General features: G+C 43.0%; 29 protein-coding genes across 29 annotated transcripts; 14 read left to right on the top strand and 15 right to left on the bottom strand.

Annotated features, from left to right (window-relative positions):
- Positions 1-6,607: 6,607 nt before the first annotated feature.
- Positions 6,608-6,778, bottom strand: K441DRAFT_583713 (uncharacterized protein; the record flags this gene model as incomplete). The annotated part of the gene is made up of 1 exon (XM_067644509.1): positions 6,608-6,778. A coding segment is annotated over one exon (171 nt), but the record flags the coding sequence as incomplete, so codon positions are not given.
- A 2,523-nt stretch (positions 6,779-9,301) lies between these two features.
- Positions 9,302-9,457, bottom strand: K441DRAFT_583863 (uncharacterized protein; the record flags this gene model as incomplete). The annotated part of the gene is made up of 1 exon (XM_067644519.1): positions 9,302-9,457. A coding segment is annotated over one exon (156 nt), but the record flags the coding sequence as incomplete, so codon positions are not given.
- A 4,478-nt stretch (positions 9,458-13,935) lies between these two features.
- Positions 13,936-14,112, bottom strand: K441DRAFT_583662 (uncharacterized protein; the record flags this gene model as incomplete). The annotated part of the gene is made up of 1 exon (XM_067644507.1): positions 13,936-14,112. A coding segment is annotated over one exon (177 nt), but the record flags the coding sequence as incomplete, so codon positions are not given.
- Positions 14,113-23,939: 9,827 nt separating this feature from the next.
- Positions 23,940-24,308, top strand: K441DRAFT_667530 (uncharacterized protein; the record flags this gene model as incomplete). The annotated part of the gene is made up of 2 exons (XM_067649855.1): positions 23,940-24,077; positions 24,102-24,308. Coding segments are annotated over 2 exons (249 nt in total), but the record flags the coding sequence as incomplete, so codon positions are not given.
- A 17,196-nt stretch (positions 24,309-41,504) lies between these two features.
- On the top strand, positions 41,505-42,025 carry K441DRAFT_667526 (uncharacterized protein; the record flags this gene model as incomplete). Its single annotated transcript, XM_067649854.1, has 1 exon — positions 41,505-42,025. A coding segment is annotated over exon 1 (269 nt), but the record flags the coding sequence as incomplete, so codon positions are not given.
- A 12,122-nt stretch (positions 42,026-54,147) lies between these two features.
- On the bottom strand, positions 54,148-57,796 carry K441DRAFT_644824 (Ent-kaurene synthase). The gene is made up of 4 exons (XM_067646771.1): positions 56,760-57,796; positions 56,591-56,711; positions 56,256-56,536; positions 54,148-56,190 (listed from the first exon to the last, which is right to left on the bottom strand). Exons 1-4 carry the CDS (start codon positions 57,546-57,548, stop codon positions 54,328-54,330), a joined length of 3,054 nt encoding a protein of 1,017 aa, XP_067498926.1. The 5' UTR covers positions 57,549-57,796; the 3' UTR covers positions 54,148-54,327.
- Positions 57,797-60,113: 2,317 nt separating this feature from the next.
- On the top strand, positions 60,114-62,253 carry K441DRAFT_667515 (putative cytochrome P450). The gene is made up of 3 exons (XM_067649853.1): positions 60,114-60,682; positions 60,856-61,012; positions 61,071-62,253. The coding sequence occupies exons 1-3, from the start codon at positions 60,290-60,292 to the stop codon at positions 62,105-62,107; spliced, it is 1,587 nt and encodes a 528-aa protein (XP_067498925.1). The 5' UTR covers positions 60,114-60,289; the 3' UTR covers positions 62,108-62,253.
- A 603-nt stretch (positions 62,254-62,856) lies between these two features.
- K441DRAFT_619429 (Cupredoxin) lies at positions 62,857-64,257 on the bottom strand. Its single transcript, XM_067645876.1, has 2 exons — positions 63,434-64,257; positions 62,857-63,374 (listed from the first exon to the last, which is right to left on the bottom strand). Exons 1-2 carry the CDS (start codon positions 63,787-63,789, stop codon positions 63,110-63,112), a joined length of 621 nt encoding a protein of 206 aa, XP_067498924.1. The 5' UTR covers positions 63,790-64,257; the 3' UTR covers positions 62,857-63,109.
- Positions 64,258-64,791: 534 nt separating this feature from the next.
- Positions 64,792-66,133, top strand: K441DRAFT_667513 (Asp f 13-like protein). Its single transcript, XM_067649852.1, has 3 exons — positions 64,792-65,237; positions 65,307-65,476; positions 65,551-66,133. The coding sequence occupies exons 1-3, from the start codon at positions 65,162-65,164 to the stop codon at positions 65,734-65,736; spliced, it is 432 nt and encodes a 143-aa protein (XP_067498923.1). The 5' UTR covers positions 64,792-65,161; the 3' UTR covers positions 65,737-66,133.
- A 9,011-nt stretch (positions 66,134-75,144) lies between these two features.
- Positions 75,145-76,388, bottom strand: K441DRAFT_699780 (uncharacterized protein; the record flags this gene model as incomplete). The annotated part of the gene is made up of 2 exons (XM_067653189.1): positions 75,657-76,388; positions 75,145-75,592 (listed from the first exon to the last, which is right to left on the bottom strand). The coding sequence occupies exons 1-2, from the start codon at positions 76,085-76,087 to the stop codon at positions 75,145-75,147; spliced, it is 879 nt and encodes a 292-aa protein (XP_067498922.1). The 5' UTR covers positions 76,088-76,388.
- Positions 76,389-77,644: 1,256 nt separating this feature from the next.
- On the top strand, positions 77,645-79,310 carry K441DRAFT_699779 (SET domain-containing protein). The gene is made up of 2 exons (XM_067653188.1): positions 77,645-79,052; positions 79,123-79,310. Exons 1-2 carry the CDS (start codon positions 77,896-77,898, stop codon positions 79,301-79,303), a joined length of 1,338 nt encoding a protein of 445 aa, XP_067498921.1. The 5' UTR covers positions 77,645-77,895; the 3' UTR covers positions 79,304-79,310.
- A 367-nt stretch (positions 79,311-79,677) lies between these two features.
- Positions 79,678-80,892, bottom strand: K441DRAFT_681047 (uncharacterized protein; the record flags this gene model as incomplete). The annotated part of the gene is made up of 1 exon (XM_067651427.1): positions 79,678-80,892. The coding sequence occupies one exon, from the start codon at positions 80,890-80,892 to the stop codon at positions 79,678-79,680; it is 1,215 nt and encodes a 404-aa protein (XP_067498920.1).
- Positions 80,893-81,000: 108 nt separating this feature from the next.
- Positions 81,001-84,051, top strand: K441DRAFT_699777 (stress-activated map kinase-interacting protein-like protein). The gene is made up of 3 exons (XM_067653187.1): positions 81,001-81,158; positions 81,213-81,611; positions 81,669-84,051. Exons 1-3 carry the CDS (start codon positions 81,136-81,138, stop codon positions 83,734-83,736), a joined length of 2,490 nt encoding a protein of 829 aa, XP_067498919.1. The 5' UTR covers positions 81,001-81,135; the 3' UTR covers positions 83,737-84,051.
- Positions 84,052-84,617: 566 nt separating this feature from the next.
- On the bottom strand, positions 84,618-85,185 carry K441DRAFT_276895 (uncharacterized protein). The gene is made up of 2 exons (XM_067640908.1): positions 85,181-85,185; positions 84,618-85,087 (listed from the first exon to the last, which is right to left on the bottom strand). The coding sequence occupies exon 2, from the start codon at positions 84,968-84,970 to the stop codon at positions 84,716-84,718; it is 255 nt and encodes an 84-aa protein (XP_067498918.1). The 5' UTR covers positions 84,971-85,087; positions 85,181-85,185; the 3' UTR covers positions 84,618-84,715.
- K441DRAFT_584032 (uncharacterized protein) lies at positions 85,173-93,113 on the bottom strand (the record flags this gene model as incomplete). Its single annotated transcript, XM_067644527.1, has 12 exons — positions 85,173-87,312; positions 87,359-87,413; positions 87,468-88,031; positions 88,083-88,288; positions 88,337-88,427; positions 88,488-88,711; positions 88,776-89,076; positions 89,135-89,285; positions 89,343-89,504; positions 89,555-92,291; positions 92,342-92,492; positions 92,564-93,113. 12 exons carry the CDS (start codon positions 93,111-93,113, stop codon positions 85,173-85,175), a joined length of 7,332 nt encoding a protein of 2,443 aa, XP_067498917.1.
- A 505-nt stretch (positions 93,114-93,618) lies between these two features.
- Positions 93,619-95,118, top strand: K441DRAFT_619416 (uncharacterized protein; the record flags this gene model as incomplete). The annotated part of the gene is made up of 3 exons (XM_067645875.1): positions 93,619-93,975; positions 94,030-94,080; positions 94,401-95,118. Exons 1-3 carry the CDS (start codon positions 93,896-93,898, stop codon positions 95,116-95,118), a joined length of 849 nt encoding a protein of 282 aa, XP_067498916.1. The 5' UTR covers positions 93,619-93,895.
- Positions 94,808-97,523, bottom strand: K441DRAFT_699775 (uncharacterized protein). The gene is made up of 4 exons (XM_067653186.1): positions 97,085-97,523; positions 96,759-97,032; positions 96,562-96,706; positions 94,808-96,509 (listed from the first exon to the last, which is right to left on the bottom strand). Exons 1-4 carry the CDS (start codon positions 97,421-97,423, stop codon positions 95,306-95,308), a joined length of 1,962 nt encoding a protein of 653 aa, XP_067498915.1. The 5' UTR covers positions 97,424-97,523; the 3' UTR covers positions 94,808-95,305.
- A 66-nt stretch (positions 97,524-97,589) lies between these two features.
- K441DRAFT_667506 (uncharacterized protein) lies at positions 97,590-99,237 on the bottom strand. Its single transcript, XM_067649851.1, has 3 exons — positions 99,043-99,237; positions 98,890-98,991; positions 97,590-98,841 (listed from the first exon to the last, which is right to left on the bottom strand). Exons 1-3 carry the CDS (start codon positions 99,144-99,146, stop codon positions 97,806-97,808), a joined length of 1,242 nt encoding a protein of 413 aa, XP_067498914.1. The 5' UTR covers positions 99,147-99,237; the 3' UTR covers positions 97,590-97,805.
- A 141-nt stretch (positions 99,238-99,378) lies between these two features.
- On the top strand, positions 99,379-101,973 carry K441DRAFT_667505 (pseudouridine synthase). The gene is made up of 4 exons (XM_067649850.1): positions 99,379-99,680; positions 99,727-99,927; positions 99,980-101,407; positions 101,467-101,973. Exons 1-4 carry the CDS (start codon positions 99,391-99,393, stop codon positions 101,642-101,644), a joined length of 2,097 nt encoding a protein of 698 aa, XP_067498913.1. The 5' UTR covers positions 99,379-99,390; the 3' UTR covers positions 101,645-101,973.
- Positions 101,974-102,780: 807 nt separating this feature from the next.
- On the top strand, positions 102,781-103,576 carry K441DRAFT_667504 (uncharacterized protein). Its single transcript, XM_067649849.1, has 2 exons — positions 102,781-103,225; positions 103,310-103,576. The coding sequence occupies exons 1-2, from the start codon at positions 102,986-102,988 to the stop codon at positions 103,526-103,528; spliced, it is 459 nt and encodes a 152-aa protein (XP_067498912.1). The 5' UTR covers positions 102,781-102,985; the 3' UTR covers positions 103,529-103,576.
- A 58-nt stretch (positions 103,577-103,634) lies between these two features.
- Positions 103,635-106,004, top strand: K441DRAFT_644795 (uncharacterized protein). The gene is made up of 6 exons (XM_067646770.1): positions 103,635-104,016; positions 104,065-104,188; positions 104,252-104,813; positions 104,873-105,193; positions 105,270-105,422; positions 105,475-106,004. The coding sequence occupies exons 1-6, from the start codon at positions 103,806-103,808 to the stop codon at positions 105,703-105,705; spliced, it is 1,602 nt and encodes a 533-aa protein (XP_067498911.1). The 5' UTR covers positions 103,635-103,805; the 3' UTR covers positions 105,706-106,004.
- A 487-nt stretch (positions 106,005-106,491) lies between these two features.
- Positions 106,492-109,622, top strand: K441DRAFT_699771 (kinase-like protein; the record flags this gene model as incomplete). Its single annotated transcript, XM_067653185.1, has 6 exons — positions 106,492-107,190; positions 107,293-107,681; positions 107,728-107,867; positions 107,931-108,790; positions 108,843-109,363; positions 109,412-109,622. The coding sequence occupies exons 1-6, from the start codon at positions 106,543-106,545 to the stop codon at positions 109,620-109,622; spliced, it is 2,769 nt and encodes a 922-aa protein (XP_067498910.1). The 5' UTR covers positions 106,492-106,542.
- A 2,003-nt stretch (positions 109,623-111,625) lies between these two features.
- K441DRAFT_583824 (uncharacterized protein) lies at positions 111,626-115,231 on the bottom strand (the record flags this gene model as incomplete). Its single annotated transcript, XM_067644516.1, has 2 exons — positions 111,626-114,926; positions 114,984-115,231. 2 exons carry the CDS (start codon positions 115,229-115,231, stop codon positions 111,626-111,628), a joined length of 3,549 nt encoding a protein of 1,182 aa, XP_067498909.1.
- A 241-nt stretch (positions 115,232-115,472) lies between these two features.
- On the bottom strand, positions 115,473-116,050 carry K441DRAFT_735025 (uncharacterized protein; the record flags this gene model as incomplete). The annotated part of the gene is made up of 1 exon (XM_067654291.1): positions 115,473-116,050. A coding segment is annotated over one exon (337 nt), but the record flags the coding sequence as incomplete, so codon positions are not given.
- A 1,757-nt stretch (positions 116,051-117,807) lies between these two features.
- Positions 117,808-119,418, top strand: K441DRAFT_486335 (YL1-domain-containing protein; the record flags this gene model as incomplete). The annotated part of the gene is made up of 1 exon (XM_067641938.1): positions 117,808-119,418. A coding segment is annotated over one exon (1,611 nt), but the record flags the coding sequence as incomplete, so codon positions are not given.
- Positions 119,395-119,734, bottom strand: K441DRAFT_667497 (uncharacterized protein). Its single transcript, XM_067649848.1, has one exon. It carries the CDS (start codon positions 119,682-119,684, stop codon positions 119,409-119,411), a length of 276 nt encoding a protein of 91 aa, XP_067498906.1. The 5' UTR covers positions 119,685-119,734; the 3' UTR covers positions 119,395-119,408.
- Positions 119,735-120,007: 273 nt separating this feature from the next.
- On the bottom strand, positions 120,008-121,100 carry K441DRAFT_667496 (uncharacterized protein). The gene is made up of 4 exons (XM_067649847.1): positions 121,015-121,100; positions 120,843-120,951; positions 120,530-120,777; positions 120,008-120,446 (listed from the first exon to the last, which is right to left on the bottom strand). The coding sequence occupies exons 2-4, from the start codon at positions 120,917-120,919 to the stop codon at positions 120,367-120,369; spliced, it is 405 nt and encodes a 134-aa protein (XP_067498905.1). The 5' UTR covers positions 120,920-120,951; positions 121,015-121,100; the 3' UTR covers positions 120,008-120,366.
- A 151-nt stretch (positions 121,101-121,251) lies between these two features.
- K441DRAFT_619392 (uncharacterized protein) lies at positions 121,252-122,911 on the top strand (the record flags this gene model as incomplete). The annotated part of the gene is made up of 4 exons (XM_067645874.1): positions 121,252-121,503; positions 121,615-122,169; positions 122,226-122,361; positions 122,442-122,911. The coding sequence occupies 4 exons, from the start codon at positions 121,252-121,254 to the stop codon at positions 122,585-122,587; spliced, it is 1,089 nt and encodes a 362-aa protein (XP_067498904.1). The 3' UTR covers positions 122,588-122,911.
- A 1,333-nt stretch (positions 122,912-124,244) lies between these two features.
- K441DRAFT_667493 (uncharacterized protein) lies at positions 124,245-126,053 on the top strand. The gene is made up of 4 exons (XM_067649846.1): positions 124,245-124,431; positions 124,542-124,939; positions 124,995-125,054; positions 125,119-126,053. Exons 2-4 carry the CDS (start codon positions 124,743-124,745, stop codon positions 125,774-125,776), a joined length of 915 nt encoding a protein of 304 aa, XP_067498903.1. The 5' UTR covers positions 124,245-124,431; positions 124,542-124,742; the 3' UTR covers positions 125,777-126,053.
- The last annotated feature ends 10,724 nt before the right edge of the window (positions 126,054-136,777 follow it).

Here is a 136,777-nt window from a genome sequence, read left to right as displayed (position 1 = left end):
TTAAAGAGAATAATAAAGGCAAGATTAAAAGCCTACTAGGTAAATAAGTAAAAGATAGGAGAAACTAGAATAGAACTATATAGATTAGTACTAAAGATCTTAAAGCAGAGACTAAGGATATATAGAGGTTTACTAAAGGCTTTCTTTGCTACTCTTATACAGATCTATATAGGTAAGGTAGCCCTTAAAAGCTACCTTTATAGGATTAAATATATGCCTAACTTAAGGTGTATATATAGGAATAAATAGATAAGATAACACGTCTTAATTAAATGCCCTAATTTTAAAGAACTAAGGAAAGTAGTTTGGCCGTATAATAGCTAGCCTTAAACCTTTAAAACGATTTTAAACTAAATATAGTTAGTAAAGAAATTGGTATAATATATAGTATAAATAGGCCTCCTAGGGCAGTTTTTTAAGGCTAGAAATAGACTTAAAGTAACCAATTAAGCCTTTTTTAGTGGTAAATATATTATATATAACATTATCAGAAGATGGATAATATTAAAGTAAAAACTCTAGGCCTATAAAATAGGCCTAGCTTTAATATACGGCACGGAATGGAGGTAATTTAGGTACTTACTACTTTTTAATTATTTAATAGGAACTTACCCTATTGTTATAGCACTGGTAAAACTTAGCAGAACTACCACCAGCAAGTTGCCACAGATTGCCGTATATTACGGTTATGTAACGTAAAGATCTTATAAAATATCAAACGGCGCTACTCTTCTTCTCCTTTCCTTTTCCTAGCTTTAGATTCTCGTTTATAAACAATCCAATCGTATAGGCTTGCGCGTCCCCTTTGCCGTGCCTATACCTTAATTAACTAAGTCGCTAATATTATCTAAAGCTCTCTTTACTCTTTCCCCCTAAAATAGAACTTAAATATATCTACAAGATTATAAATAGGACAAGAACATAGAATAGGACCCTAAGATATTACTAGGACTATAAGGATAGGACCTAAAAGAAAAGAATAAAACCTTAAGGAAAGGACCTATAAGACACACACAGACCAAAACCCCTAAGGAAATTACCTAAAATTACCTAATACCCCTACCACTATGCCATGAACCACAGTAGCAGGTAAAGTAGCTATAGGACCCTCAAATACTTCAGACGAAGAAATAATTAACGTTTTAACCCCCTAGGCGGAGCTTACGGCTACTAATACCAAAATTAAATAACTGCGAGAGCTGCTTAAAGCCAGAGATACCCCTATATTTAATAATGAGTTATTATTAGACAACTAAAGACTTACTATAGTCCTTTAGGCCCTATCCTAGCGCCTTAGTAAATCTACTAAGGCCTATATAGTACCGAAGTAGTTAGTAAAGGTCGCGGACCCCTTACTACTTATAGATGGAGCTAACCCTATATTTAATAATTAGAAGCTTTAATTATAGAATAAGCTTAAAGTTAATATAGACTACTTCCCTAGCGCCCGAGCCAGAATAGCCTATATCTTTAGCCGTACTAGCGGAGATACTTAGACGCATTTACGCCCGCAATACACTAAAGACTTAATAGACCCCTTTATCTCTAAAGAAGAAATAATTAAATACTTATCTTCTATTTATAAAGACCCTTTTAAAGTATAAAACGCCCGCCTTAGCTATAAAAGCCTAAATATAAAAACAATGGAGACCTTTTCGGCCTTCTAAACCCGCTTTTTATATATAGCCAGATAGGCCTAGATCCCCTAAAAAGACCTACTACTAAACCTCTTTAATAAGCTTACCCTAGACCTATAGCGGGCCGTATTACTAGCTTATACTATAGTATAGACATTAAAAGAACTTATAGACTATTGCCTAGCTATTAACCAAGGCCTTTATTAAATTAAGGCACGCGCTAATTAGCTAAAAACTAGAAACCTTATAAACTAGGCTATAAGCACTACAAGTACGGCCTATAGTGCCCTAGTATAATTAGCAACCCTTATAGTTAACCTAGCAGCTAACTGCGCAGCTACCCCTACTATGGGCCTAGTATACACCCGGCCTATATATAGGCCCTTAGCAATTAAGGAGCTTGCTTTTTATACGGTTAAATAGGCTACCCTATAAGGAACTACCTAATAAAGGCAAAGACAAATAAGGTCCTATTAATTTAGGAGGATAATATAAAGCTAGAAAAAGAGGAACCTTAGAGGAAGACTCCTCTCTAGGGTTAAAAGGGATTGATATGTTATATATTAATCTGGGTTAGCTAGTTAGTGGAAAAAGCTACACTATCCCTTATACTTTATTTCGTAATAAATATTAAGTTTTAACCTTTACTTTAGCTAACTTAGGAGTAAATACCTTTACCTTAATTAATATAAAGTGCGCTATAAAACTAGCTAACTTTTTAAATATACCCCTTAAAGAACTGCCTAAACTAATTCCTATTCGCGGTTATAACGGACGGATAGGGCTACCTATTATAACTATCTTATAGATCTACCTCCGCGTTAACGGACGAAGGTAGTATAATATCCCCTTCCTTATTACGGACCTTAGAAGCTATAATATAATCTTAGGGAGAAAATGGCTAGCCTATTTAGGCTTATAGCTTAATATACGGAATAGGCAGCTTATCTAGCCCAAAACTATACCCCTAACGCCTTCCTTTATAAAAGAGATTAGTATTATAATAGAAAACCTTATATAGCCGCAGATAGATACCGTTTACTAGGCTAATACAACGCGTAGGGACTAGGCTTTTAAGAAGGATATACAGTTTAATCCGCAATAGATCCGTATATTACGCCGCCCCTAAACTACCTATATTACACTACCCGTATTAAAAACTTAGGAAGTTGGTAGTAGCCTAGCTAAGTCCCTAATAGAGAACCTAGGCCCTACGCAGCTATAAAGGAAGGCTAGGGATATTAGATAATATACTAAACTAATAAACTAGAAGGACAACTTACGGAAAATAGAATGTAAGCTAAGGAAGACTATAAACCCTATACCGTAAAATACTGCCTAATAAATATCCGTAAAGAAGCCTATAGACCTCCCACTAATTAATATCTACTATATTAGCGCTATAGGATTCTACTAGAACCTAGTTTAGCCTAATACTATTACCTTTACAACTAGCTTATACAAAATTAATTAAATAATTAAAGAGAAAGAAGCCCTAGCCTAAGAGAAAGACAAGTTTATAGATAAGGAGCTAGTAGAACAGAAACTGCCCCGTTAATACTAGAAATTTAAAGACACCTTCTCTAAAGCAGCGTTTAATATACTCCCGCCTTACCGACTATATAACTATAAGATTAAAATTAAGCTAGATAAGGTGGTTACCCTTAGCTATAGCCCCCTCCGATAGCAATCTACTGTCAAATTATAGGCCATAAAGTAGTATCTTATTAATAACCTAGATAAGGGCTTTATTAAGCCTAGTTAAGCCCCTTTTAACTTACCTATTTTCTTTACTAAAAAGCTAAATAGAGGACTTTGTTTCTATATTAACTACTATAAGCTTAATAATTTAACCCTTAAAGACCGCTACCTACTACCTTTACTTAATAAGACTTTAGCCTAAATAAGTAGAGCTAAGATCTTTATAAAGCTTAATATCCGCTAAGCTTTTTACTAAATTAGGATAGACCCTAAATTAGAAAACCTTACTATATTTTAGACCCGTTACGGAACGTATAAATATAAAGTACTACCTTTTAGACTAACTAACGGACTGGCTATATACTAACGATATATAAATAATATACTATTTAACTACTTTAATAACTTCTATATAGCATACCTAGATAATATTATAATCTACTCTAAAAATAAACTAGAATATAAAGAGCATGTCTATAAAGTCCTCTAATAGCTTTAGAAAGCTAGCCTCTAAGCTAATATTAAAAAGTTAGAATTTAGTGTTAAGCGTATAAAGTACTTAGGGTTTATTATTAGTATAAACGGAATTAAGGCAGACCTAGAAAAGACGGCTATAATTAACTAATAGGTACCCCTAAGGACCGTAAAGGGGGTGTAGTTATTCTTAGGGTTCTATAACTTCTACTAACACTTTATTAAGAACTATAGCAGGATTACCCGGCCACTAAGCCTATTTACCTATAAGAACCGGCCCTTTTACTTTAATACCGCATATAGGTAGGCCTTTAATAAGCCTAAGAAATAACTAGTCTCTACTTCCTTACTCGCCCACTTTAACCTAAAATGGCCCTTAATACTAGAAACCGATGCCTTAGATAGTATTATAGCTAGCGTTTACTCCTAAAAGTAAATAGACAGAGAATAGTACCCTGTTGCTTACTATTTAAAGACTATAGTAGATATTAAGCTAAACTACCTAATTCACGATAAAGAAATGCTGGCTATTATCTTTAGCTTTTAGCACTAGCGAGCCTAATTAAAAGGCACCCCTAAGTCTATTTAGGTAGTTTCTAATTATAAGGCCTTAGAATATTTTATAATAATAAAGGCCCTTACGGCCTAATAGGCGCGCTAAGCGGACACCCTATCTTAATTTAACTTTCTAATTATATATAGGCTAGGCGCTACTAACTATGCGGACGCTCTTATAAGGCGTAAATAGGATATAAATAACTAGACAGCTATAAAGATCTTATTATAGACCTAAGCGCTACTATAACTAGAGCACCTTAACTCCTAAATACGGGCAGAACTAAATATAAACTCTTTAGATGCCAAGATATACCCTATTAACTCTATAGAACTAAACCTTATTAATAAACTACTACAGGTAAACTATACGGCCCCTTCTCTATAAAAGTACTATAAAAAGGCAAGGAACGTTTCTAGCCTATAGTCCCTTAAAAGTGGACTACTTAAGTACTGTAAACGGCTGGTAGTAGTAGAGAAACTGTTGGTAACACAGGGGAAATCACCAATACTACTCAAGTAGATACAGTGATGGAAAAGCTTGTTGTATTAGATAGGGGAGGGTGAGGAACTTAAGGTTCCTTACCGCGCTAGTGCCACGACGGCACGTGACGGTAAGTTGCCTTACGTGACGGCAATTTGCCGCACGTAAGGGCAAATTACCTCATTCCCGACACTGGTAACTCTTCTTTTTATGGTTGCTATCTATATGCAAATAGACCGTATATGATAATACGACAGTAGGTAGAATATAGCAGACTTTGGCAGGTAATATGCCTTATTCTACTAACCCGGACTTTTACTAGCTAATTACGATTTTCCATACCTAGCATGGAAAATCGCTATTAGCTTGCTTACTACTAGCGCCTTAGCGGCCCTTGCCGCATCTTTTACTCCCTCTTAACCTAACCTTTAACTTGTATACATAGAGTATTTATGTCAATGAACGTCTCTAGCGCCTTATTTAGGTTTGCCTTTGTTATTACATCTACCGGGTTATCTTAGCTATTAATTTATTAAATCTTAAAGAGTTCTTAACGCTCGTAAGATTGCTATAGTGCTATAATATTAATTATAAGGCGCTTCTCCTTTATGGTACTAAGCTTAACTAAATACTTATAGAGGGAATATAAGTCAGTGTATACGATTATAGGGATAACGGGAAGTTTAAGTCAATCTATAATTATCTTTAAGGTAGTTCCAATTGTAATTGCTATATTAACTCTACTAACTATTTTATATATTTCTAACGCTAAAACACTTTAAGTAATGCGCTTGCTCTTAGTTAAGCTCTAATAGATAAGATTACTATAGATTATAAAGTTATTCTCTCTAGTAGATTTATTCGCGATAATAATCTTATATTTTAGCTAGGAGCTAAAATCTTTATTATTTATGAATAACCTATTAATAAACACAAAGAGCTTAGCGGTGGGAAGATTAATAGGTACGTAGAGTAGTCCTCAATCGAGATGGTTTATTTACTAGGAAAGACGCTTATTTAGGGCAAGAATGTTATCCTTAGTTGGTTTCTAGTGTTAAGCGGTAATAGAGAGATTAAAGGAAGCCTTGGGTTAATAGATAGAAGTAATATAAGCTTCGCAAGCGCGTTACTCCACGTATCCTTGCTTTAGAGAATTAACGTTAATAACGTTGATCTTTTTGCCTTAACCCTTCTAGCGCAAAGCAATAGAATCCTCGTTTAGGGAGAGGATGCATTTATTAAAGAGTAATGGTGTTATTAAACTAAGTCTTTCCTTTAGCTTTGCTATAAGATTTGCCTTTATTAGCTCGTCTTCTTTAAGAGCTGAGAATTGGTCGTCTCCTAAGATGATTATATTATTAGTTTATATACCAACAATTCCGAATAGGGTTCCCGTAGTTATAATAAGGAAGCAGGGATTAAATATAGAAGTAGTTATTAAAAGCTTCTCCTTATAGTGCTTGCTATAGGTAGCCCACTAATAGGTTCCTACCTCTGCGATTTTGTATAATAGCTTAAGAATAACTATAATTGTATCTTTAGGATATTAGTGGCGAATTTATTCTAGAAGATATGCTAATATTAAGCGCTAAAGGTGCGTCTCTAATTGGGTGTAGGCTTAAGTAATATCTTATAAATAAACTACTATTCTATTCTTTATTAAGGAGGGAGCTAGTGCAATAATAACTTGCTAACTAGCTTGTTAAATTATAGGGGATTATATAAGGATTACCTCCTTACTATTATTGTTGTAACCTTAGATAATAAGCCTTAATTTCTTAAATGGGGCGTTAGTAGCTTTGCCCTTAATCTTGTTAACTATTCTTAACTTAAAGATACGAACTCTATTAAACTTAGTAGGGTTATACTTCTTGAATTTAAAGACTCCTCTTAAAATAAGACCGTCGATCTCTTGTTTATTAGATGCTTAAAAAGGAGCTCCTAGGGTTATAATACGGCCTTCCTTTTAGAGCTGTTTTACGAGCTTAAAGTTAGCCTTCTCTTTAGCTGTTATAAAGGCCATTAATAACTTGTCTCTACTCTTAATAGCGGTAATAAATTGCTCTTTAAAATTAATAAGGTATTGGTAATTTTGTAATCCTTTTAGGCGACCTCTACCGCATTATGGTTGCGGTACATCTGCTGCAATTATATTAGAATTATGGTCTCCTTCTAGAGCACGTTAATCGTAGTTCTCCTTTAGGGTATCCTCTAGGGCATCCTTTAGGGAATCCTCTAGGGCATCCTATAAAGGCTTATAACTGTTATTTCTATAGTAGGGCTTAATAACGGTTAAATGGAATTAAGTAGGTCTATAGGGCATTTAAAGAGTATAAGTTTAACTATTGCTTACAATGAGTTTATATAGCCCTAACTATTCTCCCTTTTTACGTTATACCCGTACTTTAGATTAGAGAGGCAAATTAAGCGTAGTTGAGGTATTTGGGCTATTTCTTATTTCTAGTACGTTGTTAACCTAGCGCGTGGCGTAGATACGTCGCACCTCTTTTATTGCCTTGTAAATAGCCTTAGCTCGTTATATAATAGAGGGAGATAGTGAAGAATTATTAGTTATTTAAGGGTAAGCGCTAAAGACTAGTAATATGGGTATAAGTCTATCTGGACTAGCGGAATCGTTAATAGCCTTAATAGCCATTTATAAGATAAGCTCTTTGCTAGCGTCCTCTAGTTCTAAAGAAATAATCTTATATGCTTAGCGTAATAGCGTATAGTATTATTCTACTTTTTTAACGCTATTATGTGCCTTAATAGGGACTTCCTTAACCTTGATTGCTATTGCCTTTGCTTATTACTGAAACTCTATAGATAAGAAGTTCCTTTCTATATTGTAAATGACTTGGTTAGGGGGTCCTAGGTAGACATTAATCTAGTATAATTAAAGAGTATCCTATGCGTTCCTAGTTAATATATCCCTTAGGAAACGTGCGGCTTAGAAGAAGGTTAAGAAGTTAATAATTTAGAGTACTGGCTTGCCGCTAAGATATATAATGTTAATAATGATATAGAAGTTAAAGTTATAGTTATTTTTAAGGGTAAACTTGAATTGGCTAGGGGACTTCTGGTTTATTTAATAGTAATAGTAGTACTTTATAAGATGTTTAATTATCTTAACCTTAACCTTATAACCTACTTACTAAAGGACCCTAAGCAGTTAGTAGATAGATAAGTGACTAAAATAATGATGTAGTTGGTGTAGCTTTAACTTAGTTAAATGGCTCTAAGTAACGCTCCTTTTTAGCTGTTAAAGGAGCAACTAAGGGTGACCCTACTTGTGTATAATGGGTACCTAATTATCTCCCTAGATAAGCACGTTCTTAAGGTTGTTAAGCTTAACGCCTAATCTATTTATATTTTAGATGCAGAATAGGAATGGGGTGTTTGTAGGAATAATGTGGAAAGTAATATATCCTAATAGGGTTTGGACCTTAATTGTACCAAAAGAGATTATAGTACCCTTGCTAAAGCGGATTGTATATTAGCCTACCGTTAATTAGTTAATCTAAATAGATCTATTAAGCTGCTAAAGGGCTTGAACTTAAGGTTCTCCTACTATAGATACTCCTGTGGCTCTAGTATCTGGCATAATACTATGGAAGATATTCGCCGAGTATCTATTGTTAAAGGAGAACGCGGAACTTTCCTTTAGCTTATTAAAGATATTTAACTTTGTAACGGAATGGAGCGTAGATTAGTTATTAAGGATAGTAATAGTTTATATGCCATTTACCTTACTATACTTGGTGAAGTATTGGTTAGAGGAGTAGTCCTTAATTTCTATATCTATAAGGAGCTATTTGGCCTCGTTAACTTTACCCTTAAGATCTTCTATACCTTTATATTAAACTAGGAAGCTTTAGAAGTAGGCTATAATAACCTTATAATTTCTAACGTTTTGTGCGCTCTAGCAGAACTTATTATATGCCTCCTTTCGTCTATTAAGGGGGTGCCTGGTTAACTAGTAATTTGGCTTTTTATAAACGTAGTACTTCTTCTAATAATTGCTCTAAAATGAACCTCTATAATTACCTTGTGGTTAATGTTAATCGTACCCTCTGCTGTATCCCCTACCGCGGCCACTATATATTTGATCGGTCTAGTTATAATTATATTAGTTGGTTAGGTTAATTAAAGTAGGTTAGGGTTAGGTATTAAATTACTATACTTCTTAAGAGCGCAGAGCTGTGCTAATAGAGGATCTTAATTAGGTATATACTCCTTTGTAAGTGTTTATAGGATTAAAGAGAGTAAGGTTGTATTCTTTAATACCTTAGTATACGCTAATAACTTAATCGCGTAGGCTAAAGTCCTTTTAATATAATTTGGATAAACCACGCTAAATTATCTAAAGTTAATTAAAGAGCTTTTAAAGATAATTGAGCTGAGAGACACCTAGGTTTATAGTAATAATTCTTAGAAAGGTAGTCTCTCTCTACTCTAATATATACTGCTGCTTATTCTCTTCTATTTTAAAGTGGCATCTTATCTTATATATTATTCGGTTAAAATTATATTCTTTTCCTGCTAGATAATTATAATAGAAGGTACTAGCGCGGCCCTTAAGTATAATGGAATAGGCGTTATAATATTAGTTAGGTTTTAGTTTAACCTTCTAGTAATAGTTATAGAAGATGTATAGCTTTGAATTAAGGATATTATATAGTTCCCCGCTAAACCTTTTCTCTTAGTCTGAATAGAGCTTTATAAGCTCTGTAAGCATTTTTAAGGTGCCTTTAAGTGGTATTAGGCCACGTTGAAATTGTATTAGAGATTAAGGTGGGAATTGCTTTATAGGCTATAGTGGAGATATAGAGCCCGATGGAATATGGCGTGGTACCTAGTCTTACTCTAGTAGAGTTTAAAGGTTATTAAATCGCGAAGTAAGGGGGTCTTGCGCTTGCTCTGGAGCAATAGAATTAGAACGTGTCTCTATTAGTATATCGTTTAGATTCTATTGTGAGTTAAGCTTCCTTATAGTGCGTAGTTGGTGCTTAATTTCTTATGGAGTCTATTTATGCTCTTCTTTTGCGTTAATAATATGCTCCTAAATATTATCTTTAATAGCGCCCCTATCTATAGGGATAAATACTCTGTTCTCCTAAAGGAAGTTATGGAAGTCTTATATGATAACCTTTGTTATGAGAGCCTATGTTTCCTTTATCTATCTAATAAAGTCCTCCTTTATATAATACTAAAGCATAGTATTGTTATATTTGCTGTCTTTATAGTATGCTATACAGTATAGTAAGAATCCGTTTAGGTCCTATTGTTCGGCATTTGTAGGGTTAATATCTTTATGCCATATCTCTGGGTTAATGTCCTTCTCGTACTTCTTTAGGTAGGTTAATGCTATAATTAGTATAAAATTAACGGGGTGTCGTATGTTAAAGGTAGGTAGGGTTTTCGGTTTTATAGAATCTCGTAGGTTTGCTGTTAAAAGGTAGATAATTTAAGATGTTGTTTAACGCGTTTTGGACGTTGATTTGGGACCCTAGGTTTAGTAATACTTCTAACCTAAAGTACTTAACTAAATCTTCGTAAACGCAATTGTTCTATATAATAGACGCAACTTAGTATCTCTTAGTACTTAGTGATACTTCTATTACTAGTTTTCCGTAAGTCTAAGGTAGTATAGTATCGCCGGGATCTATTCCATATAAGCGTATATGGCACCCCTATACGAGACTGTCTCTTCTATTAAAAACCTTGCTGTTCTATAGTTAACTATATATTTAACCACTAATTAGTGTTAGTAACACAGGGGAAATTACTAATACTACTTAAGTAGATATAGTGATGGAAAAGCTTGTTATATTAGATAGGGGAGGGTGAGGAACTTAAGGTTCCTTACCGCGCTAGTGCCACGACGGCACGTGACGGCAAGTTGCCTCACGTGACGGCAATTTGCCGCACGTAAGGGCAAATTGCCTTATTCCCGACAGAAATAGAACTTACGGACTTGGCTTATTGCCAAAGTATATACCTAGGTCTTTACGGCCCACCCTAGAAAAAATAAAACCCGTAGGATTATTAGCGATCGCTACTACTAGCCTAGAATAATTATAGATATTAACCGCTATATATAGAACTGCAATAACTACTATAGGTCTATAATTCTATAAGATAAAACCCTAGAACTATTAAAACCCCTTCTAATACCCAACCACCCCTAGTAATATATCTTTATAGACTTTTATAAGCTACCTCTAGACCATAACGGATATAATATAGTTATAATCCTAGTTAACCACTTTAGCAAACGCCCGTTTTTAATTCCCTATTATAAAAATATTAATGCTAAAGAGGCGGCCTAATTATATATCTACTATGTCTACTAAATTTACGAACTACTAAATACTATTATATCTAACCGCGGGCTATAGTTTATATTAGCCTTTTAGAATAAGTTTACCTAAATCTTAAGCATTAAGCTAAAGCTTTCTATAGCATATTACCCCCAGATAGACGGTTAAACAGAAATTATTAATTAATACTTAAACTAAAAACTCCGGCCTTTAATTAACTACTTCTAGAATAACTAGGCTAAACTATTACCCTTAATAGACTACGCCTAAGCCACCCTACCCCACAACTCTACCGGATTTGCCCCTATTTAACTAGAAATAGGTTACCTATCCTATATAAGCTTTAACTGGGAAAGACTAAAAGGGCCCTAGACTATACGCGAAAAACTATCTTATAAGGAAGCCTAGTAGTACGCTAAGCGCTTAGAAGAAGCTTAGAAAGTAGCCTATACAAACCTAAAAAAGGCTTAAAATTAATAGAATAGTAGGCGAATAAGTATAAGTATAAGCCTAATTTTACTATAGGCGATATAGTCTAGGTTATAATAAAGAACTAGAAGATAGAACCGCCTAACTATAAGCTAGACTATAAGATGGCAGGACTGTATAAGATTTTTAATAAAGTAGGCAACTTATATAAGGTTAAGCTCCCAGACTTAATTAAAGTTTACCCTATCTTCTTACTAAATAAGCTATAAAAAGCTATAAATAACCTACTACCTAGATAAAAAAATTAACCTCCCCTACTAATTTAAGTTAATAATAATAATAAATAGGAAATTAAAGAAATACTAGCCTATAAACTTATAAAGGGAACGTTAAAGTATTATATTAGTTAGAAAGAATATAACCTAGACCCTACTTAGTACCCTATATAGAACTTTATAGGTAGCCCCTATAAGCTTTAAGAGTTTTATAGCTGTTACCCTAATAAACCTAGACCGTTAAAGTACCTAGATAAGTAAATAGAATGCTAGTATAATAAAGATAATAAGCTACTAGAAGAATATAAGAACAAAAATACTCTAAAAATTTCTTAGTTATGTAAGGTGTTAAGATATCTAGGAACTTTAACCGGCGGTTAAAGTTATCTAATTAGTTAGATTCTCTTACTAAGACTTTTAGCGGCAAAGCCTAAGGGTAGGCTTTTTTAGAGGGGGGGGTAATATTACGGCACTGGCAGAACTTAGCAGAACTACGCACCGGCAAGTTGCCACAGATTGCCGTATATTGCGGTTATGTAACGCGAAGATCTTATAAAACATTAAACGGCGCTACTCTTCTTCTCCTTTCCTTTCCCTAGCTTTAGATTCTCGTTTATAGACAATCCAATCGTACAGGCTTGCGCGTCCCCTTTGCCGTGCCCATGCCTCAATTGACTGACATCAGGATTTTTTTTTTGGGCGCGTTGTTGCAAACGAAAATCGGGGTCTGCAAAACCTGCGTAAGTCGCAATTTTGGCAATTTGCGGCGATTTGCAGCAATTTGCTACAAACACATATCCGCCCCACGGACTCTTCGGCTCCGCCTCAGAGTCCTACGTAGCTCAACGGGCCACGTAGCTCAACGGGCCATGCCCCGCACCTTACAACTTTAAAGCTATATAGCTCCACGTGCAAGACAGATATATTAATATTTGTAGTATAGTAATTAATGCGATAGTCTTTATCTACTCTCTGTCCAAAATTGGCGCCGCTGCGGCCTTAGCAGCCCGCTTGGCGTCCTCAGCAGCCCGCTTCTTTACTGCACGCGCAGCAGCTCTAGCTGCCTTCTCTGCCTCAGCGCGGACTCTCTGCGATACCTTAAGTCGTCCGTCCTTAGCAGATATAAGGCCTCCCTTTGAGACGACACGTTGGTCGCCTTTTTGTTGCTTTGCGCGCGCTTGTACCGCTACCTGCGTTTTATATAGGTCTTCCTTAGCTAACGCGCGAAGCGTGGCATTAATACTAGCACCCTTTATAAGCTTATATAACGGGCCCCGGTGCCTTACGTCCTGTCTATATACGTAATTACGAAGCTCGCTAATAGCTTAAGAAATAGATCTTAGTGTTATAGGCGTCCAGAGGGGCGCAGGCTGCAACGGTGGCTAGACACTTTTTATAGGTGGGGGTATAGATAGGCGTATAACAGCAGTTTAGTGTCGCAACTTGGTTAAAACAAGCTTAGGATTATATGGAATAAGGCCAGCTTTCTCCTATGCCGATTTAATAGACGTGGGTTTAAATATGGTGACCCGAATATGGTATAGAGCGTATAGGAACTTAACGATGTTAAAGTTTATACAGCCCGTTCGGACGGCCATCTTAATAGTACGTCGATGGTGGTGCTTATACGGCTGGAATAATACCACATTAAGAGGTTATAGAAAGTGGCTTATATAGGCCGGAAGTGCTAAAAGATAAATATTCCTTTCTTTATAATATTAAGCTAGCTCTATCATAAGGTGCGATCCGTGGCCGTTAAGTAATAGCAGTTAATGCGCGCCTATCTATTAACGTGCGCTCTGCTTATTAAAGTGCTAAATCCATTTAAACGCAAGATTATTATTTAAGTAGCCTCTTTTTTACGTACCTAGCATATACCTATCTAGTATATCTATATTATTAAGGTATTAGTGTATAATTTGGGCACCTTTAATAATAACCGCCGGATTAAGCGTAACACTATTACTAAATATAGCCTCCAATACCGAAGTAAAATCGCGGTTTATCTCACTTACTAAATACAATCTTTTATTGTTTAAAACTCGCGTTATAATCCACTACGCGCTACTTATCCTAATGCAAAACCCAGACTTATTAAAGTTATATTCGTCGCATAGGAGTATACCGTATTTTGCCTTAATGTCCTTATATAACGTATACCACTCCACTATCTTATTTAAATTATTTAAAGCAGCTCGTTCTACCTTTATAGGCTTCTGTCTAACCTTATAGAGTGTTTCTTTATATTATTTAATAAAGTTCTTAGTCTAGTCGCGTTTAAGAGAGGCGGGCTTAGTGCCAGGTTGGGCGTGGAGGATAAGGATGCGCTCAGCGGCAGCGTGGACCTGATGGATTAAGGCATAAGTTCCTATACAATCCATGCGCTTAATATATGCCAGAAGCATCTGCTCCTATATAGAATTAAGCTTCTTATTGCTTCCTGGCCTCTGCATCTTGCTTTGCACGCCCTTGTGACGCGCTACGACACGTTTATATGGCGCGTCGAATTCATTGGCGTACGTCTTAAGCAATAACCCAGGATGTCGATTTTTGTAATTAATTGCATCTTAGACGCGCTTCTCTTCAGTTTTGTATTTATTAGACATAATTATGGTATACAGATTGCTAATAAAAAGTGGTGTATTAGATTTCGGCTAAGCAGGCCCGTTGAGCTACGTGGCCCGTTGAGCTACGTACAGCCTGTTGCACGACCAGCTTCCCCCCCCCTCAAAAAAAAAAGTTGATTTCACTTCGGTACGCGGGCTCGCCAAATCACCACCAACTGTACATAGTAATCGAAGTGAAGCCGTATGCTTGGCTGTAAGAGCCTTGTTCCTAAAGCTGTCCACGATTGATCTTCCTATGTCGTGATTATTGTTAAATATTGTGAGGTTTCTACCTATCTTCTACCCGTAGTATAGCTCCGCGAATAGGCCCATATTAGCACGCCCTAATTAAGGATCTTCTTTAACTTGGAGCGACCCGAGCAGAGTATACCTCCGCCGCTAGTTGTACGATTCGCTTAATTACCTTAATTAGCAGGAACTTATGAGTTTTTAGCTTAACTTGGGTACCTTTAAATAGTGAAGGCGGCTAGTTCCTCCTAAGCGATCCGATGATTATGGTAATACTAATACAGCTAAAGGAGAAGCCAACTCTCTTTGGTAATGAGTTGTAATAGCTAATCTATAATACGTTTAATGTTATAGTAAGCCGCTATATAATATTTTAAGAGCTCTATTTAGCTGGCTAGATAAGGAAGCAAGTAAGCTAATTAAATCCTCTAGTATAGAGCTTAGAGAGTAGCTTATATAAAGAAGTGTTACTAGGTAGCTCTTAAATGTAGCGCTTACGATTGTGATATATATTTTGCTATTATATTATAGTATACCGCCAATTAACTAGTATTTGTAGATGAGTTAGGTATGGATTCAAAGATAGGCGTACGGAAGGTAGGCTAGGCTCCTTTTAGTATTATACCAGTCTTATAGACGCCATATAATTGGGGTAAGAGGAGGCTTAATATACTGCCTATATATACGATTAACGGCATACTAGCAGCTTTGGTATATAAAGGCTTGATAAATAGTAAAGGCTTTAAGTTCTGGGTGGTATATACTCTTCTACTATAATATAATCGCTTTCCTGCTAAGTGATTAGTAGTAGTTATAGATAACGCCAGCTTCTATTATTTAGAAAGGATGCAGTCTCTCTTTAATACCTTTAGAGTTAAGCTAGTGTATTTACTATTATACTTACCTAATTTAAATCTAATTAAAGAGTTTTTTAGAGAGCTAAAGGACTTTATTTAGTGGTAGTAGTTCTCTTAGCTAGAGTACCTAGAAAACTTTAGCTATAGCTTTAAAGCGTTCCTCCTTTAGTGTATAAATAAGGTTAGTAGCAAGAGCGAGAGTGTAAGAGGCCATTTCCAATATAGTGGGTATAATTATTGAGGTTTTTAGGGTAAGAGTTGCAATTGATCTTTGGTAGCGTTTTTGACCGTATATAACTTACTAAAAGGCTTTAATCTATTATATATATGGGGTGTCTTTATTACTATAGGGGAGCTAGTAGTAATAAAGAGACCTTATATTTTGCTAATTACGATAATCTATATCTTAAAGAACCCAGATATAGGGCGTCTCTGCCACTATAGGGGCGCTAGCAGTGGCAGAGACACCCTATATTTTGCTAATTATCTATATCTTGAAAATTCCCCTTAAGCTGCGTACGACGCTTATTTGCCCACTTCTTTAAGTCCTTCTATAGCCGTCTTGCGACACCTGATTTAATACTAGCCTTAATAAGCTCCTTAATAGGATTAGCGCTATTAGATTTATTACGTAGGAGCTCTAAGTTCTACCTTAAATTATAGACAACCTTATGCGTAGCTTTGAAATCAGCCTCCTAGTTAAGATTGCTAGCTACACTCTGCCTCTAATACTTAAAGAACTCCTTTAGATCTTTTGCGCGGTTAATACCTTATAAGCGGTATATTAGTAATATAGGTAAGGATAATAAGGGCAGTCGGCTTACTGGTGTAGAAGTAATTTGCTAATCTAATATTGAGCCTATAGAGCTAACGTGAAAGTAATTAATGATGCCTAGGCTATTAACTGTAGAGCTCTTGCTTGAGGCAGATTGGCGTACTTTTCTACCACTTTTTCCTCTTGTTGCCGCTTTCTTAGTAAGCCGAGTAGCAAGCTTATAAGGTAGATTCTTAATATTTGCGATGCCTTGCTAAATACTAGTTACCTACTCCCGTAAGTCCTTATCTATTAATTTAATATCTACCTAGCTAAGTATATAATACCAATTGGCGTTAAAATAGTGCTTTTTATAGCGCTAATACCTAGTAAGCTTAACTTGTAAGCCTATTAAATTTGTAATACTACTAGTAGGTATATGAGGCGTTATATTAAGCTCTAAGCTCTGCGAGGGCGTTAGAAGTTTATTATAGAGTTAATTAATTATTAATGGGCGAGAGCTACCTACTAGCTAATTTCTATCTGGAGTATATATAATTAAGAGGTTAATAGTTAGAGCCTTAATCTCGCCACGTCTATTAGTATGTTGAGCCTATATAATGAGTTGCGTATTAACCTTCTGCCACTAATTTGCGACTTTAGAATCTATATTAAACCTAATATTATAAACGCCTATATGCTAAGTGTTAACCTTTGCCTTAATTGGCTAGAGCTTAACGCGAATACCTTGCTCTTAATAATGTAGCTCCCTCTTATAAATAGGAAAGACTTAAAGTCGCTAAAGATTATAATATTAAAGGCTTATATTAACGAGAGTTTTAGTAAATACCAGCTCCTTTAGATATTAAATTAATATATTATAATTATAAGTAATAAACACGCCGCCGCTAGCTCTTCCTATATTACTAATCTTACTCTTTATATATAGGTAAGGCGGCGGAGTTATTTCTTCTTTATTTTTAATTATATTTTGTAAAGGAGACTAAGGAGCTAGATAAGCTTAAGCAGCTGCCTAAAAGGCTATAGCTTAATATTATGGTGTTATTATATTTGACTGTGGGTAGGTAGGATCTTATATTAAATACAGTGACTTATACGGCCTTAATTGAGTTGATCGGCCGATCTGATTTTAAGAAGCCTGTTAGCTCTGCGTATAAGAAGTCTGTTAACTCTATATATAGTTAAGCTAAGCCTCCGTATTTTCCTTATTGTCCTTATTTATAGCTTCCAGATTATTTTCTATTTCCTTAAGCTCCTTTAATGTAAAGTCTAGCTAAATAGCGTTGTATTTGTGTCTTGGCGGCTATTGTAGGACACCCCGGTGACTTAATGAAGGTAGAGACGTACGTAATAAGGGAGGAAGGAGGCTTTGTCGATTTTGTTAAGGGCGAGGAGATATACCCGTTAATTGAGCCGCTACGCGTTTTGAAGGAGGATTTATATTGAAGGCAAATTGACGATTTTAGGACACGATTTTGAATTAATTGAGACTTTGGTAAGCTAGGCAAGTTCTAAATATATAGCTTTAATTTAATTGCCCCTAGCAACCAGCACTTGCGTATAGGTACTTGGCTTCGCTTCGATTACTATATACAGTTGGTGGCGATTTAGTGAGCCCGCGTACCGAAGCGAAATTAACTTTTTTTTTGAGGGGGGGGGAAGCTGGTCGTGCAACAGGCTGTACAGGGTCCGCAAGGTTCGGTGTCGCCCCCCCCGTGCGCGCAGCAGCGGTGGCATCTAATTTCGCTTAAGCTTCGCCTAAGTTAGTATGTAGAGCTAGCAGAATTAGATGTAGTGGCCGCTAGGGGGGGGGAGACGTCGCCTCCTTGCATTTGAAGCTATTCGCAACTTCTCTTCCTTACCAATATTGTGATATCTGCTCTAGATCTTAGTGTAATAGAGCCTTCCTCTCGTCAATATGAGCTCTAAACGTACTGCCGCTGCCGCCGTTGGAAGTCCTTCTCGTCCACCCCATTAAAGGCCTCGACTGTCGCCAATACTATCCTTATCTATTCCTTAACCACCTATCTTAACGCAGAGCTTAAGTATAAGTACGGTCGTGACTCTGCCGCCCGTATTTAGTAGCCAGATTAGCACGCAGCTTAACTTCTCTCTACCAATAGCGTTTAATGGGTTGCCTCCATTACGGCAGGCAGCTGCTTTTACTAACGGCGAGCTTAAGGAAATATTGAATCATCCTAAGGCAGCAGAGGAGGTAGATCGTGAGGAGGTTTAACGCTTCTATTAATCGCAGGATTATAATACAATGAGGGCTCCTCCGCAGCTGCCGCGTCTTACGTAGCTTTTAAATATAGGTTCCTATCGTCCTTTAAGTCAGTAACAATATTATTAATTACTATACCTCTACCCAGAGCTTAATCTAGATAATATTAGCCACTATATACAAACCCCGCGTCAATTGCGGAGACCCCCTATACTTCCTTCGCAAGTATTTAAGCCAACACCTAAGGATTTAATGACGGAAAGTAAGGAGGAGGAGCCACTACTAAGGCTTTAATTTAAGCATGAATTGGAGCAGGCAAAGCTAAGCAGTAGAGGTATCTTTTTTTAACTATCGTCTCTTATTATTAGCGAAGCTTAAGAAGGGTGTACGGACTCAGAATATAGTTATATATACTTTTACTGACTCTCACCTAAGCCTCTCACTCGCATATAGTTATAATATGCTGCCTATAATTAATGAGGCTATTAAGCAGCAGCTTCCTAGCTATCGCGTTATACGAGAGTTATGTAATGCGTCGGTTTTATATACTAAGAAGAATAAGACTTAAGTGATATTTAAGATTAATCCTAGTCAGGAAGCTAGCTAGAGCTTAATTAACAGTAAACTTATAAGCTTAGTAAAGAAGTACTGGAATATAGACGGCTCTACTAAGTAGCTCTTAGTTAAAGTTAGCTTTATATATATTAAGGTAAACAATTAAGCTAGATCTACCGCTCGCTCTACTAATTATTCTATAATAGCCGCACAGTTATTAACATAGCCATTATTAACATAGCTAGCTGCCACTATCTCCTTATAGGATATGCCTTTAAATATACCGCAATCTAAATAGTATAAGGCTAGTGATATTGCTCGTTCTCTAGCCCCCTACCTAAAGACTACTAAGCTTCGGCTAGAGCTATATAGGGAGTGGAAATATAAGAAGAGGTACCTAGGCTCTTTTTAGTGCTAGATCTATTGCCAAGTTAACTATAAGCTAACGTAGAAGGACCTTAAGGAGTGGGCGCGGGCTATTAAGGATAGTTTAGCTACTATTCGCACACCTCATAGTAAGCTATTTAAAAAGCTTCAAGATTAGAAAAAGGGAGGTAGTAAGAAGTCTTAATTTACCTTTACTAAGTTACCTACACCTAATACTCCTAGCATTATCAATTAATTTTATATTAATCTAACTAGTAGGCAGTATAGGCGTCCAGCTATACTACTATTAGGGCAAGACCTAACTATAAAATCATTACCTATAGTTCCTCTGCCTTGTTTGTAAGGCCTAAATCACATAGCTAATTTACGGGAGTATTTTAACTAGCAGAAGCTCTTAGTACAAGAAGACCTAGAGTAGGAAAGTAATTTTAAAGCCGCCTATTAAGTTACTTATAAGAAGCGGTGGGACTTAAGGATTATTAGGGAGTAAAAGCTAAATAAAGAGGGTAAAATACTAGTTGATATAATAATTAATAAGGGAGTACTAGAGGCAATTGCTGAATAGGTATATTAGGATATTAAGAACTAGAGGACTTTATAAGTTGCTTAGCTTTTTAGTAGTATTAAGGATTTAGAGGAAGATAAGCAGTAGATTTTTTATACTAGTATAGCTTTGCCTAAAAGTTTAGGGTAGAATATAGATTTTACTAGTAATTTATATAAGAGTTCTGTAATATAGTAAGCCGACTAAGGCAACGTCTAACTCCTACTAAAAAACACCACGCTAAAGATTATAAGGTTTAACCCAAATCTAATAACTTACTAACTCTTCTATCAATCCTTCCTTATATATACCCACTATAGCCAAAATAGGCTCTAGCGTTATTACTCCTTCTACCTATAGTATCTACACACCACTATAGGAAGTTTTTAAACTCATTACCCCAAAGCTCTGGCTTACTCCTCCATAATCTAAAATGTCGTTAAATATACTCCTTTAGCTTACTAAAGAACTCCTTAATCGGATTTAAATCAGGCGAATATGCAGGTAAATAGATAAGCACTATACCACGCTCAGCAAAAAGAGACTTAATCCGTTCTAAATGGTGGAAGCTTATATTATCTATAATAACTACTAACCTCAGAGCTAAATAAGGATTATAGTAAGGCAGGAGGTAGTATTTAATCTAGTAATTATATCCTTCCGCGTTCGTTAAGCCGCTATATACTAATAATACTAGTATACCGTTAATAGTATACATAGGTAGAATATTAAGCCGCTGCTTGTCGCGATTATATAGAGTATATAGGATTAGCGTTATGCCTACCGGCGCCCAAGCCAACTTTCGTATACCCGTCTTTAAATTAGCGCTAGATTCGTCTATAAAGACAAGTTACTTAATAGTAAACTATAAGATATTGGCCTAGTATTAATTGCGGTTTTCCTAACTCCACTCTAAAGTAACGCAACAAGCCTTATATATAAGTAAGTTATTTCCTCATCCATATATTTAGAATGTAGCTTACCAGCTTCCTACTCCAGCCAGCGACTTTTAACTCTGCAGCAATTATTCACGGGCCTACTATAACTCTAAAACTGTTGTATATATACCAAGCCATCTTATTTAGATATAGATTTGGTGCCTTATTAAGTCGGTAAAGCAATACAATAATTATCTAAGAGCTTAGTGCACTCTTTAGGCCAAAGTATACACAACTAAGTCTCGTCCTTCCGTACCTCTCTAGTTTCCGTTAAATTCGTTAAACAGCTCTATAAGAGCACTTGGCTTAAACACGATACTATTAATTAGTGGCGCCCGCGTTAATAAGGATTTTAAGGAAGACGTATTGCCATTTATGTATATTGGGTGCCATATTTAATAGAGGCGACAATAAGAGTTACACTATGATCTAGAATAAAGATCACGATATTGGTAAGGAAGAGATATTATAAATAGCTTCAAATGTAAGGCGACGTCTCCCCCCCCTAGCGGCCACTACATCTAATTCTGCTAGCTCTACATACTAACTTAGGCGAAGCTTAAGCGAAATTAGATGCCACCGCTGCTGCGCGCACGGGGGGGGCGACACCGAACCTTGCGGACCCTGTAGGACTCTGAGGCGGATAGGCTATTGTTCTTGCCGAAATATCGTAAACTCGCGCCGGAGTAAAGCCGGTTATCGCGCACCACCCAATTTCACATAGAAATCGATGCAATTGATTATTTTTGCTTGCACACGTCGTTATAATAGGCCGTTGTCTTCTAATTAAGGTTATAAACCAAATCAAGCTTCGTTTAGATCTTAATGAGTACATCCCTAATATAGCAGTCGCTTTAGGGCTGTTAAAAACAACTGTTTATAAGCTTCAATTAAACTAGGACCTTTGGGGCCAACCATACGCGCCATCTACTGTAAAACTAGGTAGACCGGGCCTTCTTTTGGAGTATCAAAAGCAGGTCAGTATTCTTGGCATAATGTTAAGTTTTTTATTAACGTTCCTGCCCACTTATAGTAACTGCTTAAGTATCTTAAAGACAGGCCTACTGCGTATCTTAACGAGATGTAAGACTTCCTCTTTAACGAATTCGACATCTAAGCCTCTATTACCACTATTCGCCGTATTCTTAAGGCAGCTTAGTACTCTTAAAAGGTAGTCTCTAATCGTGCCGCTTAGTAAAGCTTATTGCTCCATTATACGTGGCAAAGTAGGCAGAAAGAATGGCTTGCTAACTAGCTTATCTTTCTTAATAAGTCGGCTTTAAATAAGAGGACTAGTGATAGAAAATAAGGCTAGGCGCCAGTTAGTGCAGACTGTAAGGTGTTAACGCTATATAAAAGATCTAAACGGTGGAGCATCTTACCGGCGTTAACGCTTAAAGGCTATATAGACTATATTATCTTTTAAGGAGCTTTTATAAATAAGCTTTTTAAGGCTTTTATAGAGTATAAAGTTTTACCTAATTGTATACCGTACCCAGGGCCGTAATTAATTATTATACTAGATAACGCATCTATCTATAAGTTAAAGCGGCTTTAAGAGCTTTATAACTAGGTAGGTGTTATTCTTAAATTCCTACCACTATATTTACCAGATTTTAATTTAATTAAGGCAACTTTTAAAGATCTAAAGGCTTAGATAAAAAAAAACTATATACTAGCGGTTAACTTTAAGAGCTTTAATAGATTTCTAGAGTTTGTAATTAGTTAAGCTTATAGAGTTTATGCGGAAGGCTATTTTAAAAGGGCTGGCTATATAGTAGAATAAGGCTCTTTATAGAGACTCTCTATAATCTACTCTCTACTTATAGTATACTACTCTCTACCGTTTAAACTCTCCTATTTTCTCTCTTATTCGCGATAGCGTGCTAATTAGAAAGCCATAATCCTTCCAGATCTTAATCGTTATATCTTTTAAAGATCTTATTCTATTAATATCCTAATTGTCCTCTACTAACGTATACCTAATTAACTCCAGAATCTGCCTTTAACGCTTATTAGAATGGCTTAGCTAAGCTCTTAGCCAGTTAAAGAACTATAAGAGGATCTTATAATAATCCGTTTCTAACTATACTAGGCTTAACTAAGTAGGCGGCTTAATACCAGAGGAAGGCAGGGGTTAAGTATGCTGTTGCTAATCTAGATACCTTATTAAGTTTAACTCCTAAACAGTAATTAGCTAAATAAGGTCCTTAACTTACTTAGATAGTAAGCCTCCTACTGCCGTTAGCTTTTAACTCTTTAGTAGCTGCTATTTTATCTTTTAAGCTAACAGCTAATAGACTATATTTTGTAATGGCTCCTTAACCGTTAATATATCTAATTAGATCTCTCTACTCCACCTCTAAAGGATATAAGTATTAATAGGATAGTAGTGCTTAACTTAATTAGCTTTATTTCCACGTCTATTTTGTTAGCAGGTAGCTCCTTTATTAGAATAGTAGCTATTAATATAAGGCTATCTACTTACTAGAGCCGGAATCCTATTATTAGCAGCTTCCTTTACGGCAATAATATTAGGGAGATTGGCTTTTTAGATTTAGGTAGTAGTTCTTTTACTAGATCTTACTGCTTAGCTAAAGAAAGGTGTTAATAATAGTACTAGTATCTCTTGGGGCTTCTCCTTAATTATATACAAGGTAAGATCTAAGTATAATAACTTAGTAGGATTCTGCTTATAAAGATCCTTAAGCAGCTTAGTTACCTTACATAGATTACAATAATCACCAATCTTATAGCGGAAGTGATTAGTCTTTAATTACTTCTTATAGGAGGCAGTGGCTTTAAGGCGATTAACGGTAAAGATCCGCGGTAGGCACTTAGCAATAATACTATCTTACCAGCGCTCAATTAGGTAGTAGAAGAGGTTAGTAGTATTATATTTTAAAGATACCGCACCAGGTAAGGCCTTTCTCCTATATACTACCTTCTACCGACTTATAAAGCTAATAGGAAGCTCCTCCGGCTCCTCCTCTAGCTCCTCCTCTAGCTACTCCTCTGGCTCCTCTAGCTGCTCCTCTAGCTTCTCTTCCTCCTTCTCTTCCTCCTTCTCTTCCTCCTTCTCTTCCTCCTCCTCCTTATCTAGCTCCTCCTTTGGCTCCTCCTCCTCCTCCTCCTCCTCCTCCTTATCTAGCTGCTCTGGCCGTGGTGGCGAAGACTCTACAAATATTGGTAACGGTAGTTGCTGCGGTGGTTCCGTACGACGCCTTGCTTAATAATTTAAAGCCTTCTTTAAAATAAGCTTTAAACGACGCTTTAGAGTCCTTTTAGAAGCCTACGTTGGTGAGGTAGTAGACAATGCACGCTTGCAATTTTGGCCCTTATTAGCGCGACTAAATACACGTATAGGCGGCTCCATGGTTAACACCAGCAATTCTATATAATTGGCTTAATGCAGCTAGACCAAAGTATGATTTTACGCCGTAATTGTTGGGGGTGGAAGGCGTGGGCAAGCAAAAATAATCAATGGCATCGATTTCTATGTGAAATTGGGTGGTGCGCGATGACCGGCTTTATTATAGTTTTGTCGATCCAGATTGGGTTTTCTTACCACCGTCTTACTACCGTCTTACTACCGTCTTACTACTGTCTTTAATGCCTAGTGCCCTAGGTCTCACCACCCGTTTCTATTACCTATTTTAACTTAGTTNCCTAGACCTACCTTATGTATAAATAGCTTCTTTTCTTTATAGTTTAAATAGATAGAGTCCTTATTCTTTACTTACTTATTAGTGTACGGACTACTAATTGACAGTTATAAGCCCGGGTGACTTGCCGTATTACACCTATTAATTTAATTAATCCTATCCCTTATTAAATACTTTATTCGTCTTTGCAAGCACCTCTTAATATAACCTCTTAAACTACTTAAGCTGTTACTATAACGGTAATATTATTAAACTAAGCTGATTAGGACGAATAGATTAACCTTATTAGGCTTTAAGCTTAAATAGGAAATATATGGGAATATGTTAACCCCTTAACCAAACAGAATTAGTTGCCCTGTTTGCTTAAACTAGTCTTTCCTAGGCCTTAAGATGTAAAGACAGGAACGACCTTATATATAGCTCTCTCTAAGGACAAGAAGGATGAGCTTTAAATTCTCCGTAAGAGGTATAAAATAGTAAAGAAGGAATATAAGAAGTAGAAGGTAGCTTTAACCTCCCTACGAAGCTATATTATTAGTATAGTAGCTAGGAACCTTAACACCTATATACTGGGTATTAACTCGGTATATAATACCCTGGTGGCTCTTAAGGAGAGGGTTGCCCCTACTAATATAGCATATAAGCTATACCTATCCACTTAATATACTAAGGTTAAAAAGGGTCTAAAGAACCAGAACTTTGAGGCCTAATTATAGTAGTAGGAGAAGACATATAACGACTGCAAAAAGATCAAATTGCTAGACGTACACGGCGACCGTATAATTAGAGACTTTTTAATGGCGGTAGAGCCAGCATTACCAAACTGGGCTTTAATGTAGAGGGTCGAATTTAACAAATACAACTGGGCTAGTAACTAGATAATATCTATAGATTGACTAGTTGAAATATATTGGAACTATTAACGAATAGAGACTACCTAAAAGAGAAGGGATTAGCTTAGCGCTAATGTAGTAGGCTTCTAGGGCGAGTTAATTAACGGAGCTCCTAAGGATAAAGCTTCTAAGGATAAGGCTTCTAAGGACAAAACCTCTACTACTACATCGTCTAAGACGTCACAGAAGAAAGACGCCCCACTATGCTACTGCGGAGATATTCACTGGTTTCTAGAGTGTCCTTATATTAACAAATCGGTTTAATTAAAGGATTAGAAATCTAACAAAGCCACAGCTACAAAAGTTAAGGAAAGAATTATAAGCGTATTAGATTAGACCAAGTCAAAGATTAAGAAGATAAGGAAGGAGGCTTTAAGCAAGGAAGCTCCACAAAAGGAAGCCGTACGGAACCCAGACGGAAGTCAAAAGGAAAACAACTATAGTATCTTCGCCGTACACCAAGTAGGCGCCTATAATGTAGGTTCTGACTATAAGCTATATAATAGCGTGATTTTTAATAACGGAACCACAATATATATTATTAACGATTGATTAAGATTCGTTGACAAGCTCTAACTAAGTAATAACTTTATATACGCCGGAACGGGCCTAGATCTAGTTAAGGGCATAGGGATAGTAGTAGTTATAATCTAGACGCCAGCAGGCCCCAAGAGGATCCTACTAGCTAATGCAGCATATATACTAGCGTTCCATACAAATTTGGCCTATCTAGATAGGTTTAACAATAAAAACATATAGTAGGATAATAAAAAGAACCTACTATATTACAAAGACAATTATAAAATATTTACCTATTGCGGGTAACATTATAACTAAAACACGTTTGAATATAATAAGCCAAAAGCCTTATTTATAATCTAATTACAAGACCCCCTTCCTAATTAAGAAGTAGTAGGAAGGCTCTAGTATAAGAGACTAGGCCATATAAGACCGAAGGCAATTAAGCATCTACCTTAGGAGGTAGAAGGTGCGAAGCTTTAAGGACCAGCGACAATTAACTGTGAATCCTATGCTGTCAGCAAGGCTCGCGAAATTGTATTAAGAAGAGCACCTACCAACAAGGCAACGAGGCCCTTCTACTATATATATATCGACCTATTTTAAGAGATTGTGGCGTATAACGGTCATAAATAGACGATACATTTCTATGACGAATTTCTGCGAATAAACGAGGTAGAGACCTTTGCCTGAAAGTTATCGTTAACGCAAGCAATTATACGATATTCAAACAGGGTGAAGCGTTAATATAATCAGAAGATTGCGGTTATCCAAGTCAATAGCGAGACCTCCCTTAGTGGCGACTTCTATAGTTAGACGAACTAAAAAGGAATTATAGTGGAGTAATCGGCCCTATATATAAAGTCTTAGAACGGTTCTGCTAAATGTTCTAGGGGGGTAATTATTATTAAGTCTCGCTGTATGCGAATTGAAGCTTAATTACTAGAAGAGCTCTGGCCAGAGATTATTAGAGCTATAGCGTATTTAATTAATCGGACACCAAACGCCCAGCTTAGCTAGATAACACCTTTTAAGAAGCTTTAGTTAGCACTAGGGCTCTCGCCATTAAAGCTAAATATAGCCTATTTACGTATATACGGCTGTAGAGCCTACCCACTTAAATATAACCTCCTACGCACTTAAAAGCTTAAGCTAAGAGCTTATATTAGATACCTAGTTAGGTACCAGTTAATAAATATCTTTAGGATCTATATACTTAGCGAAAAAAAGGTAATTTAAATAAGAGACGTTATATTTAATGAGCAATTGCTTTATAATAATAATTAGCTAAATCTCGCGAATCTGCTCCAAAAACGCGCTAATTAAATTTTGGAGGTAATTAATGTGTCGCACATTAATAGGACGCTTTAGGAAGAGCTTAACAAAACGTCAGATAAGGACAATAAGACTTTAGATAAGATTTAAGTAGAAAATAGTAGAAATTAATAGGCAGATTTTAGTGGAAATTAAGACCAAGCAACCAATTAAGATAATAACGTAGCAAGCTTATAAACCTTAAAGGACAATTTCCTACCTGCCCTTCCTACCCTAGACGAGACGCTAGAACCTTAGTTAATTCCTACTAAAGAATCCTTAAGCTCCTTAGCTCCCTTTACCTGTTAATAACCACATTATAAATACGTACCTGTAGAGGATGACTTAAAGGATAAAGACGGCGCAGCTATTAAGGAAGACAATATTATAAAAGGTAAATAATTAAAAAGGCTACCTAAATGATATATAGCTCATTTAACTTACCTTAAGAAGGTAGATAGCTTTAAAGCGCTTTAGGCAGCCTTCTACGTAGGCCTAAAATATTACAGGAAAATCCATCGCGATAAGCTACCACCTCCGCCTAAGAACTAGAAGGAGCTTATAAGACACTAGTATAGGGAAGATTTCCTTGCTGCTGTTATAAAAGAGTATACTAACCTAGAAGGTCGTGGAACGTTTAAGGTCATAAATAAGTTACTATCAGTTAAAACGGTGCCTATGACCTGGAGATTTACCTATAAAATGGACACTAATAGATATCTAACGAAGTTTAAAGCACGACTTTGTGTAAGAGGCGATCTATAAGAGTCGATTTATAAGGACACCTATACGGCGACTCTGGCAGCCAAAGTCTTTAGAGCTCTTATAGCAGTCATCGCAGTATTTAATTTAGACGTTTAGCAGGGCAACGCTATTAACGCGTTCGCAAACAGCTTGATTAACAAAATAGTCTATATTAAGTGTCCGGATGGATTTACTATTAAGGGCAAATGTCTACTACTACGTAAAGCTCTCTACGGACTTTAATAATCGCCACGTCTTTAGTATAACGACTTAAGTCAGGAACTAACTAAATTAGGGTTAAAGCCTATTAGCGGAGAGCCGTGTCTCTACTATAACAATCGGCTAATTATATTCTTCTATATAGACGATATCTATGCCGTAAGCACTAAGGGGAACTAGTTAGAGCTTTTAAGCTTTAAGACTGCGCTTATAAAGAAATACGAGATAAAGGACTTAGGTAAACTATCCTAGTTCCTAGGAATTTAAGTCTTAAGAGATAGGAGTTAGAGGAAGCTATAGCTCTGTTAAGACTCCTATATTAAGAAGATTGCTAATAACTTTTATTTAACTAATATACGCTTAGTTAGTATACCTATAAGCACTAATAAGCTCCTACTAAATCTGGAGGAAGCTTTAAAATAAGACATCTACGTCTACTAGAGGATAATCGGCTCACTCCTCTATGCGACCTGCATTACGAGATCTAATACAGCGAGAGCTTCAAGTAAGTTATCGGAATTCCTACGAAACCCCTTACCCCTATATAACGCCGCAGCTCGTCAAGCAATCGCCTACCTATATTAGAAAAGGACCCTCGCGATTAAATACTTAGGATATAATATAGGGAGTTAGGTCTTCATAGGAGCAAGTGACGTAGCGTTTGGAGACAACTTAATAAGTAGACGTAGTATAGAAGGATATTTGTTTACCCTATTCAGGGGACTAATTAACTAGCGCTTTACTAAGTAGATATTAGTAACAAAGTCAAGTATAAAGGCAGAGTTTATAGCTCTATTATATGCAGGAACAGAATTAATCTAGTAGGGTCGCTTCTTTAAAGAAATTGGATTAACCTTAGATAACAGGCAGACGATTAACTGTAACAATCTATAGACAATTCGACTACTTATAAAAGACGGACCAGAGCTATCTATAAAGCTCCGACATGTTAATATACACCACTACTGGTTACGTCAAGAAGTACATAACAATCGAATTAGGATCAACTAGACGCCTACTATAGTAATAGTAGCAGACGGCTTAATAAAAGCTCTGCTAAGGCAGAAGCACGAGACATTTATTTATTAATTAAATTTAGTTAATATTAAGGAAAGGATCTAAATTAAAAAAGGTAAGCAAGGAGGAAGATATAGGGTATATTCGACTTAATACTATACCAAGACCCGCGATATAGCTTTGACCCGTAGGGGCTCAAAGCTAGGGGGGTGTGTCAATCCAGATCAGGTTTTCTTACCACCGTCTTACTACCGTCTTACTACCGTCTTACTACTGTCTTTGATGCCTAGTGCCCTAGGTCTCACCACCCGTTTCTATTACCTATTTTGACTCAGTTACCTGGACCTACCTCATGTATAAATAGCTTCTTTTCTTCATAGTTTGAATAGACAGAGTCCTCATTCTTTACTTACTCATCGGTGCACGGACTACCGATCGACAAGTTTTCTTATCGACTGCAACTCGCCTCCGGATAAGAGCCTCCCACATCAAATAATACACCCCTAATAGCCCCACTAGATATAGCTTTATATTTTATAAATAGAGGCCTATTTAATAGCTCTATTCCAGGGCTGCAAAATAAGCCCTTATTTATATAATTTAGGGCTATTTTGGTAGTGTTATAAGGGGTGCTTATTTTGGGGGTAAAGGGGTCGGATTAGTCAGTGTAGAGCCTCAATTCAAGTTATAAAGCACCCCATATAATTCCACTAATATTCGTCCAATTTATATAAATAAGGGCTTATTTTATAGCCCTGGAATAGAGCTATAAAATAGGCCTCTATTTATAAAATATAAAGCTATATTTAGTGGGGCAATTGGGGGTGTATTATTTAATGTGGGAGGCCTTTATCTAGAAGCGAGTTGCAGTCGATAAGGAAACTATAATACTCCGGCGCGAGTTCACGATATTTCGGCAAGAACAATACCTATGCACGCGCCTACCCTATCTATGTGTTCGTAGCAAATTGCTGCAAATCGCCGCAAACTACCAAAATTGCGACTTACGCAGGTTTTGCAGACCCCGATTTTCGCTTGCAACAACGTGCCTAAAAATTTTTTTCCTAATACTGTGGTTTTCTTATCTTCTGCAAATTCTTGATATTCTCGCTTGCAAAAGTGTTCAGAAAAATCGGGGGCTTGGCGCCCCACGAAAAAAAAAATCGAATTCGACTAATTTAAAGCTTACCACCTACAATAAGCCACCATGCCTATATTACGCTCTGGTAAAGTGTCGTAGGGCTTAAATAAGCTTAAAACTTAAATATCCAAGTATTAGAATAAGGGCAAAACGTCAGTGCAGAAGGTGGTACAGCCTTTGGCCGATTAGATCCCCCCCAGCAGCCCACTAAATATTACCTCTCATATTACCACCAAACAGCTTCCTAATCCCGCCCCTATTACTAAAGGCTTTACTACCCAGCTACCAATTAGAGTTATAAGCTCTAATTCTATGGATTATAACTTAGGAGAGGAAGATGCGCTCAGTATGCAGCTCCAATTAAGCCCTAAATTACCCTCGTTTAATACCCTATGTAATATTTATACGCTACCTAATTTTAATAAGGAAGATAACTAGGAGCTTCCTGCTAAGGCTGAGGACGATAAGGAAGATAAAGATGAGGTAGAAGAACTTTCTAATCTAAAAAGGAGTAGACCCAAAGTGGTATATAGGGGGGGCGATCCACCAAGGAGTTCTAGTAGATTAACTAAAAAGACACTAAAGATAGTCTCTCAATTAAGGCCGTATAGAGCTTCCTAAATAGGAAATCAGAATAAGCATAAATTAACGTCAAAAAGGCCGTCAAATGCATCAAAATTAGCCGCTAGGAAAAGCAGGCCCCTAGAGCCTATATCTAATATTAAGGCCTTAGACGACAGTATAAGAGAGCTTATAAAGACTCCTACTAAGGCCAGCAAGCGTCGTAGGAAGGAGCTTAATTTCTCGCCAGCACTAGCCATTGCTACCTTTTTAATAAATGTTATTGTTCTATTTAATAATAAGAAGCTGCTTATATTAAGCTTAGTAAAGAAGTTAAATAACCTACTATTTGGCTTAATTGCGATTAATAAGTAGGAAGGAGTAGAGAAATACGCTAGATCGCAAGGCTTTAATACGCATTTTATTAAAAGGACGATCTTAATTAAGGCTCCAGATGGCCTAGGTCTTCGAGCGATTAAGATAACGTCTAAACGGCCTTATATAACGACGCATGACGACTAGTAGGAAGCCTTAGATATAATTATATATCGGTAAGAGGGCTTAGAAAGGCGTAGTACTACCGTAATAGTTTAATTAGTGTACTCCTAATTGGCTATAGGACCAATTAAGGAACCAAATTAAGCCTTAGCGTAGGCTCTGGAGCCTACGCCAATAATTGCTCCTATGCTAACAATTGCTCCTGCGCCTAAATTGCCACCTACTACTATGCCTAAAAAGACGATATACGCAGAGGCCTATATAAAGGCACGGCTTATAAAGGAAGGAGAGGTTACTAAGCAGACGATATATATACTTATTGCCTAAACTATAGCCTACCGCAAGCCCGGGTGCAGGAACGTATTAAAGAGGTGCATTAATTAGGTAGGCGGCCATTAGGAGCTTAATTAATTAGAGCTTTAAGAATAATATAATATAGCAGTAGCTGGTACCGCTAGCGCTAATAAAGTTCCTATAGAGGTTCTAAACGCCGTAATAGTTCGTATATTAGTTAATATAAAGAACAGGAAGAAGAAGGGGGGGAGAAAAAAGGTAGAGTAGTAGAAACAGCCACTACCGCCGCCACAGCCGCAGTATTAACCTCAGTGGAGCCACCCGGCCTTTCCGCCACTACCTTATATATACTACTATTAACCTCTATAGGCTCCATAGGCTCCGTAGGCTCTATAGCTAAATCAGCAGTCTTAATTTCCTATACCGCAATCTACTGCTCCTTATAAAAGTAGCCCAATTACCAAGGACCTAGATCTCCCGCCTCTTATTAATTAATATATAGATTAGCTCTTAATACGGTACCCTAAGTATATTAAGCTTTTTAATATAGCAAAGGAAGGCTTTACGGAAGAGGTATATACCTAGCAGGCGCTGTATATAAAGAGGAATAGAGACAACTATGAGGACACTTTAATTAGCATAGTAGAGAAAAAAGGGACTCAAGCTTTAATATATGCGCATATTAATGAGTTTAAGAAGACGCTTAATACTTAATCTTGGTAAGGGCCCTAATAAGGTACTTAATTTAGGAGGAAGCTGATATAGAATACTAGGTACCTATATAGCGACAATATAGGCAGGAGCCCGCGGTGGCATAGTAAAAGCGGAAAGGAACGGCAAAAATGGACCTGCAATACTATATAATTGATAAATATATACTTTTTAGGCAATATTTAGGCTTACCAAAGGCTTCGTGGTGGGTCTATATAAGGTAGTCGTCAAATTGGTCGAATTCGATTTTTTTTTTGGTGGGGCGCTAAGCCCCCAATTTTTCTAAACACTTTTGCAAGCGAGAATACAGAGGCTCTGCACGAAGCTCTACACGAAGCTCTACACGAAGCTCTATACAAAGCTCTGCGCGAAGCTCTACACGAAGCTTTGCACGAGGCTCTACACGAGGCTCTACATAAAGCTCTGCGTACAGAGGCTCTGCACGAGGCTCTACACGAAGTTCTGCACGAATTCGTGCACGAAGCTCTGCACGAAGCTCTACACGAAGCTCTACACGAAGCTCTACACGAAGCTTTGCACGAGGCTCCACACGAGGCTCTACACGAAGCTCTGCGTACAGAGGCTCCGCACGAGGCTCTGTACGAAGCTCTACACGAAGCTCTACACGAAGCTTTGCACGATGCTCTACACGAAGCTCTGCGTACAGAGGCTCTACACGATGCTCTACACGATGCTCTACACGAAGCTCTGCACGAAGCTCTGCACGAAGCTTTACACGAAGCTTTGCCGACGAGGCTCTACACGAGGCTCTACACAAAGCTCTGCGCGAACAGAGGCTCTGCACGAGGCTCTACACGAAGCTCTGTACGAAGCTCTGTACGAAGCTCTGTACGAAGCTCTACACAAAGCTCTACACGAAGAGCTCTACACGAAACTTTGCACGATGCTCTACACGAAGCTCTGCGTACAGAGGCGCTCTACACGAAGCTCTGCACGAAGCTTTACACGAAGCTTTGCACGAGGCTCTACACGAGGCTCTACACAAAGCTCTGCGTACAGAGGCTCTGCACGAGCTCTACAACGAAGCTCTGTACGAAGCTTCTGCACGCCAAAGCTCTTAACACCAAAGCTCTACACGAAACTCTACACACACGAAGCTCCACACACGAAGCTTTGCACTGAGGCTCTCTACACGAGGCTCTACACAAAGCTCCTGCATATAGCAAGGCCTCTGGCACGAGGCTCTGCACGAAGGCTCTACCACGAAGCTCTACACGAGCTCATACACAAGGCTCTGCACGAAGCTCTACACACGAAGCTCCTGCACGAAGCTCTGCACAAAGCCTCTATATGAAGCTCTACACGAAGCTCTGCATAAAGCTCTACGAAGCTCTACACGAAAGCTCTTACATATAGAGGCTCTGCACGAAGGCTCTGCGCAAAGCTCTACACGAGGCTCTGCGCGAAGCCTCTGCATACGGAGAGGCTTCCTTTACTCGACGCAAGCTTCATACGGCCCATACACGAAAGCCCTTTGTGTATGCCGCGGCGCGACACACTACTATCGGTCCCCGCTATATTCCCAAAATAGCCTCTACACACGTGGCCCTCTGCCAAAGTATACACCCTATATATACACCTAGGTTAGCCACCTCATTTTTTACCCTTCCTTACATCTCCTCCTACCTAGGGAAGACACCAGAACGACACGCCAGCAGACGACCCGTCGCCGGAGCCAGACGACCGTCGTCAGAGCTAGACGAGTACACGTCGCCGGAGCCAGAATGAACCGTCGCCAGAGCTAGCGAAGAACGACCGTCAGAGCCAGACGAACGTCCGTCGTCAGAGCTAGATACCATCACCGTCGTTCAGAGCTAAGACGACCGTCGCCGGAGCCAGATGACCCGTCGCCAGAGCTGAACGACCGTCGCCGGAGCCAGATGACCGTCGCCAGAGCTAGACTACGGACCGTCGCTCGCCGGAGCCAGATGACCGTCGCCAGAGCTGGACGACCGCCGAGATGAGAGTCGTAGGCAGAGCTAGAGACGGCCGACGTCGGCCGGAGCCAGATGACCGTCCGCCAGAGCTGGACCGACCGTCGCCAGAGCTACGAGACCGACCGCCAGGCATCGTGTCTTACGGTAGGAGCTCAGATGACACCGTCGCCGGTCCAGCAGAACGGGGGTCGTACGACGACCGTCAGAGCCAGACGACCGTCGTCATCGCCACACGACCGTCGCCAGAGCCACACGACAACCGTTCGAACGACCAGCCAGCACACACAAACGATTCGATCGATCGATCGAATCAAGGTGCAATAGACAGGTAGGCACAGACAGGTAGGCATAGACGGGTAGGTATAGACGGACGGACAGACAGACAGGTAGGTAGGCAAGCAGGTAGGCAGGTAGGCAGGCAGGTAGGCAGGTAGGTAGGCAGGTAGGTAGGCTGGCAGGCAGGCTGGCAGGCAGGCAGGCAGGTAGGTAGGTAGATAATTTAGAGCCTCTGCGAGAGGCTTCCCCCTTAACGCCAAAGTAGATAGCTCTACATTTTATATAGTTATAATATAAATATATTAAAAGTATATTTATAGAAATCTATGGGAATATATAATAATTTGGTTATTATATAATATAATTATAATTTATATAGTTACAATTTGTACAGTTTTTACAATTTATACAGTTTGTACAATTCGTACGGTTTGTATAATTCGTACGGTTTATACAATTCGTACAGTTTTTATAATTCGTACTATTTGCGCGCTATTTATTTATAGGGTAGCGTTTTGCTATAATTTATTTATAGGGGTAGCATTTTGCCGTAATTTGCTATTAGGTGCTGCGATTTTATTGCAAAACGTACGTTTTGCGCAAATTGCTACCAACCATATCCACCTGCCGCAAACCGCAACAACGAGCCCCAAAAAAAATTTCCTGATGGAGTCGCTAACACCTATACGTATATATTCTTATAACCACACATATAACCTTACTAAAAAGTAGTACCGCACTTTAAATCTTACGCATATCTATCTTACCATTAAAAATAATTAATTTTCTAACTTTTAAGACCTAATTCCTACTGCCTAGCGAGCTAGAGGTAGATTTATTTGCCTTTTTACCCCCTTCTCTAAAGAGAAAATTCTTCTTGGGGGTGGTCCTAGCTTATAAGCGAGGTAAGGGTAGGAATACCAAAACCACAAAATATAGAATTTTCTTAGGTTTTTCTTCTATAGAAAGTAAAAGCCTAATAAAATAGGAGGTGTAGGTACTTTTCTATATCTCCTTTAGTTAGAATTTCTTTAATAAGAGGAGGATTGCCTTTAGGGCTTTTTTACTAGTAAAAGCCTAATAAGTCCTTTTTTTAGTAGCTTTTTCTTGTAAGAGTATATATATTAGGTCCCGCCGCGCTTACGACAAGTTCGCAAGCACTCTCAGTCTTTTTGGCCGTATGGCGACGCGGAGGCGGGCCATGTTACATTTCTACTTCTAATAGAAAAAGAAAATAACTATACTAGTCTTTTTTAGCTGGTTTTTCTACTACCTTTTAGCCTAATCTCCCTAGAAATCTTTTAGTAAGATTAGTAAGGATAAAGGGCGTAAAAGGACAGTAAAAACTAGCAAGGCTTTTTGCCCAGTTTTTTTTTTTTTTTTTTTATTATCCGTTGTATTATACTATATACAATACTACGCATACAGCCTCTAGGCTATGGCGCTATAGTCCTATATATATAAACCCCTTAGGGCAGCTTAATATATACTAGTAACTATATCCTAGTAGATTATAAGCCCCTAAACTAAGGGTTTATAGTTCTTTAGTAAAATACTAAGTTATAAGCAACTACTAGGGAATAAGAAAGCGGTAGAAAACTATAAGAAAATTAAAAAACCCTAACGCCTATCTCTGTCCTTTTATGATTTATTTCTGTCCTTTTACTTACTAATATCTCTTTACTAGGAGCTTAGTAGGAGTTACCTCCTTCTATAGATCCTGCTGTTATTAGCCACTTTTTAGTAGCTATCCCTGTCCTACTTAGAAATGGAAAAAGCGCCTCTCTTCCTTTTTATATACAAAATAGCTTTTTTAGAGAGAGAGAAGAGCCTAGTTTCTTTTGCATTTCTCTTCTTTCTTCTCTATATAGGTTANAGTCTAGTAGTANGTGCCTAGGGGTNTATAGTGCTCTACATTCCCTAAAGCATCTACCATCTTCGTCTTCCCCCCCTATTACTTTAGAGAAGGATTTAAAATAGCCTTTTCCTAGCTTTAGCTGGAAGAAAGCTAATTATAGCCTTTTAGGATATTTATCCTTAGGGGCTTTAAGAGAAAAGGAGTAGCTTCTTTTACAGATCCTAGTATAGTGTTTTCCTTTATTCTTATTCTGTTGCTAGTTATTTTTCCACTATTTTAGTATCTTTTCTCTTGCTGCTCTCCCTATATAGGCTAGGGAGGTATAAGAAGATTATAGTTTTCTTCTAGAAAGGCACTTTTTAGCTAGCTTATCTGCTATTTCGTTTCTATAGATTACTAAATAGCTAGGAACCTAGTAAAAGTTAATAGAGATCCCCTTACTAGCTAGATAGGAGTAGCTTTACGTAATTTTATAAACTAGTTCTTGCCCCCCTATAAGAGAATTAAGCTGTAATCTTTTAATAGCCGCTTGGCTATCTATAAAGATATAAACTTGTTTCTCTTCTAGTCTTTATTATTTTAGGTATTCTAGGGCCCTATAGACTGCATAGATCTCTACGTTTATAATTTCTATATAGGGTCCTAGATTCCAGTTTGTTGCATATTTAATCCTATTTCTCTCCCCTATTTTATATATAGCAGCTACATTTAATTTATTATCTTTAAAGCTATCTGTATAGTATATATCTACTAAGTCCCACTCTAGGGATTTTTATAGATTTTCTACTAGTTTTAGGTGTTCTTGTGCAGCTTCTTCTTTACTACCTTTTGAGATAGAAAAGGATATAGAAATAGGAGGAGACCACGGTTTTTGCCAATCTAGAGAGGTTCTCTCTATTTTCCAGTTTTAAATTAGCTGCTAGACTCTAGAGGCTAGAGATAATAGCTGTGTCTTTAGCTATAAGAGGTACTTTATAGTCCAGTTTTTAGGGCTGGAACTAGAGCTAGAATTAGCTGCTAATTCGTCCCTATCTTTGTTAATCTCTTCTATATAGACCTTCTTAATTACGTGGTTTTCCTTAAATTTTAGGATTCTTAATGCGTAGTTATTGCAAAGCTTTTTAAATCTAATTCTAGGAGGATGAATAGAGGCTTTAATCTCTATAGCTTGGCTAGGAGATCCTCTAAACGCTCCTATCCTAGTTTTTTTTACCTCTAAGACTAGGAAATAAGAGACCTAAGGAGGTTATTATCTACTGTAAAAACTAGGAAACCCCCCTATAAGATATAAAATGCCAAGGCCTAGTAGGCCTAAAAAGAAACCTTTTATAGAAATAAGTAATAATAAGTCTATATCTATATTTACTTTTTCTACCCCTTCTCCTTCTCCTAACCTATTTGGGACAGGAGAAAAAGAGGATATCCTTAGTATTCTACTAAAAAAAGAAAACCAAAAACCTGCAAAAAAGATAACTAAACTAATAACTTTTACAGCTAGTATACCTAGTATATCTTTCTTTCCCCTTTCTCTAAAATAACACCTATAAAAGGCTTTAGATAGCCTAATGTAGGCCTATAAAAGGCTAGAAGAAGAAGGAGATAAAAAGGAATAAGTTAAACAGCTAGAGGGCTATATACGTAGTATCCTAGTAGGAGAAAATCCCTTTATAAAAGGAAAAGAAAAAACAAAAGATATCCTAAAAGGACTAGTTAAAGAAGTAAGGGCTTTCTATAAGGAGGTAGCCCCTACTAAAGAAACCTATGCAAAGAGGCTAAAGAAGGACCTCCCTACTTCGTCCTCTTTACCCTCCTTATTACTACTATCTTCTACCCCTTCTACTTCTACTAGAAGTTAAAAAAAGCTGGTTTTAATTATAGACTAAAAGGGCTAACCTTTAGATACTTTTTCTACACGAAACAAAGTTAATTAACTATTTATATTAAAACTATAAGTAGAAACCCCTATTTTAGTATCTATAACTAGAACTAAAGAAAAATAAAATATTCTCCTTATAACTATAGAAGAGTATAATGTAGACTTCCTAGTTAAATATAAGGAAATTATAACGGAATCCCCCGAGAGGTATATATCCGATAAGACGGTAGGAGGTTTTATTTATATCCCATCTATATTCTAGAAGATATAGTCAAACAGGTTAGGGGCGAAAGGTTTTACTAGCGTCTTGGAAGAAATATATAGGAAGCTAGTTCCCCTCTAGAGAAGAACTAGCAATTAGTCTCTAAATAGAAGTGGTTAGAAGCATTTGTCCTTTAATACATAAAAACTTATTCTACCTTTAACTTACCTTCTACTTACCAGTAATACTATTAATTAGATAATTATACGTTCCAGTTAAGCTAGCCTCTTACAATTCTAATTGCTTTTAATCCTTTACGGAAGGAATGTATGGCTATTAATCGATAATAACGGGCTATACCTCCTTACCCCCCGAAATAACGCCCCTACCGTAAGAGGCTTAGAGAGTCTCCCTAGAGGAGCGTATTCCCTCTTCCTATAAAGAAGCTACGGCTAGTCCGTTTAACCTTACAAGACCCTTAGAAACGATTACCGCTAGGGAGTTATTAAAGTGGTCGCTATGTGAGACCCTATAAAAAACAAAAGAGTTGGAGATATAATTAAGATAAGTATATTAGGACTACTAAGAATAATTATAAGGACAGTTAGGAGAAGTATAGACACCCTAAATACAAAGCGGACTTAAAGGGGTAACGCCATACTACGCTATAATATTAGAAAAACCTAAATTCCGTATAAAGGAGCCTAATAAGTACTATAGTGATAGTCTCTGGAACTGTAATTATTTTATCCATTAATACAAAACTAAGTTTTAGCTGGATCCGAAACGTTACTCTAATAAATATAATTAGACACTAATTACTTCTACCTTTCTATATGGTACCGTTAAGAGTTTATAGATACGCTATAAAAAGAAACTTACTACACCCCTTAAATTTAGCGAACTTAGGACCTAGTTGGTTAATTAGGTCCAAGACCCTACTAATTAAGGGATAGACTATAACTAGCGATACCACAACGCTAAACAGTGGGATAGTTAGACTGTGGTCTAGTTTATAAACTACTTAGAAGAACTAAAAGACAATATACCCTACTTAGACCTATAGGATGACGCTATACGACTTCACTAGCTACTTGCTAAGCTATAACCTAAGATTTAACAGGCTATATAAGAAAAGGGCGAAATTCCTACCTCTTAAGAAAAGCTTATCTCTAAAGCTACTTGGATTAAGAATACTAAAAGAGACTATTTAGGCAAGTAAAAGGAACGAGACGCTAATAATAAAGAGCGTAGGACTAGACCTAGCTTTAATAATAGGGGCAGATCCCGACCTAACCGCTCTGCGGAAGGATAACGTGAGCAGGCCTCGCAGCCCTAGAGCAACGCTGGTTAACTCTAAAATAATAATAGGCAGAGACCTAATCTATAGAAGGGGAACTGGGAGACACGCACCTATTATAACTGCGGCAAAAAGGGCTATATAAGCCGCTTCTACCGGTAAAAGAAGTAAGAGTCGGCCTAATTAGGAAAAAAGATAGCCTAGTAGATCTTTACTCCCTTATACTAGGCCAGCTAAAGAAGGAGGGAATAAACTACCGCATAGTTATTCCTGTCTCTATTTAAGTTAATAATAAATAGGTGACGCGAGATTGCTTTATGGACAGTAGCGCGAGTATAGGGTTTATTTCTTAATTACTAGTAAAAGAATTAGATTTGGACCTTAGCGGCTTATAGGTGCGCACCGTTTAAAATATTGGAGGCTATTAGATTCCGTGCTACGGGGAATAAATATTTCCCGTTGCTAGCTAGGACCGCGACGGTCTATAGGATATATAGGAGATACGCTTCTACGCCGCAGAAATTAAGGGGTATAACCTTATTTTAGGATACCTATAGCTTTGCTAAGTTAACCCAAATATTAATTGGCCTTTAGCCTTGTATTAACACTAGAAGTCTTAATCGCGTATTATCCCTTCGCACGTTGGAGTCCTACACTTGGCGCCAAGCCTAGGAATATCGTACACACGGGCGCCCAACGGGCGCCTCTTATTGGCCAGGCCCTTATCGATACCGTAGGACGCAAACCAACGTGCGAAGGGATAGTTAAGGATTAAGAGACTTTCCTAAGCTATATATAAGAAGAAGGGTGGGCATATACTATATATGCTACTCTTAACCCCGAGAATAAAGATATAAGGTATTTATTTTTGGATATCTAGCTATACGTAGTTAAGGAACTAAAGATTCCGCAGGAATATATAGACCTAAAAAAGGTTTCTAATAAAGAGGCTACACAGACCTTACCTAACCCTATATTAGTTAAGTACGAGATTATAAGGTAAGAATGTGGATAGGGAGTCTAATAATAGAACAATAGGGTATATTATATAAGTAGACGAATCCTTAAGGGAGAAGGAGGAGTCTGAGGTGCGAGGTAAGGGGTTTCCCTAGGGGCACGTGCTCTGCATGTGCCTCATAGGCGAGTTGTATACGAGTCGCCTGTGCCTCGCAGCTGTCACGGGACTCACACGCTCTCACGTCCCTGCGCGTTTTGACGTTCTTAACCCGTGCTCACGTTCGTCCCGAGACACCTACGCACGTTCCCCTACAACCCCTATTTATACCCAACCTGGCACACAAAGAATCTTCTTCTTCATCTAAATGTCTTTATATTAACCACGCATAGTTACGCGTACGTAGCCTTCTTTAATTACTACCCTGTTTAGTACATTGTATTCCAGCTCATGCCCACTTCCGTAACACTATATTTGGATCCCTTTTCTATACCTAGCGGGCCTATAGGCTACTAGTCGCGAAGCATGCCTTTCTACGCCTACGGGGTAGATACAGGAGCTACTGGCTACGGGTAGACTAGGACACTGGGGTTCTAAACTAGTATGACAAGTCTCCGCGCCGATTTGCATACGGACCTAATAACAAGACACCGCGCCAATACGCCTGCGACCTCGATGGCTTGCACCCTACTACTACCGCTTACGAACAGGCACGTTACTGCCCCTCGGTTTAACCTGATGGCTCGCATCCTACTGCTACACGAACACGAACACGAACACGGAAGCTGGTATCTTACTACTGTCCTACCGACCTACACGCACTGCCCTACGTACCGACAAGACCTCGCGCCGATACGCCTGCGAAACGACCCCGATAACCCGTCGTGCCGATACGCCTACGACCCTATCGCTTGCATCGTACTGCTGCCCGAACACGTCGCTTGCATCGTACTGCTACCTGAACCGACAAGCCTCGTGCCGATACGCTACGAGCCGAACACGACTAGGTAGAGCCTCGCTCCCTAGACCCCCGAACCCGTCGCTTGCATCGTACTGCCGCATGAACCGACAAGCCTCGTGCCGATATGCCTACGAGACAACCCCGTCGCTAGCACCGTACTGCTACCGTCCGAACCTGCCGCCGAAGCTCTCTGCATCTGATACCCGAATTGTCCTAAGCCGCCCGAACCTGTCGCTAGCATCGTACTGCCGCCGCCGAAGCTATTCGCATCCGATACCCAGACTGTCTTAAGCCGCCCGTCGCTTGCATTGTACTGCTACACGAACCAATAAGCTCCGTGCTGATTCGCCTACGGAACCTGCGCTGGCACCATACTGCCACCGACAAGAACCTGCCTACGATACGAATACTGCACCGCACCGATAAGAACCTGCCAAGAATATGCCTTACCACGACCACGAACACCGTACTGACCGTACTATACTGCCGTTTAGGCCAATAAATACTGCCTAAAACGCCCATTTTGGACCAAAAATTGGGGTAATTTTTTAGGGGGACCTAGAGTATAGGAAGGGAAGGCCATAGAGCTGCTAGAAGCAAGAAAGGGACTATACAAGCTTCAGCAATGCGTCTCCAAGCGGCGAGGATAGGAGTGTAGCTGGCGACGGAAGCTAGGCTATGCTTTGGGCCTAACAAGTTAGTGGCCTAATAATTAAACATGGAAGGACCGAACTAGAGGAGCCTATGTAACGGAGGATATAGAAGGGCGGAGAAGGCTAACAAATTTTTTTTTTTCCTATATTGGGTTTTTTTCTGGTATATATAACACAACACGCCTCGCAGGAGCTCGGAAGTAAGGGGGGGGTACTGTCACGGGACTTACACGCTCTTACGTCCCTGCGCGTTTTGACGTTCTTAACCCGTGCTTATGTTCGTCCCAAGACACCTACGCACGTTCCCCTATAACCCCTATTTATACCTAACCTAGCATATAAAGAATCTTCTTCTTTATCCAAATGTCTTTGTATTAACTACGCATAGTTACACGTACGTAGCCTTCTTTAATTACTACCCTGTTTAGTACATTGTATTCTAGCTCATGCCCACTTCTGTGACAGCAGCTATATAACTATATACTTAGGTTTTTACCTAACAATGCCCCCCCCTTTAAAAAGGGTTGTCCCTAATCCTTTATATACTTAGGCCTTAATAAAACCCTATAAAAACCTTAATAAGGAAAAAATTGGAAGGGAAAAAGCGTCCTAATTTTGCGTATAGAGAGATAGGTAGTATACTTGCGCGAAGATATTAAGGAACTTTAACCGCCGGTTAAAGTTATTTAATTAGTCAGATTTGGCTTACTAAGACTTCCCTACATTTCACTAAGCTAATAGTAATTTTATATGCCCGGTATAGAAAATCCTAATTAGTCTATTTAACAGGTAGAGCTAGTAGCTTAATACTATTGCCCGAATTTGGTAGATAAGAAATATTCTAAAAGCTCGCTTATATAGGTAGGTCGCTAGTACCTTATGGGTAGGTTGTAGGTTACTTGCATACAGCCAGATTTATAAATAGTAAGGCTATATACCCGTTAAACCCGCCGTTAACCCTTACTTTAGCCTTGCGCTATACCGGCGTAGCGCCGTATATACTTCGCGGGTAGGTTATAGGTTACTTATATACAGCCAGATTAGGACGGTAAGGCTATATGCTTATTAAATCCGCCGCTGACCTTTGCCTTAGCCTTACGCGTTATCTATATAGCATATACGTGGAATAGTGTACAAGTTATCTGTATAGGTTACTACTAGTAGGTCACTAGTAGGTCGTAGACCCTAGTTAAAGGACCCTAGTTACGGACGGGTGTAGGATAATATAAGTTATTAGTATAGGTTACTACTAGTAGGTTACTAACGGGTTAAAGACTCTAGTTAAAGGACCTTAGTTATAAACAAACCTGTCTAGTATAAGTCGTTAATATAGGTTACTACTAGTAGGTTACTAGCGGGTTATAGACCCCGGTTAAAGGACCCCGGTTATAGACGGACCTATTACCTAATATATAAATAGTCTATAAAGGTAGTATAGAGTAACGGATTAGGTCTAGGCCTAGGAGAGTACTTTTTAATTGCTTTAGGGTTACTAGTAGTACGCTATAGCCTTACCTATAAGTTGCCTGCGAGTCGCTAGGTTGCGGTAGAATGTGGCTTATATAGGATATTAATGAATTAAGCTTTACCCCGTATATATACCGCAACTCTTACTATAAGTGTTAGCTTATTCCTTGATCCCTTAGGATATCCTCTACCTTTCTTTAATATAGGCTATGTCTTAGCAGCAGCAGCGCTTGCCTTTCGCTTACGCTTTAGCTATAAGGCTAGGTGGTAGTATACTAGCTTTATAAAACGGTCTATAAGGATAAGGAGGTGTCTTAGACTTAGGGAGATCCGTAATAGAGTTAAGTAAGTAATACCGCTAGGCTTATATGGGGGCCTTAAGGGCTATAGCTCACTATAAGGTGTATAGTAGTGCGATTTAAGCGTTAGCAGGTATTATAGTACCTAGGTATTTATGGAGGTCCTTAGTAAGGCCAGACCTTATTATGCCTTAGGAGTCCTTAAGTGTTGCTAGTAGGAACTCGCCCCTAGGTAGTCGCGTATAGAGCATGTAAAGGCATCCCTTATACTCTATAGATAGATTAGTAACTTAGGGGTGTTCTGTAAAGGCCGTTTCGGCTAAGGTAGCTACTACTACTACTTACTATAGCACGAGGCTCTGCGTAAAGCCAGTGCTAGCGAGGTAATATACGATATATAGGTCACTTATAGGGTCATTATAGGGGACCGTTGCCTGGGCTAAGGGTCTAGCGCTATAGGTTGGTCGAAGTCTTAGTAAAAATAGTAGGACACTCTGGTCCGCCGGCGCCAGGTTATTGGTGTAGTAGCACTAGGACTGCCCATAAGGTCCATAACCCGCAACTTTTATATAGTATTAAGGGTTAATTTGGCACCTATTATTGTATTAAGTACGTAGGCGGACTTTACCCTAGGGCGTATCCATCGCAATATATACCATAATGCATTCCCTTTCTCCCCATCTAGCGTTAGGTCACGATGCGCCTATATAAGGTATACGTTTAGGGATATATAGTATCTAAATCTTTAGGCTTATACGTAGGTTATTAGTGTAGGTCACTACTAGTAGGTTACTAGCGGGTCGTAAACCCTAGTTAAAGGACCCTAGTTATAGACGGACCTATCTACCAATATACGTCGTCGGTATAGGTTACTATTAGTAGGTTACTAGTGGGTTAAAGGACCCTAGTTAAAGGACCCCGGTTATAGATGGACCTATCCGGTATAAGTCGTTAGTGTAGGTTACTACTAGTAGGTTACTACAGTCGAAACTCTTTAGTACGATATTTGATTACAACGATATACTCTATATTACGATCTACACCCCTTAATCAAAATATTTTTGGTGTGATATTACGATATACTAACTATTCATAATATCGTTAAGTTTTCTCTACCAAAATCGTTATAACCAGTAGAGATTTTGTATAGGAGGGGTCCTACTTAGCTCGTGAAGTAGACGCCCTACGCCCTTTTAGGATGCCTAGCCACGCATTAGCCTCCTTTTCCTGCTTATTAACCTAACACGTGACTCTATGTATAACAATACCATTGGTATTACGATACGGTCGGCCGTACGACCCGCATCGTTATAAAGAGTTTTAACTGTAGCGGGTTAAAGGACCCTAGTTAAAGGACCCCAGTTATAGACGGACCTGCTACCTAATAGTTAGGTATTATTTATAGCGGTTTGCCGCTAGTGTTCTTTGCAATTACTACCTACGTTCTTCTTGTAATGCGTAGGTATATTACTAGCGTCTAGGGGGTCCTCTGAGCTATTTGGCTGTTAAGTAGTCTCCCCTAGAGCTTAGTTGGGAAAGCGTCGCCTTCCTAGGGTTCTATTCTCTAAACCTAACCCTATAGAGCCTATGCTACGACCGCGCTTTAGGCGCGAGGATCTACTATTGCTAGCTGCGCGGTCTTCCGCAAGCTTTGTGGTGTTAAGTAATTACTCTATATAGCGGATTTCTGCGAAAAGGTCCTTAGTGGTTTTTACCCGTATAGCGAAGTTCTGGCGGAAGAGCTCTACCTATAGGTAGGTTGGGAGACGTAAGAACTAAAAGTCTACCTGCTAATTAGGGTTGACAAAAGGGGTGTATAAGAAGAGGTCCTCTAAGCTACGTATACGGGCTAAGAAGGTGTTAAACTTTTGGTTCTCCTTTATTACAGTTATATAGTACGCAGTAGCATTTTTAAAGCGTCTTACTGTAGGGTTCTTAATCTAGTCTTAGACCATAGTCTTAAGTTTATCCTATAGTAGAGGACCCTTATTTTTGGCGCCTAGGCGGTAATGCACTAGTTAGGTAACTGTCTTCTCTTTTATAAGACCTTTAATAGCCTAGCGCGTACGTCGCTCGCAGTTATAGTCAGCGTTATTAATCTTAAATTAATTCTTAATTACGGCAATCCATTAGTTAAACTTCTGTTAAGTAGTACCACTAATATTAGGCGGTGACTTCTTAACCAGGGCGTTGAGATTTGTTCGTCGTATGCGTTCACTGCGTAACTTATACTCTTTACTAGAGGGGCGACGAAAGATCAAATCGATAATGCTCCGTAAGTTAGCTATTTTCTTAGCCAGCTTATCTAGCTCCTTTAGGTCAGCAGTATTTGGTAGAACGCTAGTAACCTTACTAAGCTCCTATTAAGCCTAGGTATATAAGTCAAACTGGTCTCTAGCGTTCGTAAATATCTAGTCGTCTTAAGATTCGGAAGGTCACGTAGATTCTACTAATGTGCTTCTAGCACTAGATCCTAAGGCGTTCTGCAGTCATATCGCTAGCGTGTCGCCATTAAGTGCAGGCGTCGATCTTGTCTTCGGAGGCATTGTGGATCGTAGAAAATTAAACCGGCTATCCTCCCAAAGGGATTGGTAAGGATTTAAATGTAAGGTAAGGATGTAGATAGGGAGTCCAATAATAGAACAATAGGGTATATTATATAAGTAGACGAATCCTTAAGGGAGAAGGAGGAGTCTAAGGTGCGAGGTAAGGGGTTTCCCTAGGGGCACGTGCTCTGCACGTGCCTCACAGGCGAGTCGCATGCGAGTCGCCTGTGCCTCGCAGCTATATAACTATATACTCAGGTTTTCACCTAACAGAGATAGATATAGGGGATAAGTAACCTCCTTTTAAACCACTATATAGCTTATTAGAAAATAAACTGGCCGTATTACGTTAGTATATAGTAGACAATCTTTAGAAAGAATAGATTCGGCTCTTTATAAGCCTAGTAGGGGTACCAATTATATTTATACCAAAGAAGGACAGAACCCTTTACCTCTATATTAACTATTAGGCGCTTAATAGGATTACTATAAAGAATTACTACCCGCTACCCTTAATAGGGGAGCTTATTAATAGGCTATTAGGCGTAAAGATATTTATAAAACTGGATCTAAAAGATATATACTATTAAATCCGGATTAAAGCCGGTAATAAGTAGAAAACGGCGTTTTAAATATAGTACGGCCACTTTAAGTACCTAGTGATGCCATTTAGGCTTACCAACGCATTGGCGATATTTTAGGCCTATATTAATAAGGCATTATTAGGCCTATTAGATACTATATATATAGTCTACCTTAATAACATTATAGTCTACTTTAATAACTACGAAGTATATACACACTACGTGCAAATAATACTAGAAAGACTGTGGGAATATAAGCTCTATATAAATCTAAAAAAATACTCCTTTTATATTACTAGCATTAATTTTCTAGGCTTTATCGTTAGTGTTAATAAAATATCAATGGAGAAAAGCCGGGTAGACGCTATTAGGGAATAGCTATACCCTATAACGTTTAGAGAAGTATAGGTTTTCTTAGGCACGGTAAACTTCTACCAAAGGTTCATTGTTTACTATTTATAAGTAATACTCCTAATTACTAATCTACTAAAAGGATCTAAAAATGGCAAGAAGTTAGGACCCTTTATATTTAGGGAAGCTACTAAGCAGGCAATAGACCGGTTAAAGGATTTATTTACGTCGGCGCCTATTTTAATACACTTTTGCTAAGAGCTATGTATATACCTTAAAACGGATATATCCGGCTTTACCCTAAGGGTAATTATATCTTAATTAAAAGACGGAGAATAGCATCCTATAGCGTTTTAGTTAAGGAAAATAACCCCTATAAAGCAGCGTTATATAACGCACGACTAAAAGCTACTCGTAATAATTGCAGCAATAAAGTACTGGCGATATTATTATATAGGAAGTAATTATCCTATTAAAGTCCTTATAGACTATAATAACCTAGAATACTTTATAACTATAAAGGTATTAAGCGGTTAACAAGCGAGATAGGTAGAGGCACTATTATAGTATAACTTTAAAATTATGTACCGCCTAGGAAAGACAAATCCTGCTAATAGGTTATTAAGACGTCCGGATTATAAGATAGGGAGAATCTAGGATAGTATAGGGGAAATAATCCCCACATTACAAAATTTACTTAGGAAGAAAGAAGACTCTTTCCCTAAAACTATAGAATTTTGTAATAAGGTAGAGGTTCTAGTAATATAGCTATAAAGCAATATAATTATAGAGCCGTAGGATATAGTTATAGACTAGGTTATAGACTAAGTAGATATTATAAAATTAGCGTACCCTAGAATTAGCGAGAATTCTACGGGATGTGCTAGAGGTGTCGCGGTACCTTCGACTCGACGGCGTATTAGCTATAAGTTTTTAAATCTAAGGGGGATAGGCGAGATGCCTATCCGCAGTATGGCACACTATATAACGGTAGGAGAATCTACTAGCACTAATAGTTTAAAACGTCTTATGCTACGCCTTAAGTCTATAATAGCGGTAGGCGAAATAGAAGCGAGTGACCTATATAAAACCTTTCCAGATCTTCTTCTTTAAGCTTAATAAAGGGACGCCTTCGCCTCTAGAGAGAGGTAGAAAGATATAGTAGAGACTAACTTAGCCGGAGTTACTAAGAAGCTATAGTAGCAAGACTAAAAGGGTCTATTACGCTTTAAGGGTACTATATATGTCCTAAAGGACTAAGCGATTTAAAATAAAATTCTAAAGGTCTTCTATAATAACCCTCTTAGGGGTTACTACGGTGCCAATAGAACCCTTAAGGCCGTTTAAAGGAAATACTTTTAGAACGGAATATTTAAAGAGGTTAAGGACTATATATTAAGGTATAATATATACTAAAGAATACAGATATCCAGGCATCGCCTATATAGCGAGTTATTAGTGCTTCCTATTTTATAGGGACCTATATTAGAATTAATAATGGTTTTTATTATAGGCTTACCCCCTACTAAGATAAGAACTGGAGAGGTTGCTAATGCTATCCTAGTAATCGTTAACAGGTATATAAAGTTTTTAGGATACTTTGCTGTTATAATAACGATTACGGCAGCAGAACTAGCAGACCTGTTTTTAGAACGGTGGCTCTTATTTAGTACGCTAAGGGGAATTATATCAAATAGAGGTACCGTATTTAATAGTGCATTTTGGTCTTTATTCTATCTCTTATTAAAAATATAGTAAAGGATAAGCACTACCTTCTACCCGTAAATAGACGGGTAAATAAAGCGTCTAAATACGTTGTTGGAACACTACCTCCGCTACTATATTAATTATTAACAGGATAATTAGATATTATAGTTAGCTTTAGCGCAGCATGTATATAACATAAGCATCTATAGTAGTATAAAAATGACCCCTTATAAAGCATTGTTTGGGGTAAAAGTAAATAACCCCTAAAACGTTAAGGATATTATTCCTAAAAGAGAGGCACTGGCGGCGTCCAAAAGAATTAAGCAAATAAGAATTTGCAGAGAGGAACTTGAAAAGCACTTACTAGACGCCTAAGCCGTACAAAAAAGGTACTATAACGAAAAATATATACTAAAAGAATTTAAGATAGGAGATAAAGTCTTACTATTTATAAAAAATATCCGAATAAAACGCATTAAGAAGAAGCTAGATTACCAGTAGCTTGGACCCTTTAAGATAGTTAAGAAAACTAAAGGAAACTAAGCCTATAAATTGGAATAACTAAAATCTTATCTAATATATCCTATATTTTATGTTTCCTTACTAGAGCTATACTAAAGAAGAGATAGTGCGGAACCGCCCCTACCTAGCGAAATTAATAGGGAACTGGAATGGAATATAGAAGATATTTTAGACTAAAGATGGCGCTAGAAGAAGCGCAAATTTTTAGTTTATTAGGAAGGATACTTTTAGGCGTATAATAGTTAGGAACCTAAGGAGTACCTTTAGCTAGGATATAATACCGTAATTAAAACCTTCCTAAGAACTAAAGGTAAAGATTTAGAAATGGTTCTAGATATGCTATAGGTAAAGCAATAGGGAAAACCCTATAAATTAAAACTATAGGATTAAGTATAGGCATTAAGAACGGAAATATTTTACTATTATAACAGGGATCCTAGAATCCTATAAGGGGAAGCCTATAGGATCTATAGAAGAACCACTAGGGATACTGTCTAAAGAAGACGCTATTTAAGAATAAGCAGTAGTAATATAAGAAAAGGCCTTAAGGATTTAAAAGGACCCCCTAGGGATAAAAGGAGAGTATTTAGTCTGGCACTAGAGATACGTAATAAAATTAATAGTACGAAGAGGAGTAAAAGGATAGCCTATAAAGAATTAGAAATTTTAAGGAATTATAAGGCACCTATAGGAATACTACCCGTTTATTATATATAGGGATTATAGTAATGCACTGCGTTTATATAGATTGTCACTAAAGCCTAAAATAAAGGCATCCCTAAAGTATAAAGTTAATTCCTAATAATAGGGCATTCTAGAGGCACCTAAGAGGCACTATATAAAGCTATTCTATAAGAAGAAGGAAAAAGCTAAGTAATAACTTAAATACTAACAGTAGCAATAGGAGCCTCTTCTTCTATCTTAACGTTATTATTAACGGTATTATCAGCTTCTTTATCCCTAGAAGTATTAGCACTTCCACTAATATTCTTCTTAGAACGATAGGTACTAGAAGGACTAGCATAGGCGGGAGACTAGTGAGGAGAACGTTTATCTTAACCTTTGTTGCTATCCTTAGTATCCCTAGGTTTTAAATCGGCATCTAAGTAGGGATTAGAGAGATGTTGGCTAAAGGAGTTAGTATAGTTCCTAAGTAAGTTACTAGAGAAACTTACCTAGCTAGAGTAGCCCGCGTAAGAGTATAAATGTTATTATTAATAAGGACGAGCTGTTCGCATATACGCTCCTAGACACTATATATCTAAGAACGTTATATCTCTATAGCAGTAGAAACCCTTATAGAATTAAAGAGTTTATAAGCAAGGGAAGACACCTTCTGTCCCCGCCTGTTACTATTAGGATATTAGCGGAAATCTTAGATAGCGTGTTAGAGCCTATAAGTCTTATACGTATAGATAGTAGGGATCTAGTATAATTAGCGAAATCTAGAATAGGACGGAATAGGAAATACTAGGACGCAGGTCTTTCTCCTACTGCGATAATAAGAGCACTTAGATTTATTTTTGCCGGAGCGAGGCATCTTATAGACGTAGGAAGGATCCTACGTAAGAGTATAAACGCAGCGATAACAGCATTTTAGGGAAACTGCCGTAGGAGCAACAGACGCTGTCTAGGGCGTCACTAGAAGATTAACGACACTACTACCGGTCTAGGGACGCGTAGAAGGACTACAAGCTATTATAAGAGAATACTCTAAGAAGTTAGCATTATTATAAGAGATAAGGTAGGGATCCTATTGCTTATAAACGCGTTAAGAAAAGATAATAAGGTAGTAATGGAAGTACGGCTAGAGATATAGAAGCTAAAAGGCGAGATATAATGAAAACAGCCTATTTAAGAATAAGACGAATAGTGTTATTAATAGAAGGACGAGGGAGAGACGATAACTTATAAATAGAAAGAAATTAAAATAAAAGACGTTATTATTAAGGCCTATTTAGGTAAATAGGAATAGTAGTTAGTTAACGTGTTATACCGGATAACCTCCAGATCCATTTATAACAAATTCCTAAAATTAGAGAGGTAAATCCCACTAAATTTTTATTACTATTATTAAAATCCTATTACGAAAACACTATAAGGAGCTAGGGTAGGAGAAGAGCAGAGGAATAAAAGATAAAGTAAAGTTCCGCGCTAGTAAAGAGCTAGCGATAAGTCGCATTATAGAGTACCTTTCTACTAAGGGTTTCCCTAGTAGTTTTAGCCGGAACTCTATAAAAGCTTAGTAGAGGCGAAGTCTTAAAGGACTAAGACCCTAAAAGGGGAGGTAATTGTAATAGAATCCCCTAAGAGGTACATATCCAATAAGACGGTAGGAGGTTTTATTTATATCCCATCTATATTCTAGAAGATATAGTTAAATAGGTTAGGGGCGAAAGGTTTTATTAGCATCTTGGAAGAAATATATAGGAAGCTAGTTCCCCTCTAGAGAAGAACTAGCAATTAGTCTCTAAATAGAAGTGGTTAAAAGTATTTGTCCTTTAATATATAAAAACTTATTTTACCTTTAACTTACCTTCTACTTACCGGTGACACTGTTAATTAGATAATTATACGTTCTAGTTAGGCTAGCCTCTTACAGAAATCTAGTATAACTACTTTACCTTTTAAAGGGAATAAAAACTAGAACTATAGGTTTAAATTATAGCCTATAGGTTTCCTACCTTACTTTTCCTAGGAGAAGGAGGCTCTAAGCTTTTAAAAGAAGAAATTAAGACCTTTAATCCTATAAGGATACAAAGACTACCTAAATAGATCCTATCTAGTGTAAAAAGGCATAATCTATAAACTAGATTTGGCTTTATAGTTTTTACTATAAAGAATAAAGAAAAAAGACAGGAAATCCTTAAGTAAAAAGATATTTTAATTGCAGGTACAGCTACTAAGGTAGTAAAATACCTTAAAGTCTCTCCTACTACGCAGTGCACTAGCTGCCAAAAATTTGGCTATATAGGAGATAGATGCTTTACTAGGGCCTATAGATATTATGCGGCTATATATCTATCTTAAGACCACGCCTATTCTACCTATATAATAATAGGCAAGCCTTATAAGCATACTACCCCTCTTTATATTAATTGTAAGGAAAAACACTTTATTAATAGTAAAGACTATAAGACTCTTAAAGCAGCCAAACTAGTAGATAGTACTAGCGAAGAAGGTTCTATAGAAGAATAAAATTAATAGGATTTTGAGAGGCAACTCCTCCTAGGCTCTTAAAAAGATATTAAAGAGTAAAAGGATAGAAATAAATTGCAAAAGGATAGGGATAGGTATTAAGATTTCTTATCACCTTTGCTACCGTTTTCTTATTCTCTAGTAGTTATAGTAACTTAGTAGTTTACTAAGGTACTATAAACTCCTAGTTTAAGAGTTTATAAACTACTAGAATATAGCTACTAGTATATATTAAGCTGCTTAGAAAGAATTTATATATATAGAACTATAGCGCTATAGCCTAAGGCTATATGTGTAGTATTATACGTAGTATAATACAATAGATATAAAATATAAAATATAAAATATATATTCTTATAATTTTAATTTTAGGTATTTGCTTCTCTTTTGGGCACTATATGCTTATAGCATATAGTAGATAGGCGGATAAGGGCCTTACGGAATCACTTCTGTAGTTAAGATAGGTAGTTACCTAGGATCTACCTCTATAAAATAGAAGACCCGGTATAGCGCCCTTAGGGCGGCTAAAACGGAGTACAGTAAAATCTCTTTAGTACGATACCGTTTGTTCGGCCGAGCGTATCGTAATACCAATGGTATTGTTATATTAAGAGTCACGTGTTGGGTGAATAAGTAGGAAAAAGAGGAGCTTAATACCTAAAAAGGCTTAGGATGTCTACCTCGCGGGCTAAATAGGGTCCTCTCCATACAAATTCTCTACTGGTTATACCGATATTGGTGGTAGGTGCTTAACGATATTGCCAAAAGTCAGATTATCGTAATATTACACCAAAAAAGGCTTGATTAAGGGGTGTAGATCGTAATGTAGAGGTTATCGTTATATACCCTATATCGTATTAAGGAGATTTTACTGTATTAGTAAACATTGCATTTGTATGGCTTTTACTAGTAAAATAGGTGCTCGAGTAGTGCCTTGGCTACCCTTACCGCCTGCTGGGCCGCCGCTGATCAAAAGATTCGGGCAGTAAAGTTACTGCCAAGAGTTGCTGCCCGGATCCTGTCCGCTAAGCCACAACCTGCACTTCCAAGCTCGGAAACTCGCCATCAATCATGATTCCAGAGTCCTTTCGCACTATCATTCCCCCTGGTTTCTGGATCTCTTCGGGCTCTTGAATCACCCCACGAACCACTTCCGTTTTGCCTACCTCAGCTTTAGCCACCTCCTCTCCCCCCTCCTCGCGCTGATAACCCTCACCTCTGATCCTCGTCGTGATATCTCTCGCCAAATACATCTGGCCGTACAAGTCTGTCACATCTACAAACACCCTCAGGGCCTTCATCGTCTCCTCTTTGACTTCTTTTTCCTTACCCAAATGCTTCATGGAAGCCGTATAGCATTCTCGTTCATACTCCGCGATCCACAGCAGGTCCTTCTTCATCCTGGCTTCCCTATCCTCAGGAGATTCGTCCTTGCCGGTGGGATGGTGCTCGCTGAACTCTGGGAAGTTGACGCTATTGAGGTTCCGCTCTAGGCGGTCACGCGGAATCGAGGCAGCATCATTGTACTGTCGGCAGAGGCACGCGAGGTGGCGACAGAGGTCATTCGCGAGATACTTTGCGCGTGCACCAGGGAATGGATCTTTATCTGGGCTCCCGCTGATAAGGCATGAGAAGAACTCGAAGGAGTAAGGGCAAGCGATATGGTTTGCAGCGATGTTCCGTACCCAGCTGAAGTATGTGCTGCGTGGCGTGGAGAAGGTAATGGTGCGGTCAGTGGGCATATCGGATTGCTGCCAGAACCGTGTATTATCCTCCAGTTGGTGAAGATGAGCGAGGATGTAGCCTTCGGTTTCCTGTGCAAGCTGGCGCTGTAGCTTAGGGGTGCTGGCGACGACTTTCGGATGCTGAAGGACCCAGGAAATAAATTTAGCCAGAACGGAGCTGACCGATGAGAGAGTATGAGGGCTCGTGCTATTTTTGGGGCTACCGGGCGGGCTAATGGAAGTTGGTGAAGGAGTGGCTGAAATGTTGGTATTGCCGTTGACTTTCGAAGTTCCGTTTAGACCGGCATGTGGTAGACAGCCACTGAAAGCTTCGCAGTGTCGGCGGACTATTTCTTTGATTGGGTCGAGGTTGTGTCGGAAATTTTCGATGATAACCAGCTCCATATACTCGTCAATCTGAAATATGAGCAAGGACAGAATGATCATATCGGACATTATATCGGTGTTGAGAAAGCTTCCGTTTAGCGTATTCGGTGCAGTCCAAGTGAAGGCGAGGTACTCCACATATTTGTCTTCTTTCAATGATTTTTGTGGAGGAAAGATGTCCGACCGGACTCGTTTTAGCTCCGGAAGAAAAAGATAACCTTCAATCATGGCGGCTCTAAGCTTCCACGCGAGCTCCTCCGAAAACATTGGTATCATGGCAAAGAATTTCACAAACTTTGTAACAGATTTCAGTGGGACATCGCTGAGTCTCTGTACTTCTGATCCCCAATGGCGAGAGAAGGCGGTAGCTTTAATTGCAGCAATGCAATAAGCTTGGGACAAATTTGTCGAGGAGTAGGTTACTTTTTCCACCCAAAGGTAATCACCACACGTCCAGAGTTGGCGAGTCTGGTGAAGATATTCCTTTCCTCGCTCAATTGCGGAAACCACATCGACCGCCATGGCGTGTATCCAGGGGAGAGAAGACAGACACGTAAGAGTCAATACGGCGTATGCTGTAGCCTCATGCTTCGATTCCCAAGACCCATCTGATTGTTGTCGTTGCATTGTCTGGAGAAGGATCTGGAACGAGACCAAAGGAATTTGGTAGTTTAGAAGAACTTCCGGCAAATCCGTGATCTTATCTTCCTGCCAACATGATAATAACTGGACGAGCCCTTGAGCCAAAAGCATCATAGAGTACTGTGGTGACAAGTTCTGTATTCTTGCATCAGACGAGTTGTATTAAATTTTTTATTTAAAAACAGGTTTCGAGTACTTACCCACTTATCTTTTAATTTTCCACTTCGCCATGAGGAAATAAGATATTTCGTCGCCTTGACTATCTGGAGAGAGTATTTTGATGGCTCCAGGAGATGAAGAAGGCAAGTAAGAACGTTGCAATTTGCACTAAAACTTGAATTTCGTTCGCCTTTGTAGGTTATGAAATGTGATTGGCCTTCAAATTCTCTGATCATGGGTGTGGCGGATGCCGACCTTCCAAGGAGATGTAGGGCCATAATAGTCTTCGCTGTATCATCAGCATCTGGTAGACAGGAAGTCGCTGCTCACTATTAGCTTGGGTATTTCCACAACCAGCGGAGTCATTTGAGAGTACCAAAACCAACAACACCGCCGTGAGTCGTCAGGTTTTGTTCTAGACAATCTGCGATCACGGAGAGCTGGGATGGATCTAATTCGCTGGCGGAAAATCCTCCTTCCAGGAGAGTGGTGATTACCTAATACTGGTCAATCCCCAAATAGAATATAGAGTTAAAAGGCCATACCCATGACAGCTCGAATACTGTAGTTGGGAAAGCGCATGGAAGACTACGCCTGTCGGTACCTTGGGCTGAATTTAATACAGTTCGTAGATACGCTTCAGCTTCCTCATCCCATACCGAGCAGTTCATCAAGTATGCTGCTGTAGACGAGGGAGAAGCCATCATTGCTCCATTAGCTTTGTGATGGATGACCCTGTTGAAATCGAGAGTACCAACGAAGGCTTCCAGAGAGTGTACCTGGGTGATTGGTATGGGCTTATAGAGAATGTTGATATCAAATCGTGCAAGTTTCGCTGCATTTAAGTCCATAAGCAGCTTACGGCCGTGAAAATGAAAGAAAATCCGTTCCGCCTCCAGCAATCGGAGCAACGCTGGCACTAAAATCTCAAAGCCAACGTGGTTGGCTGCACCAACGTCCCATTTACCTAGCATGGCTTGAAGAGACTTCTCCGCTTTGGAGCATCGAGAAGCAAGATCATCTGATTGTAGACCCATAGTTCCCATATGCTTCTTTAATGCCAGAAGAGCTGCCAAAGTATTCAATATGCCATCCAAATCTGACGCATATCTTTGCCACGACCCATCAGGGAGCTGGCTCTCCAACAGGGATTGAAAACATTCGGGGAAAAGAAATTCCTTCTTGTTGTTCACGGTCTTTTCAATCATGGCCACCCAGGCGGTATCGTAAATCCCAGCTGACATCGATCCAAAACCATGGCGTTGGGTGCAAGCCAGCGCCAGCGATCGCACAAGGCTTGCAGCCTTGGTTTGTATTCCACATCCACAAGGCATTGAGATAAATTGAAACTTTAAGGGAGAAAAACGACCATATAGAAACCCGTAAGCTTCGAGAATCACAGAGGGAGGCAGAAGGGATGAAAAAAAAAGCGTGAAAGGCTATGACCTCGGCAAAGAGGAGTTCCAGACACATCCCAAGATATAAAAGGCATAGAAGCTACCTTGAACACCCCACAAAAGATACATGGTGGCTAGCTATGGACCTGCAACTAGACTATGTATGCATTGGCAACTGTATCAACCCCACTCGTTTTGTTCACCGCATGGAAGACGGACATCGGTCGTTCCGGTCAGACCAGAATATCAGCCATTGGGAATGACAGTTGGACGATCCGATAGTTAGACTGCTGAGAATGTCGTAATTGTGCTGCATCCCTTACTATGCCGCGACGAGGAGTTGCTTCGCTAGCATCATGATAGCAAGCCCGAGAATATCAGCCATTGGGAATGAAAGTTGGAAGACCCGATAGTTGGACTACTGAGAATGCCGTAATTGTGCCGCGTCCCTTACTGTGCCGCGACGAGGCGTTGGGTCACCAGAATCATGATAGCGAATCCGAACACTGCAGGCGGCACAGGGAACGCAGGGGACGGTACTAGAGTCATGTGTGATGTTTTCGAATTGCCATAGGATTCTGCAAGCGCTTGGGTGTTGCAGGCGATCAGCGCAGGCCTAGAGAAGATGTTGTGTTGTCGTTATCAATCCATTTTGGGAGTGCTGGGCCGGGCAAATTTTTGATTGGGCACTTGCATTGAACCGGGTTCTCCGGTTGGTTGGTCCCTTATCGATAACCGTAGGATAGGATTGAGTAGCACTAGGAACCCAATCGCCATGTCATCAGACGAACTAATTGACTAATCTTGCTGCGGTGCACCGACTCAACATACTTCTAGGATGCTGGAAACTGGGAGGCCATCGACTGTACTGCAGTTTTCTTACAGTCGTTTAAGAAATATCGGGAACTCGCTTAGAGCGACGACGCGCGCATCTACCCTACCATCAAAACAATACACCCCATATAGCCCTACCAATATAGCTCCAATTTATATAAATAAGGGTTTATTTTATAGCTCTACTTTAAGGCTATAAAATACAGTTTTATTTACACAATTTGAAGCCAAATTGGTAGAGTTATGGGGGGTGCTTATATTTGGAGGGAGAGGGGCCAGATTAGTCAGCGCAGAGCCTCAATCTAAGTTTTACAGCCTTAGCAAAGCACCCCCTATAGCTCTACCAATTTGGCTTTAAATCGTGTAAATAAATTTTTGTTTTATAGCCTTAAAATAGAGCTATAAAATAAACCCTTATTTATATAAATTGGAGCTATATTGGTAGGGCTATATGGGGTGTATTGTTTTGATGGTAGGGTGGATGCGCGCGTCGTCGCTCCAAGCGAGTTCCCGATATTTCTTAAACGACTGTATCTTCTGCAAATTCGCTTGATAAGAGCCGCCCACATCACAACACGCATCAAAAAATAGACCCCCTATAGCCCCACCAAATATGGCTCTATATTTTATATATAGAGGCCTATTTTATAGCTCTATTCTAGGGCTATAAAATAAGCCCTTATTTATATAATTTAGGGCTGTTTTTGTGGAGTTATAGGAGGTGCTTATTGATAGGAATGGAGGAGGGTCGCGATCGCGCAGAGCCTCAATTCAAGTTTTACAGCTACCCCCTACAGCCCCACTAATACGGCTCTATATTTTATAAATAGAGGCCTATTTTATAGCTCTATTCTAGGGCTATAAAATAAGCCATTATTTATACAAATTGGACTAATATTGGTGGAATTATATGGGGTACTTTGCAACAGCCGAAAAACTTAAATTGAGGCTCTGCGCTGACTAATCTAGGAACCACCCTGCCCCCAAAACAAGCACCCCCTATATCCCCACTAATACAGCTCTATATTTTATAAACAGAGGCATATTTTATAGCCCCATTCTAGAGCTATAAAACAAGCCCTTATTTATATAATTTAGAGCTATTTTGGTAGAGTTGTGGGAGGTAGCTGTAAAACTTGAATTAAGGCTCTGCGCGATCGCGACCCTCCTCCATTCCTATCAATAAGCACCCCCTATAACTCCACAAAAACAGCCCTAAATTATATAAATAAGGGCTTATTTTATAGCCCTAGAATAGAGCTATAAAATAGGCCTCTATATATAAAATACAGAGCTATATTTAGTGGGACGATAGGGTGTGTATTTTTTGATGCGTATTGTGATGCGGGCGGTTCTTATCAAGCGAATTTGCAGAAGATAAGAAAACCACAGTAACATGCCAGTACTTACGCACCCCTGCTGTACATACAGGGCCCCGCATTAGCTGCGCAGACGGATCTGGTCCGTATGGATACTTCTTCGTACACGTTCTCGAAGGACACCACTCAGAACCCTGCTTGCTTTCTTGATGCATCCGATTGCTGTAAGTCTTTGGAAGAGAACCTGTCAGATTTTGCCTCCTCACGCGGTTGACGCGGATCTTGTTCATGATACTTCCCTTCCCATTGGACGTCTCCGGGTCTTCTAACCAGACTAGACTCCACAGCCGAAAAATCTCTATCTTTTACATATTCACCGTTATGAAGAGTTTCTTTATAACGATGTTCCAAGTTCTAGTTAGTCCGTGCTATTCGCTTGGATGATCCCTCGCCTGCTATCATTTCCTATTATCTGGAACCTCGTGGTCGTCAATCAGTCCTGTCATATCAATTCACCTGTCAATCATGAATGTCTCTCGTCAATTAGAGGGGTATTTTCTCACTGCGGTATCAACTACAGAACCGTGGATAGATCTCTTTGAGAAGGAAAGAACTTTCAGGTACATAATCGCGACTGTCGCTTCGTCACTTTTGATATCTCTAATCATCAACAATGTCAACAAAGTTAAAGCACCGTATATTGGGTATCGTGGCTTTTGGGAGCCAACCTTTTGGTTGCGGATTCGTTTTATGTTTGAAGCGCGAACAATGGTTCAGGAGGGATATCGAAAGTTCCGCGATAGCATGTTCGTCGTTCATCGAATGGACACAGATATGCTGATCATTTCCAACAAATATGTCGAAGAATTACGGTCAATTCCGCACTCAAAACTTGGTGCAATTGAGGCGCTTCAAAAAGTAAGTACTTGTTTCCTATCGGGAAATGTGGCATCTTTCGGCTAGACACATTCAAAGGAATATAAGGTGTAAGAAGTTGCATCACAGTAATGGATCCCATTCTTCAGAAGATGTCAGAAAATTGGCGGGAATATATGCCAAGTTGTCGTGATCATGTTGTTGATATGCATTAGAATATGGGAAAATTTACGACTACCGAAATCGCTTTGGATGGTGATCTACACATTCGAGTCCTCCAAGCCAAACTCACACCAAATCTGGGAAAGATATCAGGTGTTATCCAAGATGAAGCGGACTTTGCCATTGAAGCAGAAGTTTCAAAATCTGAAGGTATTGCCCCATTAAATTCTAACCGGGGATGGAGTACACGGTGACTGAGGATGTACAGAATGGACTGAGATCAATATTGAAGACATGCTTCAACGCCTTGTCGCCCGTATCACTGCAAGAGTCTTTCTGGGCCACCCAGTCTGTCGCAACGAAGAATGGCTTACGGCCTCGATCGATTACACGCTAAATGTGTTTATGACAGCCTTCATTCTTCGTCGATTTCCACCAATCCTTCATCCCATATTAGCTTGGGTGGTGCCGACCTGGTATCAGATGCACCGCAATCTTCGCGTTGCCAAGAGGATCATATATCCAATGATCCAAGAACATCTTGAGAAGGTTGCGGCAGGGAAAACCTGCGAAGAGCAGCCAACACTCCTAAATTGGATGGTTGACATTGCAAAGGGAAAGGAGCGAGTTCCCGCTACACTAGCAAGTCGTCAGATGATCCTAACCATCGCTTCAATCAACACAACCACAATGGGCCTGACCCATGCTATCTATGACCTCTGCGCGCATCCCGAATACTTAGCTCCGATCCGTGAGGAAATCGCTCAAGTCCTCGCTGAGGACCGAGGCGTGAAGAAGGAAACGCTCCCCAAGCTGCGTAAAATGGACTCACTCCTCCGCGAATCGCAGCGCTTCGGGCCACCTTCCATTATCTCCTTCCAACGCGTAGCGAAAGTCCCCATCACGCTGTCCGACGGAACATTCCTGCCGCGCGGCACGCACCTCGCATGTGCGGCCTCCAACCTGCAGCACGACCCCGCGATCGTGCCTGACCCTGGGGTTTTCGATCCGTTCCGCTGGGAGCGTAAGCGGCTATCGGCGGAATCTGAGATGAACAAGCATCGCTTCGTGATGACGGACAAAAACAGTTTGAATTGGGGTCATGGGCGTGACGCATGCCCCGGCCGCTTTTTTGCTAGCACGGAAATGAAGATGATTCTGGTGAGGCTGTTGATGGGTTGGGAGATCAAGTTTAAGGAGGGTGAAGGCAGGCCGAAGAATTTTATGATCGACGATAACATATTCTTAGATTCGAGTGCGAGGGTGCTGATCCGGAAGAGGAAAGTGAGAGAGCAGAGCGCCTAACGTCGAGGCGTATAATCTAATTAGGGCTCGTATTGTGTATTTGTGAAAGGCTACAGATGATTGAGAAATTAAGTTCCTCTATATGTTAAGCTCTAAGGTGCTTCAAACTGTCACCCAAATACAATTTGGTATGAAAAGAGCAAAATAAATTGCTCCCCAACGCGGCACAGAATAAATGGTATATTTGTAGGCGTAGTTAGTGTTTGAGTCGTCTGTTGTCAGAAATGTCTTACTTTTAGCGTTGGGTTGCTTTTTCTTCGCGAAACCGGTTCGGCGGCTGTGGTGGATGGCGGCGCTCTGCCGTCCTTCGCTGCCGTAGTGGCCCGGCACGTAAGTTAATTCTCCGCTTCTCTAGAGAGCTATCGATGCAAAGCGCGTTCGCCAAGACATGTAGAACCAAAGTTTCGCGGGCGTGGCTGGTCTGGTAGCTTTGTGCTAATTTGATAAGCTTTGCATTGCCTCTTAAGCTTACGAGTGGTGCCGGAAATGGGATCAACGGTTTCAACTAACGAGGTTGGGGCGATGTGAAAAAGCTAAAGTGAGCTGTTGCTTCTTCTGTGGGCGTCAGCTAGGAGTGTCGGTGAGCGCAGGTTAAGATAAGCATATTTAGTAGTGCAGCCACAAAAGAAGGGCCTGCAACAAGGGCCAAGCAACTTAGTGTGCACGAGACTAAGCAGTGAAGCATTAGAGGCTCGGAAGTGGGTTGCGCGTACAGCCTGGGGTCACGATGGCTGGCCGAGGCAGAAAGTGTGAGGTCATGATATAATCTCATTGGAACATCGCTACAGGAACATTTTTGTACAATCGCACAGCCGACGCCAATTTCTCGTAAATAAAGCCCGAGATAAGGGACAGAACCTGCTTCCTGCATATCTTGAGTCAGATTTAGATGCCGCAAATACGCCCTTACCCAAACCTAACGCCAAGAGCACGTGGAACTCTCGCTGTGATCTTTTCTTAATCATCATCCTTCGTCTTGGTTGCATAACACCGTTTTCTTTCCTACACGAAGAGGTAGCCCAAGAAGGCGAAGGCTGCTGAGAATCCGAGACCCTTGCTCACTTCGAGGGCGGATGCGGCACCAGAGCCTGTGGCTGAGGCAGCAGCGCCGGTGGCAGTGCTCGACATGGACATTGTCATTGTGCCTGACGCGGTCGTGTTCATGGCGGAGAGCGTGCCGCCCATGCCATCTGGAACAGATGGTGTTGTGTTGTTCGATGCTGACGCTGCCGCCGCAATGAACTTTTCGATTGTGTTACCAGTGGTTCTGATGACGCTAGTTAGTTTTGAAGATCATGGTATGGATGTTAGGAGTGTGGAACTTACGCAGCGTTAATGGCGCCAACCATACCAGACTGGCAGTGCTTTGCTTGCGAGCAGTAGAACCAGATCGGCTTGGTGTCGTTCACTGTAATCATGAAGGTTGTCATTGACTCGCCGCTGCTGGTAGGAACGAATCCTGAGAAGAAACCACTGGTTGAGGGTTCGCATGGGGAGGCAAATGCTGCTTGAACGACGTTGTGCTTCTGGGGATAGAAGTGGAAGGTGACAGTATCACCGGCAGCAGCGGTGGTAGTGTTAGGCGTAAAGGTGAGGGCGTCCATGCCGACCTTGACATCGTGGTTCGCCGCAAAGACAAGTCCCATAAGGGAGGCGCTGGCGAGGATGGATTGGAAAAGCATTATGGTGGTGTGTGGGAGAGTCTGATTTTAGTTATTTGGATATTTGATTGATTAATGAAGGAATCGAAATTATTTCGAAGTTCAAGTCGAATGTTTAGAGAATGAGAACTGGGCCTGCCTGGTGTGATGCTCGATTTGGAGACTAAGAGCTCCCTTATATAGAAAAAAGGAAACTGGCCCATCTGCTGCCCTTGAGAGCCAGAACATGAGGGCGCAGGCCGCGCGAGCCATGGCGGAACACCTTCGAGACGATATGTGTTGCGAGCACAGACGCTCTACACCTGCTTTAGAGCATCGTGGGGTCTTCCCCTCGAAACAGGGCGGCTCTATCAAGTCGTGTGATTGGGGGTCGACGCCATCAGCGCTTGAGTCTAGCCACCAGCATCTCTTGTCACTTCAAGCCCTGCCTCATGTGCTTCGGGTGCCTGGTTAAAGCACCAAGGGGTAGAGCATAAGCTTGGTTCCTTATTGGCATGGATAAGACGTTTCTTGGATGGGTGTGAAACCGAATGTAGATGTCACTAAATGATGAGACATGTTTCATGATGCCCCTGATGTTGGTGGTGAAGAAGAAGCGAAGAACGCCCCTGCAGTCCGGCTTAAGACACGGGACGGGCAAGCTTTTTCCCCAGCCCTGGAGGAGTCCAACAAAGCTTGTGTGCTTTGGGAAGTTTGTTTCGGGCGAGCTGGATGCGATTCTCGGAGGGTGTTACGGTTGTATTCCTGTGTGTGGAGCCGCGAATACAACACCGTACAGGACACCCAGGTGAACAACATCATTTTACACCACCATCTACTAGGATTAGATGTACCTGTCTACCTGAATAAATATTTATTGGAGCTTTACGAGGCCTTTAGCCGTTACTTCCGAAGACAACTGGATCTTGCGAACAATTACTAGGTTGCTCCGGCGCACGCTCTACTTGGCAATGTAACCAGGACCTCAACCTCGGGCCTCTTCTAATGGTCTCTCTCCATAGCCCTGCCATCTGCAACTTCCAAAAATAATCACAACTACACCTCGTACCTGCTTATACCCCGACGCGGCTCTTACTGTCTATACGGGATTGCCACTTCCTACGGTCAGCTGCACCAAGACAATAACGTTCAATACTACCTCTACCTTGTAACTGCCCATCTCTACCCTTTCTACGGATACACGGCCATCCTGGGTAGCTGCTTGCTCAACAACAATGGAACGAGGCCGGGGTATAAATGATGGGTTTTTCTCTGAAGGTTCATCATCTTCATTCCAGTCTATCCACGCGGTATCATTACGGCTTGCCTCGAAAACAGAGCCAGTACCAAGTATTCCAGTCGAGAATAACCTTTAAAAGCGCCAACTCAAGCTCTTCCGCCTAAAATCAGCACCATGAAGTTTTCCAATGTTCTCTCATCCCTAGCCCTCGGGTTTTCTTACCTCGCCCTGTCCGCTCAAGCCATTACGGGTAGGTCTCTCTTGTCTCAACTCGTCAACTCCATGCGAAACTTGTTCTGATACGAATGTCAACTCACAGTATCTTACGACACCGGCTATGACAACGCTTCTCGATCTCTGACTGATGTATCCTGCTCTGACGGAGCTAACGGCCTCATCACCAAGTACGGCTGGCAGACTCAGGGTCAGATCCCACACTTCCCATACATTGGCGGCTATGAGGGAGTTGCTAGTTGGGACAGTGCTCAAGTGGGTCATCTCTCTTTTGCAAAAACGCGCTGTTCAAAGATTCAATTGCTGATGAGGAGCTAACATGGCTACAGTGCGGCACCTGCTGGTCACTCACCTTCAATGGCAAGATCATCTATGTTCTTGCAATCGACCATACTGCAGCGGGCTTCAACATCGCCGAGGCCGCCATGAACGACTTGACGGGTGGCAATGCGGAACAATCTGGAAGGGTCGACGCGACTTTTGCGCAGGTCGGTTCAAGCTACTGCAACGTCTAAACTGCGGTAATAGACTGATATGGCTGCTGATACTTGGAGGGGTTGTGTTCATGGAGACGATAATGGTTTGGGAGATGGACTGCGTTGAAAACCGCATTGCATTATGGCGTCATCACAAATTGGATTTCAGGTGTCTCCTTCGTAATTGCGGTGCGTGAGGTTATATCGCATTACAATTTGACGGACGTGAAGATATAGGAACCGAGAAGGTCTGTAATGAGGATTTAGGAAGGAAGTAATTGATTTTCAAAGCCGCTAGCTTGGGCAAGATGAGAACCGTATGTTCTAACTTGATAAGTATACTATTATATGAAGTAGGAACGAACAATTTCTGATGCGTTCGATAGCGCATTCACACTTCGTACTAAGTTCACGGCAGTGAAATGCTGTGTTGCACACAAACGCGAGATGGCTCCTATTGGCGTGAACGGTGTCTTCAAATTAGCCCACGAACTAGCCTTCACATCAAACGCGGCCCAACCCAGCCCAGCCCGGTCATGAAAGTCTCTCTTCAACACCACTTCTCTTTTGGACTACCTCGGGCCTCCATTGAAACCCTCCCAAATAGCCATACCAATCCATATCAGTCGTGGAGGTGCTGACTGGTCGTTTCTGGCTTCCTCCCAGAGTTCTACGCCAGAGATCTATTCATGGCCCAGAAGCCAGGCTGAAGTCGAAAAGCGCAGTCTAGATAATGAGTGCCTTTACCTCAATTCCCAACAGTTAGACTTTCGTTTCCTCTTCAAAAACCTTCTACGTGGAATCTTTGTTCAAGCAAATGGAAACAAGTGCCCACTTACAAATGGTATTTCATTAGGCTACCTTGGCAAGATCAAGGAAAGAAAAACCTGCGTTTTCTGCCGACTTGTTTCGCACACCTTATATGTTTATCAGTCGGACGATAATTTCCAAGACTCTACTGAGTGTTTGCTCATGAAATCGAAGTTACCCCAAACTCCGACCAAATCCAGTTGGCCACTGTTACAAGTAGCGAACGTAGCATAAGTGTTTTGGATGCGGCTGTTACATTGGCTGGCCCCAACTTCGGACGGCGGAGAGCTTGTTTGGAATATGTAAGACCGGAGTTGGCTTGTCCGGGGTCACTAAGCTACTTGATCCCACAATTTTTCAAAGTGAAAAGTGAGCTCCTTCCAATACCCAGCTTCGACGACAAGAGCAGCCCGCAGATAAAGAGTCTCGGCTCTGGCAATTCCAATCTCCCCTCCGACCTAAACCCACAATACGAGTCTATCAAGAGCCAAAGGATGACAGGATCCAATGCCTCTACCAACTTCAAACTTTTAAAGAGACCACCGGAACGCGTAGTCCCTCTCCTGTCCCCGTAAAAAATAGCAAGAAATCCGTTCAAACAGATGAACCAAGCTGCATAATCTCGGAATACTCGGCAAGGGTGACACGATATACTAAGTTCTAGAAGCACAGCTCTTAGCTAGATACTTGCGAAGAAGCCATAAGTTACGCTGAGCAGCAACATCATTCACAGGAGCTTGTCCCGAAAGACGTGTATCAAGGACTGTATTTATCATCTGATGTTGTAGATGCACAGCGATTCCGCATTACCCAGGCTCCAAAAAATTGCAGATATGCTAGTCTCGGTTATGGTTGGAGGCAAAAGGAGATTTTGTAAGCTTTGCAGTGTGTGGGAATTGAACGAGCGACTTGATTGTAAATGGAGGTCTAAAGGGTCTATATATATACATGAGGAAGGTATAGATAATGAGATAAGAAAGGGATTGACCGAGTCATCGACCGAGTCAGTGGTCGAGTCGGTGGCTCGAGTCGGTGAACGAGTCAAGGTGAGCGAGTCGTTGAGTGAGTCAAGGGTAGGCTCATCAGAGCACCAGTAGTCGGTTACAGATTTCCACAGAAGTCCCGAGTTCCAAAGGTGCCATGTCGGAGCAATTAACGAGCTTCAATGAACCCAGGCTGCGACAAGACGGGGGTATCAATTTGGACAGTCTCCCCAAGGACAATTGCGGATGTAATTTGCGTTTGTAAGGAGTTGGGCCTACGCTGGCTGTCGGTGAATTCGCTTTGTATAATGCAGGACACTCAAAACAAGCATGAGAAAATTCAAAACGATGGAGTCAATATACCGTGGTGCCGTCTTGTATCGTTGCTGCGGCTGGAAGTAATGATAGTGTTGGACTGTTTGGCACTGCGCCGGACAGATTGCAGTTACCATTGCTTCTTTTCGATGTCCAGGCTTGTAAATCAGTCAATTCAATTTAATTGAGGCCTCAAATCGATTGAATTGAAAGCTTTGTAAGCGGAAGGCTCAGTTAATTGATTCAATATTGAAACGATTACAACTAATTGCAACTACGTAGTAGTCAGAAATTGTCGCGAGTCTTGGCATGGTGTTGACGGAGGAGGACTAAGAAAAATAAGGTTCAGAGCGTTATTATATGTTATGTTCAGCATTTTTCTATATAATATTAAAAGTTTCAATATTATCAATCAATTCAATTCAATATTGAAACCAGGGTGATTGATTAACAACCCTGTTGATGTCCACGGACTAGTAATCGGAAATTCTCAGCCGGAGTTTCGGAATTCGGTAAATTCATGTGTCTGGGACACGTTCGTGGACTTATAAAGAGCGCCTTTTGTCAAAGAGGCTTTTGACTTTTGCGAAAGATTGAGTATATTTTCAATGCCTCACGGAAAACTTACAAAGGTGGAAATCTTAACATTCACAAAATTATCAACTGTGAACGGGGTCTTGATGAGTACAGACTTCAGATGAGAAGGAAAATCAATTTTAAAACTTATTTCATAAGTTGTTGCCGGGTATTCAAAACGTAAACTGTCTTATGAAAGCGATGTGGAGAATGCATTTCAAGGTGTTAAAAACTTCTTCCAGTGTCCGTCTAGCTGGCGGTATGGGTTTTAGTCTCGGTTAGGGTATAGGAAGAAAATACCTCGCTAATAATATAGCCGTGTTCGTATTCGCTAGCGCGGAGTTACTAATACTAGGCGTTATTAACGGGTTAGGCTCCTATATAGGGTATAGTTTAGAGTAACTAAGCCGTAGGGTTAAAGGGGGGGGGTTATCTACTACGGCTATAATAGGCTTTGCGGTCGCCGCGTCTATAATAGACTCTATGGTCGCCGCGTCTGCGGTTATTAGTTTGCGTTATTTAATAGGGTAGCATTAGAACTAGGTTTACTGTCTTAGTAGGGTTATAGGCGTCCTTCTAGTGGCTAGGTAGGCTACAGGTAAAGTATAATCTATTATTAACGCGGTACTTACGCTCTATATCTAAGATTTTATTAAGGTCTATAGGTTCTCTAGTTACTATTAGGGTCGGGGTTAATATAGGGGTAGGGGCTTAGGCAGGTAGGTGGTGGTTAGTATTCTTCTTAAGGTTGGCTTAGTGTATATAGTTTATAAGGTTTTTAGTAAACATATTTATCTACTTACTCTAACTTATATAGTCGCTGTTGTTAATTTTATAGGCAAGTCTAAGTACTAGCTCTTCTATCTTTAGAGAGATAAACTTTTAAAGTAGGTCTACCTTCTATTTGTTTATCTTCTTAGCGCGGACTATTAGCTTATTAAGCTCTCCCTTTTAGGACTAGTAATTACGCTCGCCCTAGGGGAAATAGTTAAGTTTATTCTTTGCGACCTAGGTTATATTAAGGACCTTATAGTAGGCGGTAAGGTCTTTAAGTATATCTTCCTTAACGGGCCATTTCTACGTAAATATATTGTTTGGGTTCTTATATATAAGCTCTAGGCCCTACTTAATAAACTTATAGGCTTTATCCTCTAGCATATCTAAGATGTAAAGGATTTAGGACTAAACTGTATTAAAGTAGTCCTAGTCCTAGTTAAAAACTCCCTTAATCTTAATATACCAGGTCTTAAAATTAGCTTATTATTCTAGCGGGGTGCCTTTTCCGCTAAATATTGGCGGGTCTTTAGATCTCCGTTTTTTTTGCTAGGTTACTACTATTATTATAGGGGTTAATTATTTTAGAACGGCGATAGTCTCTACTTAGGAGTTAATAGTTCCTATTTAGGAAGTGATAAGGGCGCTAAGGTTTTTATTAGCTTTCTTATTAGCGGTATTTATATTATATATATACTATAGTCCTACTTTAATATTATTAAGGAACTCGTTAGTATAGTTAATAAGGGTAAGGTAAGCTTTACTAGGCTTAAAGGTCTTAGGGTACAGTGGGGAGCGGTGGATTGTCTATGCGATATTAGGGTATATCTTTATAAAGAGGTCTATAAAAACGTCGCGGGGGTTCTAGGTTTCGGCCATTTTGGCGTTATTAATATCGCCCATCTAGGCGCTAGGTAAAAACTAAGGATTGTTTTAGGATTGTGCTGGGGATGTGTCGGTTTTAGCAGAGGCGCGCGTAGGTCGCGATTGCTCTAGGGCGGAGGTCAATTGGCTGGGGTATAGGGAATTAGTAATCGCGACGGGGCGCAAATTGGAGATACCATAAACTGTTACAGTGCTGCAATAAAGTAGACTGAATAACTACGTTGTGGTATAAAGAGGGGAAGAAGGTGGAAAGGGGGTATTGTATATAAATAGTAGGGCCGGCCGCCAAGTCACTAGTGGTGGGCCAGCCAATAATAGGAAATAGTATGAGACAGTATGAAACAGTATGCGTTAGGTCAGTGCCGTGATAGCGGGCAACTGGCCTTCTACCGTTTAACCCTTCGGTTGTTTTAAAAAAGATTTAGCTAACAACTCCTTCCTGTATAAGCTTTACAGACAAAAATAGCCACAAATTTAATATACCCGTGTCTCTTTCCATAGAGGAGAGACTTACTAAAATATTTGGGCAGCTCTTACAAGGTACATCACCCCTACGTTCTCAAGTTATACATAATATTCGGCAGTTTATATTAAGTACGGTAGCTAATAATATAATCCTCAAGCGAACAAATTAGGAGCTTCTTAAAAGACAGAAGAAGGAGCGTATTAGTAAGACAAGAGCTGCCTATAGGAAGGCACGAGTTTTATTAGTAGCAGAGGCATAGAAGAAGAACGACGAAAAGCTTCAAAAGGAACAGGAAGAGAAGAGGGTAAAGGAAAGGAAGGCTGCATTATAGGGGGTTATTACCTTTGTAAAGAAGGGTTGGAAGGAACTACTAATGGATTATAGTGTATTTATATAATAGGGTAGATTTAGGTTGACTTTGGGGTTGATTTTAGGGTCGATTTTAATATCAAATTGATTTTGATTTTCGTAGGAGGTCCGTGCACTGTCTTAGGTGGGTGGCTGTCTCGTCTAGGTGGCTAAGACGTTATTCTAAATTCAATTTTGTATTTACCGCCAAGAATAAGGACAAAGCTACTGTCCTACCTACCATCCGCAAGACCTACTGTTTAATTAAAATACAATTCCACTAAGACGTGATCTTTTTCTAGAGCGACGATGAATAAGCTTTTGGATAAATAGGAGACACCTTAAATATATGGTACGCAGACGAAGGCATTACTTTTGAATGCCGAGCCCCGTATATAAAAGAACAAAATAGCAAAGCTGAACGATCTGGACGAACCCTTATGGATTAATTAAGGGCTATACAGCTAGAAGCATCCTTACCCCCATCTCTAGGACCAGAGGCTTTCCTTACTGCTAGCTACGCACTTAATTAAACCCTAAATAAGCAACTAGGATGGAAAACTCCGTACGAGATCGCCTACGGTAAGCCACCGTCACTTACCTATATGCACGTATATGGCTGCAAAATCTATACACTAGACAAACGAATTAAAAGGGGAGATAAACTAGCTCCTTATGCATTAATTAGACACCTGGTCAGCTACAATTCAACCAATATCTATCGAATCTGGATTCCGAGTCTCCGCAAGGTCATTCGAACTAGAGACGTCACATTTGACGAGACCTCGTTTTATGACCCTAAGGGTTAAGACATCGACTACCTGCTAAGGGAAGCATTAGAGGACACTATTTAGACGATCAGTCTACTAGAACCTCTCCATAAGGATAAGTCTAAGGATAAATCTGTCCTATATAGACCTACCTTAAATGTAGAATAAACGACTATACCTAAATTAAACGATGCGGCAGAGCCTTATACGAAGGATACTAAACAGTTACCGACACCTAGTAGAACGGTATCTCCAGATTTACTAAAATTGAACACCTCACTATAAGGACTTTAAGACGACATCCTAGATATAATTAAAACAATTCCTACCTAGTTAACCTCTCTAGAACTATCTAATAGAGCAACCAATATAGCTTTACGAGCTAACAAAGTCTCGGCCAAACCTTCTACCAACCTTATCCTACCAGAAGGATCAAAACGAATTCGACGTTAAGCATATACAGCAGCACTAACCAATCTATCTACCCTATTTAGTTACTACGCTAGATTTGCCACAGGACTAGTAAAGGACATTAACCGAACTAGATCCTCATCTCTACATTAGGACAACCTTTCTCTTAAACTAAAGAATCTTAAAGATCTAAGAAAGCACCCTTTAACTACTAGCTTTTAAAAGGCTATAGAAAAAGAATACAATAACCTAAAACGCTGAGGGACATTTAAGACTGTACCAAAAGCAGAAGCAGGTAACGAGCAGATCCTTCTACTAAAATAGGTCTTCAAATATAAGCTCGACAGCGACGGTTACCTTTAAAAGCTTAAAGCTTAACTATATATCCGCGGAGACCTATAAATCACTAAAGAAGAGACCTATGCAGCAACCCTAGCTGCTCGAATATTCCATACTCTCATAGCTATAGCAGCCGCATTCGACCTAGAAATTCGACAGTATAACGCTGTAAACGCATTTATAAACGCCAAGCTTAGTAAACCAATCTACTACTACTGCCTAGAAGGATTTAATCAAAACGGACATATCCTAAAGCTACTTATGGCGCTATATAGATTAAAAATCTCACCACTACTTTAGTACAAAGAGCTTACCAATACACTGTCTAAATTTGGATTAAAGCTTATCCCAGGTACCAACTACCTATTTACCGATAGACGACTTATTATCTTCTTCTATATAGACGATATAGCCGTCCTATTTGCCAAAAAGGACCTTTTAAGACTTAAAGAATTTAAAGCAAAATTGCTGCACCGATACGAGATCCGTGCACTAGGAGACCTACAGTAGTTCCTAGGTATTCAAATCAGTCGAGATTGAGCAAGTAGGAAGCTCTAGCTTTGCCAAGACTCCTATATCGAAAAGATAGCCAATTAATTCAATATTTAACCACCAGAAAGATTTCCTAAGTNACNACTTCCTGCCNAAGAACTAATTCCGTCNNACNAGCAGACGAACNCTTAAAGAACCCTAGCCTACCAGAAACGAGTAGGGTCACTTACACACCTTGCCGTATTTAAAAGACCTAATATTGCTAAGACGCATTCTAAGCTAGCCGAATTCCTTACTAATCTAAATTAACAACACCTTGACGCAGTAAACTAAGCTATTGCTTACTGTCTTAGAACAAAATCTATAGCTATTAAATACTCTGGCGAAGTATTTAGAGCCCACGTCTACTTCAGAAACCCTAAAGGAGAAGACGTCACCTTTTACGGAGCATCCGACGCAGCATTTGCGGACTATACAGAAACTAGATGGAGCTCTTAATGATATCTATTTACCCTATTTGGAGGACTAATTAATTGGAAAGCAACCCTATAGCGATCTGTTACACGCTCAACTACCGAAGTAGAGCTTCTTTCCCTATCTATTACTGCCGTTAAAATTATCTGGTGGCAACGATTCTTTAAAGCAATAGGCTTTAATTTAGAACGCGATTTTACTATGCTCTGCGACAATATGTAGACCGTACGACTCCTAAGACAGAATACACCAAAGCTTGACACCAAGCTTCGACATATCGACGTCCATCAGCACTAGCTGAGACAGGAAGTCTAAGATAAAAAGATTAACGTCCAATAGGTCCCTACAGACAAGATGCCTGCCAACGGCCTTACCAAGATCTTACCCCGTCAAAAGCACGAGGCATGGATAAAGCAATTAAATTTGGTGGATATTCGACATCAGATCAATTGACTCCATTCGCAATGTCCGCGATATCCGTAATATCCGCGATATTCGCAATATTCGCAATATGCCATTTTAATTACCCTACCCTTTGCTACTCTCAAATTGTATCTAAATTTCCTATTTTGGTATAGCTTCTGCCCTTATTTTATGTTCTACAGCTTTAACTACATCGTTAAATCTGGGGGGGTGTGTAACCGACTACCGACACTGCGCTGAGACACAAGATCACCGCTTGGAAGGCTCCAAGACGGCGTTAACGCCACCTAATATATTGGTTGCAGATTAATATTGGTGGCAGATTACCGTTCCCATTTCAGCTATCTATTACCCCATCACTTCTACCTTCTTCGTGTATATATAGAGCCTCTAGAGCTACATTCACAATCAAGTCGTTCATTTAATTCTTCGCACTGCAAAGCTTACAGGATGTAACGTGGTACACGGGGTTTTGCACGAGCCCTGAGTTTTGCACGAGCTAGTAGGCCGCTTCCTAATGTAGATGGAACACCAAAATACTGCCAAAATGCCTTAGAAGTAGCCGTTGGGTCGTGCACGCTGTTGGGTCGTGCAAGACCCAACACTTCTAAGGCATTTTGGCAGTATTTTGGTGTTCCATCTACATTAGGAAGCGGCCTACTAGCTCGTGCAAAACTCAGGGCTCGTGCAAAACCCCGTGTACTCGTGGCACCCACTAGTAAGCAGCGCTTACTAGTGGTCCCGGGCTCAATGCAACAACCGAGCTCAATGCAACTTTTATATTTGTATGGCGTCTCATACAAAATCGACCTTTTTCCAAGTTGAATAACTTAACAATACTACATAGAAATTATATAAGAATTTAAAGGCTTATATATAATCCTTTAAAAATCAATAATATAACTTATTTAAAGCTGATATTTATTGTATTTATTGTATTTCTATACTTTTTATTATTATATTTTATTTAAGGCCAGTAAATACTAAAACTTCTATAAAATAGAAAATTAATATTAAAATTAAGTTTCTTTATACTTATTTAGGTATAAAAAAAAGAAGTATATATATTTAATAATTTATTATAGCGTTGTTGTTGAGTTATTCAACTTGGAAAAAGGTTGATTTTGTATGAGACGCCATACAAATATAAAAGTTGCATTGAGCTCGGTTGTTGCATTGAGCCCGGGACCACTAGTAAGCGCTGCTTACTAGTGGGTGCCACGAGTACCACGTTAAATGGGATTGATAGATACGGCGATGCTACTCGCGAATAGAACCTACTAGATGCGGTAACTCCGACGTCATTGAAATACTGATACCAATACTTCAATCTTTGAATCCCACTCCGTAAATACTCCAACCATCCATAGTGGCTACATACTTAGTTCTTCAACCCCCACAGTCTAGTCCTCACAGTAAACGGCCACACCCTTCCCCTATCCTCGTTGGGCTGACCATCCTCCTCCCAACTGACGCGCGCCTCAATCTTCTCCACCCCTTGCACAGCCGCCAACGAGGAAAACAAAAGCTCCTCGTACGCGGGCTTGACATCCGGCGCGTAAATCACCATGTTGACCCTCACGTACTTCAACCCTTTCATCTTCGAAATCTCCTGCCAGGTTTGATTCCAAGATGAGACATCGTAGGGAGGAATGCCGTCGAGGAAATCGAACATCTCGCGGGCTTCGGGGTGTGCCCAATTTAGATGGATGGACTGGATGGCTTGGAAGGAGTGGGTGGGGAGGAGGCGTTGGAGGCAGAAATATGCTGTGATGTTGGGGATTAGGAATGTGTTGGAGGTGTAAATGAATTGCACTGCTTCCTCGTATCTAGAGTTCAGTCAACTAACCAATTCTTAAAATTTTAAAGAAAAAGAGATAGGTATGTACATACACCATCTTGCACGATTTCGGAAAAGCCAAGAGCCGTTGTGCCGAAGGGCATCTCAGCCTAAAAGGCGCTTTCTCATACATCTTTTCGTCAATAAATTCGTCAACAACTTCGAGCTGGAGCTGCTCTCCGCCCAAAGCATACGCATAAATGAGTCGTCGGATTTCTAGAGGTAGCTTTGTGAAGAAGGAGGATTGCTGCTGGGTCGACACATCTACTCCTCCTCCTCCGACGACGTCGAGATAATCTTTTTCTGTAGAACGAGCTGGGGGGAGGCGCGCGTTCCAGGTTGCTCTGCCTTTGGCCTGCCATCTTTCCTTTCGCTCTTGTCGCCTGCGCATCTTGCGGTGCATGGACCAGTCGATGATGGCAATGCCGTAGGGGCGTATGGCGGCGAGGAGGAGGGAGCCCGCGATGGTGCGGAGGGAGCGCATGGCGATGGAATGAGATGTGCTGAGGGTATAATGAATCTGCCAAAAATATATCAGAGGCCGCGAGGAGTTTATATGTATAGTACGGTGGAAGGGTTGATATCCTGGGGTGAAATTAGAAGCTACGTAGAGTTGTTCAGGCTGTGGCGTAAGGCACGGTGGGGCGGTGCATGAACGCCGGTAATTCAGAACTTGCCTGACGTACGCTTCCTCTTTCTCCCTCTTTTGCCCACGACTGTCTCTGCAGTGGCTGATGAAGTTTGGCAATATCGTACGGGTGGAAACCTCACGATATTTGACAAAGATCACGACACTGCGGAGGAAGGCTGGTCGCCGGTTCTTGCAGCCGAGCATATTGCTTCGCTACAATTACTACTACGGTATCAGGCATAAGTTTCGTTAGCATACGTAGAGCTTGGCAAAAGAATTCCTCTTTTCTCATTGGTTACTTTAAAAGATTATCATACATCATTGGTCTGATAGCCTGTCTTATCCTTGTCAATAATCCATGTCAGACGGGACGTACTAACGAAACTTATGCCTTAGTATGTACAGTTGGTGGCGATTTAGCGAGCGGGGGTGGCCGTGCACATCACCGTAGAGCCCCTCACACTTATTAAGGAGCTTAGTATTATAATTTTATTTATTTATTTAAGCCACTATTTCTTATAATTGGGCATATAACGGTAAATCCTTGTAAGTCTTATTTAAGCACCTAATTTGCAAGGAAGTCTCGTGTAGGGGTCAATTGCTGTTCGTGCTGGTGAGCAATTCGTCGTGGCTGCTTAGCACTTATGTGATTGTGAAAAGTTGACGGAGGGACACTGTACGCTCGTGCAGCTTAGGTACCAGATTTAAATTTGCCGGCATTAAAATCAGCAATAGTCATTTATAGGTTCTGCTCCTTTTGACCCATATTAAACGATCGGCGGTGTAGAAAATAGGTGGGCAAGTGGGAAAGTTGATTTTAGACTTGTGATTAATGGTAGAGCATCTTGAAACACCCTTTACACGCCAGAGCACATTTCAGTGTTTGAAACTGAAGACAATCAGGGCTACTGATTTCTTTCATTAACCTAGAATTTTGCTATCTCAGAAGCTACAACGGGCTATTGTTCTGGACAGGGGAACAATTAAGAGGGGGAAACCCAACCTTCAACACCTACTCAATAGTTCCCAAAACAACCCCATTCCTAAAGGCAAGCGGAAGTCTAGATGCGTTTATGTTGTCTAGATGGATGGCTTGATAGAGATGACATTGGGGGAGATGTGGAAAATTTCCTCATGCAGTACCCCAAAGGGGCAAAGGCTTACGGGTATCCCCTAAGAATGTATGAATGGAGGCGCTAATGTAAGAAGCAAGCCAATCCTTCTACCCTTTTATTTTCTAAAATGAGCATTACCTTTCTCGTTATTCAACTCTCTATATAGCTCACTCAGACGGAAGAATGTTGTTGGCAAGTTTTATACTCATGGATTGAAAGTACTATTTCCCATCCAAAAAACATTGTTGTCACAAGTTTTATCTTGGCTCATACATTCTCTAGTGAAATTCCTGCCCCGACGTATTATGCACCAGCCTAAAAGTGCCTGCGATAGGCTAGAAAGGTACTCATTAGTTGTTGCGCAGAGAATCTAAATAACTTCGTTCCTCATACCTCCCCTTACTGGTGAACGATTCCCGCTAGGCAGTGCTCATGTCAGTGAAGCCACAACATTGATAATTAGTAAATTTCACGCCTTCTCTCATTCTCACCCACCAGATTCAATCTCTACCTCTCATTTCTTCCTCCCCACAACATCCGTTAGCCATGGAGTCAGATACTGAAACAGCCAGCGCGGCCAACACCATGGCAGAAACTCACTTGACTGACGCAAGCAAAAGCAAGCCCAAGAAGAAGACAGGCGTGAGACGCAAGAACCGCCGTGGTGGGAAGAAAAAGAGCGCGCAAACCGACACCTCCACCCTCACAGCCAACCCATCCGCAGACTTCGTCATCTTCGACCACCAACCCCTCGAAGCTTCCTCTAGCACCGCAGGTAGCTTCGCTATCAACAACAACCATGGAATCAACAACGGCAATACGCTGCCCCTCTTCGAAATTAGGCCTACCCCTCACGCCGGCCTCGGCCTCTTCGCAACATCCCCCATCCCCCGCGGCACACGCATCCTCTCGGAACCACCCCTCCTAGCTCTCTGTCCCTCGGAAACCGATCCCTCATCCATCCACACCGCTTTCCTCGCGCTGCCCGCCGCCGCCCAAGCCACCATCATCGGCCTCGACGCCGTCGAAGACGCCGACTCCGGCCCCTTCCGCACGCACATCGCCGAGCTCGCCGCACAGCGCGAGGAGCACGACACGCCGGATCTGCAAGCCGCGTTGCTGGTCGCGCTGGAGGAGTTCAAGGTCATCAGCGTGTTCAGGACGAATGCGTTTAACATGGGGAGCGCAGGGACAGAGCCAGAGGCTCAGCCAGAAGAGGAGGAAGAGAGGGAGGGGAAGGGGGATAGAGAGGGGGAGGGAGAGAGAGAAGCAGACGAAGGAGCAGACGAGCCGGCCGTAGGCCTCTTCCCGATCGCCGCGCGCCTCAACCACTCCTGCCTCCCGAACGCACACGTCACGTTCAACCAGCGCATCGGACAGCTGACGGTGCACGCGACGCACGACGTGCTGCCGGCGGAGGAGATCACGTTTCCGTATCTAGGCGCGACGTCGTTCTACATGCCGCGCGAGCGGCGGCAGGAGGGACTGCGGCGGTGGGGCTTCGAGTGTGCATGCGCGGCGTGCGGGGGCGGGGAGGAGGGCGAGCGGCATGAGCGGCGGAGGGCGATGCTGCTGCGGAACCAGCTGCTGTTGCAGGGGTTTCGGAAGGGGAGGGGGGAGGACGTGGGGAGGGCACTGGGGTGGGCGTTGGAGCTTGTGGTAGGGCTTGAGAAGGAGGGTGCGGGGAAGGAGGTCGCGAGGGCGTGAGTATTTCCCTGGATTCGAGAGGTTAGTAGAGGTAGTGTTATGGTTGGGTTTGCTAACGTTAAGCAGGAGACGAGCTGCTGCGTCGCTTTGCCATATCCTAGGACGTAATAAGGCGACAGTACTGCATGCGCAGAAGGGCCTCGATGTCGCGCAGTGCTGTCTTGGTAGTGATGACCCAGAGTTCGCGGATTATCAGCGGTTCGTACAGGGCCTGAAAGAAGCGGTGAAAGAGAGCGAGAGGAAGTAGGGAAGCGGACTAGACGAATGGAAGGTGAGTATGGACGAGATGGTGCGCAAGGCTAGCGTATGAAGGTTCTCAAGCTTAGATTAAGATGAATTGTTATATTCAGGTTGGGCTTCTGACCCTTAAAGACTTAGAATATCTGCCTACAAAAACTTCAGTCCGCATACAACAGCTGTGTAGGTCATCCCTAAGTTCAAGGCTCTCCTCTTACGTAAACCATAACGGATTCTCTCACCGTATTTATACCGAAAGGTGTATCTGCGTATCGCCAGAACCAGAGGACGTCGCATTTCATAAGCACGACCTCGAATCCGTGCTGATCGCATCATCGCTCGAATCAAATTCTGTGCAGCCCCCGCTCACCATGTCTCTCTCATTTACCAACCATATTTGCTCCCAGCCTCTCTCTTGTTCCTCCTACCAGCTGCAAAATGCTCCTCTAGGGCATCTTTCTGCGTTGTAGCTACATTAACAAGTTGCTTTAAGCTGTTCTTGCCTGTACCAGCAATTGATCTAAGAGGATTGTGTTGCGCTGTCTCACCAGCAGCCCGGAGTGCCTCGTTATGAGCATATTCCTGGTCAGTGTTGAAGTTCACGACGTTGATGGCTGATAGATCTTGCTGGCCTTTCTTGCCTCGTTGGCGCCCGAAAAGTTGACGGCGGTCAGCCTCAGAAAGATTCAGGTCTGCAGCAATGTCGTTGAGGCTTTGAGCGCCCTTGCTAGAAGTCGTAGGCGCTGGATGTGAAAATGTGAAAGTTGAGCTTTGCTGAGAGGGGTCCTGTATGTCCTCTTCCGAGGGTTGGACTACGGACTCGGATTCCTCTGCTCCATAAAGCAGTGGCTGGTACTCTTCTCTCGATGTAGATGTTGGCGGTGCGCTCATTTCCTCCTTTGATATGGAGAATAGAGAAACCTTTGGTTTTGGCGCAGGTTTTGGGTCTGAGATCTGGGATGCGACTGATGGTACGGCTTTTTCTGCCGAGGTATCTGATACCTGAGGAGGTATTGGCCTCTTCTTTTTCTTCTTGTTGGCCACTGATAAAGGCTTGAACATCATAGGCTTCCCCACAAGCTTTACCTCTTGCGCCTCACTATTTGGTGCTGTCGAAAGAGAAGAATGGTCTGGCGATGATGGCGCAGGTGTCTTTTCTGTGGAATTTTCCTCGCCATAATTTGGCACATCCACGGGCTCTCTGCTGAATGCAGGTGCTGCTCCTGTCCTCAGGCTTATTCCCGCTCTCAAACCCTTACCAAGCCCTCTCTTCCCGCCCTCTGCTGTGCTGTTCGTAGCGAGTGCTGTTCTTTTCGGTGGAGGTAATAGAGCATTGAACCCGCTGAAAGCACCTCCCCCTGTACGCGCCTTCTTGGTTGGCGGGGCCTCTGCTTCGATATCATCTTTGCCTGCGCTGGCGGTCGAGGTTGTAGGAAGGTTGACTCTGATCCTGTGTGGGTTAGTGCGGTCGACAACTTTTTGGAAAGCAGGCTTCGATGAGGTCACAGCGGGTTTTGCGGCGGGCTTTGGGGCCGGTTTGAGGGCTGGCTGGGCTTCATTGTCTGAGCCCTCTGAATCTGAGTAGGCAACTAAATTCATATTAGATGGAGTATTGGCCAGATGGGGATTTCGTGTTGTTGTGAAGTTGGCTGGTGTTTGGCTGGAGAGATCGTCGACTGGGATCTCCCCGTCTTTCACCACCAGTGGCGCATCCAGAACATCGACACCCCCCTCTCCACACCAAAAATGCTCTGCGTACGTGTTCTTCAGCTGGTCTGAAGACCCTCACGGTTATCAGAGTACATGCCCATCATGAGAAGATGTTTCTACTAAGCTAGCACTATGTCTCTCCTACAGAACGAAGAGTAAGCCCCGCGAACGCCTCCGCATTTGCGCCTGCTCAACTAGACTCCCACCAGTTTCGTGCTCTATCAACTTCGTACCGCATACCTATCATGCATCAAAGATGGCGTCGGTGAACGGCTGATCAATGTCAATTCTGCTGTACTCAATAACCCTGCGTTTCGCGCTGCAGGTTGGGTTCCCAACGCTGCTGACACCAAGCGAACCTATTCACCCCCCATTCCCACCGCTATAACCTCCGACTACTTCCAAGCGCCGAGATCAGCAGGTCTATCAGGCCCTGGGTTTGGTGACGATGAGGACGAAGGAGGTATGGTTACTGGAGGAGGCGGGAGTAACGATACTGTTGGTCCAGCATTGAACACCAAAAGGAGAAGAAGGAAAGAACAGCTAGAGGAGGATGATAGCAGTGATCTCAGTGATGAGAGCGACGAAGATGGTGATGGCACGCAAAGGTATTATCTTTACCCTTTCCGCACGCTATGCTAAGGCTAATATCGAGGGATGTGTAGAGCTGCACAGCAAATCAAATTCACTAAGATGCCGTTGCGCACGAGAGCTGGGTCCTCACCTCTCCGCAGCTCTAATCTCAATCTCATGGAAGGCCCCTCATTGCTTGTAACATCACCTTCGCGACCTCTTGATAGTAGATTACGTAGGGGTTCTTTAGGGGCAGTCGAGGCCGTTAAAGAACGAGCTCGACGAGATACTGTTACCAGTAGCGAGATGTCTTCAGAGAACGAATTGGACCCCGTGATATTTCAAAGGAAGAAGCTAAACCCGCATCGTGCAGCGAAGGCGAGCCACCTGCTTTCTCAGAGAATTCAGGAGGATGACAGGGAGGGCGAGGCTCATCTGGAAGATCCTGACCAGGGGGCCGAATCAGATGACAGCACGCTGTCCTCCGAATTTGCTGGAACTGCAGATAGCAACTCTCTACTAGGAGAGGTTGCGGATCCCTTGGACTCATCCCCTCCAACGGATCTGACGAACATACCCCCACCCATTACTCCTTTCAACACATCGCCAAAAAAGACGAAGCAAGCCGCTCCTGTTCTCCAAGCATTGCCTCCACCACGACCTATTAGCATTCTTCAACCCGTTAGTGCATTAACTCTAGCTTTGAAAGCCAAGGACAAGAAACCAGAGAACCCATTGCAGCGTTTTGTCACTTTATCTGGAAAAGGCGACCCCAATCCACTATACATCAAAATTTACGCACCTCTCTCCTCTAAATCGACGAGACCGATTGAAGTGCTTCTACGGAAAACGACTGATGATGGCACTAAAGTAACCGTTGCTGAAGCCATCGGCCTTGCGCTGTGGAGGTATGTCGAAGAAGGCCTTGAGCCACCTACATCTGTTGAGAAAATGAACATCAACCGCTGGGTCTTACGCATGTATGAGGATGGCGAGGTTGACTACGAGTTCCCGGCCTTGACGAGGACAAAAGCTATCACCGATTTCGCCTCAAACAACAACCGCGGGATGCGTGCTCGATCACGCGAAAAGCCGTGGGACGAGTTTGCCCTCGTGGAAGCCTCTGAGCGAGAATTTGCAGAAAACGAGCAGCTCACTCCATACAGCCGTGAAGCAACCGCTGCCCAAGAACCCGCACCCACGCCCGCCTCTGTAACTCCAACCCCATCAGAGCCAGTTCCCAAACCGCCCCCAGCTCCAGCCCGCGCTTTCCGCAACCCAATTATTGGGCCGTCGTTTGCGCCTTCAGCTCCCCGCAAGGACTCCACCAATCTTATGGATGCACCAGCCGTCCCAACTTCACATGCCACTCCACGTACTGGCGCTCCGAAGACAATCATGGTGCACTTCACAGACGACAACTTCAACACCAAGCACATCCCTGTCTCATGCACAACCGACACCTACATTGCCGAGATTTTCGACGGCGTATGCCGCGACATACAAGTCGACAAGGGGCTTTTCGTCCTCAAAGTGTCCGGCACCGCCACCGTGGCTCCCTCCGACCGAACAGTCGAAGCGCTAGGCACGCGCACTGACCTCGACCTCTCCCGCCGCCGCTTCATCGGCGACGGCGCCTTCGGGCTCTCAGGCTCTCCCGGCTCCAGCTCGCCCAACGCGCCCCTCCTCATCAGCACCGGCGGCACGCCCAAGAAAGTGAAAAGGGGTGCCGCGGGCGGCGCCGCGGGCACCGCCGCAGGGCTACTGCACCCGCTCGCGCAGAAGCACGACGCCTTCCTCACGGCCAACACGTCGACGTACCGGCGCTACGCCGTCACGCGCAAGCAGCCCATGTCCTTTTCGTCCAGCAGCTCGCGCATCCTCGCGCTCGACGGCGAGTACATGCACATCATGCCGGGCGAGAACGCAGGCGGGACGAAGACGCTGTTCGAGGCGCCGCCCAAGACGACGACCGTGCATTTCAGCAGCGTCGTCGGGAGCAAGGTTAGCAGGAGGCATCCGCGCATGTTCCGCGTTGTCGTGTTCAAGGAGCGCGAGACCAAGCGGTATGACTTCGAGGCCGCGAGCCAGAGCGAGGCCATGGAGATTGTGCGGGAGATCAAGAAGGGCGTGGAGAGGTTTCAAGAGGGCGTTTTGTGAGGTCTACGGCGCATTCAACGGGTTTTGTGGGCTGTTGCTGTATTTGTGCGTTTTTCTTGAAGGGTGTCTCGAGGTACGGCTCTTGGTTGGTGAATTTGGGTTGGGATGGCGCGAGGACTGTTTTGTTTGACTTCGCTGCTATGTATTAAGGCATTTATGGCGATGTAAGCCTCATTTTCCGGAATCTTTGGGTATCTGGGATTGCAATAGCGATACGCTGTTGAGCTGTGGCGGGTTTGCGGCTGGACTTGCTGGAACGAGCTGTAAGATAGGATCAATCAGCATTCTTAGAATCACCGAATACTCCTGTTTCCCTCTGTAGATGTTCTTGAATGCTGTTAGTCCTCGTTTGGGGGCTGCAGGTGGAGATGCTGCCCAGACAACGCCACGGCTTTTTTCATTGTGCGGGGTGTGGTGTGGACGGAACCAAAGAAGACCATGGGGATGGTGAAAGAGGTATTATTTGGCGGAATCAGGGTAAGACAGGATCAAGGCGCAATTCACGATGAACTCCCATCTCCATCTCCATCTCTGGTATCACACAGGAGGGGTAAAACTACCAGGCACCTACCCAAACTCAATGCTTCACGGAGTCGATCCACGCCATGCACAACGATACATTGACCTACACAACCCTCCCTCTCCTAAGATACAGTACCCCCTGGCCGTTACCCCTGCATGCTTCATTCCGAATAGGATGCCCTCATAGAATCTGTCTATCACACAGAGCTTCAAAACGATTGTAAGAATTTCTGAGAAGAAAAAAAAAGAAGAGGTAGTCATATCCCACTCCTCCCTCCCTACCTTCCTCCCTACTTCACTCCGGCCATCATCACCATCATCATCGCGTCATCCATCAAACGCTTTACCCTGACTTTTTAAAGAAAAGGGCTCATTCCATTTGCCGTTTTCAGCAGCATCAAAAGAAGAAGAAAAGTAATATCCCTGGGGAACAAGAGCCCTTCGCCACGCTACGCCACTAAATGCCTACAGGAAGCGACTGTCTTGTTTTTCCCTTTGCACCAAAAAAAGCAAAAATCCCTAAACGCCCCCTTAGTAGAAAGAGAGTGACCAAAAAACGCCAGAATACCGCTCCGCGGAATTGTCTACAACAAAGATCCAGGACCTCGCAGGCCGCTGGAAGCCAATACTGTGAGTAGTTGAAGGGTGGTGGGGTTTCAAGATTCGACTTCCGCAACGTCATCGGAGTCGCTTGCGTACTGCGAGTCATCATACGCTTCTAGAATACGTTTAGTGAATTATACATTTGAAGGGGTTGGAGATTACAAACCACCACCGGAAAGAATGGTGTCATCCTCCAAAAGCCAGTTTCGTGTGCGGTTTTCAACCTCTGCTTATTGTTAGTTTGGCATTCTAAAATTTTCACTCCTATAACTCTAAGAGTCCCCAGAGTTCTGACTGACAGGGACAGAGCTTCACTTACCCAGAGTAAATGTCTGAAGCAAAGCCGGATCCCCAGGACTCTTATATATTTCCATCGCAGGATCCTGATTTTGCATCAATGTTAAGAGCGCATGAGCAATATTGTTGCTTAGTATAATCATCGGCTGCATGTATGAACGCATTGTGCCGGTCTCATGCTCGATGCGGATCTTCTTGATCATATCTTTGAACAAGGCTCGCATGTACTCATATTTAACCCTCATCGAACGTTCCGAGACCATGACTGTGGGTGTCGCCCGTATGAAAAGATACTCCAGGAGTGCTACGGCATTTTTACGGAGGATTTCATCGTCGAACATAAGCAGTGCAATGCCCCATTGCCGCGAGAATAGGATAGCTTGGTCAAAAAACCAGTCAGGGCCCTTTTCCGCCGCGATTTCTTCGTTTTGGACCGAGGTTAGCTGGTGATAAAAATGTAGATGAGTCTCTCCACCTATATTGGTGAGCTGTTCTGTGGATCTCGAGACGCATTGGATGATTCTGAAGGCATCGTTTGCGGTTGGGCAAGCTGAACAATAGTAAATAGCAGATCGTACGTAGGGTTCAGCGTACGGTGCCGACAGGCACGAGATGCCTTCTGAAATGGTTGTGTGCAAGCCTCGAAGGATGTTTTCCTCGTCGGTATTCAGCATCAACTTTACTATTTCGCCAGGATACCAGCGGTCCGATTTTGCCAACTCGAAACTTTCGATCATCTTGCCAAGAGCGGCGAATGCTTTATCCTCCTCATTCCATAGCATGAGAAGGCTCTTCTCATTTACTGTTAGTGGGAATTTCGACGTGGAACGATCAAATCTCTCCAACCGCTCCTCGCCGTCAGAGGCTGGTTCCATGCGTAGATCAATTTTGGATAGCAGACAGTAGACAAGTTCAATCAGTCGGTTATAGATCGCCTTCTTCTTCTCAACGAGCCGCCACAAGTTCATATAGCGATGTTTGATGTAGGGAGTGGCGTGCATGCAGAGAACCTCAAGGCAGAAAACCAGAATCTCGTTATTCAGCACTGCTGCTGTCTCGTGCGGACCCATATTGCTTAATTGGCAGAGGGTCAGATAGTAGTCATCCCAGCCGCGGGTCCCGAGTGTTGTGTGTTGGCCTACGAGGCGCAAGCGTGTGGCGATAACGGCGAGAGCACCGTTATCACTAGCGGCCAGTTCATTTTCAGGCTCTGAATCGAATACATCGACACCGTAGAGAGTAGGGTCCTTTTCTCGAAGAAAATTTAGACAATCAAGCAGGAAGGCGCGGATTTGTGCTCGGACTTTGATGTGAGGACATCGTAAGAGCAGACCCGCAAGGGCGTATTCACGTCTACACATCCAATCCACTGCAATCTTGCAGCATTTGGTGCAGGATTGAACGGTCTTCTTCAGCTGTATAATAATTTCGTCGAAATTCGCGATGTCTCTCAAACGGCTGATGACCTGGTTGACATGCTCGAGAGCTATGCCAAGAGCCAGCTTTTCCTGTTTGTGGTCCTCGGAGCATATTCCATTATTCACAGTTCGGAGAGTTGATAGCATTTGCCGTATGAAGCGTGAGTGATTCGGATCGTACAGAGAGTAATCTCGAATGAAGATTTCGTTATCGGCGGCAATATCTACTTCAAGCTCGGCTGGAACAGGGACCTTCGGCGGTCCTGCGTGTGGTGAGCTGATGTATTTCTGATAGTCTGCATCCATGGCTGATTTCCTTTGGTAGAAGAGCATGTATGCGCTAAATTGTTTTTGCTGTCGTTGGAACTGATCATCATACCAACCCCCATAAGCCTGATGTGATATTTGGCTTGGGTCAAATTCGCTAACATCGCGATCGTTAAATTCAAGCCAGGTTGTTGAGCTGCCAGATGCAGATGGACGTTCACGAATGAACGAGTAATAGTGACCATTTTCTGAATTGCCTTGGTGAACAAGGACACCAACAAGTTCAAAGATATCTTCCTGGCGAGGGTTTTCCGGGTTACTAAGATGGTCAACATTATAAGGACTGACATCGATGCGGTTTGGGAATTCGAAATGGTCGTTGATCTTAGTTCTTCTCATATCTATCAAATCAAAATCAAATCTTTTAAGGTGAAAGATCAAATTATCGGGCACATCCTTCAAGCATGTGCTAGCAGAAAGTTAGCCCGAAACCGCCACCAAGATACCTTACTTACCGTTTTACCGCATTGACGAGTTTGCCACCGCATGACTCGCACTTGTACTTATTATCTATTAAATGTTAGAGGCGGAAACTCGAGCGATGGTAAATTGAACACGACGAACCTCCTTCCATGACATCGCCTTCTACAAACGACTGAAGGCTTTCTTGTAGCGTAGCTTTTCCCTGGACGTCACATTGAATAACGAAGAATCCCTCCACTCTTTCAGAGACATGCTCGCACTCCTTGGATTTAATTTGATTAACGGTGTGACCGCCATAGAATGAACGAAAAAGCTGTTTTGTTTCTTGAGAAAGCATCTGGCCTTCCCATTGATCAAACAGAAGATTGTAAAACTCGTCAGCGTCCATCTGGATATTGATATCTATTGGCTCATTATTAAGTCCTTTAACACAAGCAGCAAAATCCCGAGGGTCTGCAGCTTTGCGAAAAGTGTTTTGCATAATAGCGAAGAGTCGCTGTGTATCTGAAAGCAATCTCTGGGAGCCACCGGCATCGGCGACCTTGACATCGAGAACAAACCTACGGAAATTCAAGTTCATAAAAAGCTGGGTGAGAAGAGAGTTCATGTAGCAGATGGCTCGAGGGTTTGTCAGTCCTACATAGCCCGTAGACGATCGGATCTCGTTTGTGCGGTCGATAGAATAGGATTTCACAGACATCGACTCTTCTTGGCTGTGTTGGTAAAAAGTATGATGATACGGTGGTGCAAACGTACCGTCATCAACGAGCCCTTGTGTAAGTTCAAGGAGCATGTTATAACTATTTTTGTCCTCACACAAGCCTAGGATCAGGTCATACAATTCCTTGCGCGTCGAACTCTCCAAGACTGGAAGCTCGATATGATCGTTTGGATGTTCCTCCAGTGTAACATCGATGTACGGGGGAAATAGGAACTTGACAAAGATGTCTTCCATAAGGCGTCTAATAAAAGGTTAGCCATTATTCCTATATTGGATACTGACTGGTTACCCAACGTTCAAAGGTTTCTTGAACGATTTGAGTGATTGAATGCAGCAGAGAAGGAGCTTCGTAAATCCCATGACGACGGTATCGACATCATCTCGACCGACAAACTAATGAACACCGTTAGCATATGTTGCTCCGTAAATGAGGAACAAACTAGCCTCTTCATGCTCATAATTCAATAGCAAACCGCTCCAGATGGACAAGAAACCTCGAAGGGAGTTTTCGTCTCGGTCACTTTCGTCATTTCTCCTGAAGACCTGCTCTGCAATGCCGAAGAGTTGTGCAGACTGACTAGACCATTGCACAGTGTCTGGCAGAATTGAAGAGATGACCTTCCAATAGAAGGCGGCGAGTTCGCTTCCAGTCAAAGGTGATGTCCTATAGAGATAAAATTAGGGAGTTTACGGTGACATAAAGCCGGAACCACCCAAATTCGACTTACGACGGCAAGTCACCTCCACAAACTGATGCAATTGACTGAACAATGCCATGGCGTAGAGTAATTCTCGGATCTACGAGAAGGAGAGTTTTGTGTAGCCCTCGAATATCCCCTCTACAGACAAAGGCTTCCCACACCTTTCTAGAGTGGAGAGAAGCCTCAAGTATTGTGGCATAACAGTCACATACTACGCGTATATTCTCGTATTCTGTCTCAAGAGCTCTGTACAAAACGGACAGCAGACGCTCTACCAGAAGTGATTCGTCGGAGAAATAGTGGGCCGAAAGGTCTTGGAGAGGACGCTCTGCCTGACGTTAGGTAATTATTTCAACAAAATGCGATATGAAAAATATTAAGAATACCCTTTAGAAAGCCGAGAAGCACAGTAATCAACAATGATGCAAGGGAAACGTCGTGTCTGCCTGTCAAAGAAGGACTTATCAAGTCGCTGTTAAGGATAGCCCCATCCAAGAGTTGAATCGTATTGGAGAGGAAAGCTTCATCGACAATACCCTAGCAGTTGTGAGTAGGTCTGATTTGCGGGTAGCTAATTTGATGAACTTGATCTACCTTGTTTAGTTGGGTTCGGAGTCGGCTCTGAAGAGCAAGTGCGGCGTATTTTGCTTGGAAGACCTTGCCTGGCGGGAATATATCTCGGGCGGATGCGCTACCTGACGCAATGGCTTCAGCAATCCTCTCACGCGGTGCGAACAGGCAAAGGAAGTCAAAGATCTAATGGTCTGTCAGCCTCTTGGACTAGCCATCAGCTGGGAACAACGAACCGCCTCGCTTATATCATCTTCTGAATCCATGCACGTATACAACTCCTCAAAATGCTTTAGAATGCTGGTTTCGAAGGCAGAGCAATTAACATTGGGCCCATTTTCCGGCTGTATCGGTTCCGCGCCCGCTGCCTTGCTAACGAGTACCCAGGTAATACCCTCGATTCCCCCAATTCGCTTATCGGCCCACTCTTGAAGTGCGAGCTTTTTGCCTCCAACAATGAGCGTTAACTTGGAAAAGCCAGTCAAACGTCCGAGGCGTTCATGAAGTTCCTGGAAGGTATCCTCTTTGCCCATGATGAGAGCTTGTCTTTCACTTGTTGCACCACCGAAGACCTGGAATCTAATCTCTATAGGGTCTCCGCGGATAATTTCTGGTTCGCATGGCTCACATTTTGAATCCGATCGTCGGGCACGAGTAAACTCGGGCTTTGTTCTGATCAGTTGCAAGAACAACTTTTCAAACAGCAAAGTTCGGGTAAAACGGCGTTCATGGTCATGAAGTTCGTCATCGGAAGGCACGACTGCCATGGACTCGCCTTCTCCCACCCCAGCCTCATTACTACCAGATCTGAGGACGGGATACGACGATAGAAGCCGCTCAGTGCATTGCTCTACAAGTGCAACATGGGCATCTTCTAGTTCATCGAGGGAAACACCTTTACAGCGATAGACCTCTATGTACCGTGTGGCCAATAGGGTAGCGGAAAGATCTTCGATAGTTCCAGGAGGTGCTGTTAGTATAAAACGCCACAAAAGACTAGCCCCTGGAACCTCCAGGAGCTCACGGCCGTCAGTCTTAGAAACCATCTTCTTCTTCATCAAAGGCAGAGTAATATGATGAATGAAATCGTAGAGACCAAATGTGAAGAAAACTGGCTCTAGTTTTGGAATATGGTCGGAGATGAGGCGACTGCAAAAAACATTTGACGGTTTGAACTTCGCCGCGTCAGTCAGCCTGGACCAAGCAATGTCGCGAATGGAGTTGTCCAAGGCATATTTTCCTACAAGATGGTCCCAGAGCGCCTCGTATAACTCTAGTGGTACAGATTTCGCATTCCAGGCAATAATGTAGGCTATTAGATCTAGACGGTATTGCATAGCAGGTATTTGAAACGGGCTGGGATCTTGGGTCCTCTCAGCTTGGACAAACGCGCAAAGCTCAGGGATCAAATATCGTGCCAAGTCAAATCGCTCTGTTAATAATATTGTATCCTCAGGAGATGATGTGCAACAGAGGATATGAATAGCGTGGGCGCTTCCTGTTGCCTTATTCGTTTTATTTCTAATGTCTCGAACACAGGATTCATAAATTTTTTCGCGTTCATACAGGCCTACGGAAAGTGCAAGGGCACGTAGTTGGTCGGATGCTTCGACGTGCAAAGCATTGATGAGCTTGGTGGAAGCCCTACTTGGTGCCGTGTCCTGGATCAGTCGTACGCAGAGTTGAGAAGGCCTCGACCTAGGATCTACGGTGGACCAATCTTTGAATCTTTGTTGAATCCTTGGGCTGACATCTCGACAGAATCTCAATATTTCCAAAGTATAAGCCTCAATTGGCAGCTCGTAGAGCTTGGCACAAATGTAGAGAAGCTCTGGGGTATCCATGAGATTCACAATATTCCTGAGCATTACAATGGTGGCGGAAACTACCCGGGGATCTGGGCTGGTGGAGACAGTTTCCCAAATAGCATCAGTTTGTGCCTCTGTATACCGGTGGGTGACAACAAGGAAGCCAACAATGTTGCCACTGCGTGAGATGAGTTGTGGATGAGAATCAACGCCAATAATATAATCGATGACCTTCTCTCGAAGTAAAAACTCGGCAAGGTACTGCATAACCGGATGGTTTGTCCCCTTGTCAGAAGCATTGTATTCCTTCCAAATCTCGACCAATTCCGAGTCCATAGTACCAATGCACATGACGCGCAGCTCCATTCGACCTTTCAAAATATATTTCTTGAGTAATTTGAACTTCCAAGCGTTGGATATTAAAGCAGGCAGAAATTGAGGTTCATGCCGGGCGGTGTTGGCTCTGGCTTTTGTGTCAATGCTTTGAATAGCACCGGATTCCACTGATTGGCTTCGAGGTTTTTCCAGGAATTCCTCTGCGAGATCCCGGGCAGTCTGGTCGTCTATTGTAACAAGGCAGTGTAGAAGCTTCGCACATAGCAGTACCATGTCGCGGTTGAAGCCAACATCAAGAATCTTCCCGGCTACTTGAAGATCTTCATCAAATTTCCTAAAGACTCGGAGAGCAGTGCGGGAGAATTTGGTTCGGTCGACGCCAGTATCCAGAGTGGGAATATCGATGATACTCCAACCTGTACATTCCAGAAGCTGTAAGACGTTTGTTGCAATATGGTTCCTAGTAGCACCTTGAACCTTAGCCCACGCCAGCTCTGCAAACTGAGCTAAGTAGTGCAAGCCGTTTGTTGTTGGCTTGATAAAGTCCCTCACAAGCGACAAACCCATGACTCGTATATCTACGTTGTAGTCTTTGGCCAGAAGACGGAAAAGCGCCGCTCCCTCTGCACGGAGAATGGCGTTCAGTGCCTTTAGGTGCTTGAGACATAGCAGGTGGTGGTCCACTAGAGTTTCACCGGGAAAGCGGTTTAGAATTTCGGCATCGACGTGTAGAAGCCGTGCACAAAGCCTCACGTAGCTTCGAAGAAGACTAAATATGATGCTTTCTTCAGTCTCACCTGGACCGCAAAACTCGTCGCCGAAAGGATACCTGTTCATGTAAGCGAGACTTGCAGATGAGTAAAGAAGATTTATCCGTACCGCCGTTGAAGTACCCTTGTGAATATAGACGACAGTTCATCCCAGATGTTCGGTTGATCGACGTAGACAGCTCGCCAGTGGGCATGACGATCGGGTGCGATATCAAGCCAATGGGTAACTCCGGGAAGAGCAGATGCTTCAATTGGATTTGCTAGATAGATGTTAGTATTGGTTGGAGGTGGGAATGCTATAGAGGCAGAGTCTAAAAGTCTAAAATCGTACCTCCTTGAATATGCTCTGTAATGGCACGCATGGCATTCAGGATCGTGTATCGCGCGACGTAGGGGAATTGGTTAAAGTAGTCCGCCGGCGACTCATCCTCACCGTCAATCTGGATGACATGTTGTCCCATGTAGTCATCCATTCCCTCTTCGGTGTCATCATCCAGCTCAATCTCCACAACCGGTGGGCTCTCCGCCGATACGTTTTCAACACCAGCCGGATCTCCTTGATTAACAATCAAGGGTGGCGAAGGGGTATCATTGCTGCCGGGAGCAAGCTCTGGAGCGGCGTTGGGTGGGTCGCCAGAGCTGCCTGCTTCGGAAGAGGGAGGCTGCGATCGAACATTGATTGTAACTTCGACGGGTTCGGCGGTGGCGTTTCCGGGCTGCGGGCCGTTGGCTATCACATCTGCTGACATGCTTCGTGTAGCTCTACTGCCGCTGTCAAGGCGTGGTCGTTTACGGGTCAGCGTAGAGTCAGCGTCTTCCATGGAGTCGCGGCGGGGAGGACTGGAGGTGCCGGAAGTTTGTGTGAGGTCAACAGACTCCATCAGATCATCCTCATTCATGAGTCAGCAGGTTAGTAGAGGAAAGTTTGATGATGAGTACGCGGAGCACTCCAAGAGGGAGGCAGGCGAAGGCCTTCCACAGCTAGTGGATGAGGCAGGCAAGGCTGCGGTCTGGGAAGGAAAGGTTAGGTGGGTATTGGGGTGGCAGCCTAGACAGGCAATGGCAATGGTAATGGCAGGAGGGAATAATTGCAGCGCCACAGCAGCACCATGGAGCTTCCCGCAGGAGAGAAAAAGACGAACGAAAGAAGCTTCTTTGATAGAAGCCAATTTTGTGGTGATGGTGATTTGCAGCTACGCGTCGTGGGGCAGAATGGCACTTTCACAAGAGCTTGGGCTTGTCGGCGGGAGTCGATAACATTAGCGCCGCGCTAGGTTCAAAGAGGACGGCACACGCTGCTTATTGGTCCACCTTGGCCCGTGCTGCGAAAAACTCAACACCAAGGCACCGATCACGAGCAGGTACAGTCACTATCACCAATGCTTCGATTGACCTAGCCTTAGCTGCATCAGAAAATTCAATCCGGGCGCTCCGAACGCACCGCCCAGAGACCAAAGAGGCTATCTAAGAAATTCCTATCCTGTCCCGTCCAAACACAAACCTACCGTTCTACGCTGTTCCAACACAGCAAACAGGTTTGGAAAATCACAACTATATCTGGTATTGATTGTAGAAACGTACATATTTGCAGAGATACTAGGGCAGTGTCAACATTTTTTTACAATTAAGCTGCATCACCCTAATCGCCGCTCACCTTATCATAATGGCACCGGGCGGAGCACCGTCGAAGAAGGGCCTAAAACAGGTCTTCAAGGTCGATTCGCCGTTCACTGCAACTATATGGTAGGTTAGCCACTGATTATACAGGCTTGCTAAACCAACACTACTCCCTGCTAGGCCGCAAATCGCTCCAAAGGACCACGACATCATCTTAGATATGCTCTGCAAGTAAGGATATTTCTCTCATATATGTAGAATACTTTCTTGTTTTGAATATTTTGTCTTATGGTTTGGGTCAATGATCATCTCTTAGTCCAATACATTGCCTGATTCCGCATCATCCCGAATAACAGTTCATACATACCTCTATCTTTACGGTTCAACGTGGAAACTTCTTGAATTTCAAATGCTACTGTTGTCTTTACTAAATTGCTTGAACATATCAAACTTCAAATCTCTTAAGGCACCTCATCTATATTCACCCATTGCTTTCCCATCGCCCTCCAACTCCTCTTCACATCGTCGCATTACTATAGCTAACCCTACAGCCTCCTCGCACCCCTCGGCCGTCACCGTGATACCCACATAGTCCGCTCCAAAGGCAAGAAGCGCAAACGCCTTCCTCTCTCCTCAGAACCAGCACCAGGCCCTCCACCACCAGTCCCAGCTCTCTCCGCTTACCTCACCATCGGCCTCAACAGCGCAACCCGCCACCTCGAATCACTCGCCGCGCTTTCCGCTCCGCGCTCCCTGCAACCAGAGCACAACCCTCAACAACCATCTTCTGCAACAGGTCCTACTGGCACAGGAGCCCTAACGCCTGCACATCTATCCCTCCTCGTTCTCCCACACCCTTCCCCGTCATCCTCCCTCCCCCATGCACACTTTCCAATTCTGACGCACCTCGCTTCTCTCGCTCACCCAGCTCTTCCTGCAACCCGCATAGTTCTGCTCTCGCCTGCTTCAGAAACGCGGCTGGCTAGCTCGCTGCACCTACCGCGGGTAGGCGCGCTAGGGATTATGGAAGAGGCGCCGGGAGCGGACACGCTAGTGCAGTATGCACGGGACCAGCTCGGGGTGGTGGAGGTGCCGTGGGTGAGGGAAGGGATGTTGAGTGAGGGGGTGGGAAGTGGGTGGCTAGGAACAAAGATTTCAAGTGAGGGAGGTGGGGATGGAAAGGGAGATGAGGTTGATAGCAAGGAGTCGAAGGGAGAGAGGAAGAAAAAGGGCTATGCCGGTGGTGGCCGATCGCAGAGTGATATATAATTGTCCTTTTGCGATACTACTGCCATCGCTGCCTGATATATAATTAGATAAATTCCAATCAGGATAGCCCTTTGGCTTGAGGCGCGGCAAATATTTTTGCATTCAAATCTTGTTCTTAGCATTCGTGCTTATACCATATTTCCACAACACCCATAACTATCACAGCTATGACGTGCCGAACTCTAGCCTACCACTTCCCACCCCTCCCTTTCCCTTTCTTCTTCTTCGCCGCCCCTCCTCCACCACCACTTGCCCTCGGCTCACTCACAGCCTTCTCCTTCTCCTCACTTACCGCGCCTCCCTGCGTGAGTCCGGCCAATTTCTGCTTCCCCTTCCGGCCCTTAGGTTTATAATAACTACGATCGCGCATTGGCAACCACCTCTCCGGATCCATCTTCTTGTTGGGGTCAAAATCACTCGGCATATGGCTCTTCCTAATCCTTTTCGCCTTCACCGGCTTGGTTTTCCCCATCGCGCTCCGCTTCTTGCTCTCTGGCACTGGTGCCGCGGGCGGGACCGCAACGCCCGCCTCCTCGAGTGCCGCGGCGTCGATATCTGCCACAAGACGCGAGACGGGCGGGAGCGAGCCGACGAGCTCTGGGTTGAGTTTTGATGGATCCGTGATTGCATGTGCGGCGACCAGGCCAGCTATAGCAGCGCGGTCCGAGTGGTCCTGCTCGTATAACGCAGCGAAGATCTCGCCTGCGCTGGCTAGGTCCTCCGGGTTCTGGCTTTCTAATAGAGCAGTACCAGCTGCTCTCATCAGTGCCTTTGGAGGGTTTTTGGACTTATGTCGCCAGTAGCTCGCTGCCTTTGCGAGTTCGGATTTGCTTTGGGATTTCCGACCTTGCAGAGCATAGAGGGAGACTAGAGTACCGATGAGACCGGGAGCGAAGCGGGCGTCCAGGTCGGAGAGAGTGGCAGATTGTTCGAGGCGCTTGAAGAAGGTTTCGAGGAGGTTGACGGCAGCAGCGTGATTATTTGTTAAGATGTAGAGATTTGTGATTGTGAGTAAAAGGCCAATATCATTGGGCCGTTTCTCAAGGAGGGGAATGATTTCTTTTAAGGCGGCTTTGCCAGTTGCATTGTGTGCGTGTGCGGCCGCATTAAGGACGGCAACGGAGTTAACATCCGGAGATGTGGTTGGAGATGGATGCTCAGAGATATAGGCCGCAGTGGAGTTGGCTACCCCGGCATATTTCTTTGATAGGAGATCCATTACGTACTCATCCTGGTGGAGAATGTTCGCTTGGAATTTAAAGTGCTGGTCGGTCTTGTCGCGCTTTGGTGTAGAATGGAAGAGACGGTGTGATAGGTATGGGTTCGTATGAAGTTTCGACGCTGATAGGGAGTTAACCTGACCAATATGTCGAGTTGAGAGTTCGCGGATTCTATAGCACGTCAGTTACCAGGTAAAATACTTTGTCCTCTAACAATACATACTCCGCAAATGGGATATTTATGCAGAGCTCTTCAGCTTCGTCGACCTTGCCCAGTTGAATAAGGACGTATACCTGTTGCACAATTATCGGCAACAATTCTGCCTTTTTCTCGGCTTCTGTAAGGTCCTCCAAGGCATTACATAGGTCTAGGACTCGAGTCAGCTAGCGTGTCGAAGCCCCAGAGCAGAGGTCACTAACCCTTTGCTCTCTTCAGCAGGATCTCCCCTTGGCCGAACTCCCCTCTAGATATGCTTCCACATGCTGCATTGTATGCCGTCTCAAAAGCCTCCATATCCTCCCTTGCTGGCTTCTTTTTCTGTGCCAGATGTCCGAGCCCTGTCCATTCTAATTGTGCATCCACAGCTCCGCTGTTGATCCTGAGATCATTTTCTTCGTCCTCCACAGCGGCCTGTCTGCCTGATAGCTGTCTGTAAACTTCCGCTGCTTGCTCAAAGTTTTCCGTACGGTATGCCTGTATCAAACATCAATCGGATGTCCACATATCCAAAACCACTCAAACCTACTGCCTGGGCCAGAACGTGCCTCACCCCACGCCCACCATCCACAGCCTCCGCAATTTTCACCGCCTCAACCTGATGTCCAGCCCTATACAACGCATATGCATATTCCAACTTCGCCCTCTCTTTCAACCTATCTCCGCCGTCCTCAAAAACCTTGAGCACATCATCGTATCTTTCGAGGTTCAACAGTGCGACAGCCTTAACATGCTGCGCTTCTAAGTCCGATTTGGTCTTCTTGAGTGCGGCATTGGCGGCTTTCAGGACCTCTTCGTGGTCGTCGATGGTGGTTTGGCGGAGGAGGGTCAAAAGAGAATTTGCGGCGGCAGATATTGGTGCGGCCATGGTTCGAGTTCGCGCTATAATTGCTCCATGTGGGAAAGATGTATCGGATCGCACTTGATGGGTCAGAAATCAAAGGATCTCGGAGTTTGTAATGTTCGTGGTGGGGAAGTGGGTGATGCTCGCTAAATCATTGTATGCCTCCATAGGGCTGAATGATCCCCTAGTGGGCCTTAAGAAGAGCTAGCATTACTAACATTTTGAACCAAATATCTATATTTATGACCTTTGCACGAGCTATTGATACAATTGCACGAGAGGCATCGCGCTTTCGAACTGCCTTTTCACTCTCTTGAGCTTATCTATTACGCCAATAAAAATGCCAATACCGAGAGATATAAGACTCCAAAAATCACCGCAACTCCGTCGCTGTATGCAACCGAACTCAAATAGCATCTTCAAACTCATCCTCATCAGATTCCTCCCCTAGAGCTAGAGGAGATGGCACTCTAGCGGGAGAAGCTAGTTCGATCTTCTGGACAGGTGATTCTACCTTCACCCTTTTTACATCTGGAGTCCCATTCGTTTCCAGAGCGACTACATCTTCAAACTCATCATCATCATCTTCCTCCTCCTCCTCTTCTTCTTGAGCCTCCTTGGCTTGTCGTTCTTGCTCTGCTTTCAATTGCTCGAAGTAAGCATCCAGCGTTGGATCTCCAGTCTTCTTAACATCATCTTCAGGCTCCAGCTTATAGGAAGGTGTATCGGCTCCGTTAACCGGAAGAGTTGAGCTAGTCACACCTGTGGTATACTCTTTGTTGTCTACAGTCGACTTGACATGCCACTCGGGAAGCTGATTCTGTTTGGCAATTTGAGCATTTCTCTGAGCCTCTGCGGCTCGTTCTGCCTCTGTGTACTCCTTGTCTGTAGCGATGGAAATTTCGATCTTCTCAGGATCGGTGGCAATCCCTTTCACGGCGGTAGGTCGAACTGTCTGCATTGCTACCGGCTCATGTTTCGCAGCTGGATTAATCTCACTGTCACGAGGAAGCTCAATCGCACGTTGTACGGCTTCTTCGCCTTCGATAGCCGGAATGGTAACTTGATCAATTTCTTGCATCAGTTTCAGAAGACTCGCAAATTGCCTGTTGAACTTCGCAGGTGTATCGTCATTCTCTGGCTCAGCATCTCGTGTATTGTGGATAGAATCAAGAGGATGGTCGCATTGCTTGCAAAGGAACCCGCTTTCTCGCCCTAGAGGATCTATCTTATCCAGAACCTCCATTGTCGTCCATTGTGACCTGCATTGTGGACAAAAAAACTCCTTCTTTTCTTGTGTCGGCTTGCTGTGGTCCTTTATTCTCTCATCCAACATATGTATCCGATATTTGGTTGCATCGATGGCTCGGCGGTAGTCGACGTAGTAGTATTCTCGAGTAATGGCTTTCATGGCCCCATCACGAAGTTCAGGGCGAGCAAATCTAAGGAAGTCAGAGATAAGCCTCTCTTTAAGAGTGTTGCACACTTACACCGAAACAAGTCCACCTTCTTTCAGTTTACCACAGAGTTTCTGGGCTGTCTTGAGTTGTTTGCCATAATCCAAAACCATAGCAACGTCAGCAAGTGATAGCCTAGGACTCATCAGCTAGAGCCTTATGTAAAGAACGCGCATATAGACGCACGCTCCATGGAATACAAGCGCATCGATGACTACGACGTGCTCAGTCTCGTAAAACATGCGCACAACTGTCTTGACGAAGACTCGCGCAAGTTCCACGGGATCCATGTCTGCTCCTGAGAGGCTCAGCACTCCGAGGACACTAAATTGCTCATCCGATACAGATTTTTGACGTTCAACGATGAAGAGGTGGTGGGTGAGGTGAGATCCAAGGCAGAAGGAAATGCATCGCAAACGCGATTGATAGCCAGCCCTATATATTGCGGTAAGTTTGGCGGTATATAATTCTGCCTGAGCGCCAAGGAAGCCTCCGACGAAAATCTGCCGATGAAACTTAGAGTGCTGATGTTCAATGCCAAATTCTTATACAGTACAAACTGCAGATGTTCCTGTGGCCAGCGCCTGGGAGGTTCCTGAAAACCCCCAAAGTACTTCTTCAACGGCCACAATGGACTTTAAACCTACAAAAAACCAAGCTCCCAAGTCTACGCGCAATAAGTCACCTGGCGAAAACGTCCCAGACCAACAGCGTGGTGGCTCGGGCCGAAATGACAGAAAACACAAATGGGAAGGTAAGGGAAAGTTGCAGCATGGCAGTCGCGGTGGAGATAAGAAAAAGAATCTGGGACGTCGGGATCACTTGTAACGAGCCAATTGCCCTATTGAAGCGCAAATCTAACTAAGCAAGCCGCGAGCAACTAGACAGAAGAGGCCGCAACGAGGCCGAGCAGTCAAAGCGGCGAAAAATAGAAGAGGATGGCAAGAAATTTGACTCAGTTCTACCGTCAGCATTCTCTAAGGATGAGATTGATGCAGAGGAGAGAAAGCCTAAACGCAAAGTTGCTGTTCTGCTTGGATACTCTGGAACTGGCTATAAGGGAATGCAAATGTAAACACTAAGATCGCCCTACCTGGAGCTAATTACGCTAACTCGCTGAAAGAGACACTACTCAAAAGACGATTGAGGGTGACCTCTTCACGGCCTTCGTAGCCGCTGGAGCAATCTCCAAAGCCAATGCGGACGACCCCAAAAAATCCTCGCTCGTGCGCTGCGCAAGGACGGATAAAGGAGTTCACGCTGCTGGCAACGTAATTTCCTTAAAGTTGATTATCGAAGACTCAGATATTGTCGAGAAAATAAACAGCCACCTTTCCCCTCAAATCAGGATATGGGGTATTGAACGAACAACAGGTGCCTTCAGTTGCTACCAGGCATGTGACTCGCGGTGGTACGAATACCTGATACCAACATATTCATTCCTTCCTCCACACCCTTCAAGCTTTTTGGGAAAGAAGCTCGTTGAATTGGCGGAAAAGTTTGGTGAGCTGGATGAATACAACAGACGGCAAGAAGAGGTCGCGAATTTCTGGCCTGAAGTGGAAGAAAAACACATCAAGCCTATACTCGAGACTTTGGATGGGTCTATACGACCTCTAATAGAGATGGCTCTGTACGAAGCTGATGGAATAGAGGAAGGTGGCCCACGTACTAGTGCCCAACTAGAAGCTGACAAGATACAACCGACTAAAGTCATCGATCATGCTGATGGCAAAATCGCGCAGGGAGATTATGCTTCAGAGGAAGTAAGAGGGGGGGAACCAAGCTTGCAGGCGCCACCGCAAACAACTCAGACCATCGAAATTGAGGAGGCCCAGCCCAGCGTTGGAGGTGATGTCAAAGAGACATTGAGTGCCCCTAATTTGGACACCGAAGTCATTTCTCACCATAAAATCACCAATACTAGCGAAGCAGACTTCATAGTGAATAGCATCGACGACATCGTCCCCCTTCCTGATTCAACACCTGAAAAGAAAGCTCTTGAGGCCACCATGAAACCTCTAAAGAAAGCATACATAAATGCTAGGAAAGCTTACCGTATCTCACCCGCTCGGATAGCGCGTCTTCAAGAAGTTCTTGACCAATACATAGGAACCAAAAACTATCACAACTACACAACGTTAAAAAAGTTCAAGGATCCATCCGCGAAAAGACATATCAAGTCATTCAAGACCGGCGAGAAACCTATAATCATCAACGGTACCGAATGGCTAAGCTTAAAAGTTCATGGACAGAGCTTCATGATGCATCAAATTCGCAAGATGGTCGGCATGGCTGCGCTGGTAGTACGGTGCGGCTGCCCAACAAGCAGAATCACAGAATCATTTGAAGACGTAAATTTGAGCATTCCGAGAGTTCCCGGTCTCGGTCTCTTGCTGGAACAGCCCGTTTTCGACAGCTACAACACCCATCAAGCAGAGAGACATGGAAGAGAGAATATTGATTTTAGTAGGTATGAACAAGTTATCAATGAATTCAAACAGAGGGAGATCTACGAGAGAATTTTCCGAGAGGAAGAGGAAGGAAACCAGTAAGTAGCCATGATTGAAGTGCCTCCACAGCTTTAATTTTTACTGAAAGATCCAATAGTTTCAACACCCTTTTTACGCACATTGACAACTACAAAGAACCAACATTTCTCTACCTTACTTCTAGCGGCATCGCCGCTACTCAAGATCCAATCGGTAGCAACAAGGGCAAAAGCAGACAGCAAGACAAGTGGAACGAAATAGAGTCCGAAGATGGCGCTGATGGTGGCGAAGGATAAACTTATCATCATTGGTTTCTCTGAATTCTAGCATATTGTTCAGCACACAAAGCTTTAGCTAGACTAGGCTTACATGGACGAGGCAAAGCTTCTGAATGATATATCGACCTACCTCAGAACTACAGTGCTTTCCTTTCTCATTCTGAAATACTTGGAGCCATTCTGCTCATTTCATGCCAGGATCTAAAGTTACATTCACAATATTTTTATTGACGCAAGGCCAAATACACGACGAGACGGGGATTACTCATCCCTTTTCGCCCCTTCCCCCTTTATTGTTGACGGAGTTTGAATAGTTACAGTTGATGGCACAATTTATGGCAGGCCGATGGTTGCATTACTGAGCGCTAGCCCTTATATTTCTAACCCTGGCGGACTTGGTAAATTCCTCGATTTCATTGCTAGATCCATTTACCAGCTCCACCATGCACAAACACCGCACATTCCTTCGCGATATTCGAACTAATCTCATATGAAAGGACACAGGAATATAAATGTCGACGAAAACAACTCAATTATGGCAGCTCAACGAAAGTGACATAGTTGCGGCTGAAGTAGTCTTTGCTAGAAGAAAACTGTCTGACAGCCATTTACAGAGTTTAAAAGTACGGCGTGGCCCTAATCCATCAAATAACTCTTGAGGTAGATCTCAAACATCAATGACAATCTAATAGGGTAGTCTGGACTGGAAAATATGTGGCCAAACTCGCCCGTCTTCGTCTGTCCGCGCGTTCCTTCAGTATAATGAGTTTGCAAGTTTCAGGGCATCGGAAAGCTAAGCGCTACTCAATTAGCGTGAGTGTTTATCACCTCACACTCTTTTAGGAATGATAGAATACTTAGACACGACATCAACGAAAAAGGTTATCTGCTCTAGAGGTTTGAGCTGCCCTGCTCTAAGCATCTTAGCCTCGTATAACATGCCTCAAAATTTTTATCTCGTGTATTCTAAAACATGCGCCCAAGGGCGAATATTACAAAGGTCGAATAAGGCTAGAGAGTATTTGGTATTCGTTCCCATTAGGCCCGATCGGCTAACATTATGAACAGGACGACTGCCGCCCCAAATGTTGCATTGAGGTTCTCTCCCCGCCAATCAATTCGGCCGAGCTGGAGTCACCGGCACAGAAGGCTGAAGCCGTTGCCTTATTTCCCTCAGCCTGATGAACCCATACAAATGCCTAAGATAGGAGGCCTCCCACGCAGTCGTGAACTATGAGTCCTCTCTTCAAATTCTGAGTCAATGCTTTTCGATCAGCCTGAAAAGCGAGACGGAAACTTTACCATCCCTTTGCAGCCCACTTCCCAGTCCCAAGAGCAACGCCTATTGACTCCGGACCCATGTATTCACCAGTATCTCGAAGTGATACTGTCTCGACGAACAGTTCTCGCAATTCTTCAATGCTCAAATGTGGAAACCCGAGGCGCAAGGTTACAAATTATAAAACTCAGGCCGAGAAATCCCAACAGCCGCCGAAACTTCTGAGGCAGGATTCGTATCCCACATATAGACTAAAGTGGGAGAAACTCAAGGCGTTTCTGGAAAGAAAGTTCCCGGATCATACCTTCAAAGAGCGCCGCGTATGTTGCCCCACCCAGCAACCTTGCAACCCGCATTATCTGTTGTACTTGTACATGGGACTGACACGACTTCTTTCTGCTTAGGTGATTGGAGACAAGTATATTTTTAATATACCCGAGTCACTGAAATCTGTAGGTAGCCCCAATAATTTCCATTTATATCCCAATAGCACTTCCACGACCAAGTGTTGCTTACCAAGTGGTTATATAAGGCGGACAGAGACGAGATTGCGAATGAGCGAGATGAGGATCCAAATGAGCAGCCACGTCGAGCAGATTCACCGGAACTATATTAGCCAATGATTTTAGACATGCAATAAAATCCGCCATGACATAAGGCGTCGAATTCAGAATAACTCTCCTGTTGTGTGTAACCTTGTTGCTGGCTGCGAGGGTTTCAAATCGAAGCCTACTACACTACCACAGCCTCGTTGTGGCAGGGCAAATCCAATATTCTTGTGCCTTACATCTCATAAATCCACGATTATATGTACTCTTTCGACTCCCCAGTGTACCCATATCAGCACGAAATCAACAACTAACACGCATCTTTGGTTACGCACGAGCCCACAGGTGAACTATGGGTACTCTGCAACTTCCCGCAGACTTTCAGTTCTCCTACGAGAACAGCGTGTCCTACCCCCAAAATCTTGTCTATCGAGCTTCATATCTCGGCGCCCTCCAGGCATACACATCTCGACTTGACACTGCGGTGCCGAAGCTATTGGTAGAAAAGGATACAGATGCAGATGTTCCATTTCGGGATTTCCGACCTACGGGTCAAGGCGCCCGTAAGTCCTCGCCTCTGGTCACTTCAACCCATCTACTTACCTATAAAGCTTTCAAAAAACAAAACATATTGAGCGATGCGGCTCTGAAGGAATGGCTAGGGGATCAGTCAACCACGGACCCAAATAGCCCGGGATCTGTAGCAACGAAAGTTGACCCGAAATGTCGCTTCATGTGAGGGAAACCGGTAGATCTCAATTCGAACAGCAGTTGTGCTAACAAAAGGTTATCATACAGCTTCCTATGGGCGGCACACTCGCGAGCGTCCCTCAAAATAACCCGAAGGATGCTTGTCCGAATTCTAAGTTATCATCAAGTCATGCCCGGATATCTCGACTTCATCTCTGTTTTTGGTGCCCAGAACCTGCCGCGGGACCTGCGATTCAGTGGCTTTCGCGAGCAAACGCTGTTGAGTAATTCTGCTCGCAGACAATCAGTTCCTGCCTTGGGCAGAAGTGGACGGCAGTTCCAGCTTTGCTACAATCTCAAGACTGTTAGCTGCCTCTCACCTAGTACTCCTACGAAGAATAAAGAGTGGTCTATTCGGCAGGCAGCTTTCCATCATCAATTTGATGTGGATGAAGGAACAACTCTCTGGATAGTCACGAAAGGCAATTTGGAAATAAAGAAACGGATTCAAGATATGACGGGTAAAGATGGGAGGCCGGAAGACAAATCCTTCGGGACACCAGCAGAATGCTTTAAGTCTAGCTTAGCAGTGCACCTGCTAAACTCACACTGGTCAACCGAAGACTGGCGCTGGTATGTCCAATGGTTAGAGGACGTAGTAGATAACGAGGTAAAGAAAACCCAAGCGCAAACTTAGTGACTATACAAATACTAATAAACCTGCCTCAGACACATATCGCAGTATGGGGTCCACGTGGCATGGGCGAGCATCGACGGGAATACCGTCCAGATGATCTTCAGGCAGTGCAAGACTACGAAGACAAAACAAATGAAGTAGTTATGGTCTTAGAAGCTAACATGGATGTGCTCATATCTCTTCGCAAATTCTACGAGAACTTACTAAAGAACAAAAATTTCGACCTGAAAGAGGCTTGTGAGGAGGATATCCTGCAATTCGCCACACAAGTGAATAATATGATCTATGATTCAAGAATGCAAATAGCGCGCGCTAAACTACTCGTACAAATTATCGATGATCGCAAAAATCTTGTAAGCACGCAGCCCGTACCCTCTGCAACGCTACAACAATAGTCACGCATCTTTTATACTAAGATTATTATTGTAGATCCTGCAACACCTTCAGAGTCAAGCAACCGAAAGTATGGAAGATCTTACCCGAAAAATGCACAATATTGGAATCATGGCACAGAAAGAAGCCGTCGCGATGCGAATAATCACCGTAGTCACTTTGATTTTTCTTCCTGCAACTTTTGTCTCTGTAAGTGCCAAATTTCTACTCCGGCCCTAAACCCCCGCTGAATAAGCGGCAGACATTTTTCAGCACAGATGTAGTAAAATATCAGAACCAAAACAGCAGGACGGGGTCATTCTCTAAGATTGCAATGGTAAGGTGGCTGGAGGTAGCCCTCCCCTTGACCGTAGTGACCCTGAGTGTTGGGTACATTTGGTTTATAAGGGCGGATAAGAATCGCAAACACGAAATATCTTGTGAAGAGAGACTTCCGCGGTACGAGTCAGAGTCGAAGCCCAGCATAACGTAGATTGATTGAACGTTTTTCCTGGAGTGGATATAATTTTATCCAATAAATATTCGACCCAAGTTCTAGCGAGCCCATCAAGCGTTATATTTTGTCGTGATATATATCATTTCTTATCCTCCCTCCCATAGTATAGATACTACGCGATCAGAAGCCCAGGTCTCACGACAATAGTGCGGAATTCCGGTGTTTCGCAAGAGTCCTAATAGACTAGTGGATTTAGTAGACGGTGCTCTATATTCCAAGGGACCTTAGTGGCTATGGATCTACATAAATTCCATACATCATGTCGTCAGCTTGTGCATACCCTTTTGGCGCTCTTATAGCACTCTCACAGAGCCAGATCAATTTCAGACAGTCTAGGCTTTCAAGACATCAAGACACAATAATTCAGGAGTGTTGAATAGACAATCGCTAATTGACGGTATGCTCGGAGATATATCTTCCCCGCCGACGGCCTGAACACTGAGGTTCGTAAAAGCCAATGCCCTAACATTAGTTCCAAGGTAAGCTTTTAAGCGGAACACCGACCCTGATGTAAAAGATCTCAACTTTATCTTCCTACTAGACCGGGAATATAGCTTAAGAATTGCAAGGTAGGAACTGCAGCTTCTTTTATAAGACCGATATAAAATTGTGCGATCTGCGATGTTTACTATGAGCGGCTCTAAAACCCCAGATTGATCAGCAGAGCAACCCAGGGGTCTGGATTGGCGACAGGAATGGCAGACCCTGAGCCAGGGTTCATTATCAACCTTCCCCGCTCAGCCCAGCGACCATCACCCACAAAGCTGAGCCTCATCGTGAAAAGGCTTCAACACCCATGCATATCTCCTCGTTATGTCTCTCACTCACCCTCAAGTTCAATATGAATCTGCCATTCGCGATTTCAAGACAAAGCTGGAACAGTACACAATGCAGGCACAGTGTGGCCGGCTTTATGTCCTCGTCTGGCAGCTCACGAATTGGCTCAAAAGCAAAAGACCAGAAACTGAAATAACCCAAGCAAATATCCTTCTATGGGCCGCATATTACCGCAACCAACCTAAAATTATATTCTTACCCCCTGAAGCTCATCAAATACAGTCAGAGAAAAATTGTTGCCTTATTATTTTCAGCATCTTACTTAAGCTTGACCTAGGCCATCTCGTTGATCACTTCCAGCGATGGGGCCAATTCGATGTGCATCTCCCAATCAACCGATCATTACTTCAGCAAAAATTCAAGAATGTTTCTGTATCCAACGCACCCAAACTGGCGATGAGATTTGATGAGATGCAGTGGCGCTTTTGCCCAGCAATTCTCGAGCTGGGTATGTCCCGGGAGTTTGGCAGAGATAGGGTCATGCCAATTTGCGGGAAAGACGAGATCAATACTAAAGGAGGTACAGCAAAGCTGTGGCAGATAAAAGTTCAGGAGGAGTTTGTTGGCCCTAAGCTAAGGAACGCAGCACTGAGCGCAAAGTTCTCAGATGAAAATTTCGGTGATGTAAGTCCTCGGCCAGCAAGCTCAGCCCCGTCCTAAATCTCCTTATCTCGCACCCTTCCTCATCATGACATAGACACTGACATTCCCGATATACCCCAATAGTGCTATCAATTTGCTTTGAAGACTTTTGAAGCGATCAACACGAATTTGTACAGGAACGAGAGGGTAGCATTCTCTGGTTTGCGAGAGCATAACGGCATGGTGAGATACTTGGGTGATTACGAACATCCAGAGATTACGACATCTTCAACCCGCCAGGAGCCAGGGGTTAGAGCAGCAGAGGAACCAAAGGATTCTTGTAAGACCACGCTAAATATTCTCCTCGAATTTGGAGAATTCGATCTCGATGAGTTTTTTGCGGAACGACTGCCACCGGTACTTCGAAACGAAGTTGAAGATTTTTGGACGGCTTTGTTTCAGGTCGCAAATGCAGTTGATGGCATCCATAACCTAACAATCACTACAGATGGGATGACTCGGGAATATCATGGGTATGGAGCCGTGCATACTTTTTGGCTATATATCTAACAAATACAGGTGGCACGCCGACATCAAGCCGGACAATATTCTCAGCGTACAAGGGAAATTCAAATTGTGCGATCCTGGGTTTGCCAAATTCATAAAAAAAACAGACAAAGACCCAATAGTGCATTTGGATGGAGGGACGGAGACGTTTGGTAACCCACCATGCTACTCTCCTATATCAGCACATAATTCAAGGTTGACTTATTCCTGATCAGGCGCTCCCGAACGCCACCCCGGGACAATAGAAACCAAGGTCGCTGTCCGTCAAACTATCGACATCTGGTCACTGGGCTGCGTACTCTCAATAGCTGCCACATGGGTAGTCCTAGGATATCAGGGCATACGTCAGTATCGTAGAATGCGAGAAATTGCAATCGAGAAAATCATTGCAAAGAATCAAACTCCTCCGGTTCTCACTCAAGGCGACTACTTCCATAATGGAAAAAGGGTTCTAGAGGATGTGATTGGCTGGCACAAGATGTTGCGTGGTTCTTTACGCATAACAGACACAATTACCAATCGGGTGCTTGATCTAGTTGATGGAAAGATGCTATTGGAAGACCCGCGGGAAAGAATCAACTCTAAAAGTCTCTGCAACGAGTTGATGAGGATCTCAGACGATACTCGTGCTGGAGCAACATCTCACAGACCACTCTCGGAAAGCATCATGCAAGCGTTACTTGAAGTGGATGAGGAGGCTCCTTGGAAGGCTGAGGAAGCTCCTTGGAAGGCTCCGGAAACCAACTCACGTAGACGTTCGAGCGCAAGTCAATCACCCATTGCCACTCAGGGAGGAAAAAGCCGCAAATCGAAGCTCCTTAATCTTCCACTGATGAAGACAACTCATCGCTCTGAGTATCTTAAATCTGCACTGAAATCTACTAGCACTACCCGACAACGTGATTCTGCTATCAGTTTCACACACCCTATACACAGGACACAAAGAAAAACTGACGTGCAGGACGTCTGGCAGGCACGCGAAGAAATTAGGAGGCGTGAGAAGGGCAACATTCTGAAACGAACGAGGAAAGATAAATTACTCACTCAATATTTTTCCGATGGAAAAAGGGATCTTGTGAGTTCAGTGCTTTAAGTGATATGTTTGTGGTCTTACTAATCCGCCAAAGAAATTCCTCGTTGACAATGCCGAAACGATGAGACCCCATTGGTATCATGCAAGTTATCTTCTCGAGACTCTCGTAATGAAAGCTGCTGGCCAAGACGAGAACGGGATGGATCTTAGTTTTACCATTGGGCGATCAGAACTCAACAACAAAAAGACTGGCTCTGACTTTTGGCGTGCTATGGAGAATTCTGAAGTTCAACCTAAGGACGGCATGCATACTGATATGCAAAAACCACTTGACAGGATATTATCCGCTCAGGTTGAAGAAATAAAGCGGAACCGGTCTAAGGGATCGCCTAAGAAGCTCACTATCATTGTTCTTACTGACGGTGTTTGGGCGGGAATGAAAAATAAGCGTGACGTTGAGAAAATAATTGTGAAGTTCGGAAAAGATGTTCAAAAATTCCTCAGAAACAGCGAGCCTCGGCCAGTGAGCATCGAGTTCATCCAGTTCGGGTACGACGTAGATGCCACTTACAGACTCCGGCGATTGGACGATGAGTTAAAGTTTGAGGGCATCCCGTAAGCATCATCGTTTACTTAATCTAATGACACTCTTTAGTTAAGCAGAGATTATAGCGACATAGTCGATACCGAGCCAGCATCCGGCAATGTCAACAAGATGTTGCTCGGCAGTTTCGTAGAAGAGTTCGATGAGTCCGAAGAAATCGACTATACCCGCTACTCTGGCCTTTCAGTGTCGTCAATGCATCCGACAGACTCTGCTGACACTCTTGTCGCTACTACTGCAAGGCAGAGTGCAGTTTCAGCCAGGGAGTAGCCTGCCATTATAGATGAACCGTTTGTTTGAACGAGCCATCGAGCCATGGTTCAATATCCACCAAGCAGGGCCCTAACAGGACAATGGCGTATCTCGTTCCCATCCAGACGATGAGAAGTGACCTTCTCTCGCCAAATGCATCATACCATAGACAAAAGCTGGACGCTTAGCTCCTCATCTCTGGGCACATAATCTTAATTTTAACGCGCAGATACTCTTCATTTATAAATTTCCTTTGGTAATTTTGGCAAGAGGCCAAAGCCTTTTTGATGACCAACTTTTATCGATCGTGGGACTCGTTGGTTTATCATGCTCATATTCGGTCGCGGGGTGGGAGTCAGTAGACACGGTGGGACGGGGTCACGGCTGCACATTTCTGTGAGATACCAATGCATTTGCGCACAACATATAGGCTCTAATAGAGGCACGGCTAATATGCAGTGCAGCTGGGTGTATAAACTAGATGATGTAGACCAATCAGTTAGCCCTTACAGCTGCAATTTTCTAGGCACCGGTAGGCTTTGAGTCTTCAAGACTACTCTCTGGGGTTGAGGATATCGTACTTCTCATAAAATTGACTAATTTTATCAAGCATGACCCTCTGGTTTTAAGATAGTAAGCTCGTGTGCATTGAGCCCTTCTCGCGGCTTGGGAATGGCGTACTGGAGTCCCGCCGCGGACCGTGTAATGACAATAACTAACGCTTATCAACTATCCCAACGCCATGACAAGATGATCTCCAATATTTAATAACGATGATCACTAAGTTCTTGCTAATATTCCAAGGCATATAGCGGCGAACTAGCAGTGACAAAATCTTTCCAGGACGGGCCATGCGGGCCTCTTGCCGCTTTATCAGTGGGTGGAGGTTGACGGCTCAGAATTCTAGCATACTGTCAAGCCCTGAGAAGCCAGCTGGTCAGCTGAGTATATGAACCTGCTCGGGTCTTAAAATGACGACATACCAAACCCAACATGAAAGGCTTGCAGCAGCGAGTGATGTGACAGGCTTGCGAGAACTTGCTAATGCAATGCCAAACTGCAGCAAACCACATTCACAACACCAAAACCCATTAAAACCCAGAAAATACAATTCAATTGAATTTTTCTCGAATTCCCAAAAGAATCTAAACCCATCCTACCTTAATATCCTACCCTTCACTCTCCGCCCTTCCCACTTGCCTAAATCCTCCAACCCGCTCTTGAAACCCTTTCCCCCAAATTTGCCCCTAGCTCAAAAAGCGCGAAAGCAAACACAAAGACGCAAAGGCAAATCCCATTTTGAAGTGATTCCGCCCAAATACCAATCACCCGTCATCCCGACCATCCAGAGAGAAAAAGAGTGTGAGCAAATGTAGGATACAAGAAGTGTAAGGAGGAAAAGAACGGGCGCGCCGAACCATATCCAACCTTGCGCGTGCATGTTGAGAAAACGAGCGGAAAGAAGATGCCGTGGCAGCAAGAGAGAAAAGGAGAGAGGCGTATCGTAATGAAAAGGCAAACCTGCTCCCCTTCTTTCTCCCTGGTTCACAGTAACTCCGAAAGCTGGCAGCGAATGACTAAACACATAAGCAAAAAATACAAAAGTGCGGTAGGTTTTAAAAATTTGCGGTAGTTGAAGGTGTACAGGGACAACCAGTGCCCCTGCAAACTTTTTTTCGACGCCATACTCTGACGAGAGAAGACATTGGACGGTGGGAGTTAGATGCAGAGATACAAGCTATTTAGAACTAGCAAGGAAATGGGTTTGGTGCGATAGTGGTCCTCGAAGAGCCACAATGTTTGGTGCGAACAGCAGATAAGCAACCAGAGAGTATAACAGTTCAGCAATCATTTACAACATTTGAAATAGTCTTGACCCCAGCACAAACCAGAAACGCCTCAGGAAAATGGTCTTTGTGATCGCTCAAAGTCGAACGAGGAAATTGTAGGTGTAAAGTCAAGAGTTTACAATAGAAGCGAGTGTAAATTCGTCGTTTCTAACATTTTCAGAGGATTTATCTCTATTTCTCGGTTAGCTCCGCTAAATTCTCGGCCGTCCACCTGACGTTATATGTGGTAGTATGAAACACTGTACTGACCCTTCCTCTCCGTTGGCCCGCTGCTATCTGCTGTTGTTGTTGTGGCATATACATTCCATATGGATAAATTTGTGGGCTCATAACTGGCCCAATCCCTTGCCCGAAGCCAGCTTGCTGCAGCATCGGCGAGCCTGTCATGCCCGGCGCTGCTATGGGTGAGACGTTCCTGAACGCATCCAGAGCCGGGGCTGCGTTTTGAAAACCGTTCATAAGTGGATAGAAATTGTTAGGTCTCGATGCAGCAAGAGCAGCTTGGTGATACTGTAATTGAGCTTGCTGGGATGCCATTGCTGCTAGCGGCATGTTCGAGTTTTGCGGGAAAACAGGTTGGTTGATGCCATTGAGCGGATATTGGTCGAAGCCGTTAGAATCCATGCTGCCAGTACGCTGTAGAGCCATTGGATCGAAAGCAGGCGGTGGAATGCCTTGGTAGAATTGTCTATTAATCTGATTTTCCATATTGTTATGCGCTTGCTGACCGCTCGCTGGGCTTTGCTTTGATCCAGGTCGAGAACCTTCAGAAGGCTCGCGATGGTTCTCCCGCGCGACAGGTCCGCCGCCGCGAGTTGAAAGATTAACTTCATCCATCAGGCGTTTGTATCCCTGAGCTGGCTGGGCTTTGATGCGAAGCAACACATTTCTGACATTCTGAACAACATCGGCTCGGATCTTCTCATCGAAAAATGGAGTAGTCAGGACCTTAAAGATAAGGGTGGCTCCACAGCTCTGGTCGCTGAGGATGTCTTCGAGAACTTGGTCGTTCGGTGAGAAGAATAGAGCCTGTAGGATTGTGTCGCGTGCTTCTGGTTCATTTCGCTGATTAATGATTTTGAGAACGGTCAGATATGCAACCTTATGCGTACATAAGTGGACTAGATGAGGAACAAGGCGAGGTGCCAAAACCGTGCGTCTACGCGGGAAAGTGCAGGTATCAAGGAACCAGGTGAGTAACAGCGCACCGTTAGCATTAGTGGCTAGCTGGACACTGTGGAGAGCAATCGTTGCAGCAACCATGCGCTGCTGGTCTTTGGTAGCGTAGTGACTCTCTAAGCAAGCTCGCATAGCTCTTGCACCGAATCTTCCTTGAGCAAGGTCCCAGAGACGACTAAGCATGACCTCGAAGATGAAGTTGTTCAGCGGAAATTGATATCTCAAACATCCTTGCATGACATAGTTCCCGAATTGGTCAAGGAACAGAGGCATACCGTATGGTCGAAGACTATTAACAACCATGCTCATCAAGGCCGGCGACCTAGCAACGTCGATTATTTTCTGGGCGGCCCAAGTTCCGTTCTTGTGGACACCAATCTTGGCAAGGTGAGGAGCAATCTCTGCAAGCATGGCCTCCTTAACGCTCTCTGAGCAGTATTCGAACAGTTTCTGAACGACGGTATTTCCAAGGTAGTCCGAAGAAAGCTCAGCGATCTCCGGTAGCATGTTCATAGCAATGTCCTCAATTTCAGCCTGCGAGCAAGAGTTGTTGTCAATCCTCTTACGGATTTCCCTCAATCTTGGTGCATCGTGGACACGGCTGTGGCTTGGTTCTTCGATGGAAGGAATCTCATCCTCGTAGTTATCATTCTGAATAGCTTGCTCAACTTGCGTAGCAATTCTCATCTGCTCTTCGTCACTTGCACCAAGATCTTTGACAATCTGCACAATGTCTCCGCGAATGTCCGGGAGCTCCGGGGTCTTCAGTGGCACAGTTGCTGTTTCTGCTCGCGCTCCGTTTGCTTGACGAGGATTACCGTTACTTAGACTTGCTGCACTTCCTTCCGTTTGGCCTTTAGCAAGAGGGTCAGGGCTTGGTGAGGGGAAAAGACCGTTATTTCCGGGAGTCGCCGACGCACTTGGTACCTTGGCATATCCTATCCGTACGGGGCCGGCTCCAGGAAAGATCTCCTTGCCGTTCAGCTGAGATTTTGCCTGCACGGCGCTGTCCAGGTTCTCAAAGTTGACAAATCCGCAGTTCTTATGAGTCAGAACTCTGGTAGACTCAATTGAACCGAAAGTGTTGAAAATAACATTTAGTGACGAGACCGTAGTAGACGAAGGAATGTTTCCAAGCCATAAAGCCCTTGTTGGGCCCTCCAAGTTGTTGTCATCACCTCCCATGTTGGTGCTGGGCTTTCCATTAAGTTGCATGCCTTGCACAGCCTCTGCAAGGCCATTGTATTCGGCCTCCTCATTCAGTGGCAACTCCGAAGCCGTAATACTGCTATCAAGTCTAGAAGAGGTAGGTAGATAGTTTCGCATAAGTCTTGTTGATGGAGAGTCGAGAACTCCCGCTGTTCTAGCTCGAGGACGGCTGGCACTGGCAAAGTTTGCGAAAGCCTGAACCTCAAGGTTGTGCTGTCTGACTGCCTCGTGGATAGCATACGCAGCGGCGTCGGCGGAAGGGGTTAAAGTTCCGCTATAATTGCTAGCATAGCCGCCCATTTGGTCCAACTCATCGTCGTCTTCAGCATACTTCTCTTTGGCGTTAACTGAATATGATCGGAATCGGTTGGCGTTTCGAGTCAAAGCGGCGAGATCGTTCTGATTAAAAGCATTTCTTTGACCTTCTAAAAGTAATTCAATATCGGAAGGTGCTAGTGTAGCCCGGGAGGGCTGAGGTGTGTCCACGAGACCAAGGTAATCAAGAGTTTTCACATCCGTGTCAGCAAGCGAATCCCGAGAAAATGAGGAATGGGCCGGAGAAGTCGGTCCATTGGACGATTGAATGCTGTGCAAAGTACTGGTTCGGTCTCGACTGCTTGCCCAGTTTGACGAGAAGATAGAGGAACCGAACGGAGACGATGTAGTAGGGAGGAGGGTTGCACGTTGTGGCATCGAGCCTGCCCTGAGCCGCGAAAGGAGAGCTGATTTTGCGGCTGCTGAATTGTTAGATCCGAATGCAGAGCTTTCGGTCGGAGTGCCGGGTCCTGGTTTGAATGGACTTGTGGATGGAGTGGGACGGGATGTCTTAGGAAGAAGCGAAGACTGCGGCATGAGTCCAGTAGGTGCTCCAGCAGGAGAGAATCGTGAAGGTAAGGTCCCAGCTCGAGCTCTCCGAGTGGAAGTTTGGGTAGTTGTGGGCTCGGCGACAGGTTGATTAAAGTCAGGAAAGCTGTCGGCATTTGGCGACTCTGGGATGGTTTCGCGAAGAGGGGTGGAGTTGCCGCTTGTCGGAGGTCCCCAGAGTTGTGGACCAAGACCCTCTTGCGCTTGGATCTCTCGGGCGCTAATTTACACTGTCAATTAATATCCTATCAAATTTCTGTTTCATCATGCGACGAACCGTTTTGAGTACAGTCTGCTCCCAAATTCATGCGAAGGTGAACCAGCTCCTAAACGTACACCTGCAGCGGCGTTTCCGAGTCCATTCGGGTTATTACCGCTTCCTAAGGGAAATCGGACAGAGCTACTGGAAGGCGGCTCGATTGGTGATGTTGCAGCTGTTGAGGAGCCGGAACGAGGCGGCTGCGAGACAAGCTGAGGGAGGTAGTTGAGGTTGATGTGGTGATCAGGTCGCGATGGTGGACCCATTATGAATTATAGACCCTGTCTCTTTATCGTTTTAAGGTGTTCAAAGGCGAGAGAATATAGCTAGTAGCTGCTCTCTTTTACCAAAACCAGGGTAATAGCGGAAAAGTGGTTGGTACCGGCCAAAGGAATGTAAAGGCAGTAGAGTATTACCAGCAAGACCGGATTCAGCGAGGGCGTGAAGCCTTAGAATCTGAGTGATTTGTGTGCAATGTACAAGTTGATACCCCTATCCACCCAGGCCTGCTGACGAAGGGTCTTCCGCGAACTAGGCAAACGGAAGAATCGATGTGCGGTTACTCGTCCCAGTAGTCAGCGCAAGTCGAGCGCAGCCAGAGTATTTCGGGTGTGGTAGGCGCTGTTGAGTCAGGGATCGTGGTGTTGCAATTTGTGTAGCTAGGGCTGTCCGAGTTTTTAGCTCGCAGGTGCGCAGAGAGATGTAGCGCAAAGGGGAAGCGGAGTAATAGACGGTGGGAATTGGGGTATCAAGGCGGTATGTGGTATGGAGCAAGGAGCGACGTTATTGCTAGGAAACTGGTTGACGCGGCGAGGGCTAAGAAAATTGTCGAGCGCTCGGGGGGATTGATTATGATACAGACAGCAGCCGTTGTAATAGACAAGCCGGATGAGGCCTGGAGAAGAAACAAAACAAGATTACGACAATGCCGATTAGGAACCGACGCTCGAAGGAGAAGAGGCGGCCGTGGTGGTGGGAGGGAAGAGAGAAAGGATGAGGTTGTTGGTGGTGCAAGTGCAGGTTGTTCAAGCTCAGGCAGTCGGTTGTGGAGCCGGGGCAAACGAGCAGCCAGGGCAGCCGCCTGAGTGACGGTCAAAGACAGGAGAGAGGCCTCGACGCTAACCCAGCGCCTTTCGCCAGGTTCGCCAGGTTCCCCAGGGCACTTGGGGGGCGTTGCGAGCACAACGGACACTGCGGGCTCTCTGCGAATGCCTGTACGAATGTCTCTACGAGTACGTAGCCTGCGCTTGAGTGAGCAGCACAGCAAATAGCAAGGTCCATCACACAGCAGATCTGGCAGCGAATGCTCGCTCATGCCCGCTCTGCTCCGCGGCTGGAATGCTGCTGCAGCAAAAGGCCGCTGAAGGCCAGCCTGCGTCCTCGCTTTGTTACTGGCTCGCAGGTTGCAGAGGGTAAGCCGCAATCACCATGCTGAAACACGACAAGGCGCTTCAAGTTCACCAAATTGTCGCTTGTTTCCGTCAAGCAAGACCTGCTTACACGACTATCTGACGTGGACGTTTTTGGACACCCTAGCCTCCCGCACCTGTCGGTAGTCCTATACTTGGACCAGGAATTCATTTATTTCCTCGTAATTGCGGGAGGACATGCTTAACCCTTTTTTCAAAGACACCTTAATGGCACTTTCAGACGTGATCAAAGCTTATTTCCTTTGGATGTCTAGTCCATGCACTTTCCACGTCTTCGGTGCCCTTCGTATGAGACGTGTTTGAGTGCAAGGTCGAGAGCAGTAATTGCACGGTAAAGGGACGAAGGCCCGCAGCTCCGGCGTCATGCCTTGCCTGGCGGATTATACTGACTCGTTATCGGTGCAGAATTAGGTGAGCTTGATTTGCAGGATCGGCTTGGAATGGGGTGCTCTGGTTACTCGCAGGCAAATGTCCAAGCATATCGACTTCGTTTGAGCTCAGACCCCTAGAACACGGCCACCCCCTGAACTCGGGCCATTTTACATACGAATTAGTGATTTTCTACCCCTATTAAAATAATAAAAATAATAGATTATTAAATATATTAAATGTTAGAGTTATAGTTTATATAACTCTAAGTTAATTTATAAAAAAATTAATTAAAAAATTATCTCTATATACTTAGTTGTTAAAAATAAAAATATAAATGGCTATTTTATATACTAATTTACCCCCTGTAAAAACTTACTTTATTATAAATATTTTCTATTTTTAAGAAAATTTAGTTATATTAGTGTGCTTTTTATTTATAAAAAATTATCTATTAAAATTTTTTTTAAATAGGGGTAGAAATTCGCTAATTTGTATATAAAATGGCCCCGGTTCAGGGGGTAGCTGAGTTCAGGGGTCCGAGCTTATCGCGTGCGTCTTGCTATCCCGGATACACCACACCAGAAGCAGCACCGAGCATCCATGCGCTCTGTCCACCGGCCACTTTACATGCTCCACTACATGCTACCGTTGCCTCAAAGCATTTCTCTCGTTCATTAATTAGGTTCTCTGCACAGCATTGAGAAGCGCAATCTGCGCAGGCCTTCACTCCCCATGCTAGCACGCAGCATGAACTCCGCCTAGTCGCCTCCACCTCCGTATTGACAATCCGTCCCTCTGGCATGGAACTCTTCTAGAATCACTCCAACAACCCTTGACGCTGTCTTCAGGCCTACTAGACGACGCTCGCGTTGCTTCAGCTCCCTCCCCATCGCCTCATCCTTCCTCTCTCGACTGATCCTTCCTCTACCACCTTCCTCACTCGCGTCCATCCATCCACCATGACCCCGGATCTAGACGATCGGACAGCCAAGGACCGCTTAGTGTCTGAAGATGAGGCCACTAGCACCTCTGCCACTGATAACGATGAATCCGCCGGCCCGCTCATGGTCGTGTCGCGCGCCCGTCGACCAAACGCCGGCAACCGCATGAGCAACCTCCTAGCTCAAGAGGAGACCATTGATGAACAAGAAAAATGGGGAGAAGACTGGGAGGAGCTGCCAGACGAAGAGGAGTTTGTTGGCGAAGATGCAGAAGACCAGGGCGACTTTAACCTTGATTCCTCATCAACTGAAGATGAGGATGAAGGTGACGATGATGTGGGGGAAAAAGAGCTGAAAAAAGCGGAGCGACTGGAGTTGCGGGAGAAGAAGCGAAAGAAGGCAGTGAACCCATTTGCTGCCAGACTCGCCGCCGCTCGGAAGAGGGTTAAGCTTGACATACCATCGTCCGCGCCCACGGAAATCACACCTATTCCGCGGCCAAAAAAAAAGTCAGAGAGGGCATCATGGGTTCCTACACCGGAAGAAGGTCCCGCGCGGCAATCTTCTCGCCGACAAACTATGATGAATAAAGAAGAGACAATGGAGCGGCTAAAGAAAAAGGACAAGAAGCGCGCAGATACTATCGCTATGATGAAGGCTGCTGAAGAGCGCAAGGAGAAAGCCAAACCTAAAGCTATGACACAAGCTGAGAGACTGGCTGAGGCAGCACTAGTTGAGAAACAGAATAGTAAAAGTCTACATAGGTGGGAAGAAGCTGAGGAGAAGAGAGCTGCAGAACGCCAGGCAAAACTTGACGCTCTAAAGAGCCGTGAACTAGAAGGACCCTTTATTCGATACTACAGTGGATCAGCGATATGGGTTGACAATAAGCTTAAATTTACCGGAAAGGATGCACCCAAAATCGAAGAACTCGAGGACCAGCCCGCTGAACAACCAGCAGACCCACCCAAAGATCGAACCTCTGACGATGCTACAGCTACCAAAGATGCTGCAACCGCAAATGGGGTACCTCCATCAACCTCCCAGACCGCACCTGAGCCAACATCTGAGCCCGTTCCAGAACCCGCACCAGCAACAGCACCAGAGCCTGCTACAACTCCAGCTGAACCCGAACAACTACCTCCACCTCCCGCCTACCCCAACTCCATAATCTTCGCTCCACCCCAAAACCCCGACAGCTTCCTCTTCGGAATTGAGCACTGGGCCGCAATGCCCGAGCCCGTCGCCGCACCCCCATCCCTCCCACCCACTAACCCAGCTGTCAGCCCACCGACCACTGAACCAGCACCACAGCCGGCACCACAACCCGAACCGCAACCTCCGCAACCCATACCGCGCAAAATAATCGAACGCGCCGTCCGCAACCTCATAATCCTAACATCCTTCCCCTCGCTCCCCCCGCCCCTCAAAACCCGCGATAAAAGCGCCCTAATCTCCCTCTCCCAGCACCTCTTCTCCTGGCCCGTCTCCCACGCCACCCTCGCCGCGTCCGCGCACCCCACCTCCCGCACGCACAAGTCTGTGCTCCCGACGCCCCCGCGCCACACCTGCGCCATCACGGGGCTGCCGGCCCGCTACATCGACCCCCGCACTGGCCTGGCGTATCGGGACAAGTATGCGTATAAGTGCATCCAGCGGCTTGTCGCAGGGCACTGTCGGTGGAGTAAGGGGCTTGGGTGCTATGTGGGGCCTGTATATGAGAGGGAGGGCGTGGGTGGGAGGCCGGCGAGGGGTGTGCCGGCGAGGTTTTGGGGAATCAGGGAGGGAGAGGGTGCTGGGAAAGGGAGAGGAAGTGGGGAGGCAAAGGCGGAGGTGAAGTGAGTCGTGTGAGGGTGCTTGGGGATGTGTGGAAGATTTTGTTTGGAACTGGCTTTAGTGATCCAGCTGCTGGAAGCTGAATCTCTGGATCGGCATTTAAATAGGCCAAGGTGTGACACTAGGCTCAGTCTGAGCATGCAATGCAAGGCATTTGGATAATGTGCGACGACTGCGATGGTTCAATATTAGGGAAATGCTGTAACACCATGGTTCTTCAAGAAAACTATTTGAAATGTCTTCGAGGTGAAATTAGAAAGATGGCTGCAATGATGGAATGTCTCGTAGAAGAGGAGATTAAACTCTTATATGCTGTAGCGATGATGTGTGATAGATATCATCAAAGGTGGACATTACTGAGCCATTTGCAGTATTCATCAGAGACGAGAGCAAGGATTGGTAAATTTTACCTTTATGTTGTGGATGTACTTGTGATTAAATGCACTAGCATGTAACTGTTTGACGAGAGTGGAAAGTAGTTCGGTAATTATCCTGCTGGGTAACTTTTCCATTTAAATGTATCGATGAGCTACTGAACAACTGCTTGCTTTTCACAGTACCCTTATGAATCCTCGTTCACTATATTAGGAGGCGCATGCAATCAGGAAAGTAAATGTCCATTGAATGCTATGCGAGGTTGGACAGTAGACAAACGAGAGCTCAAACGCCATCCATCTTGCCTTCCCATTCGCGATACGCCGCGCAAGAGTTTTCAGGCGTACGTAAATGCACACGATGCCCACTCCAAGCCTCTTCCTGCTATGACCAAGCTCCACACCACCCACAACCTTCCCAGAACCGTCCGCATCGAGAAAGAATCGTTTATTTCTTCTTGTCCTTCGAAGCACTCTTCGTCTTGGCCGTACCCCGGAACTCCTTCGACCTGTTCTTGCGTTGCTTGCCTGTTGATCAAATTCCAGTCAGTGTTCCAGACCCACCAAAAAATCACAATATCCAACCAACGTTATCCATGGATTATACGTACGTTGTTGCCTGCTAGCTTTCTCGATCTTTGTCGCCATGCCGACCCGCACAAGTCTGTAGTGTGGCTCGAACTTCTTCATCGCCTCTGGTGACTCGTAGATGAGCGCGAAGCCGGTGCTCTTACCACCACCATACTGTGTCCTGAAACCGAAGACGGAGATCTCGTCCTTTTTTGCCTTGTAGAGCTCAGCGAGTTTAGTGCGGAGCTCGTCTTTAGAGACGTTGGCGCGGTTGGGGTGTAGGACATCACTGTCATGCGTCAGATTCCATTATGATGCGAGTTTTCGTCCACACCTGATATACTCGAGACTTACACAACCATCTGGCGGCGACCCAGGAGGGGGTTTCGGATGAACTTGCGCGTACGCAGAGTAACCTGCGAATCAGCCATATTGGTGATAGGGCTGTAAGGACTGAGACGGACTGTGGAGCTGTTAGATTTCAATGGACATCGAGTTTTCTAGGCCGGGTAGTTGTAAAACGTACTGAAAGTCGATCAATCGGTATCCGGCAAGAGGATCCTGCTTTCTTTCGTGATGAAGATGGATTGTTGTCGCAGCAGGATGCCGTCGTCAGTGGGAGTCGTTAGAGATGTGTCGTCGTCCAAAATTCCCACCTCAGTGCGTCTTGGCAGGCTAAAATCTCGCTAAAGGGGCGACTTTCGGTCTTAGAAAATCTTCCCCGCCCATTGATTTCATCTTAACATCACAACAAAATGCGAACATGGAATTAACTCACACAACCCAAGGAAACTTAAGGGTACTGCGCCGACAATACTTTCAGATTGTTAACTTGGAAGGGTTGAAATGGCCAGATGCCAACATCCTCAAAACCTCCGCAGTGCAAACCTGGATTTATGAGAATCTCTTCGACCTGGACACCGTTAAATCACGACCACCGGAACGGTACCAATTTAGGGTTTTAAAGAAGCTCGTTTCAATTATTGAAGGCGCAATTGATGACCCTGAGGAGGATGTATGCCGTTTCTCTTTCCTGCTTCTTTTTTACTCTACTTTCACTGCAATAGACCGGCATTTTAGTAAATATATGTATATACTGATACTCTATTTCATTTTGTGTGGACAGGAGATCTCAAATGACCTGATGTCTATATTATCTTCACTTCTTAGCTCCAATCTGTCCTCAGAGTCCGTTTCAGCCCAACAAAAAGCATTTGTGACGTATACCTACTCAACTCGTCCAATTGACGGACCAGCTTCTTCCAATGAACTACCCGTAACGCTACTTGAGTCTCGTGCTGTCATCTCCTCGTCCGGCACAACGGGTCTCCGGACATGGGAAGCTGCCCTTCACTTAGGGAACTTTCTCATGTCTGAAAGTGGCAATGAGATCATTCGAGGTAAAAATGTGCTTGAATTGGGGGCTGGGACCGGATTGCTATCAATACTTTGCGCGAAATATTTGGAGGCAGGGCGTGTAATAGCGACTGACGGTGACGAGGCTGTTGTCGATGCTATCAAAACGAACATCTTCATCAACGAACTAGATATTCCGGAGGGCTCTAGCACACGAGGCTCCATCGAATCTGCAGCTTTAAAATGGGGCTGGCCTTTGCAAGCAACGGCATTTGAAGAAGACTATGGAGTTGGAGCCCTTGACGTTGTTCTTGGAGCAGATGTCGTAAGCTTAACCCCGCAAACATGCACACAGCCTCAAGCTCAGGGAAGTTTCTTCAGACTTACGACAACTCCGGTATCCCGCTGCTGGTATCGACCTTGCGGGAATTGTTTGACCTGAAGTCGTCTGTCCAAGTTGTAATTGCCGCATCCATCCGCAACGAGAAAACGTTCGAGACCTTTATCAACGCATGCAGTGGGCCTCTCCGCATCTGCCCTATGAGTGACTAGTTTTTTGCGCTGGCGTTGAGACAGTTGCTGATTTCTGTGGAGTAGGCCGAAACCACTTCGGCACGGAAGAAATAAACTTTCCGACAATACCGGAGGATCTCCAAGCTGGTCCTTTCTACCCAACAACCACTCCTATACGCATGTTGCGAATCACCCGATCTGAAGGACCCCGAGATCCATTTTCGGTTTGACAGATTCGTCAGGGTTCTTAGAACCCACGTGCTAGCGTCGGCCCTGGTTTACCTAAAATCTAACGCCTAGTTGCATCTTCGACGTTGTCGACATGAGCAAATCTGAACAGGCATGGAAACACGGAGATGCCCCCTAACCTGGCAAAAAGTGACTGGACTGCTGCTTGCATACGAATCAGAGAGAATGGAGAGCACGTTCTTCGTGCGTAGATTAGCCAACTGTGCAGTTCCCAGACGCTAGATCAGGTCGGTGGGTCGGTCTTCATCACAATCCAACATCTATATTGTGTTACATAATTGAAAGAATGAGAGAATTGCACCCTGTTCGTGATCCTATGACGAGTCTGGTAGAGATGGTACTCTAATGCACGATAGTTCCCCCTCGCGAGCCAAGCTCCTGCCAGGATGTGGACAGCCCGTAGGACAGGCTTGGCTACGATTCGTGCAGCACGACGAACCATGCACAACACCATGATGGTCGGGCACCGGGACACCCAGACGGGACATGCTCCGGCTTTGTCATGACCAGCAGCAGCCGCGGATAAATTTAATATTGGTCAACTACGCCGCTGGCATATGGATGGCACAGACTTCCTTCCTTCAGTAAGCCCAGTTAGTGCGGATTTTCAATCGGTCCGCAAACTGACTAACCACATTCGTGGTACTCCACCGTAATCACGTCTGAGGCACTTTTGCAGATATTGAAATAACTCAACACTAATATTTTATATTATTTCCTAAAGTTTATTAATTATATAATAGAACCTAGGCTTTTAGAATATATTATTTTTATTACTTAGGGACTTTCAGGTCTTACGCTTATTTTTACTAAAAACCCGCGTTATTGAAGACAGTGGACCTCTATATAATTTTATTAAATGCCAGCTAATATGTATAAAACCTGCATAGATCTACAATAAGTACCTTAAGGTATCTATTATAGCCAGGTAGATATACAGTATCCGCGTTATACCGAATAATCCCCTTCCAAATCTCATCACGCGTCGATTACTAAGTCATGGATACTTAAGCCAACCCATAGTATACCGCCACAAAAACTCGTCAAACAGAGAGGTTGAAGGTCAAATAAGATACTAGAACAGCCGCCACCGTGCCGGATACTTGAACTTAGAGAGTTTATGCAACAGAACGGGCGCGACAGCTATGGGACTTTTAAGATTATGTTCTTACGGTAGATATATTTATTAATTATAAAGCTAGTTTTATGGGTTAATATAACTGTATTCCTAAGGTGAGAGCTGCTATAGGGGCATAGATTAATTTTATTAAAAAAGGTAACTACTCTATATATAAAATAATAAGTTGCTACGCTTAACAAATCTTGCAAAAGTCCCTCACACCATGGAATCAACTTTTTGACCAAAAGGGTTAGCGATATCCACCTGCTGTCCGCTAATTGATTCTATGCGTCTGAGCTTGCTGAGGTAACAGACTTTCTGTGGAGGATTGGGTGGGGTGATGCTCTTATGTGAGTCCGCTATTCGGCGATGATGTGCTCGATGATAGCGATGGTTCCATATCTTCGCAATATTTTCCCTAGAGCTTATCGTGAATAAGTTATATAGGCTTAGAGGCCCCTCGTCTCTGCCAGTCTGCTTCTTGCACCCGTCCTCTGCGAACTTCATCCTCCTCCATCTTCCGCAAACATCCCGTCGTCTTGCGTTTCACATCTCAAGATTTTTTTACAGCGGGGGAAAAAATACCGCTTGGCCCTTAGCGAAGCGAGAAAAGCTTATCATCTGCGGAGCCGAATTTCTGGTGCGACCAAAACCCACGGCGATCCCAAGGGCGGACTGTATTCCGTCATTGCACCCTTATCAATTGTAAACTCTCCCCTTCATCCGCATGTGATCCAACGTGGAGTCGGCCATGGCTGTATAGGCCTTGTAAAGGGCCTGAGTGCCGCCGTTCCTGGCTAAATTAGTGGCTGCAGGGGATCGAGACAAGGAACGAAACAAAGCACGCCTCGGCATATCAGCACTCGACCTTCTATCAGCGGCTGTGACACCGCTTCTCTCCCGGCGTCGTCCTTGCTGGCAACATCATTCAGACGAGCCTGATACGGCGCGTCTACTCTCTGCCCAACTGTCGAGTCAGGTTATAAACTTCTCACCGTCTTTGCCACCCCCTTCCAATGGCCGCTCATCAAAATCGCTCGTCCGCCCACCCTAAAAAGCCGTTGCCGGCCCATGCCCGCCCCTCTAAACCTGCCCCTCTCTTGAAGCGCGTCAATTCGCACGGTACCAACAAAGGCGGGCACAAAGCCGCCCAGCATACGGAGGAGGATCTTGAGGACGAGGAATCAATGGCAACGAGCTTCCTGCAGTACTGGTATGCAAAGAATATAATTATCCGATATCAGTGACGCATACTGACGTTTTTACAGCACGAGTTGCGAGAAACAAATCATCGTACCGAACAATTCAGCGCTCTACTGCTCTGAAATGTATGTCGCATAGTGCCCTTGTGAGCCCCTAAAGAACATTGATACTAATTCGCACTCGATCCAGCTGCCGAAAAAAGGACAATGAAAAGATTTTGTCCTACTCATCAGAACACTCTCCTCCTCCAACTCCATTTTCGAATTTCTCCTTTGAAGATCTGCCCATCCGAGACATCGTGGCACCCCGCTCTCCTACTGCTGCGCCGTCGCAGCGATCTTCCTCTGCATTCTCAGAAGCATCATTAGAGGACAGTACCCTTTCTGGAGATGAAAGGCTCAGACGTGACTCAGAAGCGTCGAGGTACCTTCGCCAATTCCAGTCGACCACCGCAATGGCCGAGACATCTGGCCGACAAACTCGACCTCGATATAATCGCTCACCGATGTCAATGGTCACTATGAGCGCTGCACCATCCCTATCTCATACACCTACATCCTCAGCTAGCATGTCGATGCCATATACTCCCTCCAACAGGCCTTTGCCACCCCGCAGCAACCCACATAGTTCGTCATACGGGTCACGCTCGATAGACCTTGTGATGCCATTCACAGCCACAGCTGCCGCCTCGAGTCTTAGCCAATATTCTTTGAAGAGCGCCGCCAGCTCTAGGACGTCAATAGACGCAGTCGAAGGCGAGATCCTTTACGAGAAACAGTCGACTATACCTACCGCATCACCGGCTAATGGTAGTCTGAAGCAGCTCTTTGCATCAACGCCACGTTAGCCTTTCACTTCACTTCATGCAATTTTCAGCACTAGTTATACTTTTGGGCGTTACTTAGATGGGCGTGATTGTATCTTGCTATGCAGGCGTAGCAGCTATGGTCGGAATAGAGGGTAAAGGACAGCATTATGTTCAAAAGTGGGCGTATTCTTTGGAATGACTTTTTCGTTCAATTACCTGTAATATACCAAAAAGCGAAAAGCCATTGCATAATGATATAGAGTTGGATGGCTGTCTGATACGAATTAAGAGAGATAGTCAAAGCAATGTTGGAAACCCTTTTGCATGACTAGCAGTGACCTAATTTGGTGCCCGAATTTCCCAAACACCCAACCTCGCCTGCCTTCCTCTCTATTCCTAGTGATTAATCCCACAATGAAAATGGGCACGAGTAACATACCTCAAAACAATAATGCCGGCCCAATGACAAGGTGTATAGGCATCACTACTAAATATATGCCCACTTATATTGAAGATAATTCGTCATGCGTGACTGCGATGTTGTAGTTGCATGTTCAGCCTTGCGCAAAGATGCTGTGCAACGCCTCATTTCAATGTCGTATCTCATGTTGATTTCTCATTTCCTGAAGTGACATTCTCAAGCTATCTAGCTTTGACGCCGTCTTTTCTCTTATCTTTGGCTTTCTCAACAGTTTTACCGTCTCACAAGCGCTGACCGACCGCACTTGGCAGCGCCGCCAGCATTGTCCAATTCGCAGACGTAGCTTTGCGCTTCAGCCACGAGGCGTATGGCATCCTGCAGCCAGGGATGCGCCAAAGGAAATACGGCAGTTGAGAAACCGTGAACCAGCCATCTTTCAGTAAGCTTGTGAACATACTAACGCTTTCATTCTTATAGCTCTCCAAGATGTCGAATCAAACGTCCAGACCCTCCGTAACTATATCAATGAGTTCAGCAGTTCAAAATCCTTCCGGGAAATACTACCGGAGCGATCAGGGGCTTCCGCGATGACGTCAATATGCTGCGAGAAATTCTTCGCAAAGTCTTCTCGACAAATTTGCCGCAAGGGATTAGATGGATAAAACATAAGAAGAGGGTAGAAGATATTACGAAAAGGTTCGATAGTCGTAATACTAGTCTAACGGTTGCATTGTCTTCTATCAGACGGTAAGCACCGCTTCCTAGTCTAAAGTATATAAACTCTACAGCGTTTCGTCGTTAGGCTGACTATCGCATAGTCAGCATAGTCTGCAGGGCCGAAGAGACAGAAAATGCATATGGAGAGCCAAGCAATTATAAATTGAAATGGTCTCCATCACCAAAGCCTCTCTCAGGGCCTAGATAGTGTTAAGCATGAAATCAGGCGCAGTCAACTCAATAAATCCTCTTCAGTGACATGACAAGGATAATACAGGACATGGCAGGAAATAAAACAAGTTGTTAATGCTATTAGCACAAGACAGCGTGATGTCACTTCAACTACACTTATTTTCCTGTTACAACACGCACTGGAACCGATTAAGGAGGAGATTTTAGCCAAATCTCGGACCCGTGATGAAGCTCCCATTCGCCGAATCGATGCCATGATTGATCGAATTAGCTCCAACCTATCACGAGATGCGACTTCCCCCAGGACCTCCTCCTGTCCTGCCAACAGAAAATGATTCATTCAAATCAGATGGTTGCCCAGAAAGCCCGCCTAGGTAGGAAGGTGGGTCTAGATGAACAGTGCTTAAGCTTTGACATTCTCCTTTTAGCCACCCCTTTTCTACTGCTTCTCCTCCTCCCCCACCTTCTATTTCACTCTTAACTCTACCTGCGTCTCTGCCTATGTCTCTACCCGTGTCTCTGCCTGCGTCTCCACCTATATCTCCGCTCGTGTCTCTCTTGCATAGGAATACGAAGGGAGAGACGTATAGAGTAGGAAGAAGTAGAAGCGTAGAAATAAAGAGGCGTACAGAGGTGTATATAAAGATAAACTGTGCTTAATTAATCTATAACTCTAAAAAATAAGCTTTAAGCCACTATTTTTATACCGGCGGAATTAAACTTGCCAAACGATTCGGACAGTAAAAGTTACTGCCAAGGGTTACTGTGCGGATCCTGACCGGGAATCTTTGAGCTACTACATACTAAGTATCAAGGATACCCCGGATCATCCCTTCGTACCTACAACCCGTTCAAATGTCCATGGAACTTTGAATAGCGCACCGGGAACGCGTTCATAGAGGTGATAACAATGGATCGGAGGATGATATATTCTACTAGAGATAGCATTGACTTTACTGTTCGTATTCAATTTCGGCCCTCCTAAACTTATTTCCGTCCACCGGGCCTCTCAATATTGTATTCATCAATGCCGAATCGGCAAGGATACTATCAACTTGCTCTGCTTTCCATCACGTTCCCTATTATTCCTGATGATGCTCCGGTATGACGAGCCGTCGTTAACGGTAACATAAACGCGGTTCAAAGCCCGTTCGAACAGGGATTAGCAAGCCCGAAGTACCAAGACTCTGACGGCTACACTTTGCTTCATGTATGCATTACTTCTGTTATCGTCTAATTAAAATATAAGGTCCTTGGTGTTATCTCAATTAAATTCCGGGACAGTTCGCTTCACCAAGCCGTGGCTGTATGTTCTATAATGCCAGGATATTTTTGTTTTTATGGTCCAGAACACTTTGCTCGTGATGAGGTATTCTGTCGCGGTTTGCTAAAGCTTTTTTTTTATTAGGAAGCAGCATCCCAGAGTAGACCTTACGATTTATACAGGGGTTTCTAGGCCAAAGAGAAACCTCACTAGTCTTCAGTGGGTACCGGAGCCCCCCCACTACAGTTGCAACAGGAATACCGCAGGGATCGCCCTTCTCGCCTATACTCTTCCTGTTCTTCGCAGGCGACCTACTCGAACCCTTCGAGGAGGGGGTGACTTAGGGGATAGGCTTCGTCGACAACACGAACCTAATTACATACGGACCAGCAGCCGCAGAAAACTGCAGGACACTAGAAAAAGCCCATAATACGTGTATAGAGTAGGTAAGGCGACATGGAGCCCGCTTTACACCGGAGAAATACTAACTAATCCACTTTATAAGGAAACGCAACCAATTTGCAGACCTCTAGCATATAATACGTATCTAAGGCTTTGGGGGACAACCAGTCCAAGGGCTAAGGGTACTTAGCGTATAGGTAGATAGCAAGCTCCGGTGGAGCGCACATGCAAAGTAGGCGGCTTATAGGGGCCAGACACAGTTCAACGTAATGTCTAGGATCGTTAACTCTACATAGGGCCCATGCTTCCAGAGGTCACGACTACTATATACAGCGGTTATCCGGCTAACCATAATATACGGCTCTAGCATCTGGGTCATTGGAGAAACCGAGAAGGGCCCCCCTAAATCGCTCCTTAAGCCACTCCAGAAGGTCTAAGTAGCCTACCTCTAGAGAATAACGGGCGGGTATAAGCGAACGGACACAGTACTGCTTAAGAAAGAAACGAATATACCCCCCTTACGGCTGTATATCCAGGCTACCGTAATACAAAGGGCGCTAAAGGAGCGCAACTATAACGTCATAAAGTACACTAAGACATGCCTAAGTCGGCTATAGAGAGGCCCCAGGGCCCCCCAAGGAAGGACTCCCCAGTAACCCTAGAGTAGAGAAGTACTAGTAGGGCGGGCAGAAAAAGCAGAAGAGGAATGGCGCCGTACTAAGGCCTAGGCCCGCGTGCAGAAGTAAAGGAGATATATAGGGGGCTAATAATAAGAGCAAGGACAAGAAAGAGAAAGGAACCAGAGTAGAACGCGAAAGAATACTAGAAAGCCAGCCAATGCAATACAGCAGTGGATTAACTAACACTGAAGAGTCACATGGGAGATACAGGCGAGAAGGAAGTAAGCCATAGCATGGCTAACGCCATGGAGGGTAAACGCCTAAGGACTCCACTAAGGGCTAACAAAGGCAGAAAATATAATAGCAACGCTAATAGGGATAGGGGTAATAGGATTAAAAGACTGGCTCTATGGGATAGGGGTCCTAGTAGGCAACCTGGGGTGCGAATGCGGTTAGGTAAGGCAAACACCGAAGTACATAACGCTATGCGCCCTACGCACCAGTTAAGAGGCAATGCTCTTAGTAGCGGGTACAAAGGACTATAACACTATACTCTTAACACGAAGAGGCCTTAAGGCGGTTACCAGGGAGATCGAGAGTAAGGATATAGAGGACCATAGGCGACTCGCAGGCGACTCACAGGCGCCACGCAGGCGGGGCCTAAAGGTGGAGAGATAGAATACGGGGTTTTCTCATAGAGTTTTCTCCCCACATGCATATAAGGTGTAGTCCGCGTGGGCTCGACAGGGATCCGAATCGAATGTTAGGCAATGAATGAATATTAGGAAGCAGCAGCTAGTGGTCAAGTCAGTATGTGTAAATACTAGCTCACGGTAGGTGCAGATCCTACTGTGAAGATTTGGTAAGCCTATTTAAAACATTTCTCCTGAATCTAGCTTCAAATAAATATATAGGCTAAGTTCCAGCGTTGAAAAGTGGTGAAGAAGACGTACTTGAATTCGTATCCATTCTATCATTGTGGAACTTATAGAACGTGGAGGACGAAAAGAAATTCCAACTTCAACGGGCTTGTGGAAGGATCAGAGCCAGGCCTAAGATTTTGGAACTCGCTTAAATCCTTACTAGCTGTTGGATTCCATCCTAACAATACATTTAGCCACGCTCCCCCTCTCATCGAAGCTATATTTCATATCAAGATAAAACTATTCCAAACGGGTAACCAACTGCGTCCTCCTGAATGGCCGATAGTTCGTCTTCTCGTTCAAGCAGGAGCGGACATATACGTCTTACACGGTAAAGGCTATGACTGTCCAGAAGATACATGAATGCCTACAACGGTTGCAGAGCACGCCCGAGGTGGACGTGAATGCAGTGATCTTGTTGGGCTGGAGCAAATTTGGACTGGAGCTTGATTACTAACCTTTATCCCTTCGTCTGGTAAAACGGACTTTTCGTATTGGGCGCTTTAGGCGCTCCTGCCTGGGTTAGCATGCTGCAGGCACCCTAGCTAGCGTGATTTTATTAGCAAGCCTCACCAAAGCGCGTCAATATTGCGATGCCGATGAAATACTGCAGAAGGCCACCACTAAAAACACCTATATATTTTTTTAAGGAAGTTAGGCAAAAAGTCGCGATATATAACGTTATAACTGTAGGTTTCCGCCCTTCCTCTATTAACCAGCTGCTGACTATATAGGAAAATCCCCCACTAGAGTCCTCCCCTAAACTACCGCTACCTATCTACTTTATACGCGTTCTTAACGTTAATAAGGATAAGCTAGTAAAGGACCAGCTTAAGGTTATAAGGGAGGACGTGCAGTATACGTTAAATAAGATATATTAAGTGCTACAGGTTATTAAACGGTTTAGTTAGCGGTTATTTAGTATAGAGGACGTTAGGAAAACGGGAGAGTGGTTGGGGCTAGCCAGGGGCTAGCCCGGGGCTGGCCCGGGGTCATTTCAGCTGGATCCGCTGATCTGCTTATGTATACTTCTTTACGCTAGCCCGGGGCTACTTTAGCAACCTTATATCTTAAAATTATAATATTTCCTATGACCGTAATAGTTGCAATATTTCCCACGACTGCAATATTTATAATATTTCCCGCGATTGCAATGGTCGCAATATTTCCTACGACTGTAATAGTTGCAATATTTCCCACGACTGCAATATTTATAATATTTCCCGCGACTGCAATGGTTGCAATATTTCCTATGACTGCAATAGTTGTAATATTTCCCACGACTGCAATATTTATAATATTTCCCGCGACTGCAATGGTCGCAATATTTCCTATGACTGCAATAGTTGCAATATTTCCTACGACTGCAATATTTATAATATTTCCCGTGACTGCAATGGTCGCAATATTTCCCGTGACTGTAATGGTCGCAATATTTCCTACGACTGCAATGGTCGCAATATTTCCTACGACTGCAATAGTTGCAATATTTCCCACGACTGTAATAGTTGTAATATTTCCTACGACTGTAATAAGTGTAATATTTCCCACAACTGCAATAGTTGCAATATTTATAATGTTTCCCGTGATTGCACTAGTCGTAATATTTCCCATGGCTATAATAGTCGCAATATTTCTTATAACTGCAATAGTTATAATATTTCCCACGACTATAATAGTTATAATATTTCCCACGACTATAATAGTCGCAATATTTTCTATAACTGCAATAATCGCAATATTTTTTATGACCGTAATAATTATAATATTTTGGAAAGTGAAATATTATCTATATACCTTAGAGGAAGTAACTATATATTTGGGTTATTATCTTTAGGCAATCCTAGCCTTATTTTAATATTGCTATTTTCCTTTTACTACACAGACTCTAAAAATATATTAAATCTACTATTATCTAGTAGCTTTTCCCTCGTTCTAAGAGTATACTAAAGAAAATCTTCTTCTTTAACACCTAGTAAGTTTTACAGTCTATTTAGTGTTATTATATATAGTACATTAAGTATATACGGTTTATTATTTAAGTTATAATACTAAGTAACCCTAAAGCGAGAAGCCTTATAGTTTTGGATAGGCGGGCTATCTATAGTTATTGGCGGCGAAGAAACTAGGGTTAAACGTAAAGTGCCCTGGTTAAGTTATTAATATAATAATTAAAAATGCGCTTTTGCTTACTCTTTAATCTAAAACCGAATCTTTACTTCTTACTAGCGTTACCTTATCTATATAAGTAAAAGAGGAAGAACTAGTAGGCCCTAAGTCATCGTTACTAGAGATAGGAAAGCCATCTATTACTAAGAACTTAAACTTGTGCTAGGTTGTATATGGCTTAAGCTTATCTAGATTATCGGTATTATCTGCGTATGGATTATATACTATATGCGTATTTTCAACTGGGTTACCGGTCTTGTATATCTGCTTCTAAATAAGACTAGCTATTACCTGTAGTAGTTTAACTTTTCTATTAGAAGCTTGCGCGTCCTATATCTTTCAGATTTAATAGTATATTGCTTTATAAATTAATATCTTATAATATATAGGTAGATTAGAGTATTGCTTATACTGTTTAGTTCTTCTATTATATCTACTTTAACTATTTACCGCAAATTTCCCTTTTTATATTTAGTGAGTGCATGTTAAATATAAGTAGTAATTAGTATAATAGTGTAAGCCGAAAGTAGGTGAAAATACTTAGATGTCTAGGGATGTAAAGCTAGGCCTTTTAAGTTTAGGTTAAAAAAGTATTAAGTAATACACTTAATGATTACGGGTGCTGCGAATTATTGTTTCCCCTTCTATTATTAGTAGGTAAACTCTAGGAGTGTATAGTAGGGCTTATAAGCTTTAGATATGCGTATATAAATATATTATCTTTAAGTAGTTAAAAGACTAGAGCTTAGGTATTTAGTGTATTAGGGAATAGATAATATATATATATAACTGCACGAATATTACTTAGAATATATAATCTAAAGTCGCCGATATAGTTAAATAACTATAGTTTTACGATATATACTATGTTAGTAGTACTTTAAATATTGCTAGGAGGAGGTGTAGATTTTAAAGACTTGCCCTATAAGCTTCTTTTAGTTTAGGTAGAGGCCGAATATTATTAAATATACGCCCCTAATTATTCAAACCAGCCTTTCGCTAAGTATTAATAATTAGTGCGTTAACGCCCGACTTCTGTCTTTCTGGCCATAAAGAGAGTCTATAGGAAGGATTAAAGTAGCCTATTATAACTATAGCCTATATAAGTAGCCTAGTGTAGGCTAGTATAGGTGCGTGTATGGGTGTAGAGTTAAACTTAGCCCGCTGTTATACTCCCTGCCAGAGTAGTTCTAGTTCGTGTCTCGATTATTTTGTGCCGTTAATACTTCCGTCCTTAGTAGTGCTTAGTTAATAATGGCGTTTATTAGGCAATATATTATAATAACCCTATATACGCAGGTAAATGGTTAATCTATATGCTAGGTATATAGGCCTTACTGTTTTCTAAACTAATGACTTAGAATAGGTGGCAGATTTAAGCTTATGTTAAGTTATATTAGTCCTACGGCGATGAGTGTCTTAAGGGCGATAGGGGTGTAGTGGAATCTTATCACTATCGGATTCGTCCTTAGATATGCGCGAGTCTTACTAAAACTATAGGCTTTACCTTATTAGCTATATGCTACTATTATAAAGCGGATATAAGTCGCACCTGGCTGCTAGACGCTGCAATAACCTATATATTGGATGATTTAGCTATAGTAGAGAATAGTGTTGGTTTAATATATTGGTGTTAAAGATATATTTAATGGCCTATGGAAAGAGTACTAATGTAAATTATTAATAAGAGAGAGGAGAAAAGTAAAAATTGCAAAGGGGCTTTTTAATTTTAAGCCCTGCTTACTTAGGTTAAGCTATTTAGTATATCTAGCCGAGCTAGCATAATATGCATAACTGTGTATATATTGACACTATATTGGAAATATTGGGTATATAAAATATAGTATAGTGCGTAAGATAGTTGGTATAATATAAATATAATATTAGGCCTTTGGTTTTTTTTTCTTAGGCTAAACGGAGGTCTCCCGTTTCCGCTTTAATTTATTACTCGCTAATTCTACTTTATATATAGAAACCGTTGGTCTAAGTATACTACTGATTTCCTGTATAGATGCCCTTAAACCCCTAGGCTTAGAACGATTTCTTTCTAACTTTAGTTATGTTTTAGGTAGCTTTGACAATAAGTTGCTTATAACGGCTTGTGGTGTAATAGTTTTGATATATATAGGTGCAGTAGCCGGGTATAGTGTACCTATTTAAATGCGTTAGAATATTTCCAATATTGCTAAAATTACTTATATAATCTATCTTACCTTGGTTTTTGTATCTTACTATAAAATAAAAACGATTAAGTCCTTTGGTATACATTTCATTTATAGCAGCCCTCTAGGTTCGTTTAGTAAGAACTTTTATCTCCCTTCCTTAGCTATTATAATAGAAAATTCTATATTTTATGGGATTAAAGTTAATATCTTCTAAAAGTACGCTAGTAAATAGACTAAAGTCTAGATCGGTTAACGTAATTTTATTATCTAGTATACTACCGGCCGTAAAGTATCTATAACTATATAGTATTTCCCGGCTATCTCCTTTATAGACTACTTTAGTTTGCACTGTTCTAAATATAAGGCTATTTTGAGTAACTAACTCTAGGTCTTTTTTGCTTGGTTGGTGTGTATTAGTTAATTTAAGATAATACGTAACGGACTTAATTTATGCTAGGGTTGTTACTCTGTCTAATACTTAACGCTTCCGATTATTGTTATATTTTTAGGTAATTGCGGATAAATACCTACTTTGCCAAGGTTCTAGTATGCCTGTAAAAACGGTAGAAAATGTTTTAATTATACTATAAAACACCTAATTAAGTCTTGACCAGTTTCTGACCTTATTTAGTTATAAACTAAGCATTTAAATGTCTGTAAGTCCCTGTTCTATAGTGGAATAAATATCGCTATATAATATTTTATTAATTTTTAGGCCTAGGTAGATAAACTTTACTAACTAGTTCTTTATCGCATGGGCCTTATATACTAAAGAAAGCGATATAGGTTTAGATTGTTATTCTATTTACGCGTAAATACCCAGTATAGTGCTGTTAATTATTATTGGGTAGTTCGTAGTAGTTATTATAATTAAGTAGGGGTTAGCGTAAAGAAAAAGGAGTTGTATAGCGGCTAAACCTAAATAGGTATATCTACCGATTATTTATAATATTTATAATATATTATATTAGCAAATATTATATTTATTACCTCTTTTATAATATTTATATATATGTAATAACTATAATATTTTTATTATATATACTTAGAGCTAGGTGTTATAAAATATATTATAATTAGTATACTGTAGAGGCAGTGCCTACTTAGCTAGTAGTATTAATTAAGCTAGTTAAGTATATAGAAGAAACCGTTTATACCCTACTATATAACCTTGCTAGTGGAACCCGGTTTTAATACATATTAAGTAATCTTAAGTAGTAAAGCACTAGAAAGGCGCTTCTTTTTAATATAATGCTTTAGCGCTCTAGAGAAAGCACCTAGTATAAAGATCTTATGTTTCTTAGCCCACTGCTAAATATATACCTCTATATTAACCTTATTAGATACAGCCCTAATATTTATAACTTTATCTTCTAGCTGTTTAATCCTATAGGCACGTCTAAATGCTTAAGCTTTAACTATAGGTAGTAGCTGTGGCTTAAATATGAACACTTTGCTTGCTCTAATTAGAGTGTATACTTTAGATATTAGGCTAGTAGTTAATATAAGAAATCTTAAAGTGGGGTTATTTTTAAATTCTTTAATAATTGTCTCCCTTTCTTCTATCTTAAGCCTACCGCTAACTAACTCGCAGCTACTTAGTCTGTACCTATTAAGAAGATACTAATCTAGTGTTAGAATATAAAAATATTGCTTTAAGAATAGATAAGACGTACTAGATAAATAATAAAGGCGGCTACTAGGAATGCTGTAAAGATAACTAACTTCTTAGGATAACCTTTATAGTTAGTCCCTAGCTAAGTAAGAACTGTTTTTAAGGTATCTATTTTTGGACTTAAAGCTATAATAGAAGGCAGTTCTTGCTTAAATATAGACTAATTGGGGTTTTTTTTTTTTTTTTATATCCATTGTATTATACTACGTACAATACTGCGCATACAGCCTCTAGGCTATGGCGCTATAGTCCTATATACATGAATCCCTTAGGGCAGCTTAACATATACTAGTAACTATGTCCTAGTAGTTTATAAGCCCCTAAACTAGGGGTTTATAGTTCCTTAGTAAAATACTAAGTTACAAGCAACTACTAGGGAATGAGAAAACGGTAGAAAACTATAAGAAAATAAGAAATCCTAACGCCTTTCCCTGTCCTTTTGTAATTTATTTCTGTCCTTTTGCTTACTAATATCTCTTTTCTAGGAGCCTA

This window comes from Cenococcum geophilum, assembly GCF_001692895.1.
Source record: "Cenococcum geophilum 1.58 unplaced genomic scaffold K441scaffold_56, whole genome shotgun sequence".
Taxonomy (NCBI): Eukaryota; Fungi; Ascomycota; class Dothideomycetes; order Gloniales; family Gloniaceae; genus Cenococcum; species Cenococcum geophilum.
This window is presented reverse-complemented; position numbering and strand designations above follow the sequence as displayed.

Bases quoted from the DNA above. Each gene is read 5' to 3' on its own strand.
- K441DRAFT_699777 (XM_067653187.1), top strand. From the start codon at position 81,136: ATGTCTCTCCTACAGAACGAAGA. The intron at 81,159-81,212 runs GTAAGCCCCGCG...GACTCCCACCAG, and splicing joins TCTCTCCTACAGAACGAAGA to TTTCGTGCTCTATCAACTTC. The intron at 81,612-81,668 runs GTATTATCTTTA...AGGGATGTGTAG, and splicing joins GATGGTGATGGCACGCAAAG to AGCTGCACAGCAAATCAAAT.
- K441DRAFT_644795 (XM_067646770.1), top strand. From the start codon at position 103,806: ATGGGTACTCTGCAACTTCCCGCAGACTTTCAGTTCTCCTACGAGAAC. The intron at 104,814-104,872 runs GTAAAGAAAACC...AACCTGCCTCAG, and splicing joins AGGACGTAGTAGATAACGAG to ACACATATCGCAGTATGGGG. The intron at 105,194-105,269 runs GTAAGCACGCAG...TTATTATTGTAG, and splicing joins TCGATGATCGCAAAAATCTT to ATCCTGCAACACCTTCAGAG.
- K441DRAFT_667504 (XM_067649849.1), top strand. From the start codon at position 102,986: ATGTATTCACCAGTATCTCGAAGTGATACTGTCTCGACGAACAGTTCT. The intron at 103,226-103,309 runs GTATGTTGCCCC...CTTTCTGCTTAG, and splicing joins ATACCTTCAAAGAGCGCCGC to GTGATTGGAGACAAGTATAT.
- K441DRAFT_667496 (XM_067649847.1), bottom strand. From the start codon at position 120,919: ATGGCTGATTCGCAGGTTACTCTGCGTACGCGCAAGTTCATCCGAAAC. The intron at 120,778-120,842 runs GTAAGTCTCGAG...GACGCATGACAG, and splicing joins GGTCGCCGCCAGATGGTTGT to TGATGTCCTACACCCCAACC. The intron at 120,447-120,529 runs GTACGTATAATC...TTTGATCAACAG, and splicing joins GAAAGCTAGCAGGCAACAAC to GCAAGCAACGCAAGAACAGG.
- K441DRAFT_699775 (XM_067653186.1), bottom strand. From the start codon at position 97,423: ATGGCCGCACCAATATCTGCCGCCGCAAATTCTCTTTTGACCCTCCTC. The intron at 97,033-97,084 runs GTAGGTTTGAGT...TGTTTGATACAG, and splicing joins GGCACGTTCTGGCCCAGGCA to GCATACCGTACGGAAAACTT. The intron at 96,510-96,561 runs GTATGTATTGTT...GACGTGCTATAG, and splicing joins ATAAATATCCCATTTGCGGA to AATCCGCGAACTCTCAACTC.
- K441DRAFT_667497 (XM_067649848.1), bottom strand. From the start codon at position 119,684: ATGCTCAGACTGAGCCTAGTGTCACACCTTGGCCTATTTAAATGCCGA.
- K441DRAFT_619429 (XM_067645876.1), bottom strand. From the start codon at position 63,789: ATGCTTTTCCAATCCATCCTCGCCAGCGCCTCCCTTATGGGACTTGTC. The intron at 63,375-63,433 runs GTAAGTTCCACA...TAGCGTCATCAG, and splicing joins GTTGGCGCCATTAACGCTGC to AACCACTGGTAACACAATCG.
- K441DRAFT_644824 (XM_067646771.1), bottom strand. From the start codon at position 57,548: ATGCCTTGTGGATGTGGAATACAAACCAAGGCTGCAAGCCTTGTGCGA. The intron at 56,712-56,759 runs GTATGGCCTTTT...GACCAGTATTAG, and splicing joins CAGTATTCGAGCTGTCATGG to GTAATCACCACTCTCCTGGA. The intron at 56,537-56,590 runs GTACTCTCAAAT...AATAGTGAGCAG, and splicing joins CGGCGGTGTTGTTGGTTTTG to CGACTTCCTGTCTACCAGAT.
- K441DRAFT_667493 (XM_067649846.1), top strand. From the start codon at position 124,743: ATGGCCGCTCATCAAAATCGCTCGTCCGCCCACCCTAAAAAGCCGTTG. The intron at 124,940-124,994 runs GTATGCAAAGAA...ACGTTTTTACAG, and splicing joins ACGAGCTTCCTGCAGTACTG to CACGAGTTGCGAGAAACAAA. The intron at 125,055-125,118 runs GTATGTCGCATA...CACTCGATCCAG, and splicing joins GCGCTCTACTGCTCTGAAAT to CTGCCGAAAAAAGGACAATG.
- K441DRAFT_667505 (XM_067649850.1), top strand. From the start codon at position 99,391: ATGCCAAATTCTTATACAGTACAAACTGCAGATGTTCCTGTGGCCAGC. The intron at 99,681-99,726 runs GTAACGAGCCAA...TAACTAAGCAAG, and splicing joins CTGGGACGTCGGGATCACTT to CCGCGAGCAACTAGACAGAA. The intron at 101,408-101,466 runs GTAAGTAGCCAT...AAGATCCAATAG, and splicing joins GAGGAAGAGGAAGGAAACCA to TTTCAACACCCTTTTTACGC.
- K441DRAFT_667513 (XM_067649852.1), top strand. From the start codon at position 65,162: ATGAAGTTTTCCAATGTTCTCTCATCCCTAGCCCTCGGGTTTTCTTAC. The intron at 65,238-65,306 runs GTAGGTCTCTCT...GTCAACTCACAG, and splicing joins GTCCGCTCAAGCCATTACGG to TATCTTACGACACCGGCTAT. The intron at 65,477-65,550 runs GTGGGTCATCTC...ACATGGCTACAG, and splicing joins CTAGTTGGGACAGTGCTCAA to TGCGGCACCTGCTGGTCACT.
- K441DRAFT_276895 (XM_067640908.1), bottom strand. From the start codon at position 84,970: ATGATGACTCGCAGTACGCAAGCGACTCCGATGACGTTGCGGAAGTCG.
- K441DRAFT_667515 (XM_067649853.1), top strand. From the start codon at position 60,290: ATGAATGTCTCTCGTCAATTAGAGGGGTATTTTCTCACTGCGGTATCA. The intron at 60,683-60,855 runs GTAAGTACTTGT...GATATGCATTAG, and splicing joins CAATTGAGGCGCTTCAAAAA to AATATGGGAAAATTTACGAC. The intron at 61,013-61,070 runs GTATTGCCCCAT...GAGGATGTACAG, and splicing joins AGAAGTTTCAAAATCTGAAG to AATGGACTGAGATCAATATT.
- K441DRAFT_667506 (XM_067649851.1), bottom strand. From the start codon at position 99,146: ATGGATCCCGTGGAACTTGCGCGAGTCTTCGTCAAGACAGTTGTGCGC. The intron at 98,992-99,042 runs GTGCGTCTATAT...GATGAGTCCTAG, and splicing joins GCGCTTGTATTCCATGGAGC to GCTATCACTTGCTGACGTTG. The intron at 98,842-98,889 runs GTAAGTGTGCAA...TGACTTCCTTAG, and splicing joins GAAGGTGGACTTGTTTCGGT to ATTTGCTCGCCCTGAACTTC.
- K441DRAFT_699779 (XM_067653188.1), top strand. From the start codon at position 77,896: ATGGAGTCAGATACTGAAACAGCCAGCGCGGCCAACACCATGGCAGAA. The intron at 79,053-79,122 runs GTGAGTATTTCC...AACGTTAAGCAG, and splicing joins GGGAAGGAGGTCGCGAGGGC to GAGACGAGCTGCTGCGTCGC.